The sequence below is a fragment of the Scomber japonicus genome, chromosome 10, assembly GCF_027409825.1.
Source record: "Scomber japonicus isolate fScoJap1 chromosome 10, fScoJap1.pri, whole genome shotgun sequence".
NCBI lineage: Eukaryota > Metazoa > Chordata > Actinopteri > Scombriformes > Scombridae > Scomber > Scomber japonicus.
In genome coordinates this window covers 31,620,897-31,765,075 of record NC_070587.1, presented here as the reverse complement: position 1 = coordinate 31,765,075, position 144,179 = coordinate 31,620,897, and the positions used below count along the sequence as shown (strand labels likewise).

Sequence of the window (144,179 nt, the reverse complement as noted above, 5' to 3'; positions counted from 1 at the left end):
ATTCGGCAGGATATCCCTTAAAGAGACAGAGAGAAAAAAAAGCAAACACGTTGATTCTCAGTGGATCAGTCTTTTCTTTTTTTATTATTATTATTATTATTATTATTATTATTATTTATGCGTGTATATAAACTGTAATATGTCGACGAGCCAGGAGAGGGTGCTGTTGAGACAGAAAGGGGAAGACGTAGCCGTGGTGACTCGGACTGTTTTGAGTGAGTAATGGTTAGGACTCTGTCACTGATGGAGGGCACTTTACCTTAAACCCCCCCCCGCCCCCCCCCCCCCCCCGACACCTTAACACACCTAACCCATGGACACACACACACACACACACACACAGGGGTTACACTGATACACCAGCTGCCTGTAAGGCTTTTATAATAATATTGATGATATAAATACAATTTTGCACTTTTTTTATCCTCTTAACTCCAAATTCTGTTTTGTTGTAGTTTGATTTAAATAAGAGCTCATTTTACTGGTTTGGACCTAAAATTTAGTTTTAAATTTAATTTAATTCAACTGATCACAAAACAGGAAACATTAAAGCAGAGGATATAATTACTTTAAAATCATAAGAAGACAGTAAATAAAACAAGTATTTTCAAATGTATTTAAAACATCCTTGAATTAATTTATAATTGAATAATATTATAGAAATAATTGGAAGATTTATATAACATTTTGTAATGTTTTTTCTAATAGTTTAATAGAACCGGTAAATTGTAAATTAAATCTTTATGTATTTAATTCATTTATAAATTAACACACAGGCAGCAGCTTAAAGTGTAAAATACTAATAAATACTGTCTTTTACTTACAGTTTGGTGTAAAGTGACGGTCTGAACCCCCCCTCTGACCCCCCCACCCCCTAATATAAATGCTACTTATATTGAAGTAATTGTTTGGCCTGTCAGAGTATTGAGTATTTTGCAGTTTAAGGACAAAAAGTATTATATTATCTCTCCCAAATATATCAACCTTAACTTTAAAGGACACACACACACGCACACACACACACACACACACACATGAAGCTGATATGATTAAGCTAGCCAAGGATGCCCCCCCCCCCTCCCCTCCTTAGTTGAATAAGTTAACCTTTTCCTCTTAATAAAAGCCATGTATCTATATTCAGAGCACCTCTCCTCCGCCTGTCACTGGTTGGCTGTAGTTTTATATTATGGAGAGTTTAAAAAAAAAAAAGACTTTGAAAGTAAAAGAAATATGAAGGATGTCATTTTGTACTCGATAAAAGCGACAAAAGGTGATTTTTTTTTTTTAATTTTTAAATGTTTTTTCTAGTGAGTAGAATTTAAAACATAGTGGTCAAAAGTGCAAATTCATGTATTTATTTCCTCCTAAAAGCGCTCTCCCTCTCTCAGCCTGCATCCATGTGCTCGTTAAAAGCTTTGGAGGAAGTGTTTCGGGTATCGCTCGGCGTTAAGCTGCAGGTTTCAGAGCCAGTCATCATCTTTTAATGACGACCTCCCAAATCCAGCAGACATGTCAACCTCGGGTTTTCACCACATCCTTCTCATAGGCCCCCCCCTCCCCCTCCCCCTCCCCCTCCCGTTCGTCACCTCCCTCTCACCCCTGTCACTCAGTCAGTTTGTGTCCCACCTCCTCCTCCTCTTCCTCCTCTTCTGGAAGCTTAATCTCAAAATGCCACCCACACACACACACACACACACACACACACACACACACACACACACATTTCATAACACACTCCTTTTTATTTCTGTTTACTCCGTCCAGATAGTGGGTGTCAAATTATTCTGGGGTGGGGGTCATTTCCATTGGTAATACATACACCCCCCCCCCTCCCTCCTCAACCTCCCCCAGCCTCATCACACACTACTACCATCATCTGCTCCTCACTTCGTCTTGAGTTCTCATCTTCTTCCTCTTCATCATCCACTCTGTGACAAGGCTTGAGTGTCTATATTGCTTTTCAGAGTGAACATAACATAACATAAGCCCCCCCCCCCCCCCCCAACCCCTCTCCCTCCCTCCCTCCCTCCCTCCATCCCTCTCACCCCCCCTTTGACTGTTAAGACTGTTGTGCTTGAGCTTCGAACAAAATAAACTCAACAAAACAAAACTCAATCCTGTGTATGAGGGTGCGAGCTGGAAGTTTGGCCCCTCTCCCCCGCCAAAATAAGAGAGACGGGACTCACAGGAGTTGGGTGCAAGCTGGAAGTTTGGCCCCTCTCCCCTCTAAAATAAGAGAGACGGGACTCACAGGAGAGTTTTGTGTTTGTCAGTCAGGTGGAAGCTCACATGAAGCCCTGACACATGTTCTTTAGATCAACACTAGGGGCCGCTGTAATCATACAAACAGGAAGACAATCGTGCTGAGAAGTAGTTTTAAAAAAAACAACCTGCAATCACCCCCACCCCTCCCCCCTCCCGACCCCCCCCCCCCCCCCCCCCTCCGGAGAAAAAAAACAACTTACTTCTGTATAATGATGTTTAGAAGTCTCACTCACTTTCCAGTGTTAATTTGTGCTGGTGACAGTCTGTTTTTAATTGTTCTCTGAGAATTGATATTATTATTATTATCATTATTATTATTATTATTATTATTATTATTACTATCATCATTATTACCACAGCTTTCACTGATGGTAGCTGTCACGATGATATAGAAATCTGCGTTTTTGTTTTTTTTTTGTGTAGGTTAGGCATCTTGTTTTATTTGGAATTTGATTTTATTTTATTATATAAAAATATTCTATAAATATATTTTTTGTTTTCTCTTTTTTTTGTTGGGATTTGTGTTCTTCTTCTTCTTCTTCTTCTTCTTCAAAAAGGGTGTTACTAATGTTGCACGATTTTTATGACATGAAACAAACAAAACACACACAAGCGTAGTGATGTTAGTTCACGTGTGGCTGCGGACGAGGCGCTGAACGAGGCGACTGCGACGACAAAAATCGCTTCAATGCTGCAACTTTGAGTCCAATGTACAAACCTCTCAGTCCACATATGGTAACGTGGGGGGGAGGGGGGGGTGTTTGGGTGGGTTTTGTTGGGGGGTTTGGGTGGGTGGGGGGGGGGGGGGGGGGGGTTGGGCAGCGTGACACATCTAACTTATTTCTGACCAGACACAATGATGTCAATGCATGGGCGTTTCAAAAACAAGCGATGAGTGACTCCTCATGTTATAGGAAACAAAAATGTAATATCAACACAAATATACATCACACAGAAATACATTTAAGAAAAAAAAATGAAATTGAAGAAAAATGTTTAAAATAAATTATAGCTAATATATTGTGTTCGGCTAGTCTGCTTTTTTGTTGTAAAGATAATTTTTTTTTGTTGTTTTTGGAGAATGATATACAATTTGTGTATATTTTCATAAATAAAGTATGCACTGATATGTTATTACAAATTCTATACTGCTTTTACAAAAAAAAGTGTTTGTTATTGTACCAAAGTATCCATTGGTCCCCTCTTACCCTCCTCCCCTTTTTGCGTATGTTTTACCGTATTTTATATATTAAATAGACAAGTTGACCTACAGACAAGTTTGAGTTTGTGTCCTTTCTTGTGAGTTTCTGTGATTCTGCGTTTCCGTGTTTTGGCCACTAGATGGCAGCGTAGCACCTGATATTAATAACACACTGCACAGTCATCCAGTGACAGCTGCTGGCTTTTTATAGCGTCATTTTAAGATATTTTAAAGGCTGGAAACATTTACTCAACCTCATGCAACACTTTGACATCACTGTAAAAGTAGATCTGATGATTTGATTAATTGTTTTTACTGTGGAGATAGAGAGAGGAACGCATGTATCATCTTTTAAAATTAGACTGCTTTTTTTTTTTTTTTTGGTCTAAATAAGTCACGATACCTTTAAACTATTTAGATAATTTTTTATGACTGTGCATATTATATGTGATGCTGCAGTTAAGCAAATTTCAAAGATGCCATGACATGAAATCTTTAATAGATACTATAAGAAGAAAATAATTCAAATTTAAAAGCAACACTTACATTTGTTATCTGGAGAAATAACAGAGAAACTACAGAGTGATTTATTTAGAGTTATTAGGAGTATTTTGAGACATAAACCTATAGTTAGATTGACTAATTATTTAATATTATTTATTAAACTGGAGGTTCATGCCACATAAAGGCAGCGTCAATAATCAATAATCTACAGAAGAGGACGTTCTTTCACTCCTCCTCCTCCTCTTTGTTCTTTTCACCAGAGAGGTCAAAGGTCAGGGACAGATACAGCTAAAGGTTGTGAAGCCATCTGAGAAAAAGTCTGATGTATTCAAACACTGGAAAAGACTTCAGTTCACTTCAGTTTGGTTGTTTGCTGACAGCTTTTTCAAAAACCTAAACACAACCTAAATCCATGATGAAAACACTGATACTAAAGCTGGAGAAGACAAAGGTACAGAGGATTTAAAAACATTTACACATATGAATGTTCTGAATAACAAGCTTGTTTTCATGAGATAAATCATAAGTGTGTCTTATTATCTCAACATAACCAATTATTCCCCTTCATCCAAACATAAGGTGTCAGAACTCAACATAAAAGCATCGTTATGTGTGATAATAAGTAAACACAGCTTCAGAGTAAGAATCTACTTTAAAAAAAATAATATTTTGTGATCACAGGAAAACAAAAATATGCAGTAAGTGTCACCTTCCCTGATCTTAAGAAAACAAAACAGCAAAAATAATGACATGCATGGTTTTGTTTTAATGCTCAGGAAGGAAGGAGGGAAAGAAGAAGGAAGGGAAGGAGGGAGGAAAGAAAGAGAGAAGGAGAGAAGGAAGGAAAGGAGGAAGGAAAGAAAGAGAGAAGGAGGGAAGGAAGGAAGAAGGAAGGAAAGGAGGGAGGAAAGAAGGAAGGAAAGGAGGGAGGAAAGAAAGAGAGAAGGAGGGAAGGAAGGAAAGGAGGGATGAAAGAAAGGAAGTAGGAAGGAAAGGAGGGAGGAAGGAAAGGAGGGAGGGGGGAAAGAAGGAAGGAAAGGAGGGAAGAAGGAGGGAGGGAGGAAGAAAAGGAAGAAGGAAGAAGGAAGGAAAGGAGGGAGGAAAGAAGTAAGGAAAGGAGGGAGGGAGGAAGGAAAGAGAGAAGGAAGGAAGGAAGAAGGAAAGAAGGAAGGAAAGGAGGGGGGAAAGAAAGGAGGGAGGGAGGAAGGAAGGAAGGGAGGAAAGAAAGAACAGTCAAAATGGACAGGGTCAATTTGACCCGGGAGGACGACACAAAGGTTAAACTGATAAAATGAATGCGAGGGAAGCCAGCAGCCAGCAGGTGAGCGCTTCCTGCTCCGAATGTACATATCAAATACTTTTTATTGGATGTAATTATTTTATGATTTGTGTTAAATAAAGTAAATAAAGTTTACTTTTATGGTTTTATGATTTCCTCTATGCCAACCAACACAGTTCATAGGGAAATATTCTAACTTGTATATGACTTATGTGGCAGCTACAGTAGTAAACCTAGTAAAGTAGTAAAATGAGCAAAAACAACAATATATAATGAGAAAGTAAATTAAACTTCCCAACAGTATATAAAATAATGTTCACTCTGCTTGCACATTAAGCCATTTTAGAGGAGCAATCCTGCATGATGAGTACCTTTACTTTTGATAGCTTATTGATGCATTTTCACTATATAGTGCAAAATATTTACCCCTAACCATTTTATTGCATGTGTAAATACAATCAGCAACCACTTCATAATACATACCTACATTTATGAAGTTTTTTTAGTTTTTGTTAGATCCAGCCATGTTAGTTAGTTATGTCTGAAATCTTGATCTGCTGCGCACTATTGGGTGAACTATCTAGTGTCTATTATAGATTAGATTAGATTAGTAGCTTTATTATCATTATATTGAGGGTCAGACAACAATATAATGAAATTTAGATAGCACTCCCTGAGCCATAACAACATTTAAGACAATAAAAAAAAACTTAAGACATAAATACAACATTAACAATCCATAAGAGTAACAAAGTGCAATATGCAGTAGCAAGTCTCATTGTAACAGTAGGACACTATCAGTGAGTGTGTGTGGGTGAGTGGGATGAGGGGATCAGGCCGTGTTCAGTAGTTTAACAGCTTGGGGGAAGAAGCTGTTTTTCAGTCTTGTAGTGTGTGACTGAAGTGTCCTGTATCACCTGCCAGAGGGAAGTAGTTGGAAGTGGTGGTGGCCAGGATGTGTTGGGTCACGAATTATATTTAAGGCCTTTTGTATTTAGACTTGAAGTGTTGCTGCTTTAGAGTGGTGAGAGAGGGACAAATATCCATATATACCCATTTTAACCCTCCTGTTGTCCTTGAGTCAAGGAAGGAAGGGAGGGAGGAAGAAGGAAGGAAGGAAAGGAGGGAGGAAGGAGGGAAGGAAGGAAGGAGGGAAGGAAGAAGGAAGGGAAGGAGGGAAGTAAAGGAGGGAGGAAAGAAAGAGAGAAGGAGGGAAGGAAGGAAGAAGGAAGGAAGGAAAGGAGGGAGGAAAGTAAGAGAGAAGGAGGGAAGAAAAGAAGAAGGAAGGAAAGGAGGGAAGGAAGAAGGAAGGGAAGGAGGGAGGAAAGAAAGAGAGAAGGATGGAAGGAAAGAAGAAGGAAGGAAAGGAGGGAGGAAAGAAAGAGAGAAGGAGGGAAGGAAGTAAGAAGGAAGGAAGAAGGAAGGAAAGGAGGGAGGAAAGAGGGAGGGAAGAAGGAAAGGAGGAAGGAAGGAAGGAGGGAATGAAGAAGGAAGGGAAGGAGGGAAGTAAAGGAGGGAGGAAAGAAGAAAAGAGGGAGGAAAGAAAGAGAGAAGGAGGGAAGGAAGGAAGAAGGAAGGAAAGGAGGGAGGAAAGAAAGAGAGAAGGAGGGAAGAAAGTAAGAAGGAAGGAAGAAGGAAGGAAGGAAAGGAGGGAGGAAAGAAAGAGAGAAGGAGGGAAGAAAGTAAGAAGGAAGGAAGAAGGAAGGAAGGAAAGGAGGGAGGAAAGAAGGAAGGAATGGAGGGAGGGAGGAAGGAAAGAGAGAAGGAGGGAAGGAAGGAAGAAGGAAGGAAAGGAGGGAGGGAAGAAAGAGAGAAGGAGGAAAGGAAGTAAGAAGGAAGGAAGAAGGAAGGAAAGGAGGGAGGAAAGAAAGAGAGAAGGAGGGAAGGAAGGAAGAAGGAAGGAAAGGAGGGAGGAAAGAAGGAAGGAACGGAGGGAGGGAGGAAGGAAGGAAAGAGAGAAAGAGGGAAGGAAGAAGGAAAGGAGGGAGGGAGGAAAGAAGGTGAAAATGAAGCTAAACATATGAATGTATTGTTATGAATGAGTGTTTCCTGTTTCCTGTTTCCAAAGAGCATCACAAGATTCAAGTCAATGTGTATTCATGTGTAGGATTAAACTGCAGAGACCTGAGAAATGATGATAAAGGAAGTAAGGTTGGTTAAGGGTGGATGGCAAAGAAGAAACACCCACACAGATTGATGAGTGATCTGACCACCGGCCGTCAGCTGGCACGGTCAGCTGGTTCATCCGCAGCAGCCGTCGCTCTCATGTCTCATACAGACACACACACTCCTGCTTCAAAAGGCTGCTAATAATACACACACACACACACACACACACACACACACATACCTGTTTTTACTACCTCGTGGGGACCCCGACTGGGTGATGTCCTGTGGGGTCCAGGCTTTCTAAAGGGTCTAGACACCTAATTTTAACTCCTAAATCCATCATAATTCAGTTTGAACAAAAAAATGACTTGATTATCAATAACTCTCACATCAATTTGAAACCTGAATTTTGCGGACTCATAATGCTAATCACTGTTAGCCACAGCACAATTCACATTCAGTATTTGAACAAATGTTGGATTGAAACCCTAACCCTAACCAGGAGTCGTCCCCACGGGAAAAATTGGTCCCCGCAGGTTAGTAATATGTCTGATTTCGGTCCCCACCAGGATAGAAAAACGTGCGTGCACACACACACACACACACACACACACACACACACACACACACACACACACACATATACACATACTCAGACATACCAGTCAGACTTCCAACAACTGAACAGTTTGGGCATTGTCTATTTCCTGCCGCTGTGAGATAAAGGCTGATATTCTTCTGGGGGTGATCTCATGTTTTAGCACTTCATTGATTGAACTTCATAATGGCTGAAATATGTGGGGGAAATCTCTCAGTGTGAGTGTAGTATATCTTTAAATGCTTCAAATGTGCACTGTCACTGTGAACACACACAAAGGAAGCCTGCATGACGCCAAATGGGTCTTGAGAGACAGAGGGCTGGAGGATTATAGACGTGAATGATTGTGGTCCTCGTTGCTTTCCTCTGTGCTCTGTGTGTTCATGGGGTGTGGCTTCCCTGCCAGCGCACAGCTAACTTCATTTCCAGACACTGATTAGATTACTGTGCGGGTATCTGCAGGCAGACACACACTAACAGAGGAACTAACCTGCTTCACCTCTGCCTACACCACATTTACATCTGAATCACTTTTACTGATATCAGAGGCAGTTATTTTTATACATGGAAATTCTTGTTGTAGGAGGCGAGTTTGCTTTTTTAAAAGAATGATACTCACCGCAGAGGGGATGTGAAGTCCTGTTTTAAGGCTATACCTGATAGAAACCACTCAGAAGGTTTCAGTTTCTTTAGTGGTATAACATTGGTCAGTGAAACTACTAGTGGTACTCGTAGTGATCTGCAGAGCTGAAATCTGTCTTGCTTGTACGTGATTATAGAAATTAAACTCTGCATTAGTGTGTTTTAAGGTTATGAAAGGTATCAGGAAAAAAAGTATATGGTTTGAGCTGGGAATATTCCTTACATTTATCATATACAAGTCATTTCCAGCACCTGTGGCTTCAGGTTGTGGCTCAGGAGGTAGAGCAGTCGTTGGTGGTTCGATTCCCAGCTCCTCCAGTCCACATGTCGATGTGTCCTTGGGCAAGACACTTAACCCCAAATTGCTCCCGGTGTATGAATGTGTGTGAATGGGTGAATGACATGTAATGTAAATCGCTTTGAGTGGTCGCAAAGACTAGAAAGGCGCTATATAAGTACAGTCCATTTACCTAGTCTTCATGTTCTGACATAAATGAACAAATAGCTTTATCAAGAAAAGCAGCTTATGCATGCAACTTCTCTATTATTGGGTGTGATGCCACTTTCCTCTGCCAATATACATGATGCATGGAGCAGTGCTGCTTCAAATGTTTACATTTATTGAGCTTTTACTCAAGCATTGCTGAAGCTACTGTTATATATTTGAACAATTTGTTTACGCAACATTATGTTTTGAACAGATGAAAGCGCTGAGACTGTCTCACCACAAATTAAATATTCTAGAAAAAGGAGAACTGAAAACTGCACAAAGAGAGCGCTCGGCTAAGTACAGCTTCTGGTTCTTTGACAGTAAGTAAGCCTTATTTATGCTGTGTATTTGTAGGCTGGGGTACACTTCAGTTTCATGCTTCCTTGTGTGTCTGTCTTTGCAGAACAACCACATTTTAGGTCTGTGGAAATGGTGCAGTTACCCAGTAGCAGTGTTAAGCCAGCCAAAGCAGGTAGATAAGCAAAACAGGTACCTGTTATCTCTCAAAAATCTTTGTTTACAAGACGGTTCATTTCTTGGAAGATAATAGGTATTCTGTCTGTACTGTTCTGTTCTCTGTTTTCTATGCCAGACTAACACTAGAGGAGGGGTCTTCGTGGCTGATGCTTCACTCCAATACTTCAAACATTCACAGTTCTGGAAACTGACCAGCAGTCAAAGGAAGAGCTTGCACAGTTAGCATTTGCAGAAAGAAGTGCAACAATTACAAAACAGGTCGAAACCAGCCTCTTGACATCAGTTGTTATATCAATAGCTTGCTTTAGTAGAAGAAGTTCACACCTTTTTTTTATTCCGTTTTGACTCATGAGGTCAGTGTCTATTTCCAAATTCACACGTGGCTTACTAGTTTGTTCTGTTCATTCCTTTTTGGTCATGTAGGTTGTGAGATGGAGAAGTGAGGCTGCAGCAAGAAAAGAAGTTCTCAAAATCATCAAGAACACAGAAGTAACATTAATGTGTAGAAATAACTTTTAGACATAAATTACAGAACACTGATTGTGTAAGGTCGTTCTTATTTGAGGTGAATAATTGATATTTACAATATTATAGCATGATGTGATATCAATAGGCTAATAGTCATAAATGTGGCCGTTGTCAATAGTGACAAAAGTAGTTTTTATATCACCATTTCCCAAAAAGCTAAATAGTGAGACAGAAGTAATTAATGCAGTGATGTAAATAGTCATTATGTAGTAATTATGTAGTAATCATTGTCAGACAGACGTCCAAACATTGTATCATTATTACTGAAATTACAACATAAATCACAACAGTTTGCTACACATCTCAATATCAATCAAGCAATGGAAACAGTAGGGTTTTGTGTAGATGTTGTGTAGTCATGATGAGTAGTGATTCAATAGGTTTTTCATGAGGGAGAAAGGTCAAACTGCGGACATTGTGGTTACGGGCTGCAGCGTGTGTCATAACCAGTTAGCTACTGAAGAATCTGGTTCTCAGCAGGATGATAGAGCTGCTTGTGTGACTAAACTGATAAGGAACCTTTTTTACGCCATAGCTTCTTTAAAGCGGTACTGATAAAACTAATAACCCTTAAAGAGTACCGACACATGTCCCTAAAGCTGAAGATAAAACCAGCAGCTACTGTTCAGCTAGAGATCCAGCTGCTTCAAGGAGAGTTCATCATTTAGATACCGTTCCTGCTCCAAATACTCCAAATAACATCTGAATCTGTCCTATTGATAAGAGTGAGACAGACACAGCTCTTTATAGTTTGGAAACAGATGACTATGAAGTCAAACATCCAGGTCACAACCTTCGCTAATATTGTTGTCAAGAATGATTAGGGCTTTATTTTATAGTCACGAGTCATTCCTCCGCTCTCACTCACCCTGTATCACTAAACCTGACCTGCAGCTGTCATTGACAGATTGCACACTGCAGTGCAACCTCTTCTCTATTTTAACACAGGCCTGTAACTTCGCTGTGGTGATGATGAAGTCATATGTGTTTGATGGTGAGGATGAAGTCAGATGCTTTGAAGCACATTAGAAAAGTCGAAGAGTTTGAGGAAGGGTGCTGTAATGCTGTAGCAGTTGTTTTGGTCACGTAGCCACCACATTTAAACTGGCAGCTAATGATTGGGAGTGTCACATACGACTAATCTGCAAACCACTTACTTTTAACATCAATGTCTGTTGCAACTCATCTCTCACATCCGTCATTGCGATAACAATCTTCTTCCTTATTTCTCAGAAAAATAAAAGGGCCTATAAAGAAGTAAACGGAAACAGTACAAGTAGAAGTACAATTAATACACTTAAACCAAGAAAACAAAGCAGCTGATTTGAAATATAATAAGTTAAATTACACTTGCATGCATACAGTAATTCCTGTGCAGATTAAAATGGAGAAGATGTCACAGCATTTAATGAGTGATTCTATACTTAGAGTGCATTTCAGAGTACATGAACAGAAACATTAATATTTGTGAGTGTAAATATGGTGAAGTACAAAACTGTAATTAAAATACTGATTTCTAAAAACATTTTTTTTAATGAACAATGATATAAAACTCTCTCACTGCACATATTAGATTGACTCAACTGACAGGCATCTCATATAGAAACTGATCTCTCCAGATGGTCTCATGGCTTTAGCTCAGTTGTCATCACTTAAAAAGCTGTCAAAGATGTGCATGGAGTTGAATTTTAAACATTTAGCTTATGTTTTTTTTATGCAGAGCACCATACAACACAGAAATAAGCTTCAGATCCAAGATTACTGGTATGAAAAGCAAAGCAATGTGTCAAAGGTCAGAGTGTCAGAGCCTCTGTGAGTGTAATGATGAGTGATACTGCAGAGAAAGAAGGTGATGTTAATATCTACAAGTAATTCCACAAAACTGTCCTTTGATCAATTTTAATTAAATGTGTTGTGGTTAAGGCATTATACCAACAGGGTGATTTTCAATTATTTTTATGACTCTGTTTTATTAACCTTTGACAAGTTACTTGAAACACACTGAACTTAAATTTGCTGTATTGAGTGCTTATGATGACCTTTCCTCAAGCATACAGTCACATTTTCGCCAAAAAATGTCCACTAGTACACAAGAAATATAAAATCTACCAAGATGTTTGCTGTGAACCTTTACAGATTCATGTTCCCCAGTGAGGAGTTCTCTTCATTTTGGACACTACTGTACATGGACCATTTTAACCCTCCTGTTGTCCTCGAGTCAAGGAGGGAAAGGAGGGAGGAAGGAGAAAGGAAAGGATGGAGGAAAGAAAGAGAAGGAGGGAAGGAGGAAGGAAGGAGGGAAGGAAGAAGGAAGGGAAGGAGGGAAGGAAAGGAGGGAGGAAGGAAGAAGGAAAGAAGGGAGGAAGGAAAGGAGGGAGGAGGAGGAAGGGAGGAAGGGAGGGAAGGAGGAAGGAGGGAGGGAGGAAGGAGGGAAGGAGGGAGGAAAGAAGGAAGGAGGGAGCAAAGAAAGAGAGAAGGAGGTAAGGAAGGAAAGGAGGGAGGGAGGAAAGAAGGAAAGGAGGGATGGAGGAAGGAAGGATGGAGGGAGGAAGGAAGGAAGGAATCGAGGGAGGAAGGGAGGAAGGAAGGGAGGGAGGAAGGGAGGAAGGGAGGAAGGGAGGAAAGAAGGAACAGTCAAAACAGACGGGGTCAATTTGACCCAGGAGGACAACATGAGGGTTAAAGCCTAAATTGTCAAAATTGCTCTCAACATACTAGATTTCATCATCTGTCAGATTGTTATGAAAACTACAAATCACATTCACGTTGCTAAGGAGATCAATCATAATGATTTTGATGACATCATGGTCCATAAAAATATATATTTTTCATTCCACTCCAAATACTGTAAAACTCAAATTGAAGAATTGCTAAATACAACATGTTGCTAGTTAGTGTGGAGTTTAGACTTCGTACTCATTGGCACCATATGATTATTTTCTCTTATGGCGCTTTTCCACTACAAAGTTCCAGCACTACTCGGCTCGACTCGGTTCCAGGAAGGACGTTTTCCATTACAAAGAAGTACCTACTCAACGTAGGCGGGGTCGTCATAGCACGGCTCTGCGATACTGCCGTTACTTCGTTTTATAGGCGACACAAACACATAAACAATGGAGGACATGGAGGCAGTGATGTACCTGCTGCTGTATGTGGCTTTCTGTCACACACAAAGCAACAAAATTTGCCGGTATTTAAAAATGCTGGGTTTCATTCTTGTGTGGGACGGCTCATGACTCTTCCAGCGACAACTCTTCTGACCAATCAGTGGCTGGCAGTCTGTTGACGTCACATTTAGTATCGGCTCGGCTCGCTTGGAACCTCAGCAGAGCAGGTACTAAAAAAGTAGCAGGTACCAGGTACTATCCCTAGTGGAAACGCAAAAAAAAAACGAGTCGAGCCGAGTCGTGCTGGAACTGTGTAGTGGAAAATTGCCATTAGAGCTCAAAAGGGTTTTCTTACCTTCTCCTCAGTCCATCACTGCAGTTCCTCCATCGTTCAATCCAATGACATCACTAGTAAATCAATGGAGACAGGATGACAGATGGCAGATGACCATCAGGGTGCACATGTACACAAACCACAAAGAGCTAAAAGAGGTCTTCAAATGGATCCACCCAACCCCCACCATGTTGATTATTGGTGGCCATTAGCAATTGGTCACGGACAGATCAATCAATGTTGACGCTGAAGATTTCAAAATAAATGTGTTTATTCTAGTGAGATGGATGGATGGATTACCAAGGCCTGTTGATGTGCCATCTCTGTAGTTTGTTAGAAATTAAAGCATAAAGTGAACCATCATAACCCCCCCCCCCCCCAAAAAAAAAGTAGATGGTAGATGGATACCGTTCTTTATTTTGGAAAAACCAAACATCATAAAATAAATCTGGTCTGCTGTTCACATTTGGGTTGAACAGTAATTGGCCAAAAACAAGCTGATACTGTAAGTCATGTCAAACACAACAATACTTTATTAGCAGCCATGCCAAGTTTCATGGTGACTAGGGAGCTTGTTAGTGAAAACTTGGCATACAATAAAGGCGTGTTGTTGATGGTTGGTTTGACCCTCAGTAATGGGGCTTTACTGCATTAAATTGCCAAGGACTAAAATGATTCATGCAGCCTACAAAAGATACATCCCACCTCCAGGACGATTTAGTGGTAACCACATATTTAAGCCAAAAGTCTAATAATGTGAGCATGTTGCCAGCTTTACTTAAACCACACTAACACTTTATGTTTATATTTCAACAATGGCACATTGACTAAATGTTCACAGGCTTTCTATTGTTTTATATGCAGCCATATTAGTTAAAGCCAAACTCTGTTAATTAACTGTTAAATGAAGCATGAAAACTTGGTGCTACAGTGAACACATGAAGATGACATTAAAGTATGTTTGGATGGAAATACTCTCATTAAACCCACTTTTTAAAATAATCCCTCCATCTCCATAATTTCATTTTTATATATTATGTATAAATTACTACCTTGCTCATACCTTCAATCCATTAACTGCATACCTGGTTCTATATATTTATTTACATTTTACACTGTTCTTATCTGCAGAAATGGTAATAATTGCATTCTATGTCAATATTATTTATCCATATCATCCAATTTGTCAGGGTTTTTTGAAATTCCTGTTCTTCTCAGGTCAATCTGTTTAACAGTTTTTTAATAGATAAACATTGATCTATCAATCATGCACTAAAAAGTCAATAAAAGCTTTAAATAAAACCTCTGCAGTAGTAATCAGTTACTATTGTTTGGGAAAGATCCATATTAAATTAATCTTTCTATTTTTAGCTTTATCTTATTTGTTCCTGCTCTCCTCTCGAGGCATCAATTAAATTGTTGTTATCGGTTAGTGCTTGTATTGTGAGTATCCTGGGTAGGGCAGCTCTGTTGGCGGGCAGAGAATAAGAGCATGCCAGACAGCTGTTGTAATACCGCTGCAGCACTTAAACCTTCTCACAGTGAATACCGACTGTCTGCTGTTTCCTTCCTCGCTGAATCTCTCATTGGGGGGATTTGGGCAGCGAGGAGGTAAGCATTGGCCAAAATAGCCATCATTGTTCAGTAAACTGACTAATGAATGATAGGAGGGGGTGGAGGGAGTGGAGGGGGAGGGGGGAGGGCAGTGAGGTCACACATTGTTCCCTCTTTTGTACTTTTTTCCTTGGCCGTCTCATGGGATGGCTGTTTGCTTGTGGAGGGCCCGAGCGCTTCTTTGTTAGCTTGCCTGCTTTGAGGTCAGTAAAGCTGGGATATTGCCAAGTACAGATACACACAGACACACACACAGACACACACACAGACAAACACACACACACACACACACACACACACACACACACACACACACACACACACACACACACACACAAACCAGCCTTCATCAGTGCAAAGCCCAGAGGAAACAGAGATGGATGTTGCTGGAAGGCAGCAAGCAGCTGGTTTCTTGACCTTATCTTAAGGATGCAACTGTATTCTGAGTCAGAGTCAAGGAAAATGTTCATAGTTTTAGAGAAGTCTCTCATTACTCACCACAAACCAGTTACCGCTTTTAAACACAACATTCATATAGTTTTCATAGTCATAGTTACTGGTATTTGTTAGCAATGGTATGATTGCATGATCTATTTTTATGTGATTATATTGTTTTCCCAACACTTTATTTTACAAACATCAAATTTCTTAATGAATGACGTTCCCTGGAAAGAACTGTAATTTGGGGGCAGTTATCAGGGTAAAAATACTTACTAATTGGCCCATTTAAAAGAATATTTATCCAGTGTATTTTATCTACTGTTGACAACTTTATTCTTCAGATATGTTGTATTGTGCCTGCCTGTTACCTAAATTACATTAGGTACATTAGGTTCTTTACGGGACACACCTTTGGCTTAAACAAGCAGTAAAAAGGCATTAGAGGACTTGAGCTAATGGTTTCAGGCCTCAGAGTTGCCAGGATTTAAATACTGTACACTAAAGAAAAGCCAACACTAATACCAATTCACCCAAATTACATCAGCTACTACTGTATTTTATTCAGCTTTCCAAGACAAATACAGCTTAACGGTAAATGTATTTGCTGTGTCACTTAAGTCAAGTCAGTTTGATAAGGGATTAAATGCATGTATGAGGTGTGCTGCAGGATAAGACAACAAAGAGAAAGAGTATATCATGAATCTACAGTTTATTTTGAGCTGTAAATGTACCGCAATAAAACTGAACTTTATCATTGGATAGAAAGAAATAGAGCAATGTGCTTCATACAGACCAACCAAATACAAACATTACATAGTTTGCTTATGCCAATCATGTCTTCTTTAACAGCCTTTTACAATCAACCATTTATTCTATGTGTGTAAAACATAAAAAATAAGTCAATTGTTGTCAAGTGAAATGAGATAACTCACCAGCACAAAAAACTACCTATCTCATACACAGCAGCTCTACAAGGAATCCTACCCTTCTGGTGTCATTGATTTCCATCAGTGAGTAAAATCAGATTAGACAGCAATCAATAATACTTTGACTTTCTAATGACATTCTTTCTTCTGTCTACATGCTGTTCCCTCATGCAGAAATGCCCAACCTTCTTTCATAACATGCACACTGAAAGACTGAATAGTTTATTAATAATAATAATAGAAGGGGGAAAAGTTTTGTCAAATATATCAGTTTACAGAAATGAGGCATGTGCTCAGTATCTGTACAGATTGAATTGGCACGTTGGTGGTTAGTGTCACTGAGGCACAAATTTGGTTTTATAGTTAATGCATTATATAGCAAAATCTAATTTTCAGCTGACTAAAACTGATAAGATCTAAAACTGATTTAACTATACCCCTCGCTACTTTTTATAACTATTCCTCCCCAGATGACCAGGCTTCACCCTCAACTTCAGACTCCTCAGATTGAACCAACCCCACCTTAACATTTCCACCTAACATCTGCTTCACCCCTGAATGCATCTGCTCCTGCTCTTTCTTAGGTTCCAACTCTTTAGATGAGTCAATATCCGCCCTGGTCTTCCCATTTACCATATTAGAATTTTCCAGATTCCCCCAAACTACACTGTCACCAAACCCTAGATTCTTATTGGTTAGCTCAGCTGATTCATTATAGGCATCATCTGGTTGAAAAGTGGCACCGGTCTCCAGGGAGGACAGCCAGAAATCATTGTTTACACCAGAGCTGAAGTACTCATGGAGGTTGCTGTCTTTGCCATTTTTGTTCGATAGTTCTGTTGAGTCTTTCACCACAAAGATGTCGGTTTCATCAGGTATACTGTCAGGGGAAATCTCAAGGGGCTCCTCTTCATGTGTCACGGCACCTTCATCAGTGCCTCCATCATCAAGAAGATAACTTTCAGCTGATTTCGGCGCATTATCATATTTTACATAATCTTCGTTCTGATCTCTGATTTCAAAGTCCTCACTTGGGTTCTTAAGGACTTCCCATTCAGCTGTTTCTTGAACTTCGGGATAAGCTTGACAGTCTGCAACATCCTCGACTACGTGTTCTTGAGACACACTGGATGCTTCTGCAGGTGTAGCCTCTTTCATATCAGTGAATGGATCAGTTAGATGAAACGTGGACTTTGGATCCTCTGAGTTGTTCATTTCCTCCATATCAGGCCTGCTGATGAAGTCACTAAAGATAGGCTGATCTTCTGTTACATCAGCATGAGTCACCATGGACATATTGTGTTCATCTTCTTCCTCTTTTTCTGGAGCATCTACAGCTTCTTGATCTTTATCATGGACCTCTTCATCAGCCAGGTTGTCTGTTTGAGGCACTGCCACTGACAATTCACTGAAATATAGGTTCTCATACGGTTGATCGATAATTGCAGTAGAAGATCTGAGTTCATGGTTTACTGTCATGTCAGGCTCTACACAGGAAGACATGTCTTCCATTTTTGTTTTGCCAGATTCTTCTTGCTCTGTCATTTCCGTATCAGACTTTTCCTGTAGAGGTAGGACTGCTTCACTGTCATCAAATGCAAAGCGAACACTGTAGCTGTCTGTTGATAGGTTTTCCAATTCCTGTTCCACAAGTCTGTCTGTCTCCAACTCTTCATCATAGTCTACATACGTGGGTACCATCGGTTTGGCAAGCTGCTCAGTTTCTTCATCCGACTCTCCCTCATCGACTTTCTCGATCATTTCCTCTGTAACTTCATCATCATTCACCGGTGTAGTATGCTCACTCACAGTCATGCCATGGCCAGCATCCCTGTCCTCAATATGAGCGTAACCCAGATCATATTCCTCATCCAATGCCTCTCCTTCAACTTCTTCGCACAGATCTTCCATGGTTCCAAATTTCTTTGACTTGTCTTCGCTCCACTCTCCAGTTCCCGTCTCTCCAACCTTCTTTTCTTGTTCACCTTCACTGGACTCGCTTTCATCCATGTGTGAAGCCTGAGTATTGGCATCAGTGTCGTCGCTCTTGTATCGAATCAAAGGACGAGTGTCAGCAAGAGTGTTGTCCAGAGCATAGCTGTCACTCTCCACCTCGGTCTTCCACGACATTGAGACATTTGGAGAATCATCCTCTTCATCGTTTTCATCCTCTTCGTCGTCAGGAAGTGGTGAATGCTCTTCTCCTGGCTCAACATGCTGTCTGTAATCTACTTGTGCGTCATCAATGTGCGTCATCAATGACGATGCCATGTTGTCATCTTGCTGCACATTAGTGGCAAAATCCTGCCTTGTTTCTTTGTTATTATGCCCTTCTTCTCTTACTGATACATCCTCCTCTGGTTCAGCATGTTTTTTTTTTGTTTCATGCTTTTTTATGTCATCATCCATCTTCAGATCAACCTTCCTTTCCATCACACTATCATATGTATCCATCTCTTCTCCATCAGGGTACAATTTATCCTCAACCTCAATCTGATTTCCTACCATGGAACAGCTTTTTTCTTGCTTTATCTCAAATGCCTCCTCTTTCAAGATGTTTTCATCTTGGCTGAAATCTGTAACTTGGTTAAAAACACTTTCTTCAGGTTCACATTCAGACAGTGGACTGCTTGTTCTGGATTCGAAGGTTGGTTCGAGTACCGCCTCTGTTTCAGAATCTGAGGTTTCCTCTTTCACATACTCTACCTTTTCGTCTATGTACTCTTTTTCTATCAATGCATCATTTGGGGCTTTCAGTTCTTGCTCTGCAGCTAACATTTTGCAAGGCCCATCCTTATCAGATTCAAATGAGAAACCGCAGAGCTCCTCTGTCCTTCTCTCATGGTATGATGTAAGACTGGGTGTTGTTTGAAACTGATGCTGAATAATGTCATCATTGACATGCAGCTTGCTGTTGAGGCCAGACTCAACCTCATAACTGACAACTGACCCTACTGTTTTTTCTTCAGTAAGTTCACCACCAACATTGTTCCAATTATCTTCCTCTTCTTGGTCCACAAAGGTGTCGTTATGAGCCTCTTGCTCATTCGGAGGTGAAAGAGGCTCAGCATAGGTGACTTTCTCATGAACTTCCTGTGGTCTAAAATTTTCAATTGCTCCATCCTGCAGTATTTTCGGATAAGGGGTATCCCATGTTGATGACTTTGTTGTGTTGTCGTCTGCACGTTTTCTTGAAATATTTTGAGTTTCAGGGAGGATTATGGGTTTTCTACTCCAGACTGATGAAGCATGTGTTGCTGTTGCTTGCAATTTTCCTGTTGTACTACAGACAGATGAAAAGGAAGTGGTCTTGTGGCTGGCAGGCAGCTGGGTCTTGTAATTCTTTTTAACCCCTTGAGGACTGAAAACTGTATCTGTGGAGGACAAGAGCAGAATTCATAAATACAGAACTGACACACTGTAATAATTGTGACTTGCATTGATGTCTCTTGAACTCACTGGCTTCAAATTAAACCAACATGTTACAGTGTATTTGAACAATTCTGTCGATATCCTACAATATCTGATATCTGACTGGTATTTCAAATCATCTCTAGTAATTTTAACGTGTCAGAGATACTGGGAAGAACCTGCCTCCACAAAGCATTATTAAAACATAGGTTTTCAGGGAGGGTGGACACTAATGGGGAGATATTGATCCTCATTTCCTTCCTCTGTTGTCTATGTTACTGGAAACCAAAGCCATATGGCTCAATAACCTTTGGGGATTGTCTTAGGTGGCTTACATTACAGTACCCAAAGTGCCGAGCTCAGCCCCCTTGGCCAAGCCCCCACCACCACTCCCCAGTTAGACTAATACTATTACAGACATGTCCTCCACTTTAGTTAGTGACAGTATAACCTTACAAAGGGGGGTTATTAATGTAAGAGAGAGAGTGGTGACAAAGGAGAGGATTTATGTGACATATTTGTGTTATAAACACTGCAGAATTTTAGTCTCTGGCATGATGTTGATTCATGAATACTGTTTACTTTAATTACCTGTGATGAAAATGTTTCTTGGCCGATTTGACAAAGAGATATTTCCCCCGCCGAGGCTTTCACTGTCCAGCAAAGCTCTGCAAAGACAGACGACAAGAGAAACCAGTTGAAGTTGCACATCTTATACAAACAAAACATGTTTTTGGATCAAGAGCAGGCGTAAATGAGTGAATGCTGGCATGATGCTGCTCACAGAGTGGTGGGTGGGGACATGAGCGAGGGGTGACTTTTGTTGCTCTTGAGCAGCAGGAACAGACTGAGATTTGTTGATATGGTAATGAAGAAAAGGCCCTGCCATTGAGGAGCCATCTGCAGCACGCACACACACATCCACACACAAAATGACGCAGATATTATGAGCAACCCATGCAGCACTAATACCAATGTCTCCATTCACATGTTGACCACATCAATCACATACCCTTATAATTAGCTGCATGTCTATCAGATTATTTTTTTGGCCTGCATGTTGATTAAAATTTTAAATATAATACAATACACCTTGGTAGTTTCATGCACCGAAAATAACATTGAAAATTGTCCTCTAGTTTTGCCCCCTGTTCCCCCCCACTCCACTCTGCTGTTATTCTAGACTCCCATAGCTCATAAACTGGTAGCTTCTCACTGACGAGTGAAGGTCAATATTTTGAGGAGGAGGGAGAGGGAGAAAGGAGACGCCACTATAGAGCCCTATAATGCATAAGTCACTCTGTCCAAGACAACAGAGGCTGCTGTTTCAGTGTGGTGACCTTTAGTCCAGACGGCTGCACAGCCTTTTATTCATCAGCTTCTCTCACCAATGGAAGATCGGTGGTCTGTGCTGTTTCTGAGCAGCAGCGTTTGAATGGGTTAAACACACCAGCTAAATCAGAGTTGACATGGTCTTGATGATAGCCCAGCTGGATTCATCTGGGGGTTTCAACCACCTTGTTTTTAAAGATTCCTTCACATTCTTATATTGTATCATGTGATATTTTGTATTTGTGCCTGCAATAAATACATATCCATACTGTTTACTGATCATACCGATATTTCAGCAATATCAGATCCTGAGGCGTCAACAATGCAACTTCAGTTTGAAGGCAAAACTCTGATTATAATGTCATTTCTATGAAAGGAACACAGCAAATTAGTCCATATCCATTTCATGTTTAACTTTGCTGAGAACACAAGCACCAGAAACAATGAGAAATCGCTAACCTTTTTCAAAACTCTTATTTACAAAGAGTATCCTGATACTTTGGTAGCAGGATACCAGAATGGTTGTAACTAAGGCCAATTTTCATTATCACTTAATCTGCTGATAGTTTTCTCAATTAATCGTTTTGTCTATAAAATGTAAGAAGGATCGGCTCTAACTACTGATTTATAGATGATCAAAATAGTTGCCCTTTAATTTGCTGATGATTTAGCTCAAGTTACCAATACATCTATTTATCAGCTGAACAGTGTGAAATGTCCAAATATAAAGTACGAAATTTCCCCAACAAGAGCATTCTTTTAAGTACATCTTATCATCTGTGTTTGAGGGAGCAACAAATAAATAGCTGAGCAACATTTAGCTTAGCGTGATTGATTACCATGTGAAAATGACCACAATATTGATCATTTTCTTCATATGTTGGTAATAAAGACAAATAATGTTTGGAAACTGAATTAGGAGAAGACATGACTTGACATTTAGAGTGAGGAGGCTTCTTGGAAATATCAAAAGTGTGTGGTGTGCTTCATTTGCCTTTCAGCATGTTGAAATCAACATTTAACGCAACATTCATCTCATAACTTAGTTCCTTAGATCAGCCACCTCTGTGAAGTGCTGCTGCTTTTACATGGCAGTGTGAAGTCAAAGTTCCTCTTTTTTTTCTCACTGTTTCTTTTGAGTGTGACTAACGCTCAATAAATACCATCTTATCATGGAAAGTCAACATCCACACAAAACGGAAAACTTCTCTTTCAATACTGATTTGTTTCATTTTACATGTAATCAAAACAGTAGTCGTATTATTTTTTCACCCACTGATCACCAGAAATGACAGAAGAACAGGTTGCAAAGCTGACATGTTAAAAGACAGTCAAGATCTAGATTAAAAAACAACAACAGAAACTAAACCTCCATATGTTTTCCTTGGGATGTGTTGAAAAACAATGTGAATAATGCTTCATACTGTGACACTCTGCTCTGTTTTAGTGTTAGGGCAACAGTTAAATTGCGACACAGTGAAGTAATGCAATGCATGGTGAAAATCTTGCAAGCATCTTTTCTGTTGCAGTAAATTCAGTTTGCAGAAACAAAACATTCCAAAATGAAGTAAATCCAAAAAGTAGTAGGGGTGTGATAAATGATCAGTGTCATGCTATGATGTCTTTTGATACATTGTTATTTATCAGGCATTAGTACTGAAATATTTTTAGTTGCCTTACTGAGGTACGGTTTCTGTATTCTGTCAATTCCTGAATAAATTTGAAATAGTTTTGCTCTCAGCCTTTTTGCAGCTCAGCCTTTGGCCTGTTTATGCCAGTTTGCTCTATGTGCTGTTGCTTGTGTGTGTTACAAAAACTAAAACTCCCAAACTGAGGCTTGTCAGGGTTTAGTGAATACATACAGATAATAACTTGCTTTCTACACTGCAAACATGACACATAACTGCCCCTAAAATCACAAACTGTTGTTTTACATTTATTTTTATTTACTGAATTTACTGACTTAATTCAACATGTTAATTAGTCATCTTTAGAGATGTTTGTAGGTTCCCCTGCATACAGACTTTAGCTCCATAATTAATACACAGACACTGATACTGAACTGTCCATCTTACTTTTGTTTTCACAACATAAATAGATTGAAGTATATTTTGGAGTGAAATCTTGAACAGATTTTCTCAGTATCGATCAGCCCTGGATCAATTTGTATAATTTCTAAATAGTCTGAAAGCGCAGATGGTGACTTCTGTCTGTGATTAATTATTTTTATCCCCAATGCATGCTGCGATAGACTTCCCAGCATGAAGGTATTCAGAATGATTGATGGTCCTTCATCTCTATTCTTGGTTTTCTGTCAAGCATTTAGTGACAGATGTCTTTATTCAAGGTGCCCTGGAGCATACCTGTATGTGGAGACCTCCATGCCCAGAGACATCTTCTGCTGCAGCAGGTCTCGGTTCTTCAGAAGGAGACAATCAATCTGCTGGCCCAGCTCCTCTTTCTCCGCCTCCAGGCCCTCCAAGTGGTCCTGCCAAAACAGGAAGCAAAGCAGGAAAAGGAAGAGGTTTAAAAAAAGGTTTGAAAGCATTCACAAGGAGTAGTTCATTGAGTAGAAAATAAACATTTCAGCCTTGTTTGTGTTGCAGTTTGTAGAGTTCTCTGGCTTGTTTCAATGTTGGGTGCAATCTTTCGTATAAATGTGCTGATTCACTGAGGAGTTTTGGTGAACAGTGATGCTGTTACAGTCTAGTTGCATAGGTTTGTATTTTTAGGGTTGACTTGTTACTGTAGTTTGTTAACCTTGCAAATGATTACGATCCAGGAAGCTGTGTTGCCAGTTGTTCAGATCAGCCGAGTAGAAAGCAGAATTGTGCTTGATTTGGGTGCCACACCTCTTGGATGTCACTGTGACCCAGAACGAATCCCCAAAGCCCCAACCTATAAATGTGTAGTCCCACAGGCATTGCCAGACCCACATGTTTTCAGTCCATTAGAATATTAGATAAAAATAGTCCCTGAGGGAATAAATCACAAATGCTTTTTAAGGTTTCAGTAGTGCATCTGACATGTTGCCTTGAATATTGGCCAATAAATACAATATAGTACACAAGTTTGTAGCAGGGCAAAAACATCGTCTGGTGATCAAATATTTGTTCTTTAAAGACCTGACCTGTCATTTCTAAGGTCATGTCAGTAACTAAATTTTGTTCCATCTCATTCACCACTGTCTTGCAGGTGATGATTATCAACTGTTCACATTCCAGTGTGGTTAGTCACTGCATGATTTTAGACTGTGTCTATTTGTGACATGTCTGGCTATGAAAAAGATGACTCACTGTTTCTAAGGCAACGGCGAAAGAACTTTTGGGGTTTGTGTGTTTTTGTTTTCTATTAGAGAAGCTGTTAAAGATAATTCAACAATAATTAAAATCAGTCAGAGCTTCTCTAGTGGACAGAAATATGCCATACCACTATGCTATATACTGTGTGTATCATCAAATGAATCAGTCCATAAACTTAAAACATTTGCTTGCTTTTCTCTTGTTCACATCCCGGTATAAACAAATATATTTAGGTATTATTGGTGCAAGACACCCCAGTGGGATCTGATCAGTTATTTTTTGCTTACTGCCAAAGTCAAAGTAATATTGGACACATGATTTGAATTTGATAAAGAGTATGATCTGTAGCAGGTATGGTTGTGTTGCTCTCACCTGCAGCTGCTGGATCTCCAGGCTGTGTTTGTCTCTCTGTTGGAATGCAGTCTTCTCCAGATGCATCCTGACATCTTGGGCTGAGGCGATCTCCTTCTCCAGGGCTCGGAGCTTTAGCTGACTCTCACTCTTCTCCTGGCCCACTTGCATCAAACGGCTTCTGGCCTGGTTAAGCGACTCCTCTAGCCAAGCTAACTGGCCCTGATAGGCATCTGCTGTCTCCTGCCATGCCCTGTTGGCCCTCTGGGAGTACTCCTGATCCAGCTGTAGGAGGTTTGGTGTCAGGTTGCCCCTTTGAGCAAATGTGGTTGGCACTGTGGATCTGGAATGGGTAATTTTGGCCTCCAAGTGGGCCACATTGTCCTGGTGGTTTTGAATTAGGAGCTTCATCTCATTCTCCAGCTGACTAACCTTCTGCCTAAGCCAGATTTGTGCGCGGTGCTCCTCTTCCAGCTCCTGCCTGCTTTTCTCAAACTTTTTATTGGCATCCACCCGAGCCTGGGCCACCTTCTGCCTTTGCAAATCCAGTGTTTGGAGCTCCTCAGTGAGCTTTCCAACCTCTAACGCTGTGTAGACTCTGTGTTTCCAGGCTGCATCCACCTCCAGTCTTGCCTGACGCAGTTCTTCCTCCAGACTCTTCCTGTGCGATAAGGCTCCATGATTGCTGTGTCTCAGAGTTTGGATCTCCTTTGCAAGAAGTGCATTTTCCTCCTCCAGGTGTTTGACCCGGCTCAAGTAGGTCCCCAGGCGTTGGTTCAGGTTCAGCATTTGTTGCTTCTCCTCACCTAGGTGGCTTTGGTAGAAGGGTTGATGCACTCTGTGGAGCTCCATGTCAATGTTTAGATAAGAGAGATTTGGCAAACTGAGGCCTCACTCAGAAGTACACCAATTATGATTTAGCAGCCAACTGTATCGCTGTGTCCAGGCCAGGGTTGTGGTCTGTGTGTGGGTTTTTTGTGTGAGAGAAGCTCCTGTGAGGCTCTGGTGGTCTGACTGCCAGCAAGAGGCTTTCATACTGAAGTTAATGAAGGGGCTGGGCAGACTGACAATAGGGGAGGAGGGATGAAGAGGGAGGGGACTGGATTCTACAGAGGGAGGGGAGAGGAGATGAGGTAGGGTGGATGGACAGGGAGAGAGTGGAGCAGTAGGGAGAGAGAGAGAGAGAGAGAGAGAGAGAGAGAGAGGGAGAGAGAGGGGGGGGGGTGAAGGGGAGATGAGATGGAGGAGGGCTGAAAGAGATGGGAAAGGGCAGAGAGAGGCAGTGAGGTAATCTCTGAGGTTAACTCTTTCATCACTGCTACTTTTTTCAGAGGAAAACCCACAGCTGAACAGAAAGTAGATGCATTTCACATAAAGCAATTCAATCATCATTAACAGCAAACAAGACATCATAAAACCACATTTAACAGAACAGTGGATCTCTGCAAGTCACAGGCAACAAGCAGCAAGAGCTTTAGATATAGCACCGACATCACAGCAAATCTCATCAGGAGAGGCCACACTTCACACACACAGGCAATTAAAAGTGCTTTGTATAATACCTTCAAACATCAGATTACACCAATACTTTATACTGAATGAAAAAAGCAAAATTACAGTCATTTAAATCACATGAAAAAAGGGTGTGTGGCTGAGCATGTAATCGCAACACCTCTGTTTCTGGCCAGGGAACTTTGTTGTATATCATCACTCATTTCTTGTCTTCTCTTACCATGCCTGAATAAATACTTTTAAAAAACATGATAGGTCATAGAAATGTTCAAGCCCATGGGGTCAAAGGGAGTAAAGTTAAAAGTTTTTAATCTGTATTTACAGGTAGTTAAAAGGTTTCTTCCAGCTCTGTGGTGCATAGCAAGCAGAACACTACCTGATCACCTGAGAGGCCAAGAGGGCTCCAATGACAACAGACAGAGATATATTTTGATCCCAAACCACAAAAAGATTATAGACGAGCACCAGTAATTTAAACTATATTATATGATACAACAGAAGCCAATGAGCAGAGACCTGAGATGGTGTTGTTTGGACTGTAGTAGCAGCATTCTTGAGCTAAATTTGTCCTTTTACAGAACATGAAATGATACATGTGCAAACAAACGCATCAACACTTTATACATATTCACATCTACTTCATCATCATCACTACCTGTCTTTTTAATAGACCAGTACATAAGCTATCCTACATTTCAAATGTTTTTATGTGTTTATAAAGCTCTTAAACATGGCTTTTGTTTTCAAATATGTGCCTGTTTTTAAATGTGAACACACTCATTTGTCACACTATGTTGAGTGTATATTAGAGTGAAAAAAAAAAAAAACCCCAATACTGATTCTGATGATGACATTAGAATAATATGGTATGAAACTTAAGTTTGACACAGACCTGTTACCAGAAAAAGGAAGCAACCTTTTCCTGTAGCATGTGCATTTGGAGACACATGTCACTTTATTTGCTATATGTTACTAAGAGGTCATGTCAAATGCAATCTTCAAACCTTCAAATACCAGGGGAACAGTGCTTGCACAACAATAGAAAACAGTTTGATCGGCATAAAGATGTACAGAGTATTGACTTAGATGATGAAAAGACTGGTACCTAGAACCGAACCTTGTGGTAAACCTTTGGTGGTGTAAAAAAAGCTGGAGGAGAGTCTACTGAGCTCCACACATTACATTCCTGACAGTTAGAGAGGTCATTAGAGAAGCAGCCAATAGCTTCATCTGACAGGCCTACTGTATGTCTGAAACCTCTAACATAAGATGTCATGGTTAATGGTGTCAAATGCCTCACACAAGCCAATGAAAAGTGCAGCACAGTAACTCTTGGCATCAGAAGACTTCACAACATCATTTAAAACTTTCAAGGAAGTGGTTTCTGTACTGTATTGCTTCCTAAAACTGATGATGATGATGTTATGTATCTAAGCTTAGCTAAAATACAAAGTTTCCTGATGGGTCTGTAGTTGTTAAACACTGTGGGATCACCACCTTTCAATGATGGGAGTACAAAAGTAGTTTTCCTGACCAAAACGAAAACGAAATGTTCACACTTGTGACATTTTCACACTTCATCAAGCAAGCTGTTTGACCAAATGCAGATTACCAAGTTTGGACGGTTTGTACTCCCTCTTTTAAAACAGCCTAACTCAAAGTATCAGAGGTGTATATATATATTATATACTACATTTTAAGGTTAATGTGATGAGTTAGGCTGCTTTAAAAGAGGATGTAGAATGTATATGACGGTGGCTATCATTTGTCAAAAGAAAATTACACAAACAGGACATAAATTGGCATAAGTGGGGAAAAATACAGATACAAATGAATGAAATGAGGAAATATCAGATTTATATGCTCTGTAAGTACTAACAAAGACATTACATCTCTAAAACAAAGCAGCTGAACCAGGGACCAAATCTACTGAATATAAAACTAGTTCATAGTGATGCAGTCTCATGGTAAGAGTAAAGGCTTTGTTGTTGTAAGAACACCATGAATTGAGTTCCCATACTAAGTAAACATCAAAGATAAAAAAGTTAAACTCTCTTCCTGAGTGCAGTGTTCATAATTATTTCTTTAATTTGAAGATGAAGAACACAGTGTGTATGGATTGAGGCTCATATCCAGACCAGTCATGCATGCAAATGATTTTCTCAACCAAAAGCAGAAGTTGTTCATTTTAAAACTGCGAGTGATCAGCAAAGGAAACAGACACTTCTGCTCTTTGGTTGCTCTCTGGCAGTCTGTCTACTAGTTAGTCCGAGCTCAACAGACAGACTGTAGAGATGGAAGAGGAGGAGATTAACTATGCTTCAGTTGTATTTAAAACTAAGACCAACTCCCGACCTGAAGGTAGGCTTCAATTTTCTTAAATCAAGAATATTATATGGATCAAATGCTGTTTTCTTTTTTGTTTTGTTGTTGTTTTGGTGATCTTCCTCATATGTAGATTAAAGTACAGACATGTTGTTAAAATAATACTGGAAAGAAAGAAAGAAAGAAATGTGGAATCTTTATGGATTAAAATGAAGACAGTTTAAATCTTTGTTGTCCTGTAAGTGAAATCTGATTTTCAACCAGAACTCAAATCAGCTCTTCATTGATCATGTGGACTGAGTACAGAGTAAGAAAGCAGCACAACACTGTGGAATTGTTGTTTTAAAACCTGGAGGACTACAAGTTAATGTGCAATATTATTTAAAAACAAATAGATGAATTTACTGTAAATGAAGGTACAGTAGTCTACAATTTGGAGTGTGTGTGCCTTTTGCATTGGAAACTTATCAGGAATGAGTGGCGGACAGGGACAGTAATTCAGGCTGGGAATTTGACGTCATTCCAGGCCTTCCTTTTCATGCAGACTTCTAATTTTGTATTCTAACCCTATTTGTTGATATAACAGTTAAAAGAAATATGGGAGTGACCAATAAGTGCTCTATTTGAATACAGGATTTTCATTGAAAACCCTGTATTCAAATGTTATAGTAATGAACCCTAAAAAAAAATCCTGTCATCCGTAGGCCTACTTTGAAATAAATGAAAGGGCACTATATGCAGGCCTGTTTCACTCCTCCCTGTGTATGTGGAAAATGAATCAAATGAAAAGTAAGGACTATTAATGACAACAAACTGCAGCAGAGACTAATGTTAACTGCTCCTCTCCTCTCCCTCAGTGTGTGTACAGCTGAAACACAGACAGGCAGTGGTGGAGAGTTGTCAACAACTTAACTCACTAATTTAACAACACAAACTCTATAAAAGAAGAATCCAAATGACAAAAAATACTGCTGTGAATGATATAAACAAAAGCTATAACCTTCTTCACTGAATTGCCCTCCTGGTGAACATGTCACTTATTTTACAATATTTAGCTGCATCAGTGGCAAGGGCTTTGCGTTTTCTGTCCCTCTCCCTCTCTGCTCCACCTTTCCTTTTTGTGATTACGTACGCCAGATAAGTGGATTTGACTGGTCCGGACACCAGGAATTGTCCCGGTGCTCCCGATGTGCAGTCCGCCTCAAACGTCATGCTTATTCACAGCTACAGTTTCCTTATTACACACTGAATGTCTTTGGATTAAAAACATCCTAAACTTAAAATGTGTTTTGCTTATCGTTGCTTCACTTTCAATTCATAGATTCTAGATTTTTTTAAATGAGGGAGAGAGTAATTTCTACTTTAATTGTTTTAGATATCAGATAAAAAATTAGTCAAAGCTGATCCATTTTTATGTGTTAAACACAGCTGCCTAAAACAGTCACGAAAATGTGTAATGAAATTCTCATGAAAGGCAGTTTCCTCTTTAATATGGGATCCACTGACTGTGAAAGCCTGATTTCGTCATCTTGGGTTTTAGCACATAGTTTTATGCAGTAATTAACCATGACTTTATGTCTTTCAATCTTTCAGCTCAAGAGGAGGAAGAAATTGTGTACGATGAGGTGAAGGTGGTGCAGAAAAAAGCAGAACAAGCAGCTGATGGTAAGTTCAAAAGCAATGTAATAGATTTTTGTGAAGTATTTTCTTTCACTTTCCTCTTTTACATATGATACATTTACTGTGAAAGTCTGATTGCATCATCTTGGGTTTCAGCACATAGTTTTAAAGCTGTTTGAGGGTCAACAGCTGTTATTCTAGGGAAAATACTGAAGGACTTGTAATCCTAAAAGATATGATTTTGGGATAACATTAATCACAAACAAAAAGGTAAAAATAGGAATGGAATAGGCTTTTAAAAGACCATGAACACTATGCAGTAATTAACCATGACTTTGTGTCTTTCAACCTTTCAGCTCAAGAGGAGGAAGAAATTGTGTATGATGAAGTGAAGGTGGTGCAGAAAGAACCAGAACAAGCAGAACAAGAAGCTGACACAAATGGTAAGTTCAAAAGCAATGTAAGCTACATTTACATATTACTGCTACTGGGAACATTTCTAGTAGTGCCTTTAGTACTGCTGCAACTACTATCACTACTTTAACATCAGCGGTAACATCAGTAACCCTGAAGGCAGTGTAGGAAATTTAAGGAATATTTAAGGGGGAAACCTTTTTCCCCACTGGCACTTTCACCTCACCCTTTCAACAAGATTTTATTTAGGATGAACCTCTCATATGAAACCACTAGATGGCAGTATAGTGATGATCCTGAAATCATGATACTATTTAATAGGCTCAATCTTAATAGATTTAGCAACATTTCTGGGGGGATAATATCACGTTCAGATCTCCTACAAGTCAAAACCAGTGATTTCATCATTGTGGATCTGATGTACTGTTTGTCACAGCCTCAGATGTTTCACAAAATTACAGATTAGTAGCTGCAAGTAGTGTCAAGAGAGGCAACATAAGTGTATTATTCCTTCTTTAATGATGCAGATCTAGAAATAACTTCTTTTTTTTCTGTCATTCCCAAATTTTAAGCATTGATGAAATTATATATATTATACATTATCTGTTTACGTGTATTCATTCATTGTTTTCTTTATATTCAAGAATGCTGAAAAGGTTTGATGCTTGATAATGCCATAGTTGAACCATGCCCAAATATGATCAGATCCAACACATCTACAGCATACATAATTGAGTCTATTGGTTTATAGATGAGGACAATTATTGGGGAGGTTCATGACATGGACTGTAATTCAGGGGATGGTTCACTAGGGTTATACTTCATTACATACACTGGTCAGGACACAATGATGAGAGTCTGTTGCAGTGAGGGAAACTTTACTGATGGTGCAGGACGGTCACAGTACAGAGTAGGTATACAGTATTGTTATAGGAATCCGTTTGTGTGGTTTCTGCAATAAATACAAACAGATAACAACATTGGTGTTAATATTACACTGACTGCAGTAGTATAATAAATACAGTATACAAACATTACCACCAGTGCATTAACTTTCCCATACACATTCCTGCAATATACAATTTTCCTCTAAACTGCACAATATATCTATAATACTCAACTCAGCTTAACTAAACATCAAAGGCAGACCACGCTGACTACACACAAGTCGCAAAATATAGCTGCACACACAAACACTACACATGACCAAACTCACCAGAGATCTGCCGTTATTGACCAATATTGTACATGGAAATAATAACCTGAACATTACCTATCAGCATAACACATATATACCATAAGGCACATTATGCATGATACAGACAATACAAAGTTTAACAACTTCTAGAGCAATTAGTGGCAGTAAACACCAAATTAGCAGCTAAGCTAACACAATAGTGGCAGTAAACACCAAATTAGCAGCTAAGCTAACACAATAGCAGCCGTCATATCAACAATATTGCAAATGAATAAACAGCATGAATAATACACTCACCCTTGTCAAAAACGCACATGAACAAACAATACTGCATCATAAAGAACTACAACTTCTCCAACAACGTGAGCTGTGTCCACTTTTATCATAACACGAAGAATGGTGTGTCAGTCGCCATGCACAGCAATATGACATCGCCCCCAAGTGGTCACAGAGCATAGAAACCAATATGAAAATAAACATGAAGTATATTTGGAGCCTTTCTAACAACAATGTCAGGGAACACAGCTCCATTCCTCATGGCCCATAATATCCAACCTCTGACTACCTCTACTATGTTCAGAGAGACAAGTAATTGTTTGCTTGCTGCCATAGCATCACTATCAGGGTGTCTCCTCTTTTCCCCAAAATGAGCAGACTTACTGTCTCAAGGGATGACAGTGTCTCACAGTCAAGATTTGGTGCAGTCTTAAAATGACTTCAAAGGCTAGTTTGACCCAGGAAGAGACAGGGGAAGGACCTGCAAACATAGAGACACTGCATTTATGTGGCACACGCTTTAACCATTCAACTAACCAAGCAGTCCACCTGGTCATGTTTTATCAGAAATACTAGCATGGCAGGATTGGCCAGTAACTAATACTGAAGAATGCTAATAAGTAGTGTGTTTTGGTACTAGATGCTTGACAAAAATCAATAAATAATACAAAATACAAACTTGTATCAACATAATAATTTAATATTTGTATTAAATAGTCCTTAATATGTGTGCACTAGTCTGTCTAATTATATTTAGATTAAATGTTTCAGTACAGCTCATACTGTTCTCCTGACAATAATGAAGATATTCAAGCAGTAAGATATAAGTTTTTTGTATCTGAGGCAGTCATAGCAGTGGGGATGTTTAACTGCACTTGAATTTAATTGAATTTACTTTATTGTCCACCTTAGTTGAAATTTGTCTTCAGCTTCCTCCAATACAATAAAAATACAAACAATACACCATATAATGAAGACATTAAAAACATACACAACACTACACAACATAAGTTCACCTATCAAACATTGTGGGTGGTTCAGGTATGATCCTTTTCTTTCTCTGGTCAGCTAAAGTAAATATCACTGCTCATACTAACTACATTGTTTTTGGTCTGTAAATATCTCAACAAACAATTAATGGATTGTCACGACGAACTATTAGATTCTTTGAAAGACTGTACAGACATCCATGGTCCCCAAAGAACGAAGTTGGTTTCCTCTGGTGCCACCAGCAGGTCAAATGTGAAAAATCTCAACATCTACTTGATGAATCAACACAAAGTTGATGGTTCATGGTTCCCAGAAGGAAAATTCTTAACACATTTAACTTTCTCCTTGTCCTTATCATCACCATGAGGCTAACATGTGACTTTGAGGGAAATATCTATGATGAATTGTCATGAAATTTGGTCAAGATATTTGATTCTAGTGAGTTGGTGATCTCTTGACTTTTTTTCTAGCAGCATCATCAGGTCAAAATGTTCATTTGTCCAACAATTTGGTTTACAACCAAATACCTCAACACAGCCTCAGCTGTACTTTGTGCTAATGATCAAATGCTCACATGCTAAAAAGCTGAATGGAAATGATGAACATGGGTAAGCCTTTTTGCTGAGTAAGTGTGACAAATCTGAGCTCACACCTTTATTGTTTCTCACCCTGCAGCATAGATAGTAATTCTGAACTATGAATATTATTTGACGTCCTTGTTTATTTTCTTGTTTGTTTTCTCAGGATTGTTGCCAGATCAGAAAGTCACCAACAAACTTCGCCACTATCAGCTGATGGCTTTCTGTTTGTTGATTTTTTGTGTCATTTTGCTGTTCGGCACGATAGCAGTCAGTGTCTACTGTAAGTATACAAAACAGACAGTCCACACATGAACTCAGACTGAGACCGACATTTAAAAACCACCAGTTTTCTTCTGTAACTTCAATTTGATGATATGACCTGTCATATGTTTCTATTGTTTTCCAAAACCCATTAAAAACAAATGATTGAACCACGCAGTTATGGAGGTACAGAACAGAATTCAAATCCAAAAAGCAGAAAGAATATAAGAGCAAAACTATCCAAACTGCAATCAAAAAATGTTAGTAAAAAAAATGTGTGATTAAAATATGAATCAAAAACTTTTGTTTGAGGATCCAAACGTTTACCTTGCTGTTGAGCTCAATCTCACTTCTTCCAGGAAAAGCTGCTCAAAAGCAAGCAAAACTTTTGAATTCACAATTAAAAACATTTTATTTGCATTTTAATCACAAATTTATTTTACTTTGTTTAATGCAGTGTCGATAGTTTTGCTCTCAAATCTCATTTTTGATTGTACACCTATTCTGTTTGATTGTATAATAAAGACAAAAAGTACTAAAAGTACTAAAAGTTGCTAAAAGTAACTCCATACTCCATAATGCAGCTTTCTCAATAAACATGGACACTTCAGTTTTTGAGATACCGTCCTGGTGCCATGAAGGGTTACTAACACAAAATCCGTGGCTGAAAAAAAGTTATCAGCAAATACACCATTTATTTACTTGTAGTAATATTTACTTAAAAACTACAGTGTACACTGGTTTAAAGATGATAAGATTTACAGCGATGGACGAACACGTATCATCAATGTTTACTAAATGATGGCATAATGGAATGAGATTAGATCTACTTTAAACTGTAAATACTGTGACACACTACTAATGTTACAGTCAACTGTCCTAATATCAAAACACATGAGATGCTGCTCAATACATCAAACAACTAGCTGCATGTCTGTCAGCAGCTTTAACATTTTAGAAACACAACAGGAGCCTGTAACTTCCAAAAGTCTGGAAAACCTGAAGTTAAACAGACAAGAAGTAGCTTCCAACAGTGGCAAAATGACTAATCCAAAATGATATTATTACTATCAATTAAGAGGCAAATTTTCCTTTTGCAGTTTCTTTGTTTTATCGTGAGAATAATGAAAGAGAGCTGAAGCAGTTAAAAGAAAACCAAACAACTCTACTGGAGATCATTCACAAGCTGACAGACCTCAACAACACACTCAGCTCAGAAAATGAAGGGTTGAGGAGAGACAACGATAATCAGACAGTCATCATTGGAAACCTGACACAGGAATATAAAGTCTCAGAATTGAAGATCGCAGACCTGACTGACGAAAACAACAAACTAACTGTGGATAAGCAGCAGCTGGAGACACAAAACCAACAGCTGGAGAAAGAGAAGAACAACTTAACAGAACAAATACGAAACATAGAGAACAACGTTACTGTAGCCCAGCAGATCATTGTTGCCTACTGCCCAATAAAAGATGAAAGTAAGTTCAGATCTCATAACTCAAGTCCAAAAATAACCAATAATAATGTAACAATGCAGTAATGTTGTTTATTTGTTGGTTTCTGTTATTTCAGACAGACAGTGTAAACCTTGCCAAAATGGCTGGCTGCACCACCAGTCCAACTGTTATGTAATCCATAACGCTGATCCTGCTGATCAGAAAACCTGGGAGATAGCTCGAGAGATCTGCAGAGCAAAGAAATCAGACTTGGCTGTAATAGTTAATGAAGATGAAAAGGTAATGAGAAAACTGTGGGAATGTTATGACGGCCTGTATGAAATGAAACGGTATTTTCTGAGTCTGTGAGCCACAGTGTGTTTATTTAAGTTCAGTGTTTAAATATCTCTCATAAGTGTCTTTCTGTTGTCCTCAGACATTCATCAGAGATAACAGTTATGAAACAGAAGGACTCACTGGCTACTGGATTGGACTGAGAGCTGAAGCAGAGAAATGGAAGTGGATCAATGGAAGTTATCTGACTAAAACGTAAAAGTCACATTCCTAAACAGTTTGAATTATAAAATCTATCAGCCTTGATCTAAACATTATGTTCTTCCCTCAGATCCTGGATGACACAACCTGCTAACAACGGCTACTGTGCAATTTCTGTCAAAAACCAAGAATGGAGTTCAGTCAGCTGTGGAAACAAAAACGGTTGGATCTGCAAAAAGGCGGCTTTATCTGTTTAAACAGTGAGAAGCCTCACATGAGAAGGTTACTGGATACTTTGTAAAGATTAATAACATGTAAGATCATATCAACTGGATTGTAAATATCAATACAAAGAGTTTTTTATTCAGAATATGGGATTTTTTTTCTCCAAGCTATTAATGTGCTCTATGCGTGTGTGTGTGCTTTTGCGTGTGTATGTGTGTTTGTGAGTGCGTTTGTGTGTGTGTGTGTGCGCGCGTTTGTTTGTGTGTGTGTGTGTGTGTGTGTGTGTGTGCGCGCGTTTGTTTGTGTGTGTGTGTGTGTGTGTGTGTGTGTGTGTGTGTGTGTGTGTGTGTGTGTGTGTACTAAACAGATAAAAGCTGTTCTTCTTCTGCTTTGTTAGAGATGAGATGTTGTTTCCTGTTTTATCTTCATGTAACAGTTTAATTATTACTGCTGATTGGTCAACATGGGGAGCTGCATTACTTGTTCTCAACTAAATGTTCCCAGAGTGAAAATGTCAGTAAGCTTTCATCAAGTCAAATAACATTACACAGATTTAAAGTTACTGTCATCAGGAGTGTAAAAGTGGAGAAGAATCAACGATTGGTTTGATCATTTTAATCTAAGACTGTGGATATCCATATGCATATATGTTCTGCTCCGTGGTCATCTTCTATTGGGTAAAATCATATATGCAGATATGTTTAACCAATCACAGATGATTTCTTTGTTCTGTTAGAAACTATAATAGTTTGGGCATACTCTTTGCTCGTTGAGATGAGCTCATGTCATTCTGTATGTATGCTGTCTCCTTATTGTACAATTATAATTGTTTAATCTTCAACCCAGAAGTGTTGAGACAATTTCAATGACATGAGTAATTTGGGTTCAGTATCTTGCCCAAGAACACTTCAACATCTGGACTGGAGGAGCCGGGAATCGAACCACCAATCTTCAGATTAGTGGCCGACCTGGTCTTTCTCCTGAGTCACAGCTGCCCCATTAACAGCTGCAGCTACATAAAAACATGAGAAACATTTGGATTTTTAAAAAGTAACAGTCAGCCTCTGTGTATTTCTGTCAATCAAAGTTTAAAGTTCACCATCTGAGATGGAAATTTAAAAGTTTACGGATTTAATATTTCATTGATGGTTTTAATTCTGCTTTGAAGTTGTAACAGTTGTTTGTTTAGCGGCTAATGCTAATGAGTTCTTCTGTCAGTAAATCTTCTTTAATGGTTTTAACCTGGTGTGTCTGCAGCATAAGCGTAACTTTTATCTTTATTGAATACATTTCCATGTTTCTCTGCACACTGAAAACACATCAGATGAACACACATTTCTACCTTTTAATAAAACGTTCTATTCATAAAGTCATAAGTAACAACGATGTGTATATTAAGTTAAGTTATATTAAGTTAATATTTCATTTTATCAGATGGATCTTCTGTCTCAGCAGAAAGAAAAGAGAATATGTATTTGATGATATGATGTTAATAACAACACAGTGGTGCACTCTGCCCTCAGTTAGTTATTCTCATACAGGCAGTGAGATAGCCAATCCTACTAGGCCTGTACTATTTATTAATTTTGTTTTATAACTTATTTTAATGTGAAGACATTTATTTTTAAATTGTATGTTGAATGTTGACATTCTGGTTTTTAAAACACTTTTTAGATGTAATAAAAGGGACTTCACCAGGGGCAATTCTAGGATCAGAACTTTAGGGGGGGCTCAGCTCCCAATGAGAATTTGACATTCAATGCTCAGTGACATTTTTTGTACATTTATTAGTCAAATGCATCCTTCTGGTGCACTCTGAGAGCAACATTAAGAGGTTATAAGTGACATATTTCATGTAACCAAAACTCTTGTTTTTTATTAATGAATTGTTAAAACTGCACTCATAACTTCTTGCATTCATGTTCCACTTGTGTAAACCACACTCAGGAAAGTTAATTATTGAACCACATGATGCATAAACGTATCAACACCAAATGTCAACATATCAGCTGACTGGGCACAACATAGTCTGCAGAGTGAAGGGAACACAAATGTTAGCAGTATTAATGAAATCTCATTTCACAGGCCTGGTCCAAGGGTAACAGTACAGCACAGTATTCAAACATGAAGCTGGAAATAACGATGGATTGGTAGAAATGTGCAATAAAAACAAATGCATTGAATGACTTGCAGTAATTGCTTCTGTTTTTTTTATTCCATACAGCAATTATTATTGCAAAGGGAGAAAGATTCAAACACGTCAGTTACTTTCAAGGAAGCCTGGTGATTTCAAAGGCCAAACAACAAATAGTGAATTCAACATGAAACTCCAAATTAGTCTTATCAACCCTTATTTACCCAGCTGAAGTGCCTTTGAGCAAGGCCTGCTCAACGGCTGTTTTATGACTGAGCCTGACCTCAGTGAACATCACATGTTTTGAGAGCTTCCTCTTTCTGTGACAAAAAGCACAACAGAGCAACTACTTCAGTAATTGACCAATAACATACTCAAATTAATTCTTCACCACATGGCAGCAATATATCAGAGATTAAGTGCGTCTGAACACTCTTTCACAACGTACAATGGTGTGTGAGGATTTACAGACCATTATGAATCTTAGTGCTCCATGATAGACAGTGTCCAGCAAATTAAGAGAATGAGTAAAAACATTATCAGCAGTATCATCAGCATAAAGATGTACAGAGTATTGACTTAGATGATGAAAAGACTGGTACCTAGAACTGAACCTTGTGGTACATCTTTGGTTGTGTAAAGAAAGCTGGAGGAGAGACCACTGATCCACATTGCTTACAGTTAGAGAGGTCATTTAGAGAAGCAGCCAACAGCTTCATCTGACAGTCCTATGTCTGAAACCTCTAACATAAGATGTTGTGGTTAATGGTGTCAATTGCCTCACACAAGCCAACGAAAAGTGCAGCACAGTAACTCTTGGCACCTGAAGCCTCCATAACATAATTTAAAACTTTTGAGGAAGTGGTTTCTGTACTGTGTTGCTTCCTAAAACTGATACTCAAACTCAAACACTGATGATGATGTTATTTATCTAAGCCAGTACCGGTTCACCCAATACGCATACTACGCACATTGCGTAGAGCCCCGCAAACTCATAGAGGCCCCCGTGGGGGAAAAAAAACAAAAAAACCTGACGACGTGACCGTCCGTCGCGCTGCTCACGCACGTCAGATTGCCAGTGCATGCATGTGCATCAACGGCATCAGCAAGATGAAGTGGAGTTATCCCTCGGGAAGTGAAAAGAAAAAAAAGAAAGTGCATGAAAATGAACAGCGGGAACAGCAGTCAGGTAACTCTCCTCTCCGGGTGGGAGAGTGGGAGGGACGGGGCCAGTCCGTGTTTGACCTACATAACAGGGCGGTGAGCCCTGGGTGAACAGCGCGGCGTCAACTCACACCGGGAGCGTTACAGCAGCGGACCGGAGCATGCTCTGGTAGAGAAAGCTGCCTTTTAAAATGACGTTGCACTGTTGATACAGTAATTACGGCAGTACAATCAAACCCGAACGAGTGCCTTTAGTCTACAGTAATTACTGTAGTAGCAGCACAACTAAATGGCCCGGTTTTGTTAACTTGCTCAATTTTGGTTGATTTGGTAATTTTCTTTGATTTATGTGCTTATCCCATCTGTCAGTAGGCTACGTAGCTAGATGGAGTCTTTATCTGACTGTTTTATTCATGTTTGTTGGTTTGTTGCTGAAATACGATCAGGAGGCTGCACGGGTTGTTTTATTTTGAAAAACGGAAGTTTTATTTTGCTGATTCAGTGTCGGACTTCCTGTCTGGTGCAATCTGCTCTGTTGAGCTTGTCGCGAGTTGGCAACGGCTCCGTCAAAAATAGAAATGCTACCTATTGATAGCGATGCGGCGCGGGAGCCGCTGCTGAGACGTTGCTGACACGCTGCTGAAACGTTCCCGGTGGAGATACTCTCATTGATTATAGTATCAGCTCCGGTAAACGCGGCGCAGCTGTAACGCGCCGCTGCCGAGTGGAAATTGGGCTTGAGTGTATTTACAACTGCACTTAAGCCCAATTTCCACTGAGTCCGGCAGCGGCGCGTTACAGCTGCGCCGCGGTCACCGGAGCTGATAGGTAACACTATAATCAATGAGAGTATCTCCACCGGGAACGTTTCAGCAGCATGTCAGCAACGTCTCAGCAGCGGCTCCCGCGCCGCAGCACTATCAATAGGTAGCATTTCTATTTTTGACGCAGCCGTTTCCAACTCGCGACAAGCTCAACAGAGCAGATTGCACCAGACAGGAAGTCCGACACTGAATCGGCATAATAAAACTTCCATTTTTCAAAATGAAACAACCCGTGCAGCCTCCCGATCGTATTTCAGCAACAAACATGAATAAAACAGTCAGATAAAGACTCAATCTAGCTACGTAGCCTACTGACAGATGGGATAAGCACAAAAATCAAAGAAAATTACCAAATCAACCAAAATTTAGCAAGTTAACAAAATCAGGCCGTTTAGTTGCGCTGCTACTACAGTAATTACTGTAGACTAAAGGCACTCGTTCGGGTTTGATTGGGCTGCCGTAATTACTGTATTAACAGTGCAACGTCATTTTAAAAGGCAGCTTTCTCTACCAGAGCATGCTCCGGTCCGCTGCTGTAACGCTCCCGGTGTGAGTTGACGCAGGGCAGAGGACGGAGGTAAACCGTAGCACAGCCGTTCCGCGCCGCTGACGGACCCAGTGGAAATCCCCAGTTATACAAAATGGAAAATAATGGATAAATATTTACTAAGATTGAATTTTGTTTGCTTGGATAGCCCACAGGCACATATTAGATGCAGATATATTAGTGAATAAATAAAACTTGTGAAATATTATGACAATGGTGCTAAATAGGTTAAATAATAATCACCTACATTTTAAGTATATGAAGGTAAAACAAGTGCAGTCAATTTGATGGAACTGAATTAATAGTAGCCTGATCTATATTTTACAGGTGCTATGCTTAAGTTCCTAACATGCAGCACAGAGTCCGGTCAGTCAGCCAGTGGAGGGAAAGAACCAGATAAGACAGGCACAGATGAGCCACCTTCAACCAGCACAGAGCAATCATATGCAGCCGCCTCAGCAAGTACAAGCAGCAGCACAGGTCCAGTACAGCCATCCAGAAAGTGCAGAAAGGGACACTTTTAATGGTGAGTAATTTGTTACACACTAAACACTAAAATGAGAGGAATCCAAGATGGCGCCAGCGTGTGCGGCCTGCCCTCTGCCGACTCTGCTATGTTTGATGTTTGTTGCTGTATTACTCTGTGTTTTCTGCCAAGATTCCTTTGCCCTGCTGGTATATAATCGCCAAACACTTCTTGACATTAGAGCATCCCAAAAAACACTGCCAAACTTTGATTTGGGTGATCAAACCTCGGGTCTTCCTCCTCCACTGGCGTCTGTGCCAGCTTACCTGCTGCATTCACCGGCTGTCATCCCTCGGAGGAAGCGATCCAGAAGACGCGGAAAGAGGGCAGGTGTCTTGGTGAAACTCAAGATCCTCAGACGATCCACCTGTTGGACCGATCCTCGCCTTCCTGTCAGAGGATCCCAGGTGCGGCCGCTGTGTCTTCGTTGGATCCAGCCTGTCGTCCCTTCCCGCCAAGCCGCTGGAGGCCTTCACCTGCCGGCGGAGGTCCGCCCTCCCAGATGTCGGGTCCGCAACGGCGGTGTGGATCTTAGGAATCTTCGGCCTCTGTGCCGCGTTTCCACCCAGGCCTGCAAGGAGATTACTCTCAGCCTGGCTCTCTTGAATGCTAGATCGCTAGCAAACAAGACTTTTATCTTGAATAACTTCTTCACTTCACGTGAACTGGATTTTATGTTTCTGACAGAGACGTGGAGTCAAGTCGGTGAGTCTATCCAGTTCTCCGAGTTGCTACCCCCTAACTGTCTCTTCTTTAACTCCCCCGTACCACTGGCCGAGGTGGAGGGGTTGCATCTGTATTTAAATCCAGTTTTCAATGTCGATTGTCACCGTCGATCTCCTTCTCCAGCTTTGAGCTGCAGACATTCATTGTAGACTTTACTGCACCTGTCCTGTGCGCTGTAGTCTATCGTCCGCCTCAGTTCAATAAGGATTTTATTAAGGACTTCACAGACTTTGTGGCAGGAGTGTCAGTGAACTATGATCGGTTTTTAATTGTTGGGGATATTAATATCCATGTCTGCTGTGAATCCCGTCCTTTGGTGAAAGACTTTCTGAATCTCATTGACTCTTTTAATCTTACTCAGTCCGTGTCTGATCCAACACATGAGAAGGGACACACACTGGACCTTATATTATCCTTTGGTCTGCAGTTAAATGTCAGTGAGATTTGTGACACACGTATGTCCGATCACTTTGCTGTTTTATTTAATATTACACTGCCTCTCTCCCATGTGAAACTGTGCGCCACAAACCGCTGTGTGCGCACAATTAACCCTTCAACTGCTTCTGAGTTTTCTGCAGCATTTAATCACTGTGCTACATACTCAGGATCATTATGGTACTCTTACTCCTGATGAGTTTTTAGACACTTTTAATTGTACTTGTACTGACATATTAGATTTGGTGGCTCCTTTTAGGTGCAAACGTCCTAAGCCTGTAACAGAGCCACGGCTTAATGACACCACACGCACTTTAAGGCATGCATGTAGACGCGCTGAGAGGAAGTGGAAGAAAGATCATCTACATGTTTCTTTGGACATTTTAAATAACAGCCTATTGCAGTACCAGAAAGCTGTTAAAGCTGCCAAGAGTCAGTTTTTCTCCAATCTTGTGTCAGCTAATAGTCATAAACCTCAGTTCCTGTTCAGTACTTTAAATACTCTTTTAAACCCTTGTGACCACAGTGGTGTTGTTCCTTCACTTAAATTATGTGAAGATTTTCTAAGGTTTTTTATTGGCAAGATCTCCGATATTAGGTCCTCTCTTTCGCTGTCTGCATTGGATCCTGCCATCTCTCCTGTTTGCCCTGCTGTTTTTGACACATTTGAGCAAGTGTCTCTTTCAGCTTTAAATGATATTGTCCAGCACCTCAGACCTTCTCACTGTCCTCTTGACAGCATTCCACCCCGTCTTTTTAAGGATGTTTTCCATATTATTGGGCCCTGTGTTATGGATCTGATAAATTCATGTTTGATGTCGGGATGTGTCCCAGCTGCCTTTAAACATGCTGTGGTCCAGCCCCTCATCAAAAAACACAATCTTGACCCCACAGTCTTATCTAACTTTAGGCCTATCTCCAAGCTTCCCTTTCTTTCTAAGGTGTTGGAGAAGGTGGTTAACAAACAGCTGCAGTCTTTTATTGACCTAAATGGCATTTCTGAGAAGTTCCAGTCTGGTTTTAAGTCACGCCATAGCACTGAAACTGCACTTTTAAGGATTTTAAATGACCTTTTTTTATCTGTTGACTCTGGGAACTCTGCTGTTCTGGTCCTTCTGGATCTGACAGCTGCCTTTGACACAGTGGATCACAACATCCTCCTGTCTCGCTTAAACACCTGTGTGGGCATTAAGGGTACTGTTCTTAAGTGGTTTCAGTCATATCTCTCTGACAGAAGCTTCTCTGTCCAGATGGGCCAGTATACTTCGGCCACTTCCCCCCTGAGCTGTGGGGTGCCTCAGGGTTCTATTTTGGGCCCCCTCCTCTTTTCGATATATATGTTGCCATTGGGATCCATATTTAGAAAGCACGATGTCTCATTTCATTGCTTTGCAGATGACGTGCAAATCTATCTGCCCTTAAAAGCAAATGAGCAAGCCTCTGTCCAGGTCTTATTACACTGCCTCAAGGACATTCAATCTTGGATGGAAGTGAACTTTCTCTCCATGAACAAAAATAAAACAGAGATTATTTTATTCGGGAAACAAAATCTCCTAGATGGCTATGACAGCGCCATTGGCACCCTGAAGCCTCACTGTCACCCATCTGCAAGGAACCTTGGTGTTATTTTGGACAGTGACTTCAAGTTTGATAAACAGATAAGCTCAATCGTGAAAACAAGCTTCTTCCAGCTAAGACTAATAGCAAAAGCTAAGGCTTATCTCCCCAGAAATGATCTGGAGAAAGTCATTCACACCTTTGTTACCTCACGGTTAGACTACTGTAACTCCTTGTTTGTTGGTCTCGACCAGTCAGCACTGCGCCGTTTACAGGTAGTCCAGAATGCAGCCGCCCGCCTGCTGACTGGAAAGAAACGGCGCGACCACATCAGTCCTGTCCTTGCATCCTTGCACTGGCTGCCTGTTCACTTTAGGATCCAGTTCAAGGTTTTATTAATTGTTTTTAAGTGTTTTAATGGTCTGGCACCATCTTATTTATCAGAGCTTATACAGCCTCACAGTACATCTAGAGCACTGAGGTCAACAAACCAGCTGCTCTTGGCTGTACCTCGGTCCAGACTCTCTACTCGGGGGGACAGAGCCTTCTCAGTGGCGGCCCCCAAGCTGTGGAACAGCCTACCTTTCCACGTTAGAGCTGCACAGTCTGTAGAGCACTTTAAAACACTACTAAAAACATATCTGTTTTCCTTGGCGTTCAATCCCAGCTAGGCGAGAATCCTTGGCTTCCTACTTTTTATTTATTTTATTTATTTTACTTTTTATTTGTTTTATTCTAATTTTAGTTTTTTAAACTGAGCTCTTACTATTCATTTATTGTTTTTATTTATTATTATATTGTGTGTGATTATATTGTATTTTAATATCTGTACAGCACTTTGGTTCAACTGAGGTTGTTTTTAAATGTGCTTTTTAAATAAACTTGACTTGACTTGACTTGACTTACACATTTAGTTCAATTTGATTTGGTCTGTATTTGTTTTGAATTTGACTAACAGGTGGCGACACTAGTGCAATATGTTTAAAGGGGGGATGAGTGGAAGCACTGGGTGTGAGGTGCGACTGTTCAGTTAAGAGGGCCCCTTAGTAGAATTTTGCCTAGGGCCCCATGGAGGTCTGAACCGGCTCTGATCTAAGCTTAGCTAAATACAAAGTTTCCTGATGGGTCTGTAGTTGTTCAACACTGTGGGATCACCACCTCTCATGAGAGTACAAAACAGTTTTCCTGACCAAAACGGAAATGAAATGTTCACATTCGTCACATTTTCACAGTTCATCAAGCAAGCTGTTTGATCCAATGCAGACTATCAAGTTTGGACAAGTTTGGACAGTTTTACAAATTGTACTCCCTCTTTGAAAACAGCCTAACTCAAAGTATCAGAGGTGTATATATACTATATACTACATTTTAAGGTCACTGTGTTTAAAAGAGGATGTAGAATTTATAGTAGGGTGGCTATCATTTGTCAAGATCTCTTGCTCTGGACCAGGAAGGAGAGTCCATTTTTCTTCATTTTTATTAATTTCAAAGTAGAAAACTCAAACAAAATCTCAACCTACACATTTATAAATATTGCCTAGAAAACATCAATATGACAAATCATAAAAATTACACAAACAGGACATAAATTGGCATAAGTGGGCAAAAATACAGATACAAATGAACGAAAAGAGGAAATATCAGAGTTATAATTTGCTCTGTAAGTACTAACAAAGACATTACATCTCTAAAACAAAGCAGCTGAACCAGGGACCAAATCTACTGAATATAGAACATGTCCAAACAAAGCAGACAGATACATACAAAACTAGGTCATAGTGGTGCAGTCTCATGGTAAGAGTAAAGGCTTTGTGTGTGTGTGTGTGTGTGTGTGTGTGTGTGTGTGTGTGTGTGTGTGTGTGTGTGTGTGTGTGTATATATATAGATAAATTACACACCTCAGTTTAACACCCCAATTTCCTAGAACAGAGGTGTCAAAACCACCAGTTTATTTTGGTTGTTGTAAGAACACCATGAATTGAATTCCTATACTAAGTAAACATCAAAGATAAAAAAAAGTTAAACTCTCTTCCTGAGTGCAGTGTTCATAATTATTTCTTTAATTTCAGACCAGTCATGCATGCAAATGATTTTCTCAACCAAAAGCAGAAGTTGTTCATTTTAAAACTGCGAGTGATCAGCAAAGGAAACAGACACTTCTGCTCTTTGGTTGCTCTCTGGCAGTCCGAGCTCAACAGACAGACTGTAGAGATGGAAGAGGAGGAGATTAACTATGCTTCAGTTGTATTTAAAACTAAGACCAACTCCCGACCTGAAGGTAGGCTTCAATTTTCTTAAATCAAGAACATTATATGGATCAAATGCTGTCTTCTTTTTTGTTTTGTTGTTGTTTTAGTGATCTTCCTCAAATGTAGATTAAAGTACAGACATGTTGTTAAAATAATACTGGAAAGAAAGTTATTTGGAATCTTGGATTAAAATGAAGACAGTTTAAATCCTATAAGTGAAATGATGATTGATGATGTTTAACCAGAACTCAAAACAAATATAAATCAGCTGAGACACAGACAGGCAGTGGTGGAGAGTTTGATTGCTGTGCGTCACAGAGTGGTGTGATTACGTACGCCAGATAAGTGGATTTGATTGGCATCTGGTGACTCATTCTTGCTTGCTATATTGTTGCTGGTGAAGTTGACTGTTAAAGTCAGGCCAGAACGACCATCAGTCCACCAGGAATTGTTCCAGTGCTCCAAATGTGCAGTCCACCTCTGTCAGGAACTGTTAAATGTCATGCTTATTCACAGCTACAGTTTCCTTATTACACACTCGACGTCTTTGGGTTAAAGACCCCCTAAACTTAAAATGCGTTTTGCTTATCGTTGCTTCACTTGCATGTTTGAGCTTCACTGTGCAGAATGATGTATGTACAGAGTTTTCATCTGCTGCAGCAAGAATGTTTCTCTCATCTTAAATTTGTAAAATCATAGATTTTGGATTTTTTTAATGAGGGAGAGAGAGTAACCCTTCAGATAAATTATTAGTCAAAGCTGATCATTTTTAAGTGTTAACAATATGAAAGTTCCACCGAGATCACAGCTGCATAAAACAGTCACTAAAACATATGATGAACTGGATCTTTGTGAAGTATTTTCTCATGAAAGGCAGTTTCCTCTTTAATATGGGATCCACTGCCTGTGAAAGCCTGATTTCATCATCTTGGGTTTTAGAATATAGTTTTGACCGTGACCATAACATTATGTCCTTCAATCTTTCAGTTAAAAAGGAGGAAGAAATTGTGTATGATGAGGTGAAGGTGGCGCAGAAAAAAGCAGAACAAGCAGCTGATGGTAAGTTAAAAAACAATGTAAGCATCATTTACATATTACTGCTACTGGGAACATTTCTAGTAGTACCTTTAGTACTGCTGCAACTACTATCACTACTTTAACATCAGCAGTAATATCAGTAACCCTGAAAGCAGGGTAGGAAATTTAATTTAATTAATATTGTTTTGTGTAAAAAAAAAAAAAGAAAAGAAAAAGATTTGGGACTAAAAAGCTTGCTTCATTTGGTACATTGAGCTGAGTATCGTTAGTCAGCAGCACTGATCTGATCACTCCACCAATCAGTAAGACCCAAGTAGGCTGTAACATTAAAGTTGTCTACAGTAGCCAACTTGCTAACAGTAATGTTAGCTGGTGATGATGAGCTGAATACTTTTTAACCTGGTCACCTCCTTTAATAAAGTCATGATTAGCTTTTAACTGACCAAGGCAATGTTTAGGTGGTTAAGCTCTGCATCCTTTACAGAACAGGAGAGTCTTCTTATTCACCTCTTTTTATTTATTTATTTATTTTTATATAGCGCATTTCATACACAATGGCAACTCAATGTGCTTTACATAAAACAGAAAAACATGTAATTTGAGAAACTTAAAACATACAATTAACCCCACCCCCACCCCCCCCATAATAAAAACAAAGTACAGAAAAATAGAAAGACATAAATAAAATGATTGCAGCATAAAATAATAAATTAGCTTTAAAATCATTAAAAGGACAAAGAGTGCAAATGAAAGAAATTAGCTGAGTCAGTAGATCTCAGAGCTCTACTGGGTTTATATTCTACTAACATGTCATTCATGTATTCTGGACCTAAACCATTCAGTGATTTGTAGACCAGTAGCAGAACTTTAAAATCTATTCTATAGCTGACTGGGAGCCAGTGTAAAGACTTCAACACTCTTCAACACTAAGCCAGCATATTTTCTAGTTTTCAATTGTAGAAGTGGCAACTTCCTTTGCTGTCTTATTTGCCAGGGCGTGTCATTGGTGACAGCCCAGGATTTGGGTCGCTTTCTTTGGTAACAGTTGAAGCTTTTTTAATGAGGTATCGGTATCGGTGTGCAAAATCTAGGGGGATATTTTTGCCCCTCCATCATAATTTATAGAGACATTCTGAGGTTTCATGGGACATTTTTGCCTTTAACCCCCTGAATATCCAACATTAATTTGAGGTCATCTCAGTTCAAGCTTGGAGGCAAATCCCCGGGAATGGAGGTTCAAGTTACAATATGCTACAGAACTCATCCAATTGGGAAGTCCAGTATTTTGGGAGGTTTTGTTTAGGTACATCATGTTTGGAGTTGGGTTAGGGTTAGAGTGTGGTTACATTTACCTCTACTGTGTTCAGAGAGACAGGCAAACACATCTCTGATCTTGGCTGCCATAGCAACACTATCAGGGTGTCTCCTCTTTTCCCCAAAAGAAGCAGACGTATTTTCTCAAGGGATGACAGTGTCTTACAGTCAAGATTTGGTGCAGCCTTACAATTACTTCAAAGACTAGTTTGATCCAGGAAGCATGGCAGGATTGGCCAGTAACTAACATAATATCAACACAATTCATATTCGAATTAAATAGACCTTAATGTGTGTGCACTATTCTGTCTAATTGTATTTGGATTAAATGTTTCAGTACAGCTCATACTGTTCTCCTGACAATAATGAAGATATTCAAGCAGTAAGATATAAGTTTTTTGTATCTGAGGCAGTCATAGCAGTGGGGATGTTTAACTGCACTTGAATTTAATTGAATTGACTTTATTGTCCACCTTAATAGAAATGTGTCTTCAGCTTCCTCCAATACAATAAAAATACAAACAATGCACCATATAATGAAGACATTAAAAACACACAACACTACACAACATAAGTTCACCTATCAAACATTGTGGGTGGTTCAGGTGTGATCCTTATCTTTCTCTGTTCAGCTAAAGTAAATATCATTGCTCATACTAACTACTAAGCTTTACACGATCAGGTTTTTTGGGGCCGAACACCGATCAGTGAGTTTAAATAAACCGATCACCGATCCAATCACGTCTTCTTTGTCCACGCTCCATTTCTTAAACTCGGCATGCTCCTCCTCGTGTTCCTTATCCAGGTACATTTGTGGTGTTGAAACATTTTGCAGATGCTTCCCTACGAGGTTCTTTAGTGTTACACAGATTGCAAATAGCTTGTGTTTTATCTGTCTGCCCATAACACCCACGTTTGTTTGAATCCGACAGCTAATGAGTCAAGAGTCAAAAAACTTTATTGTCCATCACATCATGACAGGGCTCAAATCTAACTGTCAGATTCAAACAAACATGTCGGTGGTGTGGAACTTCTTCAGAGTAAATGAGACAGACAAAACACTTGCCATCTGCAATCTATGAAACGGAAACCTACTGAATACATTGTTTTTGGTCATGTACAGAAATATCTCAACAAACAATAAATGGATTTTTATGACCTTCTGAATATTCCTGTTGCATCAATATGAGGTTGATGTTTGATGTCTCTAAAGAAATTTAGAGACATCAAACATCAAATCAAGACATCAAGACTGATTCTAGTGAGTTGGTGATCTCCTGACTTTTTTTTCTAGCAGCATCATCAGGTCAAAATGTAAATTTGTCCAACACTTTGGTTTACGACCAAATACCTCAACACAATAATGTTCCCATCAGCTGAGTAAATGTGACAAATCTGAGCTCATACCATTGTTGCCTCTCATGCTGCAGCATCCATTCATTTTTGTGTTTTTATTTTCTCAGGATTGTTGGCAGACCAGAAAGCCACCACCAAACATCGCCACTATCAACTGATGGCTTGCTGTTTGGGGATTTTTTGTGTCATTTTGCTGTTCAGCATCATAGCAGTCAGTGTCTACCGTAAGTATACAAAACAGACAGTCTACCAATAAATGATCTGAGCTTCTGACTGTGGTAAATCTGACTGATCATATCATCAAATAGTGGTTACAGAAGAATACTGGTGCTTTTAGAATGTGTATCTCAGTCTGAGTTCATGTGTGGTTTGTTTGCCTGTAATTGTTCTCAAAATCTGTAACAGAGTTCAATTTCAGGACAAAATGAGTAATGCATGTTCTCTGGTTTAGTTTTACTTTTTAAACCGTTTGAATGGTAGTTGAAAATGTTATTTTTTAGGATTTGCACATAAAAGACATAAGCCACAAAAAGCGGAGGTTGGCTGTTGGTTGAAGTGCAAAATAAAAACGTACATTATGCTTAGAAAGGATTTTAAGATAAGGATAAGAAGATTTTTATTGTCAATAAATCCAATGAAAAGAAAAACAACAACAATGACAACAAATGATCCATCTTACAAGAATTACTTTTCTATTTATAATCTATCTATTTATTTATATCTTATTCTATCTGTGCTATATGTTTCTATTGTTTTCCAAAACCCATTAAAAACAAATTATTGTACCACACAGTTATGGAGGTACAGAACAGAATAGGTGTTCAAAATAAAAAAACAGAAAGAATATAAGAGCAAAACTATCCACACTGCAATCAAAAAATGTAACAATGAACATCGGACCCTTCAGTTTTTTGAGATACCATCCTGGTGCCATGAAGGGTTGCTAACACACCATAATTGGGCTGAAAAAAAGTTATCAGCAAATACACCACTTATTTACTCTGAGTAATATTTACTTAAAAACTACAGTGACAGATGGATACGTTGTTGGATTTTTTAACAATAAAAATACAGAATATCATCTCTGTTGGATGCACTTTTCCCTAATGTTATAGTCAAGTGTCCCAATATCAAAATACATGACACAATGCTCAATACATCAAACAACTAGCTGCATGTCTGTCAGCAGCTTTAACATTTTAGAAACACAACAGGAGCCTGTAACTTCCAAAAGTCTGGAAAACCTGAAGTTAAACAGACAAGAAGTAGCTTCCAACAGTGGCAAAATGACTAATCCAAAATACATTATTACATTATTACTATCAATTAAGAGGCAAATTTTCCTTTTGCAGTTTCTTTGTATTATTATGAGAATAATGTAAGAGAGCTGAAGCAGTTAAAAGAAAGCCAAACAACTCTACTGGAGATCAATCGCAACCTGACAGACCTCAACAACACACTCAGCTCAGAAAATGAAAGATTGAGGAGAGACAACGATAATCAGACAGTCATCATTGGAAACCTGATAAAGAAATATAATGTCTCAGAAATGAAGATCGCAAACCTGACTGAGGAAAACACCAAACTAACTGTGGACAAGAAGCAGCTGGAGACACAAAACCAACAACTGGAGAAAGAGAAGAACATCTTAACAGAACAAATACGAAACATGGATAACAACTTTACTGTCACCCAGCAGATCATTGATGCCTACTGCCCAATAGAAAATGGAAGTAAGTTCAGATCTCATAACTCAAGTCCAAATATAATCAATAATAATGTAACAATGCAGTAATGTTGTTTATTTGTTGGTTTCTGTTATTTCAGACAGACAGTGTAAACCTTGCCTAGATGGCTGGCTGCACCACCAGTCCAGCTGTTATGTAATCCATAACGCTGATCCTGCTGATCAGAAAACCTGGGAGGAAGCTCAAGAGAACTGCAGAGGAAAGAATTCAGACTTGGCTGTAATAGTTAATGAAGATGAAAAGGTAATGAGAAAACTGTGGGAGTTTTATGACAGCCTATATGAAATGAAACTGTATTTTCTGAGTCTGTGAGCCACAGTGTGTTTATTTAAGTTCAGTGTTTAAATATCTCTCATAAGTGTCTTTCTGTTGTCCTCAGACATTCATCAGTGTTAACAGTTGGGGAAGTTCAGGACTCTCTGGCTACTGGATTGGACTGAGAGCTGAAGCAGAGAAATGGAAGTGGATCGATGGAAGTGATCTGACTAAAAAGTAAAAGTCACATTCCTAAACAGTTTGAATCATAAAATCTATCAGCCTTGATCTAAACATTATGTTCTTCCCTCAGATCCTGGATAACACAACCTGCTAACAACGGCTACTGTGCAATGTCTGTCCATAACCAAGGATGGAAATCAGTGAGCTGTGGAAACAAAAACCGTTGGATCTGCGAAAAGGCGGCTTTATCTGTTTAAACAGTGAGAAGCGTCACATGAGAAGGTTACTGGTACTCTGTAAAGATTAATAACATGTAAGATCATATCAACTGGATTGTAAATATCAATACAAAGATTTTTATTCAGAATATGGGATTTTTTTTCTCCAAGCTATTCAGGTGCTCTATGTGTGTGTGTGTGTGTGTTTGTGAGTGCGTTTATGTGTGTGTGTGTGTGTGTGCTAAAGGGAGTACTAAACAGATAAAAGCTGTTCTTCTTCTGCTTTGTTAGAGATGAGATGTTGTTTCCTGTTTTATCTTCATGTAACAGTTTAATTATTACTGCTGATTGGCCAACATGGGGAGCTGCATTACTTGTTCTCAACTAAATGTTCAAATAACATTACACAGATTTAAAGTTACTTTCATCAGGAGTGTAAAAGTGGAGAAGAGTCAACGATTGGTTTAATCATTCCAATCTAAGACTGTGGATGTTAGATCACTGCTTTGCCTCATCACTGTGTGTACTATGAAATGTGTGTTGTTATCATTAGGAGGCCCATTGTACTTCCCTTAACTTGGCCTATATCCAAATAAGGTACAGTAGAAGGTGTGTGGACCCTATAAGGAATCATTTATGACCTAAGACTCTTGTTTTGGGGCTGCATGTATTTAAGATATCCATATGCATATATGTTCTGCTCCGTGGTCATCTTCTATTGGGTAAAATTATAAAGGCAGAAATGTTTAACCAATCACAGATGATTTCTTTGTTCTGTTAGAAACTATAATAGTTTGGGCATACTCTTTGCTCGTTGAGATGAGCTGATGTCATTCTGTATGTATGCTGTCTCCTTATTGTACAATTATAATTGTTTAATCTTCAACCCAGCAGTGTTTGTGTATTATTTCATAATTGTGATAAGTGTGACAATTTCAATGACAGGAGCAATTTGGGTTCAGTATCTTGCCCAAGAATACTTCAACATCTGGACTGGAGGAGCCGGGAATCAAACCATCAATCTTCAGATTAGTGGACGACCCGCTCTTCCTCCTGAGTCACAGCTGCCCCATTAATTAATTAATTAATTGCATTGTTCTGGTGCACTCTAGAGAGTTATAAGTGATGTACTTCCTGTAACCAAAACTCTTGTTTTTTATTAATGAAATGTTAAAACTGCACTCATAACTTCTTGCATTCATGTTCCACTTGTGTAAACCACACTCAGGAAAGTTAATTACTGAACCACATGATGCATAAACGTATCAACACCAAATGCCAACATATCAGCTGACTGGGCACAACATAGTCTGCAGAGTGAAGGGAACACAAATGTTAGCAGTATTAATGAAATCTCAATTCACAGGCCTGGTCCAAGGGTAACAGTACAGCACAGTATTCAAACATGACGCTGGTAACTGCATCTAACTCTGAAATAACGATGGATTGGTAGAAATGTGCAATAAAAACAAATGCATTGAATGACTTGCAGTAATTGCTTCTGTTTTTTTATTCTATACAGCACACAGTGTTTCCCACACATTCATTCTTTCGTGGCGGCCCGCCACGAAAGAATTACGTCCGCCACGAATAGATTTTTCGGCTTTTGGCTCGCTCGACCTCGCTCATAAAAGCATAATAACGGGACTCTGTCTGTGAATGTAGCTTGTCGTAACAATTCCGGGGCAGTAGGTGGCGGCAATAAAACCAAAGAAGACGCACTTAATTCACTTGGTCGGCCAGAAGAAGAAGACGAAGAAGAAGAAGAAGAAGATAGACAGACAGACAGACAGACAGACATATATATATATATTTTTTTTTTTTCAATCTCAAAATTTATTGTCAAAATCCGGCATTTACATATACAAAATTCAAAATATTTCTATCAACATGTGGCCAAAAAGACCAAGCAAACACTACATAACTGACCACCAACATAAAGTGATAGAACAAAAACAACAACATACAAATGAAAAAATAAAAAATATAAATAAAAAATAAATACACAGTCAGAGTTAGTCTAGAATTAAGGTAGTTAAACTTTCATAAACACATAAGGCTTGTTTTGTTTTGATATGTTTTAAGGACTTTTTAAAAATAAACATCTCATTTAAAAAAATTAAAAACAGTGGTGTGCTTTTTGAAAATCTACATCTATGGATAAAATATTTCGCCAAAATAATTAACGTGTTATATAGCATATCTCTCTTTTTATCCTGCATCAAAACCCCTATTTTAATAGTATTGAAATTTAGTATCGGTGCTTGAGCGTCCTTTTCTGAGGTCCAGGTTTGAAAAAATCCCCAAAAAGTTCTAATACAATGACAATCAAAAAATATGTGTTCAACAGTTTCAATATGTAGGTCACAAAAAATACAGTTATTACATTCCACATTAAATCTTTGTCTAAGAAAATCATTACAAGGGTAAATATCATTTAAGATTTTAAAATGAGTTTCTTTAGTTTTTGGAGGGACCGGAAGAGAGAGGTACTTGGTTCTAATCCGGATTGTAACATCCTCAGAATAATCTTTTAATAAATAATTTCTTTTTAATGATAGTGGGAAGATTTCAGATGTGAGGGCATATCTTATAATTTTATTTGTACATTTTTTCTCCTTAAAATTAATATTATTGATGTAAAGTGAAGGCAGCTGTGGTGTTAACACCATATAAGGTAGCATGCCTCTCACCGTGTTCACCATGGCTTGCGGTATTGCTTTAATTACCACAGAGAATTGTTTTTTAGTACATTGTATGTTAAATTTCTCCTTAAATTCATTATATTGGAGAAACCTGCCATTTGAATCCATAAGGTGTAAAATAGACCAAATATCTCTCTCTACCCAATCATAATAACACAAGGATTTTCTTTTGAATAATATATATCTATTATTCCAGATCGGAGAATTATGTGGAGTAAAATTGTGTTTATAGATCATTTTCCAATATAACATTACCTGTTCATGAAACCTAGATAACTTAATGGGAAGTTTGGACAAACAGAAATCACATCTCAACAAAAAATCAATACCCCCACACACTTCAAATATTTTGAAAGGAATGTGAAACCAGAAACCATTTGTATTTTGTATAAATTGCTTCAACCATTTTAGTTTTATCATACCATTCATTGCCTCATAATCAATTACATTTAAACCTCCTTCCTCTAATGGTTTAACCGAGTCTCCCTTCCTAATATAGTGATGTTTATTCCTCCAGATGAAGTTGAAGTTTGTTTGGTTAATTGATTTAATTAAAGTATCAGGGATAGCAATTGAGAAAGCAGGATACATTACTCTGGATAAAGATTCCATTTTAGTAATCAAGATACGTCCAAATAATGATAGGTCTCTTTGTAACCAGGAGTTAAGAATTGAATCACTCTTCTTTTTATTGGGCATAATATTTAGTTCTTCTCTAGCTTTATAATCTTTGGAAATGATCACCCCTAAATATTTCACTTCTTTTTTCACTGGGATCTCAAATAGATCAATTAGTGGATGATCATGGATGGCCAGAAGTTCACATTTTTTTAAATTAAGGTGAAGTCCAGATGCTTTAGCAAAAACCTCTATTTTTTTGATAACCAGAGGGATCTGGTCTGAATTTTTGAGGAAGATAGTGGAATCATCTGCAAGCTGGATTATGCTCAGATTCATCCCTAACACATTTAAAGGCTCAATGTCTGGGCTATTCTTTATAAAAATAGCCAATAATTCTGCTACTAAAATAAATAGCATTGGTGAGCAAGAACAGCCTTGTCTTATACCACGCTTAATCTCAAATCTTTTAGACGTTCCCTGTGGGAGAGAGACAGAACTATTTATGTCATTATACAACATATCGATTACCTTAATGAATTTAGAGCCAAAACCAAAATATTCTAAAACCTTCAGTATAAAAGGATGCTCAACTGAGTCGAAGGCCTTGTAAAAGTCAAGAAAAAGAATAAAACCTTTATCTTCAATCAAATAATTATAATCTAATAAATCAATAACCAGTCTAATGTTATTATGAATAGACCTTTCTTTAATAAATCCAGATTGAGTTTCACTAATTATCTGTCCAATATATACTTTCAATCGATTTGCAATAACATGCGTAAGTAATTTATAATCAACATTTAACAAGGTTATCGGTCTCAAGTTTTCAATAAACCTTTTATCCTTGCCAGGCTTGGGTAATAGAGTAATTATACCTTGTTTCATTGTTGACATTAAATTATTATTTTCAATACATTCGATTATGGCATTCAATAGAAATTCCTTTATATCCTCCCAGAAGAATTTGTAAAAGTTTGAGGTCAAGCCATCTTGACCCGGAGCTTTGTCTGCTGACATCTGTTTAATAGCTGTATCTAATTCCTTCATAGTTATTTCTGAGTCACAAAGTTCTTTAAACGCTAAATTAATTTGAGGGATATGTTGTTTAATGTTTTCAAGAAATGATAATGATGCCTCTTGTGAAAAGGATGAAGAATAAAGTTTTGAGTAAAATTGAAATATTTCCTCTGCTATTATTTTATTATCAGAGCATTCTACGTCATTGACCATCAGGACATTTATACTATTTCTTTCTTGCCTACGTCTTTCTAGGCTAAAGAAATATGATGAATTTTTTTCTCCTTGTTCAATCCATTTTGCTCTGGATCTGATATAAGCACCTTGTGCTCTTTGAGTAAATAGTTGATCTAGTTTGGATTGTAAATTCGATAAATGGATTCTGTCTTCCTCTGATAAAGTGTTTTTCCTACAGTATTGATTAATTTCTTGAACCAGTTGAAATTCATTTTCTTTCTGCTGTTTGCACTTAGCTTTACTAAATTTAATTGAAAGACATCTGACCTTATACTTAAAATATTCCCATTTCCGACAATAGGTATCAACATCATTATCATCTTTAATTTCTTTTATCAGGTTTTTAGTTTCAACAACAAAGTCTTCTGAGTTTAACAAAGCAGCATTAAATTTCCAATAATTTTTTCTGTACTTAGAATAATTTTCCGCTTTCAATTTAAGTTCAATTACACAATGGTCTGTTAGAGGTGCCGCGGACATTGAAACATTAGCAACACAATTTATTACATCATGAGATACCAGCCAAAGATCAATTCTAGATCTTGATCTTCCATTGGGTTTCATCCAGGAAAATTGTCTCCTATTTGAGTTTTTTTCCCTCCAAATATCAAATAAAGAGTTAACATTCTTAAATTCCTGTAGAGTCGAGTTACAATGATTATCATTATAAATAGATGGACATCTGTCGAGCCATTCATCAGGGGCCATATTAAAATCCCCACCTACTAAAGTAAATCTTATAGAATAATTCTGTTTATAAACTTCAATAATTTCTGTCAGGGTTCCTAATAATACTTTGTTTTGACCAATGTTATTATAACCATAGATGTTGATTAAAATTGCAAAAGACCCTTCAAAATTAATAACTACGGCAATCCAATGACCACTGGTATCACTCTTAGAGGTTATAACCTCCCCCGGAAACTTAGAAAAACATATAGCCACACCTCCAGAACGATTGCTGCCGTGAGAAAAAAAAATTTTGTCTCCCCACTGGTTTTTCCAAAATGTAGTGTCCTCTTCACATGAGTGAGTCTCTTGCAAAAACACGCAATGTGCGTTCAGTCCTTTACAAAATAAGAAAGTAGCCTTGCGTTTTACATTGTCTTTAAGACCTCTTGCATTTAACGATAAAAAAGAAAGCTCTGACTTTAGAAAAGACATATAAATAAAGTGAGTATGTAATGTGTAACTGTAAACACTCTGATATGAACACAGAAAATAACGAACCTCCTTAAATGTGCACTTAACTCGAGAAGTTCCTCTGAATAACTAACAGTTTAAGTCCCCACCTTCATCAGTTCACAGCCTTATCCTCAGGGTTGCATGAAGATTTTCAAAAAACTTGCTTGATCCGTTGACCGTCGATGTATCCGTGAGGCCCTCGGAAGTATGCCTTCTTTCCAGCTTTCCTCGCTTCTTCGATTTGTGGCCATAACGCTTCTCTTGCCTGTTTATCTGCCATTGTTAAGTCCTCCGTGAAGCGAATTCGCATTTCCTTGCAAGTTTCCGACTCCTTCGTCAATCTCCATATCTCGTCTCGGTGCTGACGTTTCACAAATTGGATGATGACCTGACGCGTTTTCTTCTCTTCCTTTCTCCCAATCCGGTGCACAGTGTCCACTATATCATCCATCTTTTGAGCCCACTGCGGTGCGATTCTCTGGAGTAGTTTAATGATCTCATTTCTTGTGTTTTCATTCACACATTCTTTCAAGCCTTTCACTCTCAAATTCCACCTTCTGCTGTACCTCTCATGATCCCCGAATCTTTCTTTAAGGCTGGTGTTCTCTTTTTCCATGGCTGCTACTTTCTTTTCTATAGTTGACACTTTGCTTTTGCATTCTTTGAGTTCTGCTGCATTGAATTCCAATGCCTTGGCCAGGCTGCCAATCAATGTACTGTTTTCTCGAATCTGAGTGTTGATATCTTCCAGCTTTTTTTCTTGTTTGTCAAATCTGCTGCACAAGGTGTTTATTGCAGTAAGTATAGGATCAACTGACAACTCCTGACTTGGTTTTACCCATTTCCGGACATGAGAGCCTTTTGTCGGTGTGTTAGGTTGAGAATCATCAACCTGGTCCAGATGTCGCTTTTCGTTCCCGGCATTTGTAGCTTCCATGGCGTAGTCATGCAACAGGAGTGCGTCAACCTGCTTGTTGTTAGCTTTCATGTGGCTAGCTTGCATCTTGCTAGCTTGCGTACCGTCCACTTCGGTAACCGTCAACAAAACGTCAGTCTTATCCATCTTGACTTGGTTATTCTTTTTGTTCGGTCTTTCAACTGGTAACCCAAAAACTTTTTCCGTGGGGTAAAAGTCCTTACTTAACTTGTTGAGGAAGTTTTTGTATGAGCTCTCGATAGTGCGTCCGCTCAGTCCGCCATCTTGCCGTCCATCAGACAGACATATATATGTCTTTGCTAGAGGCTATCTGCTGATGTGTGGTGTGTATGAGGAGTTCACGGACGTAAACAAAACAGTCACGTGTCCCACAGATGCATGTGTAGGTCAGGAAGTGACGTGAAAGGGGCCGTATATGGTTTGTTCCGTGTCTGTTTCCTTACGTGTTGGACTAAATACATGGACATATTGAGGAAAATATTTCGGTTTTATGGAAACGGATTACATATTTCACCAGAATGGATACTTGGCGAGCTGTACAGAAAGTCCTGAGTCATAAGATGATCGTTGTGGATAAAGAGAAGACTTTGAAGGTATGTAGGCATTATAGCTTTTCTTACTTAGCTGAGTGGCTAGCCGAGCTAACCGCTAATACTATTACAGCTGTGAGCAACCATATAATTCATGTGGTCTTGAATGAATCGGGAGAATCTAAGCTTTCTAACAATGTATGGCATGAATATATATGTTTAAGGGTTGATGTTTAAAACATTCAGAAGAACGTGTCGCTACCTCCCAACTTCCGGTCCGTCCCGTTAGCGGAACAGCGTGTTTTAAGTGTCTGCAGTTCCGATCCTTCATGTTGGCTGAAACAGACAAGTCACCCTCAAATATGCTGAAAACCATGTTGAAGTTTGGCCTGCAGTTAGTCTTCCCTAATGTGTATGTGGCTTTGAGGATGTTCCTTACGTTGCCGGTGACAAACTGTGGGGGGGAGCGATAATTTTCTCATTTGGGGAGAATCAAAAATGAGCTGAGGACCACACCACCACAAATAGATGCCTGTCCTGTGGGAAACACTGAGCACATATACAATGCAATTATTATTATTGCAAAGGGAGAAAGATTAAAACACGTCAATTACTTTCAAGGAAGCCTGGTGGTTTCAAAGGCCAAACAACAAATGGTGAATTCAACATGAAACTCCAAATTAGTCTTATCAACCCTTATTTACCCAGCTGAAGTTCCTTTGAGCAAGGCCTGCTCAATGGCTATTTTATGACTGAGCCTGACCTCAGTGAACATCACATGTTTTGAGAGCTTCCTCTTCCTCTGGCAAAAGGCACAACAGAGTAACTACTTCAGTAATTGACCAATAACATACTCAAATTAATTATTTACTATATGGCAGCAATATATCAGAGATTAAGTGTGTCTGGACACTCTTTCACAACGTACAACGCCACCAATGCGCCTGACCTCACATCATTTAGAGACCAACACGCCCATAGGCGCACAGACCGGTGTATGTGCATTTGCTATTTACACAACGTGGGAGCAGGGTGAGAAAATGACAAGTGTGCCGGGGAAACTAACAAAGACATTTGCACCACGCCCGTCATCCGCTGTGCACCGACCACAAGATGGGGCCCAAGATGTCATGTTCAATGGTGTCAAATGCCTCAGACAAACCAATGACTGTGCAGCACAGTAATTCTTGGCATCTGAACCCTTCATAACATCATTTAAAACTTCCAAGGAAGTGGTTTCTGTACTGTGTTGCTTCCTAAAACTGGACTGATGATGAGATTAAATGTTAAACTTCATTACTCCTTTATTTGATCCTTCACAAGAAGCTTAGCTAAAATACAAAGTTTCCTGATGGGTCTGTAGTTGTTCAACACTGTGGGATCACCACCTTTCAATGATGGGAGTACAAAAGTAGTTTTCTGACCAAAACGGAAATGAAATGTTCACACTTGTCACATTTTCACACTTCATCATGCAAGCTGTTTGACCAAATGCAGATGACCAAGTTTGGACAAACAGTTTTACAAATGTTACTTCCTCTTTTAAAGCAAATTAACGTAAAGTATCAGAAGTATATGTATATATATATATATATATATATATACTATATTTTAAGGTCACTGTGATTAGACTGCTTTAAAAAAGAGGATTCAACATTTATAGGCTATCATTTGCCAAGATCTTTTGCTCTTGACCAGGAAGGAGAGTTCATGTCTCATTGTTTTTCTTCATTTCGATTCTAGTCTAACTAAATCTAAATCTCAACTTAGACATTTATAAATATTGCCTGGAAAACAATCAATACGAAAAATTATGAAAAATACACAGACAGGACATGAACTGGCATAAGAGGGCAAAAATACAGTTAAAAGGTCATTAAAAAAGAAAATATCAAAGTCAGAATTTGCTCTGTAAGTACTAACAAAGACATTATAACTCTAAAACAAAAGCAGCTGAACAAGGGACCAAATCTACTGAATATAGAACTTGTTCAAACAAAGCAGACAAACATGTACAAAACTAGTTCATACTGGTGCAGTCTCATGGTAAAAGTAAAGGCGTTGTTTATGTGAATTTCTAAGAACAGAGGTGTCAAAACCACCAGTTCATTTTGGTTGTTGTGAGAACACCATGAATTGAGTTCCCATACTAAGTAAACATCAAAAGTCCAAAGTTAAACCTTCTTCCTGAGTCCAGTGTTCATAATTAAATAATAATTTTCTTTAATTTGAAGCTTATCTTTGGATATTTCAAGAACACAGTGATGCTAGGTCAGTCATGCATGCTAATTATTTTCTCACCCAAAAGCAGAAGTTGTTCATTTAATAGCTGCAAGTGATCAGCAAAGGAAACACACACTTCTGCTAAGTTGCTCTGTGGCTAAATACAGTGGCAGTCGTCTGTCTATGAGTTAGTCTGAGCTCAACAGACTGTAGAGATGGCTGAGGAGATTACCTACGCTTCAGTTGTATTTAAAAATAAGACAAACTCCCGACGTGAAGGTAGGCTTCTATTTTCTTTCTTAAATCAAGAATATTATTGTAAGAGAATAATTTGAACTTCAGATAAATTATTAGTCAAAGCTGATCATTTTTATGTGTTAAACATACGGAAGTTCCACCGAGATCACAGCTGCATAAAACACGAGAATGTGTAATGAAATAGATTTAAAGTATTTTCTCATGAAAGACAGTTTCCTCTTTAATATGGGATCCACTGCCTGTGAAAGCCTGATTTCGTCATCTTGGGTTTTAGCACATAGTTTTAAAATCTTCAATCTTTCAGTTAAAAAGGAGGAAGAAATTCTGCACGATGAGGTGAAGATGCCGCAGAAAAAAGCAGAACAAGCAGAACAATCAGCTGATGGTAAGTTCAAAAGCAATGGAAGCATCATTTACATATTACTGCTACTGGGAACATTTCTAGTAGTGTCTTTAGTACTGCTGCAACTACTATCACTACTTTAACCCTTGTGTCGTCCTCCTGGGTCAAATTGACCCCGTCTCTTTTGACTGTTCCTTCTTTCCTTCCTTCTTCCCTCTTTCTTTGCTCCCTCCGCCGTCCTTCCTTCCTTCCTACCTTACTCCTTTCCTTCCTTCCTTCCTTCCTTCCTTCCTTCCTTCCTTCCTCCTTACACCTTTCTTTCCTTCCTGCCTTCCTTCCTTCTTTCTCTCCTTTCCTTCCTTCCTCCCGTCCCTCCTTGACCTGAGGACAACAGGAGGGTTAACATCAGCAGTAACATCAGTAACCCTGAAAGCAGTGTTGTTCAACCCAGATCACAGCTGCATAAAACAGTCATGAAAATGTGTAATGAAATTAATTTTTGTGAAGTATTTTCTTATAAAAGATACTTTCCTCTTTTATATATGATCCACTTACTGTGAAAGTCTGATTGCATCATCTTGGGTTTCAGCACATAGTTTTAAAGCTGTTTGAGGGTCAACAGCTGTTATTCCAGGGAAAATATTGAAGGCCTTGTAATCTTAAAAGATATGATTTTGAGATAACATTAATCACAAACAAAAGGTAAAAATAGGAATGGAATAGGCTTTTAAAAGACCATGAACACTATGCAGTAATTAACCATGACTTTATGTCTTTCAATCTTTCAGCTCAAAAGGAGGAAGAAATTGTGTACGATGAGGTGAAGGTGGTGCAGAAAAAAGCAGAACAAGCAGCTGATGGTAAGTTAAAAAACAATGTAAGCATCATTTACATATTACTGCTACTGGGAACATTTCTAGTAGTGTCTTTAGTACTGCTGCAACTACTATCACTACTTTAACACTTGTGTCGGCCTCCTGGGTCAAATTGACCCCGTCTCTTTTGACTGTTCCTTCTTTCCTTCCTTCTTCCCTCTTTCTTAAAATTTTCCTTCGTTCTTCCCCTCCTCCCTTTTATTTGCTCCCTCCTTACTCCTTTCCTTCCTTCCTTCCTTCCTTTCCTTCCTGCCTTCCTTCCTTCCTTCCTTCCTTCCTCATTTCCTTCCTCCCTTCCTTCTCTCCTAAATTCCTCCCTCTTTTCATCCTTACTTCTTTCCTTCCTTCCCTCCTTACTTCTTTCCTTCCTTCCCTCCTTCCTCCTTTCCTTCCTTCCTTCCTCCCTTCTTTCTCTCCTTGCTTCCTTCCTCTTTTCCTCCTTATTCCTGTCTCCTTTCCTTCCTTCCTCTTGTCCTTCCTTGACCTGAGGACAACAGGAGGGTTAACATCAGCAGTAACATCAGTAACCCTGAAAGCAGTGTTGTTCAACCCAGATCACAGCTGCATAAAACAGTCATGAAAATGTGTAATGAAATAGATTTTTGTGAAGTATTTTCTTATAAAAGATACTTTCCTCTTTTATTTATGATCCACTTACTGTGAAAGTCTGATTGCATCATCTTGGGTTTCAGCACATAGTTTTAAAGCTGTTTGAGGGTCAACAGCTGTTATTCCAGGGAAAATACTGAAGGCCTTGTAATCTTAAAAGATATGATTTTGGGATAACATTAATCACAAACAGAAAGGTAAAAATAGGAATGGACCAGGAACACTATGCAGTAATTAACCATGACTTTATGTCTTTAAATCTTTTAGCTCAAAAGGAGGAAGAAATTGTGTACGATGAGGTCAAGATGCTGCAGAAAAAAGCAGAACAACCAGCTGATGGTAAGTTCAAAAACAATGTAAGCATCATTTACATATTACTGCTACTGGGAACATTTCTAGTAGTGCCTTTAGTACTGCTGCAACTACTATCACTACTTTAACATCAGCAGTAACATCAGTAACCCTTAAGGCAGTGTAGGAAATTTAAGGAACATTTAAGCTTAACCTTTATTACCAGATTTTATTTAGGATGAACCTCTCATATGAAACCACTAGATGGAAGTATAGTAATGAGCCTGAGAGCATGATACTATTTAATAGGATCAATTTAATAAGAGTATGCAACATCTCTGGGGGGATAATATAAATGTCAAAACCAGTGATTTCAACATTGTGGATCTGATGTACTGTTTGTCACAGCCTCAGATATTTCACAGGATTACAGATTAGTAACTGCAAGTAGTGTCAAGAGAGACAAAATAAGTGTAATATTCCTTCTTTATTGATGCACTTCTAGAAATTACTTGAATTTATTTTTTGCACGCTTTCTGTCATTCCCAAATCTTGCCCTGCTGACATTTGAAGCATTGATGAAATATTATACATTATATATAATATAAATTATTCTATGAATTGATTGCAAATGTTTTAACTTCATGTAAATATAAATCAGAACTCATCAAATTGGGAAGTCTAGTATTTTGGGAGTTTTTTGTTTAGGTAGATCATATCTGGTTGGGTTTGAGGTAAGGGTCTTACATTGTCTGACACTGTGTACTTCTACTTTACTATTTTTACTGCTACTATTAGCATAGCACAATGGCAAAAAAGTAACGTTCCTGTTTTCTTCAACAGTAAACAGAGAACTAATTTTGATGTGGTGGAAGATCACAACCTTTTCAGCCTGGATTTTTTGTCAGTGCAGCAATTTCAGTAAATCAATCTGGTCAAGAAAAAATGATGAACTTAAAAGTAAAAGTTACCTGGTCACGTTTTATCAGAAATACTAGTGTGGCAGGATTGACAAAGCTGATAATATTAATAATATTTGAATTAAATAGACCTTAATGTGTGTGTACTATTAAAGTCTGTGTAAAGTAAGAATAAATATGTGTTCTGAGTTTGACATACCACAGAAAAGTGTGTTGTTAACCACCCTGCCAAATCTGAATGATGAAAGAAATCTCCAAATATATGAAATTAGGCTTCAAAGCTTTATAAAAAGCAGTGTCTTTCTCTGCTACCAAACGCTGTGTGCGTGTCTGCCGAGTTTGCTGAAACCCCGCCCCTTACCAAGTGTCACCTGTCAATCAAAGTCACCACCTCTACCAGAAACTTGGACGCTACGTCTGAGAGCTTTCTGCTGCTAACATGCTGCTAAATCAGCGGCTAGCTCGTCTGCTAGCTCGGCGGCTAACTCAGCTAACTGGCTAACTGTAGACTGTAGTAGTAGTAGTGTGTGTTGAATGTATTTATACCTCTACAGCAGCAGGGGCGGGTTTATGCTAATCACTAAATCCTGAACACAGAAATGTTGAAACACAGTTTGTGAAGCCTAGCTCCACAATTCAAATCTAAATGGTTGAAATGCTTTTTACACCTTTTTTAGAAATACATTTATGACCTATTTAATGTGTTTAGAAGAAAATGTCTGAATTCACTTTACACGGTCTTTAAGGTAAAGGTATAAGGTAAATATCACTGCTCATACTAACTACCTTATTTTTGGTCTGGACATGTAAAACATTACTTGATGAGTAACAGAAACATCACAATAACTGTTAAATGGATCGTCATGACATTTTTTTTTTTTTTACATTCTTACATTCTTCTGACTTTTCCTGTTGCACCACTATGATGTTGATGTTTTTGACTTTTAGTAAAAACTCTAAAACTATTAGACAGATTCTTTGAAAGTCTGTACAGACATCCATGGTCCCCAAATAATGACTCCTAATGAAGTTGGTTTCCTCTAGCGCCACCAGCAGGTCATTTTTTTAACTTATCAAGTGAAATATCTCAACATCTACTTAATGAATCAGCACAATATTTTGTACAGACCTGCTTATCATTCTCTGTGAACCATCATCAATCGATCTGTACTGTGTGTGCATAAAACCTACAGAAAGGCCCATTGTGACTAATCTGAGCTCACACCTTTGTTGCCTCTCTGCAGCTTCCCCATCACTCTCTGTTGTAAGCTGGGATATAGTAAATCTGAACTATGAATGAAATTATTTTAATTTCTTGTTTATTTTCTTGTTTGTTTTCTCAGGATTGTTGGCAGACCAGAAAGCAACCAACAAACTTCGCCACTATCAGCTGATGGTTTGCTGTTTGGGGATTGTTTGTGTCATTTTGCTGTTCAGCATCATAGCAGTCAGTGTCTACTGTAAGTATACAAAACAGACAGTCCACACATGAACTCAGACTTAGACATGAGACAGACATTTAAAAAGCACCAGTATTCTTCTGTAACAACTATTTGATGATATGATCAGTCATATTTACCACAGTAAGAAGCACAGATCATTTATTAACAGTTTATTTAACTGCTAGTAAAATAAACTAAGACCAATTAATAAACAGTGTATGCCTGTAATTATTCTCAAAATCTGTAACAAACATTAATTTATGGACACAATAAGCAATGTATGTCCATAATCCAAAACTGCATTATTACTAAATTGCAAATTGTCCTTTTATTTCTATTATCATGAGAATAATGTATGAGAGCTGAAGCAATTCAAAGAAAACCAAACAACTCTGGAGATCAATCACAAATTTAATGAATTAAATATTAATTAATAATTAAGCTCTTATTCATCCATTCGCTCACACACACATACACACACACACACACACACACACAGAATATTTACAGTAGAGTGGATCTTTCAATGGTCAGTATGAACAGGAGGAATATTTACAGCAGGTTTCGGTGTTTTATTCAGACACCTGAGTATATTTAACATAAACCTTTAATAAAACATGAATACATCATTTTATTTTTCTAAGATAAAGTAAAAATATTTAGATTTGAACATTTATTTAACACAAGTCAGCATTATCTGTTAATTCAACAACTCTGTCACAGCTTTAAAGCAGAACTGAAAACCCTTTTTTATATTTCCTCATAATGTGAACCTGAAATTGTAATGTTTTGTATGAAAACGTTAAACCTTTTTGAAATAGTTTTTTGTAGAAAATATGTTACACAAATAATTCTCAAAGTTTGACCCTTTCCTCTGTCTGTCACTGTAGTTACCTCTGAAAACAACAACAAGCTGACTGCTGAAAACAAACTGGAAAACCTGACAAAGGAATATAATGTCTCAGAAATAAAAATAAAGAATCTAACTGCAGAAAACCAGCAGCTGAAAACCAACCTGAAAGACCTCAACAACAAACTCAGCTCAGAAAATGAAAGATTGAGGAGAGACAACGATGATCAGACAGTCATCATTGAAAACCTGACAAAGAAATATAATGACTCAGAAATGAAGATCAAGAATCTAACTGGAGAGAACCAGCAGCTGAAGACACAAAACCAGCAGCTGGAGACAGAGAAAGACAAGTTAAATGAACAAATACGAAACATAGAGAACAACATTACTGTAGTCCAGCAGATCATTGATGCCTACTGCCCAATAAAAGATGGAAGTAAGTTCAGATCTCATAACTCAAGTCCAAAAATAACCAATAATAATGTAACAATGCAGTAATGTTGTTTATTTGTTGGTTTCTGTTATTTCAGACAGACAGTGTAAACCTTGCCTGGAGGGCTGGATGCACAACCAGTCCAGCTGTTATGTAATCAATAACCCTGATCCTGCTGATCAGAAAACCTGGGAGATAGCTCTAAAGGACTGCAGAGCAAAGAATTCAGACTTGGCTGTAATAGTTAATGAAGATGAAAAGGTAATGAGAAAACTGTGGGAGTTTTATGACGGCCTATATGAAATGAAACTGTATTTTCTGAGTCTATGAGCCACAGTGTGTTTATTTAAGTTCAGTGTTTAAATATCTCTCATAAGTGTCTTTCTGTTGTCCTCAGACATTCATCAGTGATAACAGTTGGAACACTCGAGGACTCACTGGCTACTGGATTGGACTGAGAGCTGAAGCAGAGAAATGGAAGTGGATCGATGGAAGTGATCTGACTAAAAAGTAAAAGTCACATTCCTAAACAGTTTGAATTATAAAATCTATCAGCCTTGATCTAAACATTATGTTCTTCCCTCAGATCCTGGATAACACAACCTGCTAACAACAGTGACTGTGCAATTTCTGTTCACAATGAAGGATGGAAATCAGTCAGCTGTGGAAACAAAAACGGTTGGATCTGCAAAAAGGCGGCTTTATCTGTTTAAACAGTGAGAAGCCTCACATGAGAAGGTTACTGGATACTCTGTAAAGATTAATAACATGTAAGATCATATCAACTGGATTGTAAATATCAATACAAAGAGTTTTATTAAGGATGTGGGATTTTTTTTCTTTTTCTTTAAGCTATTCATGTATGTGCTGTGTGTGTAGCGGACACAGCATCAGGACGGCTCAGAACATCATCCGGTCAGAGTCACCTTTGACCCTCAGATGAGGAAATTGGACCAGGTTTGATATAGAGACAGACAGGGTCTTTCTCTTGGACGAACAAAGATCCATTAACATTCCATGGAACAGAATCTGTCCGAATGGAAGGCTTTGATCTAATTGCAAGGAGGCCATTAAATAATAATTCACTTAAATGAGAATGGGCCAGTTGTCCTCTTCCCCCATTCTTCCTGTCATAAGGTTTATCCTGAGGCATGAAAAATGACCTTTTACACCCCAAAGCCGGAGTGGGGGGACAGACTCTGGTCTTATGACTAGTCTCATGACAAGTTTATGACCCACGTGTAAGCCATCCTGTCTTCTATGAAGCAAAACAAGAACATCTTAGTGAAAAGTATGGTTTAAACAATACCAATTACTTATATCATTATCAATTACCTAAAGAAACCTCCACTGTAACAGCTATTACAGCGATCATAGATAAATGTGTATTTGAAGAATTCTGATTATACTTTCTCCTTTCATCAACACAAATGTTGGTATGAAAATGTTTGTTTAATGTGAGAAAGTGTTACACTGATGTTATGCTTACATTTTGGTGATAATCAATTATCTATCATGGAATAAGTAGACTAACAATGTGTTATGCTTGATCATATTAATCCTCTTCAGGTTTTAATGAATGGCAGCTTGATGAATCAAGCTGATGTCATATTAATAACAGAATAATACATCCTGTGTTCTGTGTTAATAGATTATAGTATGCATTTTATAATCAGGATTAAATACTGAATGAATGATGATGATGAAAAGTTTCATGATAAAAAGCTGGAAATTAGATCCTCAGAGTAGCTGTGATGAATCTGATTGGCTGACACACAAGCCCAACCCAGGGACAAAAACCAGCTGCACCCATCTGAAACCGGCTTTCCGGACCTGAACAGGGTTTTGCTTTGTCCATCTTTTCTTTCCTTCACCTCACACATTCTTAACTTAATCTTTAGTTATTCTTTATCTTAGTTTTCTTAAGTTTTGTAATCTTGTAACTTTCACCAGCAACGTCCAGAGAAAAGGCCCTTTAAGGAAACACGTCATTAAGTTTTGCATTTAACCTGTTTTTGACATTTTTGATGATTTTGACGCTTTGCCAACGCTGAGATCTCTCCAGAAAGTTATTAAACAGTGAACTAGTTAAATTAGACTTTTTCTCCATCTTTCATCAACCTGAGAGAACTTTTTGGGCAGACAAACGTCTGTCAACCCTACGACTCATCATAACCGAGAGGAACAAAGTCTGCCAGTGGACAACTACCGGAGCCAGGCAGTCTGACGGAAGGCCAGCCGACCCGGACCATCCTCACCCCGCCCGGACCTGCGACGCTCTCTGAGATCTTCCACTTGGTGTGCATACGCGTGGTTCTGAAGGACGGACAGCTGAGACCCTCCATCGATGAAAGTAGGATCCAAATATTGCATTAAAGGGAGTACTAAACAGATAAAAGCTGTTCTTCTTCTGCTTTGTTAGAGATGAGATGATGTTTCCTGTTTTATCTTCATGTAACAGTTTAATTATTACTGCTGATTGGTCAACATGGGGAGCTGCATTACTTGTTCTCAACTAAATGTTCCCAGAGTTGTTTTCTTAAGTATTGTATTCTAATGAAAAGAATATTTCAATGTACAGATGACTGGTTAACTATTATCTGTTTATCTAGAAGTGAATTCATATTTCAGTCACACCTTGTTGTTCATTGTCTTTTTCTTCCAAATATCTCCCTGAACATGTCAGTAAGCTTTCATCTAGTCAGATAACATTACACAGATTCAAAGTAAACTTTTAAAAATATATATTCTTTCTGTTCATCTAATGATATAGTTTACTGCAAGGGAAATTTAAAAGTGTACCAACTCGATATTTAATGTATGGCTTCATTTAAATTTTAATGTGTTTTGCCAATATTGAGCAGTATCCTAAAAACAACCATTTTTTTCTAAATAAGTTGGGACCAATGATGTTAAATTTGTTGAAACATAATGACTGACTGACCGCTTCCATCCCTCCATCTCTTTGCACTCTTTCCATCTAGAAGGAGGCTCCACAACATCCAGAGCATTCCTCCAAGCAACCAGAATATGAGATGATACAAACAAATGCATCAACACTTTAAGTAAATACATATTCACATCTACTTTGTCTTTTTAATAGACCAGTACATAAGCTATCCTACATTTCAAATGTAAATGCATCAGCTGATCTTTTTATGTTTTTAAAAAGGTCTTAAACATGGCTTTTGTTTTCAAATATGTGCCTGTTTTTAAATGTGAACTCATTTGTCACACTATGCTGAGTGTATATTATGGAAGTGACAATAAAAAAAACCCCAATACTGATTCTGATGATGACATTAGAATAATATGGTATGAAACTTAAGTTTGACACAGACCTGTTATCAGAAAAAGGAAGCAACTTTTTCCTGTAGCATGTGCATTTGGAGACACATGTCACTTTATTTGCTATATGTTATGAAGAAGTTGGTCATAAAGGTCAGGAACTATATTCTCACTGCACTCATAACTTCCTGCATTCACGTTTTAAAAAAAATTCACCTGTGCTCTGTTCCACTTGTATACCACACTCAGGAAAGTTAATTATTGAACCACCTAATGCAAAGTGTGTCTGTACATTCCATAAGCTTATCAACACCAAATACCAACATATCAGCTGACTGGGCACAACATAGTCTGCAGAGTGAAGGGAACGCAAATGTTAGCAGTATTAACGAAATCGCAATACACAGGCCTGGTCCAAGGGTAACAGTACAGCACAGTATTCAAACATGACACTGGTAACTGCATCTAACTCTGAAATAACGATGGATTGGTAGAAATGTGCAATAAAAACAAATGCATTGAATGACTTGCAGTAAGCCTGGCGGTTTCAAAGGCCAAACAACAAATAGTGAATTCAACATGAAACTCCAAATTAGTCTTATCAACCCTTATTTACCCAGCTGAAGTTCCTTTGAGCAAGGCCTGCTCAACGGCTGTTTTATGACTGAGTCTGACCTCAGTGAACATCACACGTTTTGAGAGCTTCCTCTTCCTCTGGCAAAAGGCACAACAGACACTTCAGTAATCAATCAGTAACATACTCAAATTAATTCTTCACCACATGGCAGTAATATATCAGAGATTAAGTGTGTCTGGACACTCTTTCACAACATACAATGGTGTGTGAGGATTTACAGACCATTATGAATCTTAGTGCTCCATGATAGACAGTGTCCAGCAAATTAAGAGAATGAGTAAAAGCAGTTTCATAACATTCAATGAAAAACAGGATTTATTCCTAAAGCAAAAGCTCAATTTTAATTCCACTATCTTTAAAAGGTTGTCAGTGTGGGGTTTAGAAGAAAGGCTTTCATCATTTGTGATGCCTAGGTATTTGTAAGCAGACACAAACTCAATGGGAAACCTTGTGCTGATGTAAAGCGAGGAAGAACTATTGGCACCTTTTCATTGGTAAACAATGTTTTGTCACCATTTAGCATTAGTCTGAGGTCACAAGCCAACAGCTTCATCTGACAGGCCTATGTCTGACAGCCTCTAACATAAGATGTCATGGTCAATAGTCTCAAATGCCTTGGACAAGCCAATGAAAAGTGCAGCACTGGGGTCTCTTGGGGTCCGATGCCGTCACAACATCATTTAAAACTTTCAAGGAAGTGGTTTCTGTACTGTGTTAACGGACTAATGACGAGATAAAATGTTATTTAAACATAAGTACTCCTTGATTTGATCATTCACAGCAAACCTAGCTAAAATACAAAGTTTGGAGATGGGTCTGTATGTAATGTTAGTATGTATTTGTGTTTGTAAGTTAACACCACTTTCATTTGGTTGTTGTAACAATACTATGAATTGAGTTTCCATACTAGGTAAATATCAAAGGTCCAAAGTTAAACCCTCTTCCTGAGTAATACATGCAAATTATTTTCTCAAACAAAAGAAGTTGCTCATTTAATAGCTGCAAGTTATCGGCGAACCGACACTTCTGCTCATAGGTTGCTCTGTGCCTAACAGTGACAGTCTATCTACAAGTTAGACCGAGCTCAACAGACAGACTGTAGAGATGGCTGAGGAGATTAACTACGCTTCTGTTGTATTTAAAAATAACACAAACTCCCGACGTGAAGGTAGGCTTCCATTTTCCATTTCATTTTCCATTTTGGTGATCTTCCTGAAATATTGAAGTATGGCTATTTTGTTACAATAATACTGGAAAGACAGTTAGTTGCAGTCTTTATGGGTTAAAAGTTTAAAATGAAGACAGTTTAAATCTTTGTTGTCCTGTAAGTGAAATCTGATTTTCAACCAGAACTCAAATCAAATATAAATCAGCTCTTCATTTATCATGTGGACTGAGTACAGAGTAAGAAAGCAGCACAACACTGTGGAATTGTCGTTTTAAAACAAAAAAACTAGTTAGAAATTAGTTTTAATTAGTCTCATCCCATCATATCAGTTTAAACTGTTGGTCTTTGGTTTAAAGTCCCCCTACACTTAAAAATGTGTTTGCTTATCGTTGCTTCACTTGCATGTTTGAGCTTCACTGTGCAGAACGATGTATGTGAGTTTTCATCTGCTGCAGCGAGAATGTTTCTCTCATCTTAAATGTGTATATTCATAGATTGTTTTTTCTTAAATGAGGGAGAGAGAGTAATTTGTACTATAATTGTTTTAGATAACAGATAAGTTATTAGTCAAAGCTGATCATTTTTATGTGTTAAACATGTATGGAAGCAAGATCACAGTCATGAAAATGTGTAATGAAATAGATTTTTGTAAAGTTTTTTCTCATTGAGAGGCAGTTTCTTATTTTATATATGATCCAATTACTATCAAAGTCTTATTTCATCATCTTGGGTTTCAGCACATAGTTTTAAAGCTGTTTGAGGGTCAACAGCTGTTATTCCAGGGAAAATACTGAAGGCCTTCTAATTTTAAAAATATATGATTTTGGGATAACATTAATCACAAACAAAAAAGGTAAAAATAGGAATGGAATAGAGTATGCAGTAATTAACCATGACTTTATGTCTTTCAATCTTTCAGCTCAAAAGGAAGAAGAAATTGTGTATGATGAGGTGAAGGTGGTGCAGAAAAAAGCAGAACAAGCAGCTGATGGTAAGTTCAAAAGCAATGTAAGCATCATTTACATATTACTGCTACTGGGAACATTTCTAGTAGTGCCTTTAGTACTGCTGCAACTACTATCACTACTTTAACATCAGCAGTAATATCAGTAACCCTGAAAGCAGTGTAGGAAATTTAAGGAATATTTGACATGGGAACGTTTGTCCCCTCACCCTTTCAAAATTATACTCAGGATGAACCTTTAGTATGAAACCATTAGATGGCAGTATAGGAATGACCCTGAGATCATGATACTATTAAATAGGCTCATTTCTGGGGTAATAATGTCATATTCAGATCTCCTCTAAGTCAAACCCAGTGGTTTCATTATTGTGGATCTGATGCATGTTTGCCACAGCCTTAGATGTTTCACAACACTCTTTTTTGGTGTCATTAGTCACAGCCCAATTGCTTTCTTTGGTAACAGTTGAAGCTTTTTTGATGAGGTATCGGCCAGGTATCATAACAGCAGTGTAGTGTGAACAACAATGCTGTTTGTGTCAGTGTGTGTTAGAGACGGATATGGAAGTTAAATCAATTGAATGAAAATAAAATGATTTATGGTAGGATTAGTATATTGGCCTTTTTTCCCTTTTTTTCTGCACAATCTTTGGGACTATTATTGACTCTCAATCACAGTTTTGGGGCATTCTGAGATGTCTTGGGACTTTTTTTCCCCTTGCCTCCCGTTAATTTCCAACACTGACTGAAGGTATTCTCACTTTTTAACAAAGCCTGCCTTACAAGTTTTTGTTTAGGTACGTACATCATATCTGGAGTTGGGTTAGTGGTTAAGGTCTTACATCTTAAATTGTGCAAAATATGTTTAACTGCACTTCCATGAGTTCACCTATCAAACATTATGGGTGGTTCAGTTTCTGCAGGTGTGATTCTTACCTTTCTTTGTTCAGCTAAGGTAAATAGCACATAGTTTTAAAACTGTGTGAGGGTCAACAGCTGTTATTCCAGGTAAAAAAAAATACTGAAGGACTTCTAATTTTAAAAGATACGATTTTGGGATAACATTAATCACAAACAAAAAGGGTAAAAATAGGAATGGAATAGGCTTTTAAAAGACCATGAACACTATGCAGTAATTAATCATGACATTATGTCTTTCAATCTTTCAGCTCAAAAGGAGGAAGAAATTCTGCACGATGAGGTGAAGGTGGTGCAGAAAAAACCAGAACGAGCAGCTGATGGTAAGTTCAAAAGCAATGTAAGCATCATTTCCATATTACTGCTACTGGGAACATTTCTAGTAGTGCCTTTAGTACTGCTGCAACTACTATCACTACTTTAACATCAGCAGTAACATCAGTAACCCTGAAGGCAGTGTAGGAAATTTAAGCAATATTTGACTGACACTTTTCCTTTCACCCCTTTCAACAATATACTTAGTAAGAACCTCTAGTATGAAACCACTAGATGGCAGTATAGGAATGACGCTGAGATCATGATACTATTAAATAGGCTCATTTCTGGGGTAACAATGTCATATTCAGATCTCCTCTAAATCAAACCCAGTGATTTCATTATTGTGGATCTGATGCATGTTTGCCACAGACTCAGATGATTCACAACACTCTTTTTTGGTGTCATTAGTCACAGCCCAATTGCTTTCTTAGGTAACAGTTGAAGCTTTTTTGATGAGGTATTGGCTTGTCACAGCATCCAACATCACTGCTTGGTCTCTGCCAGGTATCATAACAGCAGTGTAGTGTGAACAACAGTGCTGTTTGTGTCAGTGTGTGGATATGGAAGTTAAATATGTTTAACTGCACTTTTTACTGTGGTTCAGTTTTTGCAGGTGTGATTCTTATCTTTCTTTGTTCAGCTAAGGTAAATATCACTGCTCATACTAACTACCTTGTTTTTTGTCTGGACATGTAAAACATTGCTTGATGAGCAACAAGTGTTCAATCGACTGTCGTGACATTTTTTAAAGATATTCATGATGAACAGCAGATCAAACTGACGATGTTCTGACTTTTCCTGTTGCACCACTATAAGGTTGCTGTTTTTGACATTTAGTAAAATCTCTCAATCTCAATCTCTCAAACTATTAGACAGATTCTTTGAAAGACTGTACAGACATCCACAGTCCCCAAAGAACCAATCCTAATGAAGTTGGTTTCCTCTAGCGTCAAATTATTCACGGATATTATTGATGAATTGATGAATCAACACAAAATTTAGTTTTGATGTTCATGGTTCTCAGAGGAAAAATTCTTAACAAATTTTACTTTAACCATGTCCTTATCATCACCATGAGGCTAACATGTGACTTAGAGGGGAATATCTGTGATGGATTGTCATGAAATTTGGTCAAGACATTTGATTCTAGTGAGTTGGTGATCTTCTGACTTTTTTTCTAGCAGCATCATCAGGTCAAAATGTTCATTTGTCCAACACTTTGGTTTACGACCAAATACCTCAAAACAATAATGTTCCCATCAGCCTGAGCTGTACTTTGTGCTAATGATCAAATGCTCACATGCTAAGAAGATGTATGGAAATGATGAACATGGGTAAGCCTTTTTGCTGAGTAAATGTGACAAATCTGAGCTATGGTGTGCATTGTTGCCTCTCACGCTGCAGAATCCATTCATTTTTGTGTTTTTATTTTCTCAGGATTGTTGGCAGACCAGAAAGCCACCACCAAACATCGCCACTATCAGCTGATGGCTTGCTGTTTGGGGATTTTTTGTGTCATTTTGCTGTTCGGCATCATAGCAGTCAGTGTCTACCGTAAGTATACAAAACAGACAATTTAAAAATAGCACCAGTTTTCTTCTGTAACAACTATTTGATGATATGATCAGTCATATTTGCCACAGTCAGAAGCTCAGATCATTTATTAGCAGTTTATTTAACCAACTCTAAGTGTATGCCTGTAATTGTTCTCAAAATCTGTAACAAATATTAATTTCTCCAGTTTCATTTTATTTTTGAAACCCTTTAAATGTTATTTGAATAAAAATGTTATATTTTTAATGTTTGTAGAGGATTTGCACATAAAGGACAGAGTGAGAGCCAGAGTTTTTCAACAAAAACATGTATGCTTGGAAAAGATTTAAAGGCCAGGATAAGAAGATATTATATATTTTTCTTGTCAATAAACCCAATGAAAAGACAAAACAAACCCCAACAATGATCCAATTTACATTTATGTAATTAAAGTCTGATGGAGCACATTCTCTCTCTGCCAAATGTTTCTATTGTTCCAAAACCCATAAAAAACAGATAATTGAACCAGACAGTTATGGAGGTACCGAACAGACTAGGAGTTCAAACAAAAACAGAAAGACTATAAGTGAAAGGCTATCTACACTGCAATCAAAAATGTAAGTGAATTAAATTTGCAATTAAAAAGTGAATCAAAAGCTTTTGTTTGAGGATCCAAATGTCATGCTTGTCGTTGAGCTTCATTTCAAATCTCCCACAAGAATAAACTCAACAGCAAGCAAGTTTTTTTTTTAATGCAGTGTTGATAGTTTTGCTCTCAAATCTGATTTTGATTGTACACCTATTCTGTTTGATTGTATAATAAAGACACAAAAGCAGTGGGTAATGTGCTTTCTCCTAACAATGAACATTGGACACAGTTTTTTAGCCACATATACCGTCCTGGTGTCATGAAGGTTACTAACACACCAAATCCATGGCTGAAAAAAGTCATCAACAAATACAACATCTACTTCTGTTTGAGTAATATTTAGTTAAACCTACAGTGCCCCCCGGTTTAAAGACAATAAGATTTACAGCTACAGATGGACAAACATGTTGGTGGATTTATTAACAATAAAAATACTGTGTCCTAATATCAAAATACATGTGACGATGTTCAATACGTGTATAGCTGCATGTCTGTCAACCTGAAGTTAAACAGACAGGAAGCAGCTTCCAACAGTGACAAAATGACTAATCCAAAATTACAATATTACTATCAATTAAGAGGCTAATTATCCTTTTGCAGTTTCTTTGTTTTATCATGAGAATAATGTAAAAGAGCTGGAGCAGTTAAAAGAAAACCAAACAACTCTTCTGGAGACCAATCACAACCTGACAGACCGCAACAACACACTCAGTTCAGAAAATGAAAGATTGAGGAGAGACAACGATAATCAAACAGTCATCATTGGAAACCTGATAAAGAAATATAATGTCTCAGAAATGAAGATCAATAATCTAACTGGAGAGATCCACCAGCTGAACAAAACAAACCAGCAGCTGGAGAAAGAGAAAGACAAGTTAAAAGAACACATACAAAACATGGAGAACAACGTTACTGTAGCCCAGCAGATCATTGATGCCTACTGCCCAATAAAAGATGGAAGTAAGTTCAGATCTCATAACTCAAGTCCAAAAATAACCAATAATAATGTCACAATGCAGTAATGTTTGTTTATTTGTTGGTTTCTGTTATTTCAGACAGACAGTGTAAACCTTGCCTAGATGGCTGGCTGCACTACCAGTCCAGCTGTTATGTAATCAAAAACCCTAAAACCAATACTGATCAGAAAACCTGGGAGGAAGCTCGAGAGAACTGCACAGCAAAGAATTCAGACTTGGCTGTAATAGTTAATGAAGATGAAAAGGTAATGAGAAAACTGTGGGAGTTTTATGACGGCCTATATGAAATGAAACTGTATTTTCTGAGTCTGTGAGCCACAGTGTGTTTATTTAAGTTCAGTGTTAAAATATCTCTCATAAGTGTCTTTCTGTTGTCCTCAGACATTCATCAGTGATAACAGTTGGAAGGAAGAAGGACTAACTGGCTACTGGATTGGACTGAGATATAAAGACAGGAAATGGAAGTGGATCGATGGAAGTGATCTGACTGAAAAGTAAAAGTCACATTCCTAAACAGTTTGAATCATAAAATCTATCAGCCTTGATCTAAACATTATGTTCTTCCCTCAGATCCTGGATAACACAACCCGCTAACAACGGCTACTGTGCAATGTCTGTCCATAACCAAGGATGGAAATCAGTGTGGTGTGGAAACAAAAACGGTTGGATCTGCAAAAAGGCGGCTTTATCTGTTTAAACAGTGAGAAGCGTCACATGAGAAGGTTACTGGATACTCTGTAAAGATTAATAACATGTAAGATCATATCAACTGGATTGTAAATATCAATACAAAGATTTTTATGCAGAATTTGGGATCTTGTGTGTGTGTGTGTGTGTGTGTGTGTGTGTGTGTGTGTGTGTGTGTGTGTGTGTGTGTGTGTGTGTGTGTGCTAAAGGGAGTACTAAAAGCTGTTCTTCTGCTTTGTTAGAGATAAGATGTTGTTTCCTGTTTTATCTTCATGTAACAGTTTAATTATTACTGCTGATTGGTCAACATGGGGAGCTGCATTACTTGTTCTCAACTAAATGTTCCCAGAGTTGTTTTCTTAAGTATTGTATTCTAATAAAAAGAATATTTCAATGTACAGATGACTGGTTAACTATTATCTGTTTAAAGTGAAGTTGTAACAGTTGTTTGTTTAGCGGCTAATGCTAATGAGTTCTTATATCAGGAAATTTCCTTTAATGGTTTTAACCTGGTGTATAACCAGCATATTCTCACTCTATTGTAGTTCATTTGCCATTTTACGACTTATAAAATATGTATTTGATGATATGACGTTAATAACAACACAGTGGTGCACTCTGCCATCAGTTAGTTATTTTCATACAGGCAGTGAGATAGCCAACACTACTAGGCATGTACTATTTATTAATTTTGGTTTATAACTTATTTTAATGTGAAGACATTCATGTTTAACATTTATGTTGAAAAATGAAATTAAAGTGTCCACTTTAACTGTTCTTTCTTTAGTGTCACAATCAGTTTCCTTCACACTTGTTTATTTACTCTTTAGGTAATTCTCTTTCTTTCTTGCAAATCCGGTTTCTGTTAAATCAGGTTAGTATGTCTCCTCTTTTTGTAGTCTAGTCAGATTAACTTAACTAAATAACTTAACTAGTCAGATTCAGTTTAGTTAGGGGGCCCTTTTATTATCTTTTATTCTTTTTGCTCGAGGTTATCTGATGCTTTAAGTGGAACCTCCGCCTGACTTTCTCTCCACATGCGATGGCAGGAATCCTAGATGAACTTCCCGCTCGCTGGAAAGGTTCTCTTCTTCAGAAAACGACAAACAAAAAAACACAACCTGCATTTTTTTTCTATACTTACTGCTGTCTTACTTGTTCACAAACTAAATATACAAACATAAATAAAAAACATAATTCATGCAGCAATAATGTCTGCCAGCAATAGTAACTCACATTTCCTGTCATTCACATCATACAACGTTTTAAAACTCACTGGAGAATTAAACTGTTTTAAATATTCACCCTCCTCTCATCCCTCGGCAACCAAAACGTCCCAGAAAAAGGATAAGTATTAAAAATAACTTTTCCTCTTTTTTCTCTCGCTAGCTCAATCCAAATACTGGACTTAGTCTTTTTCCTCTGCTTCATACCCCCCTCCCGCCTTCTCTGTCTTCCGCTTGGCTACTGACAAAGAGGCTTATTCTATTTGGCATTTACCGCCACCCTCTGGTCTTTTAATGTAACTGCAACAACAACAACATTAATAATTTAATCCTCCTGAGGCCTGTACTACGAAGCTGGATTAACCTATCCAGGATATCTCTCCGTTACCTGGATTGATTTATCCAGATATTTGCAGTCTAGGATAAACGGTACTACGAAGCTGGTTATCAACTCTGTAAATCAACCCAGGGTTTTCCAATCTGGATCTCTGCGCGCTCACATAAAGGGGAGGTGTTTGCAGCGTCTGACCAATCACAAACATGGAGAAACCCTGCAGAGCAGACTAAACCATGGAGGAGCAGACAATTATTCTTCATAAATATGAAGAATTCAATCACATCATCCAGGCCAAAAGCAACACTGTTGCAACACTGATGCAGCAGCAAAAGCCAGGAAGGAATGCTGGCAGAAAATTGCCGACTCTGTTAATGTGTAAATTCATGAGATCATACAATATTAATTTATCGGACAATATAAACGGACAGCACTCTGATCACACAATGCCACTTTATTACGGCACAGACGTTTGGGGCAGAGCGCTTCCTCAGTGCCCTTTCTCTCATAAGAGACATTAAGTTAGTTTAATATTCAACATTCAAAATACAAACCTATTATGCGCTTCAACCATTTGAGTGAATGATGTCAAACCAACTGTATAACAGACTAATATCCCTCATGTGCCACAAGGCTTATTTTACAAATATATGTTTTCGTCATTTTTTTACAATTACAATAAATAAATACAGTTATTATGCTCCCTGACACTTTGATCTCAGGATGTCAAACCTACAGAATAATATCCCCCACGTGCCTCAATGATTATTTTTTAAATATATATTTTGGCCAATTAAAAAATTGCATCTATCACTAAAACCTCTTTCTCTCCTAAGCGCTCCTCTCGCGATCCGCGCACCAATGTTGACAGGATCTTCTAAGAATGGGCAGGTCATTTTCTAAGAGAACTGATTGGTCAGGAGGTGGTGCTTTTGTACTCATTGATCTCTTATCCAGAACATAACCTGCTCCGGAGCAGGTTAGCCGTTCAGCATAAGTTACCATGGTGATTTACCCCGGTAAGAAGTGAACCAGCTTCGTAGTACGGAAAACCCAGGGTTAACCCTGAAGTTATCTCGATAAGAGAAAATCCAGCTTCGTAGTACAGGCCTCTGTTGTCTTCCTGTCGACTGTACAACTTTTGTCCTCCAGGGGTCAAAATTGGCTCAGTCTGGTTTGACTGCTAATAAATGTTATCATTTTTGTAAATAAATAATCTGTGTTAAATGTATGGGGGTTAAAATACACAAGAAGCTAAAGTACAAGGTTTTCAGATGGGTCTGTAGTTGTTCAACACTGTGGGATCACCACAAAAGTACAAAACTAAACAAAAATGAAATGTTTACACTCGTCACAGTTCATGGTGCAAGCTATTTGACTTAAGTTAGGACAAACAGTTTTACACATTTTACTTCCTCTTAACTCAAGAAGTATCAGAAGAACACGATATACTACATTTTAAGATCACTGTGATGAGTTGCTCTTGACCAGGAATGAGTTAATGTCTGTTTGGGGTTTTTTTCCCCATTTTGATTCAAGATTTAAGTAGAAAAGTTTGACTGAATTTAGAAACTTAGACATATTGCCTAGAAAACAACAATATGACAAATCATAGGAATTGCAGATACAGGACATGAATTGGCTTAAGTGGGCAAAAATACAGTTAAAAATGAATGAAAAAAGAAAATATCAGAGTTATAATTTGCGATATAAGTACTAACAAAGACATTATATCTCTAAAACAAAAGCAGCTGAACCAGGGACCAAATCTACTGAATATAGAACTTGTCCAAACAAAGCAGACAAACACGGACAAAACTATTTTGGTGCAGATAGATAGTAAGAGCAAAGGCTGTGTGTGTGTGTGTGTGTGTGTGTGTGTGTGTGTGTGTGTGTGTGTGTGTGTATTATACAAGTTACAGACCGCAGTTTAACACCAATTTCATAGAACAGAGATGTCAAAACCACCATGAACACCATGAATTAAGTTCCCATACTAAGTAAACATCACAGGTCCAAAATTAAACCTTCTTTCTGAGTCCAGTGTTCATAGTTATTTCTTTAATTTGAAGATTATCTATTTCAAGAACACAGTGTTTATGGTTTGAGGTTCATGTCCAGGCCAGTCATGCATGCAAAATGTTTTCTCAACCAGAGCAGAAGTTAAAACTGCAAGGAAACAGACACTTCTGCTCTTAGGTTGTTCTGTGGCTTATTTACTGTGACAGTCGTCTGTCTATGAGTTAGATCGAGCTCAACAGACAGACTGTAGAGATGGCTGAGGAGATTAACTACGCTTCAGTTGTATTTAAAAATAAGACAAACTCCCGACCTGAAGGTAGGCTTCCATTTTCTTTTTGTTTAATACAGAAAACTAAGAATGAATATTACATTAGATCAAATGTGTGTGGGTATTCTATTTAAATAATACTGGAAAGAAAGTTATTTGGAATCTTTATGGATTAAAAGATTAAAATTAAGACAGTTTAAATCTTTGTTGTCCTGTAAGTAAAATCTGATTTTCGACCAGAACTCAAAATAAATATAAATCAGCTCTTCATTTATCATGTGGACTGAGTACAGAGTAAGAAAGCAGCATAACACTGTGGAATAGACTCATATTAATGAAGGTACAGTAAGCTACATATTGGAGTGTGTGTGTCCTTTGCATTAATAACATCTTAGGAAATGTTATATTTCATGCTTATCCACAGCTGCAGTTTCCTAAATACACACTGTGATGTCTACTGACACACGTTCTTTCCTTCAGCTGGTGTCCAAGAAAAAACAGAAAACAGTTTTAATTTGTCTCATAACAATATATCAGTCTAAACTGTTGGTCTTTGGTTTAAAGTCCCCCTACACTTAAAAATGTGTTTTCTTATCATAACTTCACTTGCATGTTTGAGCTTCACTGTGCAGAACGATGTATGTACAGAGTTTTCATCTGCTGCAGTGAGAACGTTTCTCTCATCTTAAATTTGTAAATTCATAGATCTGTTGTTGTTTTTTAAATGAGGGAGAGGATATCAAATAAATTATTAGTCAAAGCTAATAATTTTTATGTGCTAAACAGCTGCATAAAACATCATGAACATGTGTAATAAAATAGATTGTTGTTAAGTATTTTCTCATGAAAGGCAGTGTCCTTGTTTACATATGATACACTGACTGTGAAAGTCTGATTTTCATCATCTTGGGTTTTAGCACATAGTTTTGACCGTGACCATGACATTATGTCTTTCAACCTTTCAGCTCAAAAGGAAGAGGAAATTGTGTACGATGAGGTGAAGGTGGTGCAGAAAAACCAGAACAAGCAGCTGATGGTAAGTTGAAAAGCAATGTAAGCATTATATACATATTACTGCTACTGGGAACATTTCTAGTAGGGTGGATCAGAACAGATCACTTTTTGCAATTCTGTCTTGTTCACCATATTTAAATATGAATCCAATACATTATATCAACACCTAATATCATTATGAAATCCCTGAGATGTTTTCTTGTTTAATCAGAAGACAGTTTTTAGATATTGTACTGAAAAGGAAAATGGCACATATATATTAACGTTCCTTATGTCAAATCTTGTCAGCATTTGTATCTTTTTAAGGCTTAGAAATACTGTATTTACAGCCTTGTCTGCCAAAACTTTCTGATTCTGAACTTCCTGTCTGTATGTTGTTGTTTTTTTTTGCTTTCTCATCAGTAAGGTTAAAAAACTAGTAGCCTGTATGTTCACATGTGTAATGTTGCACAATATAACTTACACACTTTGCATATAGCCTACTAGTTAACTTTAAAACAACTGAATAGAAATAGTGATACATGCACTGGAGTCTAGTTGCCCCACCTTAGTCACCATTACCCTAATCCATCATAGGGAGCCAATAGCATCGATGCAAAATGAAAACATCGATCAGACATCTATCATTTAAGACGCGCTTTTATTTTGAAATTCCCAGCAAAATGCCAGCGGTGCCATGGAAATGGACATAACAATGAAGTCCGTGAGCAGCTTTTTTTCCCACAAAAACTAAAAACCGCAACTGTAAAAGAGCAACGTTTCACTGCTGCTGCTGTAACATCACGTTTCAGTAAACTCAGACACACAGAAACACTGCTGCTGCTGCTGCTGCTGCTCGTCTGTCGTGTTGGTTTCCCTCCACAGCTCGGTAGACACCACAGATTAAAAAAAGAAGCAGTTCTGTCGTAATGCATAAAAATAGTGACTGAATGTTCTTTCGGTTGTCTTTTATAAGATGTGAAAACATTGTGTGGTAGACGCGCACGTCCGCAGCTCCCAATGCAGGTAGATTCCAGTCTACCTGCATTGGGCGCTGCAGCGTACAGACTTCTTTTTTTTTTGCTTTTACAGATTTGGTTATTTTGGTCCAGCTCCTGCTTTCTTACTATGGATGTGTGTGTCTACCACTCAAGTTTTTCTTTCATAGGATGCAAACATTTTTAAAGCCTTATATCAAAATGTAGCACTTCATAGTAAACAGGAAGTACATTTTTTATTAAAAGAATAGTTGTTTTTTTTCATTTAATTGTCTGGATGAGCTCAGAAATAAGGGTGTCAAATGCGAAACGCTGCATCAAATCGTTGTTCATTGAATTGATATAATATTGTATTGTGAAGAAACTTGTGATTTCCACCCCTAATTTCTAGTGGTGTCTTTAGGATGAACCTCTCATATGAAACCACTAGATGGCAGTATAGTAATGCTCCTGAGATCATGATACTATTTAATAGGCTCAATCATATTAGATTTAGCAGCATGTCTGGGGGAATAATATCATATTCAGATCTCCTATAAATTAAATCCAGTCAAAATCTGACCTCATATTCTCCAGCATCCTCATCACTCTCTGTTGTAAACTGGGATAGTAAATCTGAACTATTAATGAAATTATTTGAATTTCTTGTTTATTTTCTTGTTTGTTTTCTCAGGATTGTTGGCAGACCAGAAAGCCACCAACAAATATTGCAACTATTGGCTGATGGTTTGTTTGGGGACTTTTTGTGTCATTTTGCTGTCTGGGACCATAGTCAGTGTCTACTGTAAGTACGTACTGTATATAAAACAGACAGTCCACACATGAACTTAGACATGAGACAGAAAAAAGCACCAGTATTCTTCTGTAACTATGATTTGATTTGTCATTTACCAGAGTCAGAAGCTCAGATCATGTATTAGCAGCTTATTTAACCAACTCTTAGTGTATGCCTGTAATTGTTCTCAAAATCTGTAACCAAAATTCATTTCTGGACACAATAAGTAATGTATGTTAATTTTTTAAAACCCTTGAATGGTCGTTGAATGAAACAACAGAGCAGGAGCTGGCAATAAAGTCTAAAACAAAATATACTTAGATAGGACTTAATGATAAGGATAAGAAGATATTCTATATTTTTCTTGTCAATAAATCCAATGAAAAGACAAAACCCAACAAAGAACAAATGAACCACACAGTTAAAAAACAGAAAGAATGTAGGAGCAAAACTATCAACATTGCAATCAAAATATGTAAGTAAAATAAATTTGTGATTATAGTACGAATCAAAACCTTTTGTTTGAGGATCCAAAAGTTTTGCTTGCTGTTGAATTTAATCTCAAATGTCCTGCAAAATATCTGCTCAAAAGCAAGCAAAACTTTTGAGTTCACAAATAAAAGTTTTCGATTTGCATTTTAATAACTTTTTTTTTAATGCAGTGTCAATAGTTTTGCTCTCAAATAATTGTACATCTATTCTGTTTGATTGTATAATAAAGACACAAAAGTAACTCCATACACAGGTGCAGTGGGTAATGTGCTTTCTCCAACAATGAACATTGGACACTTATGTTTTTTAGCCACATATACCGTTCTGGTGTCATGAAGGTTACTAACACACCAAATCCATGGCTGAAAAAAGTCATCAACTAATACACCATCTACTACTGTTTGAGCAATATTTAGTTAAACCTACAGTGCCCCCTGGTTTAAAGACAATACGATTTACAGCTTCAGAAAGAACCAGTGGGTTTGGTTGAGTACCACAGACAGGCAGTGGATATAATGACAGATGGATAAACACATTGTTGGATTTGTTAACAATAAAAAAGAATATAATCACTCTTCACTAAGTTATGGTAGAATGGGATGAGGTGGGATGCTTTTTCAATTGAAAATACTGTGACACTGTATTGTTTTTACAGTCAAGGGTCCTAAAATTAAAATACATGAACCGATGGTCAATACATCAAACAACTAGCTGCATGTCTGTCAGCAGCTTTAACATTTTAGAAACACAACAGGAGCCTGTAACTTCCAAAAGTCTGGAAAACCTGAAGTTAAACAGACAAGAAGTAGCTTCCAACAATGGCAAAATGACTAATCCAAAATTACATTATTACTATCAATTAAGAGGCTAATTAACCTTTTTCAGTTTCTTTGTTCCATCAACTCTATTGGCCATCAATCTTAAATTTAATTCATTAATTATGAATTGATCATTTAGCTCACCACACACACACACACACACGTTTAGAGGGGATCTTTTAGTGGTTAGTATGAACATGAGGCATATTTACAGCACAGAAAACACGTTTTAATGTTTGTACAGACAGTATTGTTTTTTCACAGATTTTTAAAATAATAAATATAATTCAGCATTATTTGTTAATTCAACAACTCTGTCACAGCTTCAAAGCAGAACTGAAAACCCTATTTTTATATTTCCTCATAGCCTTCATATAATGTGATCATATCATAATGTTAACCTGGGATTTTCATATTTTTATGATAATGTTAAATATTCTTTAATTATGTTTTTGTAAAAAATGTGTTTCATAAATAAAATAACCTTGCAACAAACAAAAGAACGTTCGACCCTTTCCTCTGTCTGTCGCTGTAGTTACATCTGTCATCTCTGAAAACAACAACAAGCTGACTGCAGAAAACCAGCAGCTGGAAAACCTGACAAAGGCATATAATGACTCAGAAATGAAGATCAAGAATCTAACTGCAGAGAACCAGCAGCTGGAGAAAGAGAAGAACATCTTAACAGAACAAATACGAAATATAGAGAACGGTGTTGTCCAGCAGATCTTTGATGCCTACTGCCCAATAAAAGATGGCAGTAAGTTCAGATCTCATAACTCAAGTCCAAAAATAACCAATAATAATGTCACAATGCAGTAATGTTGTTTATTTGTTGGTTTCTGTTATTTCAGACAGACAGTGTAAACCTTGCTTAGATGGCTGGAAGCACCACCAGTCCAGCTGTTATGTAATCCATAACGCTGATACTGCTGATCAGAAAACCTGGGAGGAAGCTCAAGAGAACTGCAGAGCAAAGAATTCAGACTTGGTTGTAATAGTTGATGAAGATGAAAAGGTAATGAGAAAACTGTGGGAGTTTTATGACGGCCTATATGAAATGAAACTGTATTTTCTGAGTCTGTGAACCACAGTGTGTTTATTTAAGTTCAGTGTTTAAATATCTCTCATAAGTGTCTTTCTGTTGTCCTCAGACATTCATCAGTGATAAGAGTTGGGGAAGTTCAGGAGTCAATGGCTACTGGATTGGACTGAGAGTTGAAAACAGGAAATGGAAGTGGATCAATGGAAGTGATCTGACTAAAAAGTAAAAGTCACATTCCTAAACAGTTTGAATCATAAAATCTATAAGCCTTGATCTAAACATTATGTTCTTCCCTCAGATCCTGGATGACACAACCTGCCAACAACAGCTACTGTGCAATTTCTGTTCCAAACCAAGGATGGAAATCAGTGAACCGTGGAAACAAAAAGGGTTGGATCTGCAAAAATGCGGCTTTATCTGTTTAAACAGTGAGAAGCCTCACATGAGAAGGTTACTGGATACTCTGTAAAGATTAATAACATGTTAGATCATATCAACTGGATTGTAAATATCAATACAAATATGTTTTTTATTTAGGATGTGGGTTTTGTTTCTTCAAGCTATTCATGTATGATGCTAAAGGGAGTACTAAACAGATAAAAGCTGTTCTTCTTCTGCTTTGTTAGAGATGAGATGTTGTTTCCTGTTTTATCTTCATGAAACAGTTTAATTATTACTGCTGATTGGCCAACATGGGGAGCTGCATTACTTGTTCTCAACTAAATGTTCCCAGAGTTGTTTTCTTAAGTATTTTATTCTAATGAAAAGAATATTTCAATGTACAGATGACTGGTTAACTATTATCTGTTTATCTAGAAGTAAATTCATATTTCAGTCACACCTTGTTGTTCATTGTCTTTGGAAAATCAAGATGTGTGTATCAAAGGTAGAATTTCATTTTATGAGATAGGTCTTCAGAGTCAGAAGAAATGGATTTGATCATGATAAAAGTTGAGAGAAGAACTACAGTAGGTGGCATCAATGCAGTTTCATAGAATCATTAAATGTAAAACAGGATTTGTCCCCAAAGGAAAAGCTCAATGTTATTCCAGTATCTTTAAAAGGTTTTCAATGTGGGCTTTAAAAGAAAGGCTTTCATCAGTTGTGATGCCTAAGTATTTGTAAGCAGCCACAAACTCAATAGGGATACCTTGTGCTGATGTAAAACAACATATTGCTTCCTCTGCCTCAAAATAGCAACACGCCCCCAATGCACCTGACCACACCTCATTTTGAGACCAACACGCCCATGGGCACACAGACTGGTGTAAGTGCAGTTGCTATTTAGACAACGTGGGAGCAGGGTGAGAAAATGACAACTGTGCCAGGGGAAACTAACAAAGACACTTGCACCACGCCCGTCATCCGCTGTGCGCCGACTGCAAGATGGGCCCCAAGATGTCATGGTCAATGGTGTCAAATGCCTCAGACAAACCAATGAATGTGCAGCACAGTAATTCTTGGAATCTGAAGCCTTCACATCATCATTTAAAACTTCCAAGGAAGTGGTTTCTGTACTGTGTTGCTTCCTAAAACTGGACTGATGATGAGATTAAATGTTAAACTTCATTACTCCTTCATTTGATCAATTACAAGAAGATTAGCTAAAATACAAAGTTTCCTGATGGGTCTGTAGTTGTTCAACACTGTGGGATCACCACCTTTCAATGATGGGAGTACAAAAGTAGTTTTCTGACCAAAACGAAAATGAAATATTCACATTTTTACAGTTCATCATGCAAGCTGTTTGACCCAATGCAGATTACCAAGTTTGGACAAACAGTTTTACAAATTTGACTTCCTCTTTTGAAATAAGCTAACTGAAGTATTTAAAAGAGGATGTTGAGTTTATAGGTTGGTGGTTATCATTTGCCAAGATATCTTGCTCTTGACCAGGAAGGAGAGTTCATTTCTCTTTGTTTTTATTCATTTTGATTCAAGATTTAAGTATAAATATTGCCTAAAAAACATCAATATGACAAACCATAAAAATGACACAAACAGGACATAAATTGGCATAAGTGGGCAAAAATACAGTTGAAAAGTCAGAATTTGCTCCATAAGTAAAACAAAAGTAGCTGAACCAGGGACCAAATCTACTGAATATAAAACTTACCCAAACAGAGCATGCAAACATGTACGAAACTATTTCAGTGCAGTCTTACAGTGTGTGCGTGTGTGTGTGTGTGTGTGTGTGTGTGTGTGTGTCTGTGTGTGTGTGTGTGTGTGTGTGTGTGTGTGTGTGTGTGTGTAAAAGCTACAGACACGAATTTCATAGAACAAAGGTGTCAAATATTTTTATTATTTTATTTTTTTTACTTTATTGTCCTCAAGGAGGAAATATGTCTTGGACAACAGTGTTGTATAGAAATTAATTTGGTTGTTGTAAGAACATGAATTGAGTTCCCATACTAAATTAAACCTTCTTCTTGAGTGCAGTGCTCATAATTATTATTTCTTTAATTTGAAGATTATCTTTGCATATTACAAGAACACAGTGTGTATGGTTTAAGGCTTATATCCAGGCCAATCATGGATGCAAATTATTGTCTCAATCAAAAGCAGAAGTGGTTTATGTTAAAGAAAGGAAACACACACTTCTGCTCTTAGGTTGCTCTGTGGCTTATTTACAGTGACAGTCGTCTGTCTATGAGTTAGATCGAGCTCAACAGACAGACTGTAGAGATGGCTGAGGAGGAGATTAACTACTCTTCAGTTGTATTTGAAACTAAGACAAACTCTCGACATAAAGGTAGGCTTCCATTTTCTTTTTGTTTAATACAGCAAATCAAGTATAAATATTATATGATATGGATCAAATCAAATGTTTTAATTACAGTATGTTGTTAAAATAATACTGGAAAGAAAGTTAACTGAAAACAGTTTTAATGTTTTAATTGGTCTCACCCCAACATGTCAATTTAAACTGTTGGTCTTTGGTTTAAAGTCCCCCTACACTTAAAATGTGTTTTGCTTATCTTTGCTTCACTTGCATGTTTGAGCTTCACTGTGCAGAACGACGTATGTGCAGAGTTTTCATCTGCTGCAGCGAGAACGTTTCTCTCATCTTATATTTGTATATTCATGGATTCTGTTTTTTTTTTTTTAATGAGGGAGAGAGACTAATTTGTACTTCAGATAAATTATTAGTCATCATTTTTATGTGTTAAACATACGGAAATTCCACCCAGATCACAGCTTCATAAAACAGTCACGAAAATGTGTAGTATTTTCTCATGAAATGTTTCCTCTTTTATAAATTATCACTTATTGTGAAAGTCTGGTTGCATCATCTTGGGTTTCAGCACATAGTTTTAAAACTATTTGAGGGTCAACAGCTGTTATTCCAGGGAAAATACTGAAGGACCTCTAATTTTAAAAGATATGATTTTGGGATAAAATTAATCACAAACAAAAAGGTACTAGTAGGAATGGAATAGGCTTTTAAAAGACCATGAACACTATGCAGTAATTAACCATGACTTTATGTCTTTCAGCTCAAAAGGAGGAAGAAATTGTGTATGATGAGGTGAAGGTGCAAAAAGCAGAACAAGCAGCTGATGGTAAGTTCAAAAACAATGTAAGCAACATTTCCTTATTACTGCTACTGGGAACATTTCTAGTAGTGCCTTTAGTACTGCTGCAACTACTATCACTACTTTAACATCAACAGTAAGATCAGTAACCCTGAAAGCACTTTCAGTTGTTGTTTTTTTGTTGTATACAGTAATCACCTTGTTTAACCAAAACCACTTGAAGAGTCTCAATTTGTAATAATTGTCTACATTTTACAATAATGAGCACATGAAAAGCTGAACAATGCAGGCCTATTCCCCTTCAACAAGATTTTATTTAGGATGAACCTCTCATATGAAACCACTAGATGGCAGTATAGTAATGACCCTGAGATCATGATACTATTTAATAGGCTCAATCTAATTATATTTAGCAACATTTCTGAGGGAATTATATCATATTCAGATCACCTATGAGTCTAATCCAGTCCAACTTCTATGATTTCATCATTGTGGATCTGATGGACTGTTTGCCAAAGCCTCAGATGTTTCACAAAATTACAGATTAGTGGCTTGAAGAACAGTCAAATGATATTTGATCTTCTGACTTTTCCTTTTGCACCACTATGAGATTGATGTTTTTGACTTTTAGTAAAATCTCACTAAAACTATTAGACAGATTCTTTGAAAGACTGTACAAGGCAAGGCAAGGCAGTTTTATTTATATAGCGCATTTCATACACAATGGCAATTCAATGTGCTTTACATAAAACAGAAAAACATGTAATTTGAGAAACTTAAAACATACAATTAACCCCCACCCCCCCACCCCCCCCCCATAATAAAAACAAAGTACAGAAAAATAGAAAGACATAAATAAAATGATTGCAGCATAAAATAATAAATTAGCTTTAAAATCATTAAAAGGACAAAGAGTGCAAATGAAAGATTAAAATGTAAAGTGTACAGACATCCATGGTCCCCAAATAATGAATCCTAATGAAGTTGGTTTCCTTTAGCGCCACCAGCAGGTCATTTTTTTACTCATCAAGTGATATATGTCAACATCTACTTAATGAATCAGCACAATATTTTGTACAGACCTGCTTATCATTCTCTGTGAACCATCATCAATCGATCTGTACTGTGTGTGCATAAAACCTGCAGAAAGGCCCATTGTGACTAATCTGACCTCACACCTTTGTTGCCTCTCTGCAGCTTACCCATCACTCTGTTGTAAGCTGGGATATAGTAAATCTGAACTATGAATGATATTATTTTAATTTCTGGTTTATTTTCTTGTTTGTTTTCTCAGGATTGTTGGCAGACCAGAAAGCCACCACCAAACATCGCCACTATCAGCTGATGGCTTGTTGTTTGGGGATTTTTTGTGTCATTTTGCTGTTCAGCATCATAGCAGTCAGTGTCTACTGTAAGTATATAAAACAGACAGTCCACACATGAACTCAGACTTAGACATGAGACAGACATTAAAAAGGCACCAGCTTTCTTCTGTAACAACTATTTGATGATATGATCAGCCAGATTTACCACAGTCAGAAGCTCAGATCATTTATTCGCAGTTTATTTAACCAACTTAAGTGTATGCCTGAAATTATTCTCAAAATCTGTAAAAAAAATAAATAAAATAAAATAATAATAATAATAATACATTTCTGGGCACAATAAGTTATGTATGTTCTCTAGTTTAAAAAACAAAACAAAAACCCTTTGAATGGTAGTTGAATGAAAGGACATTAAACACAACAGACCAGAGGATGGAAATAAATTAAATGTAAACAAAAACATGTATGGTTAGAAAGGATTTAAAGGATAAGAAGATATTCTGTATTTTTCTTGTCAATATATCCAATGAAAAGACAAAACCCAACAAATGATCCCTCTAACAAGTATTACATATGTATTTAAAACCTGATATAGCTCATTCCTCTGTGCCATATTGTTTCCTTGGCTGAAAAAAAGTCATCACTTAATTACTCAGAGTAATATTTACTTAAAAACTGGTTTAATGACGATAAGATTTACAGCTTCACATAAAACCAGTGGGCTGGTTCCTCCTAACAGATGGACCAACGCGTTATTGGATTTCTAAACAATAAAAATACAGAATATCTTCACTGTTTACTAAATTATGGTGGGATGGGGTGCACTTTCATCTGCAAATACTGTGACACACTACTAATGTTACAGTCAAGTGTCCTAATATCAAAATACATGAGATGCTGTTTAATACATCACACAACTAGCTGCATGTCTGTCAGCAGCTTTAACATGTTAGAAACACAACAGGAGCCTGTAACTTCCAAAAGTCTGGAAAACCTGAAGTTAAACAGACAAGAAGTAGCTTCCAACAGTGGCAAAATGACTAATGCAAAATATAGTATTACATTATTACTATCAATTAAGAGGCTAATTTAACTTTTTCAGTTTCTTTGTTTTATCATGAGAATAATGTAAGAGAGCTGAAGCAGTTAAAAGAAAACCACACAATTCTACTGGAGATCAATACACAAATTTAATTAATTAATTATTTGTTAATAATCATCCATTCTCATATTTGTAGGCATGTTTAGAGGGGATCTTTTAATGGTCAGATTGAACAGGAGGAATATTTACAGCATGCAAAAGTTTTAATGTTTGTATAGACACCTGAGTATTGTTTTTATATTTCCTCATAGCCTTCATATAATGTGATGATATCATAATGTGAACCTGACACTTTAATGTTTTTATGATAATGTTAAAGATTCCATTTACTTTTTTTTTCATAAAATGTGTTCCATAGATAAATTCTCAACATTCGACCATTTCCTCTGTCTGTCGCTGCAGTTACATCTGTCATCTCTGAAAACAACAACAAGCTGACAGACCTCAACAACACACTGAGCTCAGAAAATGAAAGATTGAGGAGAGACAAAGATGATCAGACAGTCATCATTGGAAACCTGACAAAGGAATATAATGACTCAGAAATGAAGATCAAGAATCTAACTGAAGAGAACCAGCAGCTGAAGACACTGAACATCTTAACAGAACAAATACGAAACGTAGAGAACAACGTTGCTGTCATCCAGCAGATCATTGCTGCCTACTGCCCAATAAAAGATGGAAGTAAGTTCAGATCTATAACTCAAGTCCAAAAATAACTAATAATAATGTAACAATGCAGAAATGTTGTTTGTTTGTTGGTTTCTGTTATTTCAGGCAGACAGTGTAAACCTTGCCTGGAGGGCTGGGAATACCACCAGTCCAGCTGTTATGCAATCAATAACCCAGATACTGCTGGTCAGAAAACCTGGGAGGAAGCTCAAGAGAACTGTAGAGGAAAGAAATCAGACTTGGCTGTAATAGTTAATGAAGATGAAAAGGTAATGAGAAAACTGTGGGAGTTTTATGACGGCCTATATGAAATGAAACTGTATTTTCTGAGTCTGTGGGCCACAGTGTGTTTATTTAAGTTCAGTGTTTAAATATCTCTCATAAGTGTCTTTCTGTTGTCCTCAGAAATTCATCAGAGGTAACAGTTGGATGAAACAAGGACTCACTGGCTACTGGATTGGACTGAGAGCTGAAGCAGGGAAATGGAAGTGGATCGTTGGAAGTGATCTGACTGAAAAGTAAAAGTCACATTCCTAAACAGTTTGAATCATAAAATCTATCAGCCTTGATCTAAACATTATGTTCTTCCCTCAGATCCTGGATAACAGATCCTGCTGCCAGCAGCGTCTGTGTAATTTCTGTCTATAACCAAGAATGGAAATCAGTGAACTGTGGAAACAAAAACGGTTGGATCTGCAAAAAGGCGGCTTTATCTGTTTAAACAGTGAGAAGCCTCACATGAGAAGGTTACTGGATACTCTGTAAAGATTAATAACATGTAAGATCATATCAACTGGATTGTAAATATCAATACAGAGATCTTTTATCCAGAATAGGGGATTTTTTCCCCCAAAGCTATTTATGTATGCTGTGGTGTGTGTGTGTGTGTGTGTGTGTGTGTGTGTGTGTGTGTGTGTGTGTGTGTGTGTGTGTGTGTGTGTGTGTGTGTGTGTGTGTGTGTGTGTGTGTGTGTGTGTGTGCTAAAGGGAGTACTGAACAGATAAAAGCTGTTCTTCTTCTGCTTTGTTAGAGATGAGATGTTGTTTCCTGTTTTATCTTCATGTAACAGTTTAATTATTACTGCTGATTGGCCAACATTGGGGAGGCTGCATTACTTGTACTCAACTAAATGTTCCCAGAGTTGTTTTCTGTAGGAAATAAAAATGTGAACTATATTGAAATAATAGTCACCATTCTTACACAGACAACACACGAACAACCTGTGTAAGGGAAGCTTCCCAGACTGGAGGAAAAACAGTACTTTTATTCTCCGGGCTCACTACAAGCAGTTATCTCTTCAAGGTTAACAGCTCCCATCCAAGCATCTTTTGTAACAAATATTGGTCCAAACAGGATTTTTTAAGAGGGAGCTGACAGGCCTACTGTATGTCTGACAGCCTCTAACATAAGATGTCATGGTCAGTGGTGTCAAATGCCTCAGACAAGCCAATGAAAATTGCAGCACAGTAATTCTTGGCATCTGAAGCCTTCACAACATCTTTCAAGGAAGTGTTTACTGTACTGTGTTGCTTCCTAAAACCAGACTAATGATGAGATTAAATGTCATTGGGTCTGTAGTTGTTAAACACTGTGGGATCACCACCTTTCAATGATGAGAGTACAAAAGTAGTTTTTCTGACCAAAACGGAAATGAAATGTTCACACTCACATTTTCACACTTCATCATGCAGGTTACTTGATCCAATGCAGATTACCAAGTTTGGACAAAACAGTTTTTATAAATCTTACTTCCTCTTTTGAAGCAGCCAAACTCAAAGTGTATATGTACTATATACCACCTTTTAAGGTCACTGCGATGAGTCTGGCTGCTTTAAAAGAGGATGTAGAATTTATAGGACGGTGGCTATCTCTTGCTCTTGACCAGGAAGCAGAGTTCATTTCTCTTCATTTTTTATTCATTTTTGTTCAAGATTTAAGTAGAAAAGTTAAACTAAAACTGAACTTTGAAATTTAGAAATATTGCAGAGAAAACATCAATATGACAAACAAATTACAGATCAAATCTACTGAATATAAAACTTGCATGAACAAAGCAGGCAAACACGTACAAAACGAGTTCATACTGGTTAAGTCTCACGGTAAGAGGCTGTGTTTGGGTGTGTAAGCTACAGACTCCACTTTTACAGCAATTTCATAGAACAGAGGTGTCAAAACCACCAGTTCATTTGGTTGTTGTAAGAACACCATGAATAGAGTTTCCATACTAAGTAAACATCAAAAGTCCAAAGTTAAACCCTCTTCCTCAGTGCAGTGTTTGTAATTCTTTCTTTAATTTGAAGATTATCCTTGCTTATTACAAGCACACAGTGTGTATGGTTTAAGGCTCATATCCAGGCCAGTCATGCATGCAAATTATTTTGCACAGTAGAAAAAGCAGAAGAGTTGTTTATTTTAAAGATGCGAGAGGTCAGCAAAGGAAACAGACACTTCTGCTCTTAGGTTGCTCTGTGGCTTATTTACAGTAACAGTCATAACCGAGTTCAACAGACAGACTGTAGAGATGGCTGAGGAGATTAATTACGCTTCAGTTGTATATAAAAATAAGACAAACTACCGAAATGAAGGTAGGCTTCCATTTTCTTTTCTTTTCAAATGTAGATTTAAGTACAGGCATGTTGTTAAAATAATACTGGAAAGAGAGTTATTTGGAATTTTTATGGATTAAAAGATTAAAATGAAGGCAGTTTAAATCTTTGTTGTCCTGTAAGTGAAATCTGATTTTCAACCAAAACTCAAAACAAATATAAATCAGCTCTTCATTGATCATGTGGACTGAGTACAGAGTAAGAAAGCAGCACAACACTGTGGAATTGTTGTTTTAAAACCTGGAGGACTACTACTACTAATGTGCAATATCAATTAAAAACAAATAGATTAATTTAAATGAAGGTACAATAGGCTACAATTTTGCAGTGTTATTTTGTAACCATGTCATTAACCATGACATTATGTCTTTCAACTTTTCAGCTAAAAAGGAGGAAGAAATTCTGTATGATGAGGTGAAGATGCCGCAGAAAAAAGCAGAACAAGCAGCTAATGGTAAGTTCAAAACCAATGTAAACATCATTTACATATTACTGCTACTGGGAACATTTCTAGTAGTGCCTTTAGTACTGCTGCAACTACTATCACTACTTTAACATCAGCAGTAATATCAGTAACCCTGAAAGCACTTTTTAAAAATAGTAAATGTGCATAAGGTTGAAAGCACTTTCAGTTGTTGTTTTTTTTGCATACAGTAATCACCTTGTGTAACCAAAACCACTTCAGTAGTCTCAATTTGTAATAATTGTCTACATTTTACAATAATGAGCACATGAAAAGCTGAACAATGCAGCCCTATTCCCCTTCAAAAAGATTTTATTTAGGATGAACCTCTCATATGAAACCACTAGATGGCAGTATAGTAATGACCCTGAGATCATGATACTATTTAATAAACTCAATCTAATTATATTTAGCAACATTTCTGGGGAGATAATATCATGTTCAGATCTCCTATAAATCAAATCCAGTCCAACTTCAATGATTTCATCATTGTGGATCTGATGTTTGTTTGCCACAGCCTCAGATGTTTCACAAAATTACAGATTAGTAGCTGCAAGTGTCAAGAGAGGCAAAATATCTGATCTTCTGACTTTCCCTGTTGTACCACTATGAGATGATGTTTTTGACTTTTAATAAAATCTCACTAAAACTATTAGACAGATTCTTTGAAAGACTGTATAGACATCCATGGTGTCCAAATAATGAATCCTAATGAAGTTGGTTTCATCTAGCGCCACCAGCAGGTCATTTCTTTACTCATCAAGTGAAATATCTCAACATGTACTTAATGTATGAGCACAATATTTTGCACAGACCTGCTTATCATTCTCTGTGAACCATTATCAACCGATCTGTACTGTGTGTGCATAAAACCTACAGAAAGGCCCATTGTGACTAATCTGAGCTCACACCTTTGTTGCCTATCTGTAGCTTCCCCATCACTCTCTGTTGTAAGATGGGATATAGTAAATCTGAACTATGAATGAAATTATTTTAATTTCTTGTTTATTTTCTTGTTTGTTTTCTCAGGATTGTTGGCAGACCAGAAAGCCACCAACAAACATCGCCACTATCAGCTGTTGGCTTGTTGTTTGGGGATTTTTTGTGTCATTTTGCTGTTCAGCATCATAGCAGTCAGTGTCTACTGTAAGTATACAAAACAGACAGTCCACACATGAACTCATGAGACAGACATTAAAAAAGCACCAGTTTTCTTCTGTAACAACTATTTGATTTGAAGCAGTCATATATTTGCCACAGTCAGAAGCTCAGATCATTTGTTAGCAGATTATTTAACCAACTTAAGTATATGCCTGTAATTATTCTCAAAATCTGTAATACATAAATAATAATAATAACAATAATAATAATTTCTGGACACAATAAGTTATGTATGTTCTCTAGTTAAAATAAACAAACCTTTGAATGGTAGTTGAATGAAAGGAAATTAAACACAACAGAGCAGAGGTTGGCAATACATTAAATGTAAAACAAAAACATGTATGCTTAGAAAGGATTTATCTAATTGTATTTTTCTTGTCAATATATCCAATGAAAAGACAAAACCTAACAAATGACCCTACTAACAAGTATTACATATGTATCTAAAACCTGATATAGCTCATTCCTTTGTGCCATATTGTTTTCTTAGCTGAAAAAAGGTAATCACTTAGTCATCACGTAATATTTACTTTAAAAAGTGCCCACTGGTTTAAAGACGATAAGATTTACATCTTCAGATAAAACCAGTGGGCTGGTTCCTCCAAACAGATGGACCAACAGATTTCTAAACAATAAAAATAGAATATCATCACTGTTTTCTAAATTATGGCATAATGGGATGAGATAGGATGCACTTTCATCTGCAATACTGTGAAACACCGCTAATGTTACAAGCAAGTGTCCTAATATCAAAACACATGAGATGCTGCTCAATACATCAAACAACTAGCTGCATGTCTGTCAGCAGCTTTAACATTTTAGAAACACAACAGGAGCCTGTAACTTCCAAAAGTCTGGAAAACCTGAAGTTAAACAGACAAGAAGTAGCTTCCAATAGTGGCAAAATTAATAATCCAAAATACATTACTGTACTATAATGTAAGAGAGCTGGAGATCAATCACATATTAAATGAATTAATTATTCATTAATAATTTTGTTCTTATTCATCCATTCTCTCACACACAAACACACACACACACACACACTAACACACCCTTTCCTCTGTCTGTCGCTGTAGTTACATCTGTCATCTCTGTTAACAACAACAAGCTGACTGCAGAAAAACAGCAGCTGGAAACCAACCTGACAGACAAATATAATGACTCAGAAATGAAGATCAAGAATCTAACTGCAGAGAACCAGCAGCTGAAGACACTGAACATCTTAACAGAACAAATACGAAAAATAGAGAACTGTGTTACTATTGATGCCTACTGCCCAATAAAAGATGGAAGTAAGTTCAGATCTCATAACTCAAGTCCAAAAATAACCAATAATAATGTAACAATGCAGTAATGTTGTTTATTTGTTGGTTTCTGTTATTTCAGACAGACAGTGTAAACCTTGCCAAAAGGGCTGGGAATACCACCAGTCCAGCTGTTATGCAATCAATAACCCTGATACTGCTGGTCAGAAAACCTGGGAGGAAGCTCAAGAGGACTGCAGAGGAAAGAATTCAGACTTGGCTGTAATAGTTAATGAAGATGAAAAGGTAATGAGAAAACTGTGGGAGTTTTATGACGGCCTATATGAAATGAAACTGTATTTTCTGAGTCTGTGGGCCACAGTGTGTTTATTTAAGTTCACTGTTTAAATATATCTCATAAGTGTCTTTCTGTTGTCCTCAGACATTCATCAGTGATAACAGTTGGAGAACTCGAGGACTCACTGGCTACTGGATTGGACTGAGAGTTGAAGACAGGAAATGGAAGTGGATCGATGGAAGTGGTCTGACTAAAAAGTAAAAGTCACATTCCTAAACAGTTTGAATCATAAAATCTATCAGCTTTGATCTAAACATTATGTTTTTCCCTCAGATCCTGGATGACAGAAACTGCTAACAAAGGCTACTGTGTAATTTCTGTCCATAATCAAGGATGGAAATCAGTCAGCTGTGCAAAAAAAAATGGTTGGATCTGCAAAAAGGCGGCTTTATCTGTTTAAACAGTGAGAAGCCTCACATGAGAAGGTTACTGGATACTCTGTAAAGATTAATAACATGTAAGATCATATCAACTGGATTGTAAATATCAATACAAAGATTTTTTATTGAGAATTTGGGAGTTTTTCTTTAAGCCATTTGTGTGTGTGTGTGTGTGTACTAAATAGATAAAAGCTGTTCTTCTTCTGCTTTGTTAGAGATGAGATGTTGTTTCCTGTTTTATTGTCATGTAACAGTTTAATTATTACTGCTGATTGGCCATCATATTCGAATGAAAAGAATATTTCAATGTACAGATGACTGGGTAACATCAGGAGCAATTTGGGTTCAGTATCTTGCCCAAGAACACTACATCTAAACTGGAGGATCGGGAATCGAACCAACAATCTTCAGATTAGTGGATGACCCACTCTAACTCCTGAACCACAGCTGCAATGTTAGCAATCACTGCTGCAGCTACATAAAAACATGAGAAACATTTGGATTTTTAAAAAGTAAAAGTCGGCCTTTGTGTATTTCTGTCCATTAAAGCTTAAAGTTCACCATTCTCTTTATAAAGGCTGTGGGGGAAATTTAAAAGTTTTACAATTTCATTTCATTTATAGTTTTAGTTCTGCTTTGAAGTCGCAGCAGTTTCTTGTTTAGCGGCTATCTTCTTCTATCAGGAAATTGTTTTAATGATTTTAACCTGTTGTGTCTGCAGCATATTTGTCACACTCGTACAATTCTCCTTTCATAAACAGACAGTAACTTTTATCATAATTAAATACATTAGCCTATTTTTCTGTTATTGTATTTTTCTTACAGATTTCACTGATATTGTGAAAATAACACAGGCCTGTATTATCTTAGAAAGCAAGATCACAAACATGACTGTGGAAAAAAATTAGAGCCTGACTGCAGCTGCTGTTCTGTCCAAAATAAAGGATGGATATGTCAGTGAAGTGTGTTGACAGTAAACACTGGATCTGCAAAAAGCTTTCATTTGTTTGGTTACTGGATTAATAACATGTACAATCATATCAACTGGATTGTAAATATCAATACAAAGATTTTTACTTCAGAATTTTGAGCTATTTGACATCTTGCTTGTTTAGGTGGAAGCAGGCTTATAGGAGCTCCGGTTCAGGGTCATTTGGTTTATGCTGCCACCTTGTGGTGCAAACGATTATTGCACTTTTTCAAAGACAAATTTCAGAAGACACAAAAACAAACTAGTAATAACTTAGAAACTTCATTCCTTTAAACATGTTGAGTCTGAGCACTAAAAAACTAAACTGGCAAACTGTTGAAAAAATGGAAAAGTTATTTCTTCCTCTTGTAATTAATTTTGATAATTGTGCCTGTATATTCATGTAATTATATTGCATTGCTGATTAAAGACATTCATTACTGTCTAGAAAGTGTCAGTTCAACTCATTTAATTTTGTTTTGCTTTGAGACTGATTAGTAAAAATACATTATTTTATTCTGCAGCTGTGCAATAAAACAACCTTCATTTAAGTCTAAACTCTTCACATCTGAGCAAATATTCAAAGTGGCACCCTATCTCACCATTGCATGTATTTTACAATTTTATATCAAATAATTTAAATCAGTCAATCGATCATCTCTAAAACAACATGAAGCTGACTGCAGAAAATCAAGCTCAATCACAAAGTGAAATGAGCTCATTGTCATTGTGAGCTCAGTGGAGCATTGATACCAACTGACTCAAAGAAAATAATAGTAAGTTCAGATATCATTAATGAGGTCCAGAAATAACCAATAATGATCATAGTAATAATATTCGTGCTGATTGACCAGCAGGGGGAGCTGTATCACTAGTATTTGTATTCTCATGTAAAGTACATTTATACAGACATAGACACATTGATTAGTACCCATACATTGAAACAATGCTTCATTCCACCTGAGTGGACGTTAAATGCAATTGTCTCATGTATACCTGTATGTCTTTGGTATGTCATATAATAAAGCAAATAAAATGTGAAAAGATATCAAGTTTTGCTTATTCTACAAATATATTCATGAAATAGCCTGGACAGTTTTGTTGGTAACCCCAGAAAATTAAATTAAATCTAAATTACTAGATATTTTATTCCATCTCCCCAAGTAGCTCTGTGTATATTTTGAAGTCCTTTGACTGTACCATTTTCTAATAATCTGATTACTGCCGAGAATTGGAATGATGTGCCGTTGTGGGGCTTTAGCACCATGGACAGTGGCAGATCCAGACCTCAGAGCAACAGTGGATGTGACAACTCTGATAGAGTAGAAAGTCTGAATCCATCTTCCATTCTCTCACTATATTATTTTTTACTCTCTCAATCATTCTTTTACTCACACCTTGTATTATTTCTGCCATTCTCTCTGTGTTATTTCTATTCTGTTTTTGATCCTACACATACCACTGTTTGAATGTTCCAGGCTAGGATGTTTTGGCTGGCTGAGGGGTTAGTTCAGGGCTTAGGATATATTTTCTTTGGATTTTTATGTTCATAGTCCACATTACGAAAAGTGGATATGAGGGGCACACATGTCTGAGAGTTGTGTTGTAATGTATGTATGTATGTATGATGTAGCTGAACTGTCTGTAACTTTGGGTACTCCACTAAACTGTTATGTTGTGGTCATGTGGTTTATATTTTTCAATATATTTCATCAAAAAAGTCAAAAAAAGTGATATAGCATGTCAATATTTCTGAGCCTAAGTGCCATGTATTGCAAAAAGCCAAAGGTTTTGACAGAGAAGGCTCTGTATTTTTAAATAAAAAGTCAAGTGCAATAAGAAGCTGTGGATTTTTTTTCTCTCACATTGTAATTACATGATGACAAATAAGTGATTTAGCTCTGTTCTTGATTCACAGTTGTGATTATACTGTAGATTTTGTGAAGACTGACAATGTATTTTTAAACATGTAGGTTAACTAAAATATTGTGAAAGTAATTTTAAAAACAGGTTCATACTGTATTTTCAGTATAACAGTACAAAACTGTCAACTTTAGCGACAGTAAAAACATGTTAATTTTACACTAACATAATGGCAACCCTGCTGCCAGTTGTTTACTGTTTTTTTACAAGGACGTAATAAAAAACAGGTTCATAGTGTATTTTTCATTAACAGTATAAAACTGTAAATTTTAGCAACAGTAAAAACATGTTAATTTTACAGTAACATAATGGCAACCCCGCTACCAGTTGTTTACTGTTTTTTTACAGGAACATTTCTAACAGTGAGTATATTTCAGTTTTATTGTAGTAATTTTCAGAGAACTTAGACAATTACTGTGAAATTAAACAACAGGCCATCTCAGAGAAACACACAGCTCATATCCTGCATGTGTCCATAGGATGCGCAGTAGGCCTTCGTCAAATTAGTGCGTCCATGTAGCAGAGAGCGTAATTGACAAACCCTTTAGAGCGTCTCTCTTGATCTTCATTGGTTTTCACAACTTTATTGAAGAAAGAAATATAGACAGACAGAAAGACAAACAGACAGACAGACAGACAGAAAGAAAGAATGATTTAACGACAGAAAGAAAGAAAAAGGAGAAAAGACAATGCCTGTTTAGGACGTTTGGTTGAAGTTTGGTTTTCCGACTGTGTCACTGTCAACATCAGAAGTTGAAGAAATGGCAGAGCAAAAGAAAAAGCATGGGTAGGCAAAGTTCGTTTTTGCAAAATACTAACATGACATTTTTAATCTTGCCTTTGATTCTTGTTTAGGCATTTAAAAAAAATAAAGATTTGCCTACTACAGTTTTAAATTACTTACATCGAAAATGAACTTAATTGTGTTTTTTTTTTTGTTATATATTTCCATCTAGAATTCATCTGGAAAGGTAAGAATTATATACATTTCCAAATTTAAATTTTCACTAATAAAGTCTCATAATGTTGTTTTTGTTTTTTTTGGTTATTACACAGGTCTAACATTTATAAGCTTGGAATTGATTTTCTTCAGGTTATTTTTATACAAACACACCTGTTAAGCACTGGTACTAAAATGTGCATTTGCCTCAACAGGCCACAAAAAAATGTATACCTCATGAGGATATTTTAAAACACATCAAAATACTTCAGGATTCGTTATCTGAGCTGAAAAAATGTCCATCACAAGACCATAACTTCTGGGAAGAGCTGTGCACGGTTTTGGGTGTACCGAACAAATCCACAAATATATATCGACTGAAGGGGGCACACATTCAAAGTATGAAGGTATGTCAAATCTGACTGTCTGTCTGTCTGTTAGTATATTATTATTAAACTGTTTATAACATTATTAAACACTAATGTCCATCTATTGTTATTGCTGAGTCATGATATAGTCTCTGTAATATGTTTTTAGTTTTTTCACTTAAATTACTTTGTTAAATAAGTAAAACTGTCATGTTTCTAATATCAGGCTTCAGTTGGAGATACAACACAGTCTGACACTGTTGTGGACAGCAATGATGTTCCAGAACTGCTACCAGAGGAGGAAGATGAACAGAAGATATACAAGATACACAATAATAAGGATATAACAGGAGAGGATGCACAGCCAAAAGTCTTAATAGAAGATTGTGAAGATGCACAGGATGTGAGAGTTGTTCACAATGAGGACATCAACAAAGAGGAAGATGTAAGGAATTACTAAGTTATTATAATTATTTACATTTAATACATATGGTACACATGTAGAACTATGTAACCATTTTTACAAAACCATCGCAAATGTTTAATCTGAAATTATTACACAAGAAAATGTGGCTAAATACTTTACAAACAAAATACAGTCTCCTAAATTACTATTTTTGTCTTGCAGGTCCAAAAAGACGACAGTGACAGTTAGAGTGATAATGAAGACTATGTCACTCATGACAAAGAACAATTCTTTATACATAGTCTTCCTGCACCACCTTCTTCTTTTGTCATTCCTCGGACTGCTTGGACAAAATTAAGGAAAACTCAATACAAGGACCACTTCAAGGGACTGCAATGGACGAACATCATTTCAGCCGGTATTCGGAAAATCCATCCGCATTGCAGTTTTGCATTTTCAGGACACAGGGTCAAAGTTTATGGGTCAACAAGGAATGCACCTCTTTTTAAATGCTCTGGATATTGCTTGTTCACTGACTGCCCAGTAGGTGTTGATGTCGTTTACACAGTGAGACCACACGTAAAGCACGTGTCCTTCAGAGGCAACAACGTTGTGCATAGCAAAACAGAGCTGCAAAGGCGACCTGTCAGAGCAGACAATCAAAAAAAAAATACACCAGCAACTTAAAAACACTCTTCCAAGGGCACTCTATCTCGAAAGCCTTAACAAACTTGAGGAATCAGTGGTTGAGTCAGGCTGTAGGGATGAAACACCATCACCAGGTGTTCTTAAATCCATTTCATCTAAACAACGAATGAAGGAAAGGAGACATAAGAATGAAACACTCTCTTGAAGATGGTTCAAGAAAAAACTGATGAACCTGAAGAAGTGCTTCAGAAGGTGTTACTTCATCCAAAGGGTGTGATGCTTTGGTCTAAGAGAAGTGTCAACATATTCCATAAGAGATCAAAAGAGGATATAGTGTACTTAGATGCAACTGGAAGCATTCTGAAGACATCTGAACACAGTGATGGTCCTTTTTATGTCTATGAGCTGGTGGTCAGAAACCCAAAGAAGGGTTCCTCTCCTTTTCCTGTTGCTACCTATGAGACCTGTGATCACACAACGGCCTCTGTCCTTTATTTTCTAACTTCTTTTCAGACAGATCATGCAAAACAATATGGGCAAAAAAACATCAGTCCAGTCATGATTAGGATCCATGGTCCTCATGCAGGCCATATCAATGGCCTTCTGCCAAACCAACCTCAATGCCTTGCTCCAGAGTTATTTCAACATATTAACCGGGAAAGGCACAGCTCTAGACATCAGCCATCCTATCCTCCACCACTGTCTGACTCACATAATGAAGAATGCAAAAACCTTTGCAAAAAGCAGTACGTTTTAGAATATTTATACTACTGGCAATGAGGTGCTTAACTATGACAATGCAATAATTTGTATTTCTCCCATAGTGCGCCCAAAAACTACAAGATGGCCATGCATGTGTTTGGACTGTTGACAGCTAGGTCCATTGGTGAGTTAGATGAGATACTTCTCAGCTGCACTGTCATCTTCTCCAGCCCATGCAGCTCTGGAAATGTTGAGAAGCACTTCAACAAAATTCAAACAATGCTGACAACCATTGGGGACTCAGCTGATGATGACAGCAGCATTGTTGGAGGACCTTGAGGTACCAAATACTCTAAGTAATGATTTGAAATAATGTCATCTGTTAAAGGCACAAACACACATATATATACATACATGTGGGTATGGTTTTTTAAATTATGTTTTTAATCAAATTTATTTGATTTATCTTTCTTTTTTTAGGACACCTTAGGTCAAACTCCTTTTCGACAACACTTCATGGATGTCATGAAAAGCGCACCCCTAGACAAAGAAGGGGACGCAAATGTGTATTACTCTGACACATTCATCTTGTCGTTGGCTGCATACTTCTTGCCTCAGGCCACTCTTTGGACAAGCATGATGCTGGGTCAGTTATGCTTTTAATTATTTTCATTTTTAATGAGACCAATTAATTACTTGAAAATATTTATATTTTTAAAACATCAATTTAACTGTGCACTTCCTGTGACCCAAAACTGTTTGTCAGCTGTCCCTAATATTTTTATCCCGCTGCCAGTGCAGGGACTAACACTGGCTTTGTTAAAAGGCAACATTTCTTACAATCTTGCTGAATGAAATTAAGTGAGTAAATTCAAGGGTCATGAACCTTGCCAGTTATAGTGACCTCATAACCTGTACTCTGGTGTAAACATCGAACCAAAATGGATGGATAGTGGATTGCTGTGGTGACTCCATTGTTTTTCGTCCAACCTACCTTCACATCACCCGTCCTCTCTCACCAACCTTTGGTCAATATCTACATGTCAATGTATATTTGGTGTATTGTTGAGACATTTGGCAAGCACATTCACAATCCCCTGAGTATTAACCAAGTCTATCCTGATTTATTATGATGTATGCAGAGATGTGTCCTTTACCTATGTTCAAAAAATATCTAAAAGTAATGTTTAACATCTTCAAGTGACCTCCACAGGCATGGTGAAGGGCCCTTTATCAGCAATCCGCAAAGAAATTTGCCAAGATATCAGAGAAAAAAAGCCAGGTGAAGTATAAATGCGATGAATATTAGAAATGTAATGGAGAGTTTAAACCTGTTACTGTACTGATGATAACTAATAAAGTATAATAAAGCCATTGATAAGACCCTATAATCATTGTTCTCTTGTAATCAGAATTTCACGCAAGACAACAAAACACAGGGAGTCATGGAGAAGAGTCAGTGGGACTTGAAGAAAATACGCTTTAAAGGAAGACGACTGACCAGACTGGATGACTTCATTGATACCTACAAAGACACCCACACTGCACTTCTAAGGGAATTCCAAGACACGCAACGGATCACTAAAGGAAGGTGAGACAGTCAACACCATAATTTATATAACAGTATATTTTATTTAACTATTAATACAGAGACTAAAACATTGTCCATGCTTCACGCATAATAAGTCCTTCACTGCAATTGAAGTTTGTTTTGTGCCTCGAAATATCCCAAAAAAATCCGGGGAAGTGTTTTTTAACATTGTGTGTTGTTAGCTTGTGGTTGTGTATGAATTTGAGACTCTATTATGTTTCCTGTAGTGCCACTGTTAGACAAAAAAAGTTGAATTTTAGCCCTCAAAATTTAATCGGGAGACACATTCATATTATAACATTCATATGATTCACTATATGATGAAATGTATCACTTTTTGTTACCCTATGACTTTTCCCCTTGCACCATCCTTTAATCATCCCTTAATGCTTGCACTCTCCTGACTTGGTCAAAGGCAGCACTGAACAGTGTCAGAAGACCTAGGCTTTGTTGTAATCCTGTAGTTAATACCTTAAGTAAAAGTAGCTTCAACAGTTGGCCAGCTAAGTGGTATACATGTTATAGTCAAAATAAAAAACTATTAATAATAATAATAATTCATTTAAGTTAGTCTGGCATGTAGAATAACACCTTAAGACATACAGAATTTGTGATATGTTCTAACCCAAGTATTGAATGCATATTTAAAGACAGAGAATATCTTTTTTCTAATGAATTTATTACAAACCATAGGTGAAAACAGTTCATAAACATACCACTTTCACTACAAAATGAGTCATATTATTTATGAATTTATGAATTCTTATATTTTTTTCTTAAAAGGGGCACCGTATTCTGAAGGAGAAGTGGAAGCAGCGAAAGCAAAGTAGGAGAGGAGTCTATTTTACCTTCATTAAACAGCCATTCCACTTCAAAAAGGTAAGGTTCGGTTAGGTTCTTTATTTTCCCCAAGGGGACATTTGTTTTCAAACATTCTCTGTCAAGTTGGTTTCAGGGCAGCATACATGTAAAAAGGCATGGGGTAAATCACCGGGGTAAATCACCATGGTAACTTATGCTGAACGGCTAACCTGCTCAGAGGCCTGTACTACGAAGCTGGATTAACCTATCCAGGATCTATCTCCGTTACCTGGGTTGATTTAACCAGATCTTCGCAGTCCAGGATAAGCGGTACTACGAAGCTGGTTATCAACTCGGTAAATCAACCCAGGGTTTTCCAATCTGGATCTCTGCGCGTTCACATAAAGGGGAGGTGTTTGCAGCGTCTGACCAATCACAAACATGCAGAAACCCTGCAGAGCAGACTACTTTACCCTTTACCATGGAGGAGCAGACAATTATTCTTCAACAATATGAAGAATTCAATCACATCATCCAGGCCAAAAGCAAAAAATGCTGGCAGAAAATTGCCGACTCTGTTAATGTGTAAATTCATGAGATCATACAATATTAATTTATCAGACAATATAAACGGACACTCTGATCACACAATGTCACTTTATTACGGCACAGACGTTTGGGGCAGATCGCTTCCTCAGTGCCCTTCCTTTCATAAGAGACATTAAGTTAGTTTAATATTCAACATTCAAAATACAAACCTATTATGCGCTTCAACCATTTGAGTGAATGATTTCAAACCAACTGTGTAACATACAGAATAATATCCCTCATGTGCCACAAGGATTATTTTACAAATATATATTTTCGTCAATTTTTTACAATTACAATAAATAAATACAGTTATTATGCTCCCTGACACTTTGATCTCAGGATGTCAAACAGAATAATATCCCCCACGTGCCTCAATGATTATTTTTTAAATATATATTTTGGCCAATTAAAAAATTGCATCTATCCCTAAAAACTCTTTCTCTCCTAAGTGCTCCTCTCACGATCCACACCAATGTTGACAGGATCTTTTAAGAATGGGCAGGTCATTTTCTAAGAGATCTGATTGGTCAGGAGGTGGTGCTTTTGCACTCATTGATCTCTTATCCAGAACATAACCTGCTCCGGAGCAGGTTAGCTGTTCAGCATAAGTTACCATGGTGATTTACCCCGGTAAGAAGTGAACCAGCTTCGTAGTACGGAAAACCCAGAGTTAACCCTGAAGTTATCTCGATAAGAGAACATCCAGCTTCGTAGTACAGGCCTCGGAGCAGGTTATGTTCTGGATAAGAGATCAATGAGTACAAAAGCACCACCTCCTGACCAATCAGTTCTCTTAGAAAATGACCCGCCCATTCTTAGAAGATCCTGGCTGTCAACATTGGTGCGTGGATCGTGAGAGGAACGCTTAGGAGAGAATGAGCTTTTAGGGATAGATGCAATTTTTTAATTGGCCAAAATATATATTTAAAAAATAATCATTGAGGCACGTGGGGGATATTATTCTGTAGGTTTGACATCCTGAGATCAAAGGGTCAGGGAGCATAATAACTGTATTTATTTATTGTAATTGTAAAAAATTGACGAAATGATATATTGGTAAAGTAATCCTTGTGGCACATGAGGGATGTTAGTCTGTTATACAGTTGGTTTGACATCATTCACTCAAATGGTTGAAGCGCATAATAGGTTTGTATTTTGAATGTTGAATATTAAACTAACTTAATGTCTCTTATGAAAGGAAGGGCACTGAGGAAGCGATCTGCCCCAAACGTCTGTGCCGTGATAAAGTGACATTGTGTGATCAGAGTGTCCGTTTATATTGTCTGATAAATTAATATTGTATGATCTCATGAATTTAACATTAACAGAGTCTGAGGCAATTTTCTGCCAGCATGTTTTGCTTTTGGCCTGGATGATGTTTGAATTCTTCATATTGTTGAAGAATAATTGTCTGCTCCTCCATGGTAAAGTAGGCTGCTCTGCAGAGTTTCTCCATGTTTGTGATTGGTCAGACGCTGCAAACACCTCCCCTTTATGTGAGCGTGCACTGATCCAGATTGGAAAACCCTGGGTTGACTTACCGAGTTGATAACCAGTTTCGTAGTACCGTTTATCCTAGACTGCGAATATCTGGATAAATCAACCCAGGTAACGGAGAGATATCCTGGGTATGTCAATCCAGCTTCGTAGTACAGGCCTCAGGTGTTAGTCCATGTTGGGTCCAACAACATAGCTTGCCAGCAGTCTAAGGTGACTAAGAATGATTTTAATAACATTTTACCTAATCATGGCTAAACTCAAACCCCAATGTAATATGTATAACACAACAGGAAAATCAGCACATTTTATAAAAACTTTTTTTTTGTTTTACTACTTATGTGTGTGTGTGTGTGTGTGTGTGTGTGTGTGTGTGAGAGAGAGAGAGAGAGAGAGAGAGAGAGAGAGAGAGAGAGAGAGAGAGAGAGAGATGGGCTACAGGCAGGTGAGGTAACATACTGTTCTGCCATTTATTTGAGTGGAAGTCAATTGTCGTGTACTGCAGTGCCCCCTCCTGGTCATTTAAACAGCAGTAACTAATCAAGCCTAAACTCAAACATCATTGCAATGTGTAGGCCTATGTGTAACCCAACTGAACAAAGCCAGAAAACTTACATCACGAGGTACATCGTGAAGGTACAGACTGAAAATCAATCTACAGTATATCAGTCATATGTAAATTTCTAGCATCATTGCTCCTACTAGAGGCAGAAGCAGCAGCACAAGGATTGGACTTATAGGTGTGAGAAAATAATGCATGGCAGTGGGGCGGGGCAATATGACCAAAAATACCTATCCCAATATTGGGGAGGGGTGGCTATCTGAGGGAATTATTGACGATTGCTGAAATAGGAGTACATTTAACCTTAGGCCCAATGCTGGACTCAAACCACAGACCTGGCTACATGCACATTAACTGCTTTACTATGAGGGCTCCTCACATTATGGCTCTTTAACAGTTAGCTAACAGAGACTGCTGACAGTATAGAGCAGGGGTGGGCAATTCATTTCCCCAAGGGGCCACATGAGGAAATGGGACTGTTGTGGAGGGCGGGACCAATAAGTGGAACTTAATTGTGCTCAGTATTAATTTTATCTCTTTAAAAAAGAAAAGTGATAGTGCTATTTTGTTTGTAATCTAGTTACCTCATTGCTGTTTTTCAGTTCCTTTTGCTTGTTTAGTGAGACAAATCTAGTCTGTGTTGGGCTTGAACAAGTGGATGTCTGAGGTGGATATGCAAAGGACAGCTGATATGTGATAATCAGTGAGAGAGGATTTGTTATGTAGGTTGTTCCAAATAGAACCAACATCTTCTGAGCATGCCTCCTCTTTGAGAGCAGAATAAAATCCACCTGTGATACTGACTTGAAGTGCCATGAGTGTTTCAGAATGCCTAGGTATTTGTAAGCTGCCACAAACTCAATAGGGATACCTTGTGCAGATGTAAAGCGAGGAACAATTCAGCATTAGTCTGAGGTTGCCTACTTGTGATTGAATAATGCAATCTTCAAACCTTCAAATACCAGGGCAACAATACTTGCACAATAAGAGACAACAGTATAATCGGCATAAAGATGTACAGATTATTGATTTAGATGGTGAAAAGAGTGAAATCTAAAACTGAACATTGTGGTAAACCTTTTCTGGTGTAAAGAAAGCTGGAGAAGAGTCCACTGAGCCACATTCCTGACAGTTAGAGAAGTCATTTGAGAACCAGTCAACAGCTTCATCTGACAGTCCTATGTCTGAAACCTCTAACATAAGATGTCATGGTTAATGGTGTCAAATGCCTCGGACAAACCAATGAAAAGTGCAGCACAGTAACTCTTGGCACCTGAAGCCTTCACAACATCATTTAAATCTTTCAAGGAAGTGGTTTCTGTACTGTGTTGCTTCCTAAAACCACACTGGATATAAAATGTTATTTAAACTTAAATACTCATTGATTGATTGATTTGATCATTCACAAGAACTTTAGCTAAAATACAAAGTTTTCTGATGGGTCTGTAGTTGTTCAACACTGTGGAATCACCACCTTTCAATTTTATTTTATTGTTTTTAATTGTTTTTATTTTTCTCTTTATTTATTTATTACCTACTGTAAAGCACTTTGGTACACCACAAGGACTGTTATAAAGGGCTGTATAAATAAACTACATTACATTACATTACATTACATTCAATGATGGGAGTACAAAAGTAGTTTTCCTGACCAAAACTGAGTGTTCCTGTTCACACTCAACACAGTTCATCATGCAAACTATTTGAGCCAATGCAGATTACCAAGTTTGGACAAGATTTTACTTCCTCTTTTAAAGCAACTTAACTCAAAGTATCAGAAGAATACTATATACTTTATTTTAAGGTCACTGTGATGAGTTTGGCTGCTTTAGACAAGGATTTAACATTTATAGGATGGTGGCTATCATTTGCCAAGATCTCTTGCTCTGGACCAGGACGGAGAGTTAATCTACTGCACATAAAACTTGGCTGTGTTTGAAATTATTTCTTTAATTTGAAGATTATCTTTGCATATTACAAGAACGCAGTGTGTATGTTTTAAGGCTCATATCCAGTCATTCATGCAAATTATTTTATCAATCGAAAGCAGAAGTGGTTTATTCTAATGTGAGTGATCAGCAAAGGAAACAGACACTTCTGCTCTTAGGTGTTTCTGTGGCTTTATTACAGTAACAGTTGTGACCGAGCTCAACAGACAGACTGTAGAGATGGCTGAGGAGATTAACTACGCTTCAGTTGTATTTAAAAATAAGACAGGCTCCCGAAGTGAAGGTAGGCTTCCATTTTCTTTTTGTTTACAGTAAATCAAGAATAAATATTACATTATATGGATCAGATCTTCGTGAAATGTGCGTGGGTATTTTATGAAAATAATACTGGAAAGAGAGTTATTTGGAATCTTTATGGGTTAAAAGATTAAAATGAAGACCGTTTAAATCTTTGTTGACCTGTAAGTGAAATCTGATTCACAACCAGAACTCAAAACAAATAAAAATCAACTCTTCATTGATCATGTGGACTTAGTACAGAGTGAGAAAGCAGCACAACACTGTGGAATTGTTGTTTTAAAACCTGGAGGACTACAGGTTAATGTGCAATATCAATTAAAAACAAATAGATTAATTTAAATGAAGGTACAATAGGCTACATTTTTGAGTGTTATTTTGTAACCATGTCATTAACCATGACTTTATGTCTTTCAGCTAAAAAGGAGGAAGAAATTGTGTACGATGAGGTGAAGGTGCCGCAGAAAAAAGCAGAACAAGGAGCTGATGGTAAGTAAGCAATGTAAGCATCATTTACATATTTCTCCTACTGGGAACATTTCTAGTAGTGCCTTTAATACTGCTGCAACTACTATCACTACTTTACTACTTACCAACAGTAACATCAGTAACCCTGAAAGCACTTTCAGTTGTTTTTTTGCAGACAGTAATCACCTTACCAACCAAAACCAAAACCACTTCAGTAGTCTCAATTTGTAACAATTGTCTCATATTTAGGATGAACCTCTCATATGAAACCACTAGATGGCAGTATAGTAATGATTAAATGATACTATTTAATAGGCTCAATCTAATTATACTGTATTTAGCAACATGTCTGGGGGGTGATATCATGTTCAGATCTCCTATAAGTCTAATCGAGTGCCACAGCCTCAGATGTTTCACAGAAACAGTCAAACAAGGCTAAATATCTGATCTTCTGACTTTTCCTGTTGCACCACAGGTTGATGTTTTTGACATTTAGTTGTTTGTTTTTTTTGGAGGGGGATAACATTAATCACAAACAAAAAGGTAAAAATAGGAATGGAATAGGCTTTTAAAAGACCATGAACACTATGCAGTAATTAACCATGACTTTATGTCTTTCAATCCTTCAGCTCAAAAAGAGGAAGAAATTCAAGAAGCTGACACAAATGGTTAGTTAAAAATAAATGTAAGCAACATTTACATATTACTGCTACTGGGAACATTTCTAGTAGTGCCTTTAGTACTGCTGCAACTACTATCACTACTTTAACATCAGCAACCCTGAAAGCAGTGTAGTTCCACCCAGATCATAGCTGCATTTAACAGTCATGAAAATGTGTAATGAAATAGATTTTTGTCAAGTATTTTCTCATAAAAGGCAAGTTAATTTAGAAACATTTCTGGGGGGGTAATATCATGTTCAGATCACATATAAGTCAAATCCAGTCCAACTTCAATGATTTCATCATTGTGGATCTGATGGACTGTTTGCCGCAGCCTCAGATGTTTCACAAAATTACAAATTAGTAACTGCACGTGTCAAAAGAGGCAAAATATCCTGTTGCATTGATGTTTTTGACTTTTAGTAAAATCTCACTAAAACTATTAGATAGATTATTTGAAAGACTGTACAGACATCCATGGTCCCCAAATAATTAATCCTATTGAAGTTGGTTTCCTCTAGCGCCACCAGCAGGTCATTGTTTTACTTATCAAGTGAAATATCTCAACATCTACTTAATGAATCAGCACAAAATGTTGTACAGACCTGCTTATCATTCTCTGTGAACCATCATCAATCGATCTGTACTGTGTGTGCATAAAACCTGCAGAAAGGCCCATTGTGACTAATCTGAGCTCACACCAATCATGTCTCGGGGATTAATGTCATATTCAGATCTCCTATAAATCACAAACAAAAAGGTAAAAAAGGGAATGGACCATGAACACTATGCAGTAATTAACCATGACTTTATGTCTTTAAATCTTTCAGCTCACGAGGAGGAAGAAATTCTGCAGGATGAGGTGAAGGTGGTGCAGAAAGAAGCAGAACAAGCAGGTGACACAAATGGTTAGTTAAAAATAAATGTAAGCATAATTTCCATTGGGAACATTTCTAGTAGTGCCTTTAGTACTGCTGCAACTACTATCACCACTTTAACATCAGCAGTAACATCAGTAACACTGAAAGCAGTGTAGTTCCACCCAGATCACAGCTGCATAAAACAGTCATGAAAATGTGTAATGAAATAGATTTTCGTGAAGTATTTTCATATGAAGGCACTTTCCTCTTTTATATATGATCCAATTACTGTGAAAGTCTGGTTTCATCATCTTGGGTTTCAGCACATAGTTTTAAAACTGTTTGAGGGTCAACAGCTGTTATTCCAGGGAAAATATTGAAGGCCTTGTAATCTTAAAAGATATGATTTTGGGATAACATTAATCACAAACAGAAAGGTAAAAATAGGAATGGAATAGTCTTTTAAAAGACCATGAACACTATGCAGTAATTAACCATGACTTTATGTCTTTCAATCCTTCAGCTCAAAAAGAGGAAGAAATTCTGCAGGATGAGGTGAAGGTGCCACAGAAAAAAGCAGAACAAGCAGCTGACACAAATGGTTAGTTAAAAATAAATGTAAGCAACATTTACATATTACTGTTACTGGGAACATTTCTAGTAGTGCCTTTAGTACTGCTGCAACTACTATCACTACTTTAACATCAGCAACCCTGAAAGCAGTGTAGTGCCACCCAGATCACAGCTGCATTTAACAGTCATGAAAATGTGTAATGAAATAGATTTTTGTCAAGTATTTTCTCATAAAAGGCAAATTAATTTAGAAACATTTCTGGGGGGATAATATCATGTTCAGATCACCTATAAGTCAAATCCAGTCCAACTTCAATGATTTCATCATTGTGGATCTGATGGACTGTTTGCCACAGCCTCAGATGTTTCACAAAATTACAAATTAGTAACTGCACGTGTCAAAAGAGGCAAAATATCCTGTTGCATTGATGTTTTTGACTTTTAGTAAAATCTATTTAGTAAAACTATTACATAGATTATTTGAAAGACTGTACAGACATCCATGGTCCCCAAATAATTAATCCTATTGAAGTTGGTTTCCTCTAGCGCCACCAGCAGGTCATTCTTTTACTCATCAAGTGAAATATCTCAACATCTACTTAATGAATCAGCACAAAATGTTGTACAGACCTGCTTATCATTCTCTGTAAACCATCATCAATCGATCTGTACTGTGTGTGCATAAAACCTGCAGAAAGGCCCATTGTGACTAATCTGACCTCACATCTCTCATGTCTGGGGGATTAATGTCATATTCAGATCTCCTATAAATTAAATCCAGTCCTAATCTGACCTCACATTCTGCAGCTTCCACATCACTCTCTGTTGTAAGCTGGGATATAGCAAATCTGAACTATGAATGATATTATTTTAATTTCTTGTTTATTTTCTTGTTTGTTGGCAGACCAGAAAGCCACCAACAAACTTCGCCACTATCAGCTGATGGCTTGCTGTTTGGGGATTTTTTGTGTCATTTTGCTGTTCAGCATCATAGCAGTCAGTGTCAACTGTAAGTATATAAAACAGACAGTCCACACATGAACTCAGACTTAGACATGAGACAGACATTAAAAAAGCACCAGCTTTCTTCTGTAACAACTATTTGATGATATGATCAGTCATATATTTACCACAGTCAGAAGCTCAGATCATTTATTAACAGTTTATTTAACCAACACAAAGTGTATGCCTGTAATTGTTCTCAAAAACTGTAACAAAGATTAATTTCTGGACAAAATAAGTAATATATGTTCTCTAGTTTTTAAAGACCCTTTGAATGGTTGTTGGTAGAAGAATATTTCAGTTTGTAGGATTTGCATGTGTAAAAAAAAAAAAAAATCAAATCTCTTAAAAATAAAAATACAGAATATCATCACTGTTCACTAAATTATGACATAATGAAACGAGATGTGATGCACTCAATCAATCAATCAATCTTTATTTGTATAGCGCCAAATCACAACAAAGTCATCTCAAGGCACTTTACACATAGAGCAGGTTCTAAACCGAACTCTTCAGGTTTTAATTTTAAAGAGACCCAACATGACCAAGAAAACATGAGCAAGAAAAAACTCCCTTTTGACAGGAAGAAACCTCAGAACCAGACTCAGAGTGGGAGAACATCTGCCTTGACCAGTTGGGGTACAGAGGAGAGAGAGGAAGGATAGGAAAGAAAGGAAGCACAATGAAAATCAACAATGAAGCTAGAAGGTCCAGGACTGGAATCCGTCATCCGGACATCTACAGGCCCAGATTACCTGTGAGACCAGAAAGCACAGACAACTCCGGGGAAGAAGTTTAGGTTATTGAATGCATTAATAGTACATGAATGTTAATGGATATAGATGGATGGATAGAGAGAGAGAGAGAGAGAGAGGGAGAAGGAGAGAGGAGCTCAGTGCATCATGGGGGTCCCCCGGCAATCTAAGCCTATGGCAGCATAAGTTGAGAGCTCAAAGAGCCCTAACTATAAGCTTTATCAAAAAGGAAAGTTTTAAGCCTACTCTTAAATGTAGGGAGGGTGTCTGCCCCCCGGACCAAATCTGGAAGATGGTTCCACAGGAGAGGAGCCTGATAGCTGAAGGCTCTGCCTCCTGTTCTACTTTTAGAGATACTAGGAACCACAAGTAGACCTGCATGCTGGGAGCGCAGTGTTCTAGTAGGTACATAAGGTACTATCAGCTCTTTAAGATATGATGGAGCCTGACCATTAAGAGCTTTGAAGGTGAGGAGGAGGGTTTTGAATTCTATTCTGAATTTTACAGGAAGCCAATGCAGTGAAGCCAAGATGGGAGTAATATGATCTCTCTTTCTAGTTTTTGTCAGAACATGAGCAGCTGCATTCTGGACCAGCTGGAGAGTCTTTAGAGACTTATTAGGACAGCCTGATAATAATGAATTACAGTAGTCCAGCCTAGAAGTAACAAATGCATGGACTAGTTTTTCAGCATCATTTTGAGACAGGATATGTCTAATTTTTGCAATATTACGCAGATGAAAGAAGGCAGCCCTTGAGATTTGTTTAATGTGGGAATTAAAGGACAGATCCTGATCAAATATAACTAAGAGGTTCCTTACAGTGGTGCTGGAGGCCAGAGTAATGCCATCCAGAGTGGTTATGTCATTAGATGATGTGTTTCTAAGGTGTTAGGACCAAGCACAATAACTTTAGTTTTTTCTGAGTTTAATAACAGGAAGTTGCAGGTCATCCAGGCCTTTATGTCCTTAATGCATGTTTGTAGTTTAGCTAATTGGTTAATTTCATTTGGCTTTATTTGTTTTAAGACATTTTATTTTTTGTCATTTCGATATTTTAAGATAAAGTAAAGCATTTAGAGTTTAACATTTATTTAACACAATTCAGCATTATCTGTTAATTTAACAACACAGCTTCAAAGCAGAACCGAAAACCCTGTTTTTATATTTCCTCATAGCCTTCATATAATGTGATCATATCATAATGTGAACCTGTTATTTTAATGTTTATATGATAATATTAAAGAGTTTTTATTGTTTTTTTTCATAAAATGTGTTACATGAATAAAATAGCCTTGCCACAAATTCTCAAAGTTTGAGCCTTTCCTCTGTCTGTTGCTGTAGTTACATCTGTCATCTCTGAAAACAACAACAAGCTGACTGCAGAGAACCAGCAGCTGAAGTCACAAATACAAAACATAGAGAACACTGTCGTCCAGCATACATTTGATGCTTATGACACAATAAAAGATGGAAGTAAGTTCAGATCTCATAACTCAAGTCCAAAAATAACCAATGATAATGTAACAATGCAGTAATGTTGTTTATTTGTTGGTTTCTGTTATTTCAGACAGACAGCGTGAACTTTGCCTGAAGGGCTGGCTGTACCACCAGTCCAGCTGTTATGTAATCAATAACGCTGATAGAGTTTGTCAGAAAACCTGGGAGGAAGCTCAAGATGACTGCAGAGCAAAGAAATCAGACTTGGCTGTAATAGTTAATGAAGATGAAAAGGTAATGAGAAAACTGTGGGAGTTTTATGACGGCCTATATGAAATGAAACTGTATTTTATGAGTCTGTGAGCCACAGTGTGTTTATTTAAGTTCAGTGTTTAAATATCTCTCATAAGTGTCTTTCTGTTGTCCTCAGACATTCATCAGTGATAACAGTTGGGGAAGTTCAGGACTCACTGGCTACTGGATTGGACTGAGAGTTGAAAACTGGAAATGGAAGTGGATCAATGGAAGTGATCTGGCTGAAAAGTAAAAGTCACATTCCTAAACAATTTGAATTATAAAATCTATCAGCCTTGATCTAAACATTATGTTCTTCCCTCAGATCCTGGATAACACAACCTGCTAACAACGGCTACTGTGTAATTTCTGTCCAAAACCAAGGATGGAAATCAGTGATCTGTAGAAATAAAAAACGTTGGATCTGCAAAAAGGCGGCTTTATCTGTTTAAACAGTGAGAAGCCTCACATGAGAAGGTTACTGGATACTCTGTAAAGATTAATAACATGGAGGATCATATCAATACAAAGATTTTTTTATTCAGAATTTGGGATTTTTAAAAGCTGTTCTTCTGCTTTGTTAGAGATGAGATGTTGTTTCCTGTTTTATCTTCATGTAACAGTTTAATTATTACTGCTGATTGGCCAACATGGGGAGCTGCATTACTTGTTCTCAACTAAATGTTCCCAGAGTTGTTTTCTTAAGTATTGTATTCTAATGAAAAGAATATTTCAATGTACAGATGACTGGTTAACTATTATCTGTTTATCTAGAAGTAAATTCATATTTCAGTCACACCTTGTTGTTCATTGTCTTTTTCTTACAAATATCTCCCTGAACATGTCAGTAAGCTTTCATCAAGTCAGATAACATTACACAGATTTAAAGTTACACAATCGGGAGCAATTTGGGTTCAGTGTCTTGCCCAAGGACACTTCAACATCTGGACTGGAGGATCGGGAATTGAACCTACGATGATCGACCTATGATGGTAAAAATAAATAAATATCTGCATTCAGACAGACTGAGCGGCATTGATGGATAGACAGGTGTATTGATGAGCTCTCATTAAGAAATGATTATTAATGAACAAACCAAAAACAACTATTTTTACTGTGAGAGAAATTTAAATGTGTACCAACTTGATATTTCATTTGTAGTTTTAGTTCTGCTTTGAAGTTGCAGCAGTTGTTTGTTTATTTCTTCTATCATGAAATCTCCTTTCATGGTTTTAACCTAAAATACAAAGTTTCTTGACGGGTCTGTAGTTGTTCAACACCTTTCAATGATGGGAGTACAAAACAGAAATTAAATGTTGACACTTATCACATTTTCACAGTTCATCATGCAAGCTATTTGAGTCAATACAGATTACCAAGTTTGGACAAACAGTTTTACACATTTCCCTTCCTCTTTTAAAGCAGCCAAACTCAGATTCAGATTCAGCTTTATTTATCCCTGAGGGGCAATTTAGTTTCTACGAGCAAAACCTCACATAAACAGACAGTAAACAACAACATTCGCTCCTACACAACATCAGAGCAGGTGACAAATGACCAGAGGGGAAATAAAATACAATAATACACAATACGATATTAAATACAGCTGAAATAAGAAACAGCTGAATAAATTGCTTGAGAATATTGCACAAGAATGTTGCTCTGAGTAGAGTAAAGTGCAAAGTGAAGTTCCAGAGATGTTTGCACATAAAAAATATACAAAGGACTGTGCCAGGCCCCACGAGAAGAAAAAGAAACCTTATTCTGCATTAAGCAGCTGAATGGCAGAGGGAATGAATGAACTGGAGTAGCGGTTTGTCTTTCTGTGTGGGGGCAAGTAACGCCACCCTGACGTTATTAAAGGCGTGCTCGCTGTTGATGATACTTAGTGCTTTCTGGAGGACTTGACGCTCCCAGAGAGAGTTTAGATCAATCTACTTCACTCCAATAATTTTTGAGCAGACTTTGACCACACTGCCAAGAAAATGTTGTCTTTTCCAGACAAACCGCCAGACCAGCAAACAAAAGAAAAAGTTAACAGGCTCTTGATGTATGACAGGTATTCAGTACACAAGATGGGTTTTGACACATTGAAAGAGTTCAACTTCCACAATAAGTGGGTTCTTTGCTGACCCTTTTTAACAATTGCCTCAGCCACGGGAGTCAAATATAGTGCCCAAATATTTGTAAGTAGGGATGTATACCGAGGACCGGTATTTTTTGGTTCCGGTTCCTAATTGGGTCGGTACCAGAGTACCATTAAGATTCTGAACAAACGATACTGTTATGGGTACTTTTTGAACGTCTACCTAACTGTCACGTAATTATGACACCGTCGTGGACAGGTGATGATGAGAAGTTGCGTCCAAGGTAAGGTAAGGTGCTGGTAACACCAGCAACATCTTCAAACACTTGGCACTCATAGTATAAAGCACTTCAAGCACTCATAGTATAAAGCTGAAGGAGTGCGGCGTGTTTGACTGCTTAAACAACAACAAGCGACTAAAGTTAGCAGCCCGGCTAACGCTAACGAGTACAGCGCCATCACAGCCCCCGGTTTCGTTCCTGCTTCAACATGGTCACTGGTGGTGGGGTAAGACAGACACACTTCCCTTACTCTCACAGCTGTCCTTCACCTACCTCTGCGTCCAGGCCTCTTCAACGTCTGAACCAGTGTTCACAACCGCTGGAGACACACTCTGTCCAGAGACGTCTCGGCTGCTGCCAGAGAAAGTAAATCTGTTGCTTTTCCTTAACAAAAACTGTTAGGGCCAAATGCGGCAGGAGAAGAGCCTCCTCTACACTGTTCTGTGTCTGTCTGTACTTACAGTCTGTTGGGTAGAACATGAAGGCAAGGGCTTTGGTCATCTCCCTAGTTTTCTTTTTTATCTATCATCTTCTGGGAAGCATTTGTAATTGTAAGCATAGCTTCTGTTGTGTTGAAGCTGCATTGCATGGACAGTTGCATTTAAGGCTGTATGGATGGTGTGCTACCTGCTAATTTGTTTGACATACGTCGCAAGGCACATGTTAACAGTTGACTTGCTAGGGGTTTAAAAGGCAGGTGTTGAGACGACTTCTCTGCTGTCAGTTTTTTGATGATGTTGCTGGTGTTACCCCCCCTTGTGGTAATAAAAAGAAATGGTTGAATCTTTTGACATCTTGTAACGTCTTTTTTACACTAAATTACATGTTGTAGTATCTATTAGAGTACAGATAAATATCAGTACCGATAAGGAGTATCGTATCGGTATCAGTATCGATAAAATCATAACGATATACATCCCTATTTGTAAGTATCCACTATATCAACGTCTTCACCATGAATAACACTGGCCATATGAGTAGTCTTGTTTTTTCTAAAGTCGACCAAGAGTTCCTTGGTTTTAGAGACATTTAGATCAAGGAAACTGTCATCACACCATTTAATAAAATCAGACAGAGAGCAGCCATGGTTCGACTCCGCTCCCTGGAGGAGTGATAAAAGAGCAGTGTCATCTGAGAATTTTACAAGAAAGCTACTATCTTTACAAGACCTACAGCTGTCGGTGTACAGAATAAACAGCCATGGTGAAAGAACACAACCCTGCCTGTATTTGAGACCAGTATGTTTGACCTGTCCCCATCAACTAAAACCTGTTGTGGTCTATTTGTTAAAAAAGTTTAAGATCAGAGATAGGAGCTGGTGGGGTAAGTTAAAATAAGAAGCCAGCCTCTCTATCAGGATGTGAGGTTGGAGCTTATTGAAAGCTGAAGAGAAATCAACAAATAAAAGTCTGACATGAGCCTTGGGTTTTTCGAGGTGTTTCAAAGTTTTGTCTCGAATAAAAAGTTTGGCATCTTCTATTCCCTTATTTGTTTGGTAGGCAAACTGAAGCGGGTCAAGTTTGCCCTCCACAAGGGAGAGCACCTCCTCTTTTAATATTTTCTCAAAATTGTTCATTACGAGGGAAGTGAGTGCTACCGGTCTAAAATCATTCAAATCACTAGGATTTATCGTTTTGGGAATAGGAATTAAAATAGAAGATTTCCACACAGTGGGCAGCTGACAGCTGTCAACACACATTTGAAAAATCTTGGTGAAAATCACACTAAGTTGGTCAGCACAGTGGTGCAGAGAGCGACCACAAATGGCGTCAGGGCCAAAAGCTTTCCTTTTGTTAGTTTTCTTAAATAAAATATTGACCTGGTCCTGAGATATCGATATTTCCCTGTGGGGTACCAAGGAGTCCCTGAGCTTGGAGACCTCTGAAATCATATTTTTAAAACCTCGAAAAGAATAGGTTAAAAGTATTGAGCAGATCCCCCTCCTCAACCCCATTAATGCTGATAAACTGCTTCATGTTATCTTCCTGTTTATTGAGGGGAGCCATAGACTTAATCCCCTTCCAGGCTGATCTCAGGTCTCGATTTAAGTCTTATCCTTATGCTTGGCCTTTGCTTTAGCTATTACAGCTTTAACTTCTTTAGAAGCTGCCTTTCTCTCCTGAGGGTCTCCACTAAAAAAGATCTTTTTCTTTTTGTTAATAGCAGATTTAAGATCAGCGGTTGCCCAGGGTTTATTATTTGGAAAGATAACCACCTGTTTAGTAGGGATCACCAGATCCACACAGAAAGTGACATAAGAAGAAAAGTTTCCGTGAGCACATTAATATTATTATTACAGGCATCAATAAAACACTGCCAGTCCGTACAGTCTAAGCAAGCCTGGAGGGAGGAGATACTGTCCTCAGTCCAGATCTTGATGGTCTTCTCCTCTTTCCCTTGATGTCTGAAACAGGGTTTACATGAGGGCAGTAAATATATACTGTTATGATACGAGGACCCTAAAGCAGGCATAAGTATGGGCTTGTAGCCTCCCTTAACATTACCATAACACAGATCGATAGTAGTGTTTTTAAGTGTTGTGGGACAGTTAACATATTGTTCAAATGTCCGTAGGACTCTACCCAGTTGTACGTGATTCAAGTCCCCCAGATAAAATTTAGGAGCATCGCTGCACAGAGAGTCCAGCTTGTGTGACAGATCCACTATCAGCTGGGTAGCAGCACTGGTATTGGCTCTGGGTGGATGTACACGAGGGTAAAGAACAGTTGAGGAAACTCACGTGGTAAATAAAAGGGGCGTAAAGAGATGTACAGTAGTTCTATGTCCAGTGTGCAAATCTTCTCCCGGATAATTATATTTTTACAGTACCTTTGATTCACATTGAAGCAAACCCCACCTCCACATTTATTCCCAGTCACAGGATCTGTCCAGTCTAATGGGACAGCCGAATCCAGTGATAGCCAGGTCGCTGTCCTGGTCGCTCCCGTTGAGCCACGTCTCGGTGATGGCGAGTAGGCAGCACTTTGCTTGGAGATTTCTTTTTTGTAACGTGCCCAGATCTCCAGCTCGGCAACGGTTATCCAGGCAAAGTTTCTTCATTTTATGTTGAATACCGCCTCTTCTTCGTCTGTTACCTCCGTGATGACCGGCGTGGAGATCTGGTTCCCTGGTAGAAGGGGACAACAATCTCCGCTGGGATGTTGGTCGGTACCTCACCCTTTGCCGAGGAACATAGAGACAGAGGGAGCTCTCTGTTGATAGTGATCTGGTTTCCATTATGCATGCAAATTATTTTCTCAATCAAAAGCAGAAGTGGCTTATTCTAAAGATAGGTGAGTGATCAGCAAAGGAAACAGACACTTCTACTCTTAGGTGTTTCTGTGGCTTAATTACAGTAACAGTTGTGACCGAGCTCAAGACTGTAGAGATGGCTGAGGAGATTAACTACGCTACAGTTGTATTTAAAAATAAGACACACTCCCGAAGTGAAGGTAGGCTTCCATTTTCTTTTTGTTTAATACAGTAAAATAAGAATAAATTTAACATTATATAGACAGGATCGTTCCTGAAATGTTGATTTAAGTACGGATATTTTATTAAAATAATACTGGAAAGAAAGTTAGTTTCAGTCTTTATGGGTTAAAAGATTAAAATGAAGGCAGTTTAAATCTTTGTTGTCCTGTAAGTGAAATCTGATTTTCAACCAGAACTCAAAACAAATAAAAATCATCTCTTCATTGATCATGTGGACTGAGTACAGAGTAAGAAAGCAGCACAACACTGTGGAATTGTTGTTTTAAAAACTGGAGGACTACAAGTTAATGTGCAATATCAATTAAAAACAAATAGATGAATTTAAATGAAGGTACAATAGGTTACAATTTTGAGTGTGTGTCCTTTGCATTAGAAACATATTAAGAACTATTAAATTTCATGTGTTCTTTCCTTCAACTGGTGTCTAAGAATAAAAGAAAACAGTTTTAATTAGTCTCATCCCAACATATCAGTTTAAACTGTTGGTCTTTGGTTTAAAGTCCCTCTACACTTAAAAATGTGTTCTCCTTATCGTTGCTTCACTTGCATGTTTGAGCTTCACTGTGCAGAATGATGTATATGCAGAGTTTTCATCTGCTGCAGCAAGAACGTTTCTCTCATCTTATATTTGTATATTCATAGATTCTGTTATTTTTTAAATGAGGGAGAGAGAGTAATTTATACTTTAATTGTTTTAGATATCAGATAAATTATTAGTCAAAGCTGATCATTTTTATGTGTTAAACAGCTGCATAAAACAGTCATGAAAATGTGTAATGAAATAGATTATTGTGAAGTATTTTCTCATGAAAGATAGTTTCCTCTTTTACATATGATCCACTTACTGTGAAAGTCTGATTTCATCGTCTTAGGTTTCAGCACATAATGTATGTAATGTAATTCAAAAAGATATGATTTTCGGATAACATTAATCACAAACAAAAGTTAAAAGTAGGAATGGAATAAGCTTTTAAAAGACCATGAACACTATGCAGTAATTAACCATGACTTTATGTCTTTCAATCTTTCAGCTCAAAAGGAGGAAGAAATTGTGTACGATGAAGTGAAAGTGGTGCAGAAAAAAGCAGAACCAGCAGCTGACACAAATGGTTAGTTAAAAATAAATGTAAGCAACATTTACATATTACTGCTACTGGGAACATTTCTGGTAGTGCCTTTAGTACTGCTGCAACCACTACCACTACTTTAACATCAGCAGTAACATCAGTAACCCTGAAAGCACTTTCAGTTGTACAGTAATCACCTTGTGTAACCAAAATCACTTCAGTAGTCTCAATTTGTAATAATTGTCTACATTTTACAATAATGAGCACATGAAAAGCTGAACAATGCAGGCCTATTCCCCTTCAACAAGATTTTATTAAGGATGAACCTCTCATATGAAACCACTAGATGGCAGTATCGTGGTGATCCTGAGATCATGATACTATTTAATAGGCTCAATTTAATTATATTTAGAAACATTTCTGGGGGGATAATATCATGTTCAGATCACCTATAAGTCAAATCCAGTCCAACTTCAATGATTTCATCATTGTGGATCTGATGGACTGTTTGCCACAGCCTCAGATGTTTCACACAATCTCACTAAAACTATTAGACAGATTCTTTGAAAGACTGTACAGACATTCATGGTCCCCAAAGAATGAATCCTAATGAAGTTGGTTTCCTCTAGCGCCACCATCACGTAATTTTTTAACTTATCAAGTGAAATATCTCAACATCTACTTAATGAATCAGCACAAAATGTTGTACAGACCTGCTTATCATCAATCGATCTGTACTGTGTGTGCATAAAACCTGCAGAAAGGCCCATTGTGACTAATCTGACCTCACACCTCTCATGTCTGGGGGGATTAATGTCATATTCAGATCTCCTATAAATTAAATCCAGTCCTAATCTGACCTCACATTCTGCAGCTTCCACATCACTCTCTGCTGTAAACTGGAATATAATAAATCTGAACTATGAATGATATTATTTTAATTTCTTGTTTATTTTCTTGTTTGTTTTCTCATGATTGTTGGCAGACCAGAAAGCCACCAACAAATATCATCTCTATCAGCTGTTGGCTTGCTGTTTGGGGATTGTTTGTGTAATTTTGCTGTTCAGCATCATAGCAGTCAGAGTCAACTGTAAGTATACATCTGTAAATACTGTAATGCACTACTAATGTTACAGTAAAGTCTCCTAATATCAAAACACATGAGATGTTGCTCAATACGTCAAACAACTAGCTGCATGTCTGTCATTTTAGAAACACAACAGGAGCCTGTAACTTCCAAAAGTCTGGAAAATCTGAAGTTAAACAGACAAGAAGTAGCTTCCAACAGTGGCAAAATGACTAATCCAAAATTAAATTAATAATTATAATTTAGTATGAACAGAAGGAATATTTACAACATGCAAAACAAGTTTGTATGGACACCTGATTATTGTTTAAGACAGTTTTTTTTGTCATTTCATTTTTCAAGAGAAAGTAAAACATTTACATTTTAACATTTATGTAACAGTTCAGCATTATCTGTTAATTTAAGCTGTCATAGCTTCAAAGCAGAACTGAAAATCACATCATGATGTTAACGTGATATTTTCATATTTTTATGACGTTTTTTTATTGTGTTTTTGAATGCGTTATATAAATAAAATAGCCTTGCAACAAATTCTCAAAGTTCAACCCTTTCCTCTGTCTGTTGCTGTAGTTATATCAGTCATCTCTGCAGAAAATGAAAAGCTGAAGATGATGAAACAGCTTCTGAATTCATTAGAAAACAACCAAACAACTCTTCTAGAGATCAATCACAACCTGAAAGACCTCAACAACAAACTCAGCTCAGAAAATGAAAGATTGAGGAGAGACAACGATAATCAGACAGTCATCATTGTAAACCTGACAAAGGAATATAATGTCTTAGAAATGAAGATCAAGAATCTAACTGAAGAGATCAAGCAGCTGAAGACACTGAACAACTTAACAGAACAAATACGAAAAATAGAGAACTGTGTTACCCAGCAGACCTTTGATGCCTACTGCCCAATAAAAGATGGAAGTAAGTTCCGATCTATAACTCAAGTCCAAAAATAACCAATAATAATGTAACAATGCAGTAATGTTGTTTATTTGTTGGTTTCTGTTATTCCAGACAGACAGTGTAAACCTTGCCTGGAGGGCTGGCTGCAGCACCAGTCCAACTGTTATGCAATCTATAACCCTGATACTGCTGGTCAGAAGACCTGGGAGAAAGCTCGAGATGACTGCAGAGCAAAGAATTCAGACTTGGCTGTAATAGTTAATGAAGATGAAAAGGTAATGACAAAACTGTGGGAGTTTTATGACGGCCTATATGAAATGAAACTGTATTTTCTGAGTCTGTGGGCCACAGTGTGTTTATTTAAGTTCAGTGTTTAAATATCTCTCATAAATGTCTTTCTGTTGTCCTCAGAGATTCATCAGTGATAAGAGTTGGAAAACTCCAGGACTCACTGACTACTGGATTGGACTGAGATATAAAGACAGGAAATGGAAGTGGATCGATGGAAGTGATCTGGATAAAAAGTAAAAGTCACATTCCTAAACAATTTGAATCATAAAATCTATCAGCCTTGATCTAAACATTATGTTCTTCCCTCAGATCCTGGATAACAGGACCTTACTACAACAGCTACTGTGCAATTTCTGTCCATAACCAAGGATGGAGATCAGTGTGGTATGGAAACAAAAACGGTTGGATCTGCAAAAAGGCGGCTTTATCTGTTTAAACAGTGAGAAGCCTCACATGAGAAGGTTACTGGATACTCTGTAAAGATTAATAACATGTAAGATCATATCAACTGGATTGTAAATATCAATACAAATATTTTTTTTTCAGAATTTGGAATTTTTTAAAAGCTGTTCTTCTGCTTTGTTAGAGATGAAATGTTGTTTGCTGTTTTATCTTCATGTAACAGTTTAATTATTACTGCTGATTGGTCAACATGGGGAGCTGCATTACTTGTTCTCAACTAAATGTTCCCAGAGTTGTTTTCTTAAGTATTGTATTCTAATGAAAAGAATATTTCAATGTACAGATGACTGGTTAACTATTATCTGTTTATCTAGAAGTAAATTCATATTTCAGTCACACCTTGTTGTTCATTGCCTTTTTCTTACAAATATCTCCCTGAAAATGTCAGTAAGCTTTCATCAAGTCTGATAACATTACACAGATTCAAAGTTACACACATCAGGAGCAATTTGGGGTTCGGTATCTTGCCCACAGGACACTTCAACATCTGGACTGAAGGATCAGGACTCGAGTGACTTGTGTTTTACTGTTTTAAATTTACTGAGTATAAACTGTCCATCGTCTGTAAGCATCTCTAACGTGTTTATCTCAGCTGCCATGATTATTAAAACTTTCAGTCTAAATCAATTTTTCCATGTTAATTTGTAACATAATGATTAAATAACTCAAAAATTAGTGTGGAGCTACTCTTTAATCATTATGTCTTATGAATATGTGATAATTGGGAGTGTAAAAATTGAAGCTGCTCAGTTCCTCTGATGATCATTTATTTTCATCATTCACCACAAATTATGTTGTTGATCAAGTTTTGAATTAATGGAAAATCAAGTTCTGTGTATTAAAGGTAGAATTTCATTTTATCAGTGTCAGAAGAAATGCATTTGATCATGATAAAAGTTGAAAGAAGAACTGCAGTAGGAGGCAGCAACGCAGTTTCATGACATTAAATGAAAAACAGGATTTGATCTTCAAGAATAATCAATCATCAATCAATCAATCTTTATTTGTATAGCGCCAAATCACAACAAAGTTATCTCAAGGCACTTTACACATAGAGCAGGTTCTACACCGAACTCTTCAGGTTTTAATTTTAAAGAGACCCAACATTCCCGCATGAGCAACAGTGGCAAGAAAAAACTCCCTTTTAACGAGAAGAAACCTCAGAACCAGACTCAGAGTGGGAGAATATCTGCCTCGACCGGTTTCGGTAGAGAAGAGAGAGGAAGGAGAGGAGAGAGGAGTACACAGACCCAGATTACCTGTGAGACCAGAAAGCACAGACAACTCCGGGGAAGAAGTTTAGGTTATGGAATGCATTAGTGGTACATGAATGTTAATGGCTATTGATAGATGGATAAAGAGAGAGAGCATCTGTGCATCATGGGAGTCCCCCAGGAGTCTAAGCCTATAGCAGGATAAACTAGGAGCTGGTCCAGAACAAGACTGGCCGGCCCTAATTATAAGAAGAAAATGTAATTACAGTATCATTAAAAGTTGTCAGTGAAGGTTTTTTTTTTTTTTTTTTTAAAAAAGCCTTTCATCAGTTGTGATGCCTAGGTATTTGTAAGCAGTCACAAACTCAATAGAGATACCTTGTACTGATGCAAAGTCAGGAAGAACTTAATCCTACGACACATCTCTAAAGCCTTTTTTCAGATCTGGGTGGATTTGCTGCACTTTTCTCCACGTCATCCTTTCATCCTGACTTGCTGGAGCTTCAACAACACGGTTAACACCATTTATGAGCACAAGGATGACCTCTAAAGTGTTTTCAGACCATCAAAGAGAAAGATTCTACAACTGTGAGAGAGGCTGGGGGTTTTGCGGGAATGCTGGAAGATGAAGATTTCAGTTGTTTCCTGGCATGTTTTCATAAGATCATTGCACATGTAGACAAGCACTTTAACCAGCTGCAGAAGAGAAGCATCAATTCTGTCTACATAACAAAAGTCATTAAGAGATTCACCAACAGCATACAAGCTATCAGGTAGGCTATTGATGTAGTGACATTACACTGTGCTGGAGTCATTTTATATCTCCAGCTGGTTGGTTTCTGAAACAGTAATTGTAGACAGTGACTTATGTATCTGCTCTTTTATCACAGACTCCGTTCCTCCATCTGTGTTGCAGCCACCCACAAAGACACGGAAGGCACTAGGCCAAGAGGAGTAGTGCCAGTTAGCTATAGATGTAAGCTGTGACATTGTTCTATATACAGGACATGAGGTGTTTTACCTTTGTTATCTGTGTTAGTCTTCAATTCCGGTATAATAAAAACAGCTAGCCTACGCATTTCAATATTCTGAACTATTCAACACACAGCTACTGAAGAAAGCAAACACACTGAAATGTTGAGATCGCTGGAAACCACTATGGAAGCCAACCTCACACTGGACAAGGCCAAACTGAAAACAGAATTGCCCCTGATTCATAAAAAGGCTGCACCAGCTCTCTTCCAGGTTTTCATTGTAAACAACTTCCAGGACACATTCAGTGAGATTGTAAGGGCCCTATCTTGTGCCTTGCGCACAGCGGATGGCGGGTGCAATGCAGATGTCCACTCACAAACAACTCAGTATTTGAGTTCAGTCCCCAGGTTTCAAGGGAGTGGAGACATAAATGCTAACTAACCACCTAACCAATTTATCAGGTACGGATCAGGACACAATGAAGGAACCGATGGGCTCAGGCTTACTCGAAGTCGTTTATTGCAGGCGGGGGTCAAAACCAGGTAGGCAGTACAACAGGTACTGCCTAGCAGAGGGGTATTGCACGAAACCAAGATAAGGGATTAAGTCGGGATATGTTAGTTATCCTGGCTGAATTTAGCCTCAAGTCGGTTGCATGAAAGCAGGTTAAATTTATCCTGGCCCAGTTACTATGGTGATTTATTCTCTGCAGCTAGCCTGCTCCAGACCAGGCTAACAACCAGGCTAAGATTATTCCCAGGGATTCATCTGGCAGTTCTACTGTCAATCTTGTGACAAATTAATGTGTTTTACAGCATTTCCATGGTCTTTCTAAATATGTTGCATCATTTTAATTATCCTGCATTAAAATATTACATATAGACTATATTGTCGTTTCATTAAAGTCTGTTGACTGTTTAATTGCAACAGTCATTTTATAGTCATTCATGTGGTATCATTATTGTGTATAATGTACAGTAGATTTACTTTGTACTATTTACTAGCCGATACTCACAATGTTACTTGGCTGCTTCTGAGGCTGAGCAGCATCTGGGTCCTGTTACACGTTATTTTCTATTAGCACCAAATCACTGACTTCATATCCATTATGGGCTAAATGAGCAAGACATTTCCACAAAATTGACATGATACCTCAAGCCTGGAGTCCAGCAACACTGTCTCCTCATCTGCAGAAGTGCATCCTGCAGCTGCAGATGTGCCTTCCCCCTGCCCTACACCTAATTATAATAATAGTTTGCACTTAATTATATTTCCTGAGTAGCATGCACTTTTACTTGTCACATTTAAATCAAAAAGTGTACAACTGTTGATTAGTGATGCTTAATTGTAATTTTGACAGTTCTAGTGGAGCACTGTTGTATTAATTGTACTTTTTTTTTTAAGTATATTTTTGGGCTTTTTACGTTTGATATACAGGTAAGTGGAGAGAGACAGGAAAACTGGAGACAGAGAGGGGGGAATGACAAGTAGGATAGGACCGCTTGGTGCAGGATTCAAACCAGGGTCGTCTGCAGCGAGGGCTGTAGCCTCAACACACGGGGCAGGTGCTCTACCCACTGAGCTATACTTAACCCATTAACTGTACATTAATTGCACTACTTAGCTATTGAGCCGGTCCGCGATTGTCTGCCAGGCTTTCTCCTTTTCCTTGATTACAGTGCTTTGTGCTTGTGTTGCCTTTTATTCTCATAATTTCTTTAACCTCATCATGAAATTCCATCAGGAGCTGTTGTTCAGCGGCCGTGAAGAATGACGTGCGACACCTTTCCATTTTCCAATCTGTGATTCTGTGATCGATGCCGTGGGTATATTTGAGAATGCTGTGAACACGCACTTATCCCAACTATCTACACCTGGCTTGACATAGCCGCGCCTTTTCATCCTGGCTCAGCAAACGTGCAACCGAATAAGCCAAGATGCGCCGGTCAGACTAGATCAAGCTGCGCTTGCTCAGTTATCCTGGATTTCTTTATTCTACTTTTGTGCAATACCCCTCTGGTTTTGACCCCCGCCTCTAAGGTACAAATAATCACCAGGCTAAACTCAAAGGTCGGGGAATCAAAACTGGTCACTCACAGGAAGACACTAAAGGAAATAATACGCTGGAACTCAAAGAACAAGACAATCTGTCACAGAAGGGAAGGGAAACACTGCTTAAATACACAAGGAGGGGGAAGACAATTAGACACAGGTGAAACACATTAGGGCTGGGAAAGTAATCACACAGGCGGGAAACTTGACAGGAAGACAGGGGTAAGACGAGGACTTCAAAATAAAACAGGAAGTGGCACAACAAGAACAGAAAATCAACTAAACCCTAACAGACACTAACAGACCCTGACACAATTGCTGCATTTTATATTCCTATGACAGTTTTTCTTTGTGTATAGTTGACTTAAATCATCATCATCCAGCTGTAGGCTAAATGTCTCTCAAGAACTATAATTTTGTATTAAGAGTATTCCCTAATATAGACTACTTAACCACTATGTGTCTGTATCTTCTGTCTGAGCAGTGAGCACAAAGAGACTACAACTTGTTCATTGTTTGTCAATCTGCTGATTTCTAAAAGGCAATTATTAATTATTAATTAATTATTGTTTATCCCTAAAACAATGGGATCTGTTGGTGTAAACCTTCTTCCTAAGTGCAGTGTTCATAATTATTTCTTTAATTTGAAGATTATCTTTGCATATTACAAGAACACAGTGTTTATGGTTTAAGGCTCATATCCAGGCCAGTCATGCATGAATTATTTTCTCAATCGAAAGCAGAAGTGGTTTATTTTAAAGTTGCGAGTGATCTGCAAAGGAAACAGACACTTCTGCTCTTTGGTTGGTCTGTGTCAGTCTGTCTACGAGTTAGACCGAGTTCAAGAGATAGACTGTAGAGATGGAAGAGGAGATTAACTATGCTTCAGTTGTATTTACAAATAAGACAAACTCCCAACGTGAAGGTAGGCTTCCATTTTCTTTTTGTTTAATACAGTAAATCAAGAATAAATATTATATTATATGGATCAGATCTTCCTGAAATGTTGATTTAAGTACAGGTATCTTGTTAAAATAATACTGGATATGAAGTTAGTTGGAATCTAAATGGATTAAAAGATCAAAATTAAGTCTTTGTTGTCCTCTAAGTGAAATCTGATTTTCAACCAGAACTCAAATCAGCTCTTCATTGATCATGTGGACTGAGTACAGAGTAAGAAAGCAGCACAACACTGTGGAATTGTTGTTTTAAAACCTGAAGGACTACAAGTTAATGTGCAATATAATTTACAAACAAATAGACTAGATATTAATGAAGGTACAGTAGTCTACATTTTGGAGTGTGTGTGTCCTTTGCATTAATAACATATTAGGAACTGTCAAATTTCATGCTTATCCACAGCTGCAGTTTCCTAAATACACACTGTGATGTCTACTGACACACGTTCTTTCCTTCAGCTGGAGTCTAAGAAAAAACAGAAAACAGTTTTAATTAGTCTCATCCCAACATATCAGTTTAAACTGTTGGTCTTTGGTTTAAAGTCCCCCTACACTTTATCATAACTTCACTTGCATGTTTGAGCTTCACTGAGCAGAACGATGTATGTGCAGAGTTTTCATCTGCTGCAGCAAGAACATTTCTCTCATCTTATATTTGTATATTCATGGATTCTGGGTTTTTTTAAATGAGGGAGAGAGAGTCATTTATACTTTAATTGTTTTAGATATCAGATAAATTATTAGTCAAAGCTGATCATTTTATGTGTTAAACAGCTGCATAAAACAGTCATGAAAATGTGTAATGAAATAGATTATTGTAAAGTATTTTCTCATGAAAGATAGTTTCCTCTTTTAAATATGATCCACTGACTGTGAAAGTCTGATTTCATCGTCTTAGGTTTCAGCACATAATGTATGTAATGTAATTCAAAAAGATATGATTTTGGGATAACATTAATCACAAACAAAAAGGTAAAAATAGGAATGGAATAGGCTTTTAAAAGACCATGAACACGCAATGAACATACAGTAACTAACCATGACTTTATGTCTTTCAATCTTTCAGCTCAAACAGAGGAACTAATTCTGTACGATGAAGTGAAAGTGGTGCAGAAAAAAGCAGAACAAGCAGCTGACACAAATGGTTAGTTAAAAATAAATGTAAGCAACATTTACTTATTACTGCTACTGGGAACATTTCTAGTAGTGCCTTGCAGCTCATTCAGAACGCAGCTCGAGTTTTAACCAGAACAAAGAGATCAGAGCCCATTACTCCAGTTCTAAAGTCTTTACACTGGCTCCCAGTCAGCTATAGAATAGATTTTAAAGTTCTACTACTGGTCTACAAATCACTGAATGGTTTAGGTCCAGAATACATGAATGACATGTTAGTAGAATATAAACCCAGTAGAGCTCTGAGATCTACTGACTTAGGTCAGATAGTTGAACCCAGAGTTCAAACTAAACATGGGGAAGCAACTTTTACACAACTGGAACAAACTACCAGCAGAACTGAAATCATTTTTAAATCCAGGTTAAAAACATTTCTCTTCTCCTGTGCTTACGATTGAGTTCTTTTAAAACACTTTACATTTTAATCTTTCATTTGCACACCTAACCCTTTTAATGATTTTAAAGCTAATTTATTATTTTATGCTGCAATCATTTTATTTATGTCTTTCTATTTTTCTGTACTTTGTTTTTATTATTAGTGTGTGTGTGTGTGTGTGTGTGTGTGTGTGTGTGTGTGTGTGTGTGTGTGTGTGTGTGTGTGTGTGTGTGTGTGTGTGTGTGTGTGTGTGTGTGTGATTGTATGTTTTAATGTTTCTCAAATTTCATGTTTTTCTGTTTTATGTAAAGCACATTGAGTTGCCATTGTGTATGAAATGCGCTATATAAATAAAACTGCCGTGCCTTGCCTTGCCTTTAGTACTGCTGAAACTACTATCACTACTTTAACATCAGCAGTAACATCAGTAACCCTGAAGGCACTTTTTAAAATAGTAAATGTGTATAAAATAGTTTTTAATGTAAAACGAGGCCATATTAAAATGCATACAGTAATCACCTTGTGTAACCAAAACCACTTCAATAGTCTCAATTTGTAATACTTGTCTACATTTTACAATAATGAGCACATGAAAAGCTGAACAATGTAGGCCTATTCCCCTTCAACAAGATTTTATTTAGGATGAAGTTGGTTTCCTCTAGCTCCACCAGCAGGTCATTTTTTTACTCATCAAGTGAAATATCTCAACATCTACTTAATGAATCAGCACAATATTTTGTACAGACCTGCTTATCATTCTCTATGAACCATCATCAATCGATCTGTACTGTGTGTGCATAAAACCTACAGAAAGGCCCATTGTGACTAATCTGAGCTCACACCTTTGTTGCCTCTCTGCAGCTTCCCCATCACTCTCTGTTGTAAGCTGGGATATAGTAAATCTGAACTATGAATGAAATTATTTTAATTTCTTGTTTATTTTCTTGTTTGTTTTCTCAGGATTGTTGGCAGACCAGAAAGCCACCAACAAACTTTGCCACTATCAGCTGATGGTTTGCTGTTTGGGCAGTGTTTGTGTCATTTTGCTGTTCAGCATCATAGCAGTCAGTGTCAACTGTAAGTATACAAAACAGACAGTCCCCACATGAACTCAGACATTTAAAATAGCACCAGTTTTCTTCTGTAACTACAATTTGATGATATGATCAGTCATATATTTATCACTGTGAGAAGCTCAGATCATTTATTAGCAGTACATTTAACCAACTCTCAGTGTATGCCTGTAATTGTTCTCAAAATCTGTAATAAAGATTGATTTCTGGACAAAATAAGTAATATATGTTCTCTAGTTTTGAAAACCCCTTGAATGGTAGTTGTCACAAATCTGCTTTGTTAGCCTCCTGCTGCTGGTAAATTTCCATTCACCACTCCCCTGCTCCACTCCTACCAATCAGCCACACCCACCTCATTAGCCAACTCTGTACACCTAAGGCCTGTACTACGAAGCTGGATTTTCTCTTATCGAGGTAACTTCAGGGTTAACTCTGGGTTTTCCGTACTACAAAGCTGGTTCACTTCTTACCGGGGTAAATCACCATGGTAACTTATGCTGAACGGCTAACCTGCTCCGGAGCAGGTTATGTTCTGGATAAGAGATCAATGAGTACAAAAGCACCACCTCCTGACCAATCAGCTCTCTTAGAAAATGACCTGCCCATTCTTAAAAGATCCTGGCTGTCAACATTGGTGCGCGGCAGGAGCGCTTAGGAGAGAATGAGCTTTTAGGGATAGATGAAATCTTTTAATTGACCAAAATATATATTTAAAAAAAACCCTTGAGGCACATGAGGGATATTATTCTGTATGTTATACAGTTGGTTTGACATCCTGAGATCAAAGTGTCAGGGAGCATAATAACTGTATTTATTTATTGTAATTGTAAAAAATTGACGAAAATATATATTTGTAAAATAAGCCTTGAGGCACATGAGGGATATTATTCTGTATGTTATACAGTTGGTTTGACATCATTCACTCAAATGGTTGAAGCGCATAATAGGTTTGTATTTTGAATGTTGAATATTAAACTAACTTAATGTCTCTTATGAAAGGAAGGGCACTGAGGAAGCGCTCTCCCCGAAAAGTCTGTGCCGTAATAAAGTGACATTGAATGATCAGAGTGCTGTCCGTTTATATTGTCTGATAAATTAATATTGTATGATCTCATGAATTTACGCATTAACAGACTCAGCTATTTTCTGCCAGCATTCCTTCCTGGCTGTTGCTGCAGCAACAGTGTTGCTTTTGTCCTGGATGATGTTTGAATTCTTCATATTTTTGAATAATAATTGTCTGCTCCTCCATGGTAAAGTAGTCTGCTCTGCAGGTTTTCTCCATGTTTGTGATTGGTCAGACGCTGCAAACACCTCCCCTTTATGTGAGCGCGCAGAGATCCAGATTGGAAAACCCTGGGTTCAATTACCAAGTTGAGAACCAGTTTCGTAGTACCGCTTATCCTAGATTGTGAATGTCTGGATAAGTCAACCCAGGTAACGGAGAGATATCCTGGATAGGTTAATCCAGCTTCGTAGTACAGGCCTCTGGACTCTCAGCTGCAGCCCATTATACATATATACTCCTGTGGTTCACTTTGGCTACGTTCACACCACAGTTAAAAGTGACCTGAATTGGATTTGTTCGCTCTAATGTGACCCATATCTGATTTGTTTCTGACAATGTGAACAGCACAAGTCGCCTTGAATCTGACATTTCCTAATCCGATTCAGGCCACTTTCAAATGTGGAACTGAATCCGATACATATCGGATTTTTTTGAATACAACCGCAATCTGAACAGTCAGGTCGCATTTAATGCGACTTTGACGTTACTCTGGAGCAACACACAGCTGATGCTCCACATAAAGACTTCATCAATGTATTAATTTCCCTCCTTTTTAACATCACCTGCTCACAAACACACTGTTTTTAACATTAGACCATAAATGAGACTACCAGTAACTTCACCAGCTGTTGCTGTTGCCATGGTAGCTTCCGTAAACACAGTTCTGTGCGTGACGTCATTAATGATCAACTGGGCATGCGGGTCACTTCAGGAGTGTGAGCTGTTCACATCGCAGTCCGCAGACACACCACATTTAAAAGTGTAATATGAACAGCCAAACAAAAAATCGTATTTCAGCAATAAATCAGAATTGAGCATTAAGGCCTGCAGTGTGAATGTAGCCTTACTCCTTTCCAGATCATCTAGTGTGTATGCCTAGCTTTCCAGCATCATTTATTAAGTTTTGCCGGTTTCGATCATTCCCTGCCTGTTTCTTTGGACTTTGGACTCTGCCTGCCCCTATTTGGATTTGTACGCCTCTAGGACTGTTTTCAGTTTTTTTGAGCCTGCCTGCAATTCTCAGTAAATCGAGCTTCTGTGCACTTGCTTGTCTCTGTGTTGTGCATCTGGGTCCTGCCACTGCTATCTGTTACAGTAGTTGGTAGAAGAATATTTCAGTTTGTAGAGGATTTGCATGTGTAAGATATTTCTTAACAATAAAAATACAGAATATCATCACTGTTCACTAAATTATGGGATAATGGAATGAGATGGGATGCACTGTAAATACTGTAATGCACTACTAATGTTACAGTCAAGTGTCCTAATATCAAAATACATGAGACGATCAAACAAATACCTGCAGCTTTAACATTTTAGAAACACAACAGGAGCCTGTAACTTCCAAAAGTCTGGAAAACCTGAAGTTAAACAGACAAGAAGTAGCTTCCAACAGTGGCAAAATGACTAATCCTGAATTACATTATTACTATCAATTAAGAGAGTTTCTTATGATGGGAATAATGTAAGAGAGCTGAAGCAGTTAAAAGAAAACCACACAACTCTACTGGAGATCAATCACAAATGTAATGAATGGTCAGTATGAGCAGGAGTTTAGCAAGTTTTAATGTTTGTATGGACACCTGAGTATTGTTTTAACATTTAGATTTGAACATTTATTTAACACAGTTAAAGCATTATCTGTTAATTTAACAACTCTGTCACAGCTTCAGAGCAGAACTGAAAACCCTGATTTTACATTTCCTCATAGTCTTGATATAATGTGAACCTGACATTTTCATGGTTTTGATAATTAAGATTTTTAGGGCCAGAGTGCTGACTAGCGCAAAGCCCTGTTGTATTTTTTACTTGTTTTTTTCCATAAAATGTGTTACATAAATAAAATAGCCTTGCAACAAATTGTCAAAGTTTGACCCTTTCCTCTGTCTGTTGCTGTAGTTACATCTGTCATCTCTGAAAACAACAACAAGCTGACTGCTGAAAAACAGCAGCTGGAAACCAACCTGTCAGACCTCAACAACAAACTCAGCTCAGAAAATGAAAGATTGAGGAGAGACAAAGATGATCAGACAGTCATCATTGGAAACCTGACAAAGGAATATAATGTCTTAGAAATGAAGATCAAGAATCTAACTGGAGAGAACCAGCAGCTGAAGATACAAAACCAACAGCTGGAGAAAGAGAAGAACAAATTAACAGAACAAATACAAAACATAGAGAACACTGTCATCCAGCAGAACTTTGATGCCTATGACACAATAAAAGATGGAAGTAAGTTCAGATCTCATAACTCAAGTCCAAAACTAACCAATAATAATGTAACAATGCAGTAATGTTGTTTATTTGTTGGTTTCTGTTATTTCAGACAGACAGCGTGAACTTTGCCTGAAGGGCTGGCTGTACCACCAGTCCAGCTGTTACGCAGTCCACAACCCTACTTACGCTGGTCAGAAAACCTGGGAGGAAGCTCAAGAGAACTGCAGAGGAAAGAATTCAGACTTGGCTGTAATAGTTAATGAAGATGAAAAGGTAATGAGAAAACTGTGGGAGTTTTATGACGGCCTATATGAAATGAAACTGTATTTTCTGAGTCTGTGAGCCACAGTGTGTTTATTTAAGTTCAGTGTTTAAATATCTCTCATAAGTGTCTTTCTGTTGTCCTCAGACATTCATCAGAGGTAACAGTTGGAAGAAAAAAGGACTCGCTGGCTACTGGATTGGACTGAGAGTTGAAGACAGGAAATGGAAGTGGATCGATGGAAGTGATCTGACTAAAAAGTAAAAGTCACATTCCTAAACAGTTTGAATTATAAAATCTATCAGCCTTGATCTAAACATTATGTTCTTCCCTCAGATCCTGGATGACAGAAACGGCTTACAAAAGCGACTGTGCAATTACTGTCCATAACAAAGGATGGGAGTCAGCGTTGTGTGGAACCACAAACGGTTGGATCTGCAAAAAGGCGGCTTTATCTGTTTAAACAGTGAGAAGCCTCACATGAGAAGGTTACTGGATACTCTGTAAAGATTAATAACACATCTTTTTCAGAATATGGGATTTTTCTTTAAGCTATTTGTGTGTGTGTGTGTGTGTGTGTGTGTGTGTGTGTGTGTGTGTGCTAAAGGGAGTACTAAACAGATAAAAGCTGTTCTTCTTCTGCTTTGTTAGAGATGAGATGTTGTTTCCTGTTTTATCTTCATGTAACAGTTTAATTATTACTGCTGATTGGTCAACATGGGGAGCTGCATTACTTGTTCTCAACTAAATGTTCCCAGAGTTGTTTTCTTAAGTATTGTATTCTAATGAAAAGAATATTTCAATGTACAGATGACTGGTTAACTATTATCTGTTTATCTAGAAGTAAATTCATATTTCAGTCACACCTTGTTGTTCATTGTCTTTTTCTTACAAATATCTCCCTGAACATGTCAGTAAGCTTTCATCAAGTCAGATAACATTACACAGATTTAAAGTTACACAATCGGGAGCAATTTGGGGTTCGGTATCTTGCCCTAGGACACTTAAACATCTGGACTGGAGGAGCCGGGAATCAAACCACCAATCTTCAGATTAGTGGTCGACCTGGTCTTCCTCCTGAGTCACAGCTGCCCCATTAACAGCTGCAGCTACATAAAAACATGAGAAACATTTGGATTTTTAAAAAATAACAGTCAGCCTCTGTGTATTTCTGTCCATCAAAGCTTGAAGTTCACCATCTGAGATGGAAATTTAAAAGTTTACAGATTTAATATTTCATTTATGGTTTTAGTTCTGCTTTGAAGTTGTAACAGTTGTTTGTTTAGCGGCTAATGCTAATGAGTTCTTCTGTCAGTAAATCTTCTTTAATGGTTTTAACCTGGTGTGTCTGCAGCATATTCTCACTCTATTGTAGTTCTGCTTTCATCAACAGACAGTAACTTTTATCTTTATTGAATACATTTCCATGTTTCTCTGCACACTGAAAACACATCAGATGAACACACATTTCTACCTTTTAATAAAACTTTCTTTTAATAAAAATTAATAAAGTCAGAAGTTACAAAGATGTGTGTATTAAAAGTTAATATTTTATTTTATCAGATGGGTTTTCTGTCTCAGTAGAAAGAAAAGAGAATATGTATTTGATGATATGATGTTAATAACAACACAGTGGTGCACTCTGCCCTCAGTTAGTTATTCTCATACAGGCAGTGAGATAGTCAACCCTACTAGGCCTGTACTATTTATTAATTTTGGTTTATAACTTATTTTAATGTGAAGACATTTATGTTTAACATGTATGTTGAATGTTGGCATTCTGACTTTCAAAATATATTTAGATTTTTGAAAAAAAGGGAGTTCACATTTATCTAACTTCTTGTATGAACTGATGAAAAATTAACCATGCAGTGCTGTTGGGTGTGTACTGTGAAAATAGTTTGGGTGTGTTTTGCTGCGTTCTCTGGCACTTTGGCACTTCAACACTTAATCAGCCTCTCTTTCTCTCTCCTCGCCTTTGCAACTTGTCATGCAGTGTTTGGCACTGGGTTGTCAGAGTCAAGATCAGATGCAAGCTTTTGTCAATGTGCCTTGTTTGGATGGTTTACATGCAGAACATTCATTTCCTAATCCAAACGAATAATTAAAAATGGTGGGTGCTTTGTGCATGCTCCAACAGAGAGATAAACAACACAGACTTGGTTTTGTCACCATTTAGCATTAGTATGAGGTCACCTAGTTGTGACTGAATAATGTCAAATGCAATCTTCAAACCTTCAAATACCAGGGCAACAGTGCTTGCACAACAATAGACAACAGTATTGTTGGAGCCAAATGCTTGATTTATGTTTTGATGAATATTTTATTTTTTCTTCTGGTTTACTATTATTATTTACCTGATTAACTGAGATATGAACATGAAATATTCTGAATTCTGAATTTGAATTATGAGTTGAGCTGATAATTGATGCCATTTCTCACCTCTGCCTCCTCTTTATAGACAGGTGACTGCAGCACCTGTGATATATATTAGTGTTGGCTATTGGGGCTGGGGTGGCTCTCGGTTTGGAGGCAAACAGCCATACAGTTTTAGATCACTGCTAGTGTTGTTTTTGTTTTGTGTTTTGTTTTGAACAGATGGAAAAGAGACAAACGATCGGATTTGATTTGTCTGTCACTCCAAGCTGTGGTAAGAAACACGAAACA

General features: G+C 37.7%; 7 protein-coding genes and 1 long non-coding RNA gene across 8 annotated transcripts; 7 read left to right on the top strand and 1 right to left on the bottom strand.

Moving 5' to 3' along the window:
• Positions 1-16,554: 16,554 nt before the first annotated feature.
• nes (nestin) lies at positions 16,555-25,763 on the bottom strand. Its single transcript, XM_053327247.1, has 4 exons — positions 24,933-25,763; positions 23,622-23,746; positions 20,518-20,594; positions 16,555-19,889 (listed from the first exon to the last, which is right to left on the bottom strand). Exons 1-4 carry the CDS (start codon positions 25,761-25,763, stop codon positions 16,972-16,974), a joined length of 3,951 nt encoding a protein of 1,316 aa, XP_053183222.1. The 3' UTR covers positions 16,555-16,971.
• Positions 25,764-33,850: 8,087 nt separating this feature from the next.
• On the top strand, positions 33,851-36,446 carry LOC128366914 (C-type lectin domain family 4 member G-like). Its single transcript, XM_053327675.1, has 6 exons — positions 33,851-33,854; positions 33,991-34,107; positions 35,189-35,569; positions 35,664-35,827; positions 35,964-36,076; positions 36,153-36,446. The coding sequence occupies exons 1-6, from the start codon at positions 33,851-33,853 to the stop codon at positions 36,277-36,279; spliced, it is 906 nt and encodes a 301-aa protein (XP_053183650.1). The 3' UTR covers positions 36,280-36,446.
• A 9,925-nt stretch (positions 36,447-46,371) lies between these two features.
• Positions 46,372-52,564, top strand: LOC128366912 (C-type lectin domain family 4 member G-like). Its single transcript, XM_053327674.1, has 7 exons — positions 46,372-46,438; positions 47,397-47,468; positions 50,225-50,341; positions 51,470-51,850; positions 51,945-52,108; positions 52,245-52,357; positions 52,434-52,564. Exons 1-7 carry the CDS (start codon positions 46,372-46,374, stop codon positions 52,558-52,560), a joined length of 1,041 nt encoding a protein of 346 aa, XP_053183649.1. The 3' UTR covers positions 52,561-52,564.
• Positions 52,565-62,191: 9,627 nt separating this feature from the next.
• On the top strand, positions 62,192-95,581 carry LOC128366911 (C-type lectin domain family 4 member G-like). Its single transcript, XM_053327673.1, has 8 exons — positions 62,192-62,249; positions 63,366-63,437; positions 64,329-64,400; positions 66,616-66,732; positions 67,605-68,003; positions 68,098-68,261; positions 68,398-68,510; positions 95,337-95,581. Exons 1-8 carry the CDS (start codon positions 62,192-62,194, stop codon positions 95,461-95,463), a joined length of 1,122 nt encoding a protein of 373 aa, XP_053183648.1. The 3' UTR covers positions 95,464-95,581.
• LOC128366523 (uncharacterized) lies at positions 74,045-78,204 on the top strand. The gene is made up of 3 exons (XR_008321860.1): positions 74,045-74,084; positions 76,728-76,844; positions 78,073-78,204. It is a non-coding gene; the product is annotated as an uncharacterized LOC128366523 (long non-coding RNA).
• A 1,205-nt stretch (positions 95,582-96,786) lies between the features above and the next one.
• LOC128366910 (C-type lectin domain family 4 member G-like) lies at positions 96,787-120,758 on the top strand. Its single transcript, XM_053327672.1, has 6 exons — positions 96,787-96,841; positions 97,731-97,802; positions 98,853-98,957; positions 100,362-100,525; positions 120,391-120,503; positions 120,580-120,758. Exons 1-6 carry the CDS (start codon positions 96,787-96,789, stop codon positions 120,704-120,706), a joined length of 636 nt encoding a protein of 211 aa, XP_053183647.1. The 3' UTR covers positions 120,707-120,758.
• A 5,251-nt stretch (positions 120,759-126,009) lies between these two features.
• Positions 126,010-130,016, top strand: LOC128366909 (C-type lectin domain family 10 member A-like). The gene is made up of 6 exons (XM_053327671.1): positions 126,010-126,073; positions 127,148-127,225; positions 128,841-129,188; positions 129,282-129,445; positions 129,582-129,694; positions 129,771-130,016. The coding sequence occupies exons 1-6, from the start codon at positions 126,010-126,012 to the stop codon at positions 129,895-129,897; spliced, it is 894 nt and encodes a 297-aa protein (XP_053183646.1). The 3' UTR covers positions 129,898-130,016.
• Positions 130,017-140,562: 10,546 nt separating this feature from the next.
• LOC128366908 (killer cell lectin-like receptor subfamily B member 1A) lies at positions 140,563-141,975 on the top strand. Its single transcript, XM_053327670.1, has 5 exons — positions 140,563-140,569; positions 140,933-141,269; positions 141,364-141,523; positions 141,660-141,772; positions 141,849-141,975. Exons 1-5 carry the CDS (start codon positions 140,563-140,565, stop codon positions 141,973-141,975), a joined length of 744 nt encoding a protein of 247 aa, XP_053183645.1.
• The last annotated feature ends 2,204 nt before the right edge of the window (positions 141,976-144,179 follow it).

What these genes read in the sequence shown, in the direction of transcription:
- LOC128366910 (XM_053327672.1), top strand. Translation starts at nt 96,787, where the DNA reads ATGAACAAAGCAGGCAAACACGTACAAAACGAGTTCATACTGGTTAAG. An exon ending in AGCAGAACAAGCAGCTAATG is followed by an intron (nt 97,803 to 98,852) that starts GTAAGTTCAAAA and finishes GATTGTTGGCAG; the next exon opens with ACCAGAAAGCCACCAACAAA. An exon ending in CATAGCAGTCAGTGTCTACT is followed by an intron (nt 98,958 to 100,361) that starts GTAAGTATACAA and finishes CTGTTATTTCAG; the next exon opens with ACAGACAGTGTAAACCTTGC.
- nes (XM_053327247.1), bottom strand. Translation starts at nt 25,763, where the DNA reads ATGGAGCTCCACAGAGTGCATCAACCCTTCTACCAAAGCCACCTAGGT. An exon ending in TGGAGATCCAGCAGCTGCAG is followed by an intron (nt 23,747 to 24,932) that starts GTGAGAGCAACA and finishes CTGTTTTGGCAG; the next exon opens with GACCACTTGGAGGGCCTGGA. An exon ending in AAGAAACATTTTCATCACAG is followed by an intron (nt 19,890 to 20,517) that starts GTAATTAAAGTA and finishes TGTCCTCCACAG; the next exon opens with ATACAGTTTTCAGTCCTCAA.
- LOC128366911 (XM_053327673.1), top strand. Translation starts at nt 62,192, where the DNA reads ATGGCTGAGGAGATTACCTACGCTTCAGTTGTATTTAAAAATAAGACA. An exon ending in AAATAAGACAAACTCCCGAC is followed by an intron (nt 62,250 to 63,365) that starts GTGAAGGTAGGC and finishes TCAATCTTTCAG; the next exon opens with CTCAAAAGGAGGAAGAAATT. An exon ending in AGCAGAACAACCAGCTGATG is followed by an intron (nt 64,401 to 66,615) that starts GTAAGTTCAAAA and finishes TTGTTTTCTCAG; the next exon opens with GATTGTTGGCAGACCAGAAA.
- LOC128366908 (XM_053327670.1), top strand. An exon ending in TAGTTAATGAAGATGAAAAG is followed by an intron (nt 141,524 to 141,659) that starts GTAATGAGAAAA and finishes TGTTGTCCTCAG; the next exon opens with ACATTCATCAGAGGTAACAG. An exon ending in GGAAGTGATCTGACTAAAAA is followed by an intron (nt 141,773 to 141,848) that starts GTAAAAGTCACA and finishes TTCTTCCCTCAG; the next exon opens with ATCCTGGATGACAGAAACGG.
- LOC128366912 (XM_053327674.1), top strand. Translation starts at nt 46,372, where the DNA reads ATGGAAGAGGAGGAGATTAACTATGCTTCAGTTGTATTTAAAACTAAG. An exon ending in CTGCCCAATAGAAAATGGAA is followed by an intron (nt 51,851 to 51,944) that starts GTAAGTTCAGAT and finishes CTGTTATTTCAG; the next exon opens with ACAGACAGTGTAAACCTTGC. An exon ending in GGAAGTGATCTGACTAAAAA is followed by an intron (nt 52,358 to 52,433) that starts GTAAAAGTCACA and finishes TTCTTCCCTCAG; the next exon opens with ATCCTGGATAACACAACCTG.
- LOC128366909 (XM_053327671.1), top strand. Translation starts at nt 126,010, where the DNA reads ATGGCTGAGGAGATTAACTACGCTACAGTTGTATTTAAAAATAAGACA. An exon ending in ACCAGCAGCTGACACAAATG is followed by an intron (nt 127,226 to 128,840) that starts GTTAGTTAAAAA and finishes CTGTTGCTGTAG; the next exon opens with TTATATCAGTCATCTCTGCA. An exon ending in CTGCCCAATAAAAGATGGAA is followed by an intron (nt 129,189 to 129,281) that starts GTAAGTTCCGAT and finishes CTGTTATTCCAG; the next exon opens with ACAGACAGTGTAAACCTTGC.
- LOC128366914 (XM_053327675.1), top strand. An exon ending in CTGCCCAATAAAAGATGAAA is followed by an intron (nt 35,570 to 35,663) that starts GTAAGTTCAGAT and finishes CTGTTATTTCAG; the next exon opens with ACAGACAGTGTAAACCTTGC. An exon ending in GGAAGTTATCTGACTAAAAC is followed by an intron (nt 36,077 to 36,152) that starts GTAAAAGTCACA and finishes TTCTTCCCTCAG; the next exon opens with ATCCTGGATGACACAACCTG.